At 41.6% G+C, this 122,094-nt stretch overlaps 1 protein-coding gene and 1 pseudogene across 4 annotated transcripts; both read right to left on the minus strand.

The window, feature by feature from the left end:
- Positions 1-7,734: 7,734 nt before the first annotated feature.
- Positions 7,735-87,297, minus strand: INO80D (INO80 complex subunit D). 4 transcript variants are annotated; one of them, XM_062190216.1, is made up of 11 exons: positions 87,069-87,297; positions 58,540-58,632; positions 58,161-58,407; positions 52,699-53,444; positions 41,922-42,030; positions 31,931-32,155; positions 28,478-28,587; positions 25,629-25,762; positions 21,479-21,696; positions 20,599-20,756; positions 7,735-19,562 (listed from the first exon to the last, which is right to left on the minus strand). In XM_062190216.1, the coding sequence occupies exons 3-11, from the start codon at positions 58,376-58,378 to the stop codon at positions 18,397-18,399; spliced, it is 3,084 nt and encodes a 1,027-aa protein (XP_062046200.1). In that variant the 5' UTR covers positions 58,379-58,407; positions 58,540-58,632; positions 87,069-87,297; the 3' UTR covers positions 7,735-18,396. The 4 variants fall into 4 exon arrangements, with proteins under 4 accessions (XP_062046200.1, XP_062046204.1, XP_062046202.1 ...); XM_062190220.1 differs by lacking the exon at positions 87,069-87,297 and adding an exon at positions 86,919-86,983; XM_062190218.1 differs by lacking the exon at positions 87,069-87,297 and adding an exon at positions 86,481-86,581.
- LOC133767214 (small ribosomal subunit protein eS12-like) lies at positions 71,720-72,117 on the minus strand (annotated as a pseudogene).
- Positions 87,298-122,094: the final 34,797 nt, after the last annotated feature.

The raw sequence follows: 122,094 nt of genomic DNA on the forward strand, positions 1-122,094 counted from the left end.
ACCATCTATTTTTCTGACCACAACAAAATAAAGCTGGAAATTAGCAACTTAAGAAACTCTAGAAAATATGCAAACAGGTGGAGACTGAACAACATGCTCCTGAATGAACAGTGGGTCATAACAAATTCAGAAAATTAAAAAAATTCCTAGAAATGAATGAAAATGGTAACAAAACATATCAAAATTTATGGGGTACAGCAAAAGCAGTATTAAGAGGAAAGTTTATAGCAATTAGTGCCTACATCAAGCAACTGGAAAGGCATCAAATAATCTAACAATGCATCTCAAGGACCTAGAAAAACAAAAACAAACCAAACCCAAAATTAGTAGGAGGAAAGAAATAATTAAAATTAGAGAGGGCTGGCACTCTGTTATAGCAGGTAAAATCACCACCTGCTGTGCTGGCATCCCTTATGAACGCTGGTTAGAGACTTGGCTGCTCCACTTCTGATCCAGCTTTCTGCTATGGCCTGGGAAAGCAGTAGAGGATGGCCCAAGTTGTTGGGGCCCTGCACCCATATGGGAGATCTGGAGGGAGCTTCTGACTCCTGGCTCCTGGCTTTGGATCGGCCCAGCTTCACCCACCCCCCCCCCCCGCCTCTGCCTCTCTGTAACTCTGCCTTTCAAATAAACAAATAAATAAATCTTCTAAAAAAGAGAAATGATTAAAATTAGAGAAGAACTAAAATTGAGACAAAAAAGATTTTAAAAAATCAGTGAAATGAAATGAATTTAATTTCCTTCAAATGAAATTGAAGGAAAACAATTGATACACTATTTGCCCAATTAACAAAAAAAAGGGGGGAGGGGGAGAAGAAGACTCAAATTAACAAAATCAGAGATGAAAAAGGAGGTGTTACAATAGATACCATAGAAATAAAAAGAACCATGAAATACTACAAATGGATATATGCCAGCAGATTGGAAAATCTAGAAGTAATGCATAGATCTGGACATATACAACCTACCAAAACTGAGTCAGGAAGACATAGAAAACCTAAACAGACTAATAACCAAGACAGAGATTCAATCAGTAATAAAACACCCTCCAAGAAAAGCTCAGAATCGGATGGCTTCACTGCTGAAATCTAAACTTTAACAAAAACTAATTCCAATTCTTCTCAAACTACTCAAAACAATTGAAAGGGAGGAAATCCTCCAAACTCCTTGAGGCCAGTATCACCTTAATTCCAAAACCAGAAGGATACAACAAAGATACAGAACTATAGACCAACATCCCCAAAGAACATAAAAGCAAAAATCCTCAACAAAACACTAGCTAATTGAATCCAACAACACATCAGAAAGATCACTCACCCAACCAAGCGGCATTTATCCCTAGTATGCAGGGATGGTTCAACATATGCAAATCAATGTGATATATCACATTTTTAAGAATAAAATTGAAGAATTGAATTGAAGCATAAAAACCATCATTATCTCAATAGATGCAGATAAAGCATTTGATAAAATACAACATCCTTTCATGATTAAAAAAAAGCCTTAAGCAAATTGAGTATAGAAGGAACATTCTTCAACATAATCAAGGCAATTTATGACAAACCCTCAGCCAGCATCATATTGAATGGGGAAAAGTTGGAAGCATTTCTACTAAGATCCAGAACCAGACAAGGATGCCCACTATCACCACTGCTATTCAACATAGTTCTGGAAGTTTTAGTCAGAGCCATTAGGCAAGAAAAAAAATTAAAGGAGTACAAACTGAAAAGGAAGAAGTTCAATTATCCCTGTTTGCAGATGATATGATCCTATATATATACAGGAATCAGAAGACTCCCAAAAGACCACTGGGACTCATAACAAAATTAGGTAAAGTAACAGGATATTAAATCAACACACAAAAATCAATAGCCTTTGTATACACAGACAATACTATCGCTGAGAAAGAACTTGTAAGGTCAGTCCCACTCACAATAGCTACAAAAAAAAAAAAAAAATCAAATACCTTGGAATCAATTTAACCAAGGATGTGACAGATCTCTACAATGAAAACTACAAAATATTAAAGAAATAGAAGACACAAAAAAATGGAAGAATCTTCCATGTTTGTGCATTAAAGAATTAATATCAAAATAATCTACACAGCAATTTACACATTCAGCATAATCCCAACCAAAATACCAAGGGCATTCTTCTCAGATAAAAAAATATGCTAAAATTCATATGGAAACACAAGAGACCCCAAATAACTAAAGCAATCCCCCCCATCAAAGAAAACACTTATTTAAGGAATACAAACTTCATCAGTACAATTTTAGGAATCTAGTGATTCTTCCCACCATACCCACTCTCCCACCCCTCCTCCTTCTCCCTCTTTCATCCCCAGTCCCATTCTCCAGTATGATCCATTTTCAATTAACTTTATACCCAGAAGACCAACTCTATACTAAGTAAATAGTTCAACAATTTTCATGAAAAAAACCAAAAAACAAAAAAATACTGTTTCTCAACAGTTGAGACAAGGGCTGTTCAAAGTCATTGCATCTTGACGTTAGAAGCAAACCAAGAATGATACATCTTTTGCAACCACTTAGACATAATTATAATACAACTCTTTGAGGACAGAAGTCCTGCATGGGAAGTTAGTGCACAGTGACTTTTGTTAATTTAACAATTAACACTCTTATTTATGACATCAGTGATCACCCAAGGCTCTTGACATAAGCTGCCTAGGCTATGGAAGCCTTATGAGTCCACAAATTCCATCAGTATTTAGACAAGGCCATAAGCAAAGTGGAAGTTCTCTTTTCCCTTCAGAGAAAAGCAACTCCTTCTTTGATGACCACTTTTTTCCACTGGGGTCTCACCCACTGAGGTACTTCATACAGTACCATGCCACAGTGCCATGGCTTTCCATGCCTGCAATGCTCTTGTGGACTTTTCAGCCAGATCAGAATGCCTTAAGTGCTGATTGTGAGGTAAAAGTGCTATTTAAGGTGTTTGTCATTCTATGAGTCTGCTGTGTGGATTGTAAAGCAACCTTATACAATGAAAACAAAGCTGGAGGCATCACAATATCAAGACATACTACAGCAGTTATGATCCAAACAGCCTAGTAGTGGCACAAAAACTGACACATGGACCAATGGAACAGAATAGAAATCCCAAAAAGTAATCCACACAGCTACAACCAATTAATCTTTGACAAAGGAGCTAAATCCATACCTTAGAAAGGACAGTATTTCCATCAAACGGTGCTGGGAAAATTGGATCTCTGCATGCAGAAGTATGAAACAATACCCTACCTTACACCTTTATAAAAAATCAACTCACAATAGATCAAAGACCTAAATCTATTATCTGATACCATCAAATCACTTGAGGAAAACATCGAGGAAACCCTGCAAGGCACTGGCATAGGCAAAGACTTCTTAAAAAGATCCCAGAAACAGAAGCAATAAAGGCAAAAATAGACAAGTGGGATTATATCAAGCTAAGAAGTGTCTGCACTGCAAAGGAAACATTCAACAAAGCAAAGAGGCAATCAACCTAATGGGAGAAAACATTTACAAAATATGCAACTTATAAGTGATTAATATCTAGGATGTATGGCCAGTGCCATGGCTCAATAGGCTAATCCAGCGCTGGCACATCGGGTTCTAGTCCCGGTCGGGGCGCCGGATTCTGTCCTGGTCGCTCCTCTTCCTGTCCAGCTCTCTGCTGTGGCCCGGGAGTGCAGTGGAGGATGGCCCAAGTCCTTGGGCCTTGCACCTTCATGGGAGACCAGGAGAAGCACCTGGCTCCTGGCTTCGGATCAGCGCAGTGCGCTGGCCACAGCGGCCATTGGAAGGTGAACCAACGGTAAAGGAAGACCTTTCTCTCTGTCTCTACCTCTCTCACTCTCCACTCTGCCTGTCAAAAAGAAAACAACAACAACAACAAATCTAGGATCTATAAAGAGCTCAAAACTCAACAACAAAACTGACAATCCAGTTAAGAAAATGGGCAAGGGGCCTGTGCTGTGGTATAGTGGGTTAACCTGCCACCTGCAGTGCTAGCATCCCATATGGGCACTGTTTTGAGTCCTGGCTACTCTGTTTTCCATCCAGCTCCCTGCTAATGTGCCTGGGGAAGCAATGGAAGATGGCCCAATTGCCTGGATAGGGTCCTACAACCATGTGGGAGACAGACCTTGATGAAACTTCTGGCTTCGGACTGGCCCAGCCCTGGCCGTTGTGGCCATATGAGTGAACTGGTGGATGGAAGACTTCTCTCTGCTGATACCTCTCCCTCTCTATAACTCCATGTTTCAAATAATAAGTCTTGGAAAAAAAATGGACAAAAGACATGAACAGTCATTTTTCAAAGGATGAAATACAAATGTTCAGGATCACTATCAGCAAAATGCAAATAAAAACTATGAGGTTTCACTTCATTCCAGTTAGAATGGTTATCATCCAAAAATCAAAATATAACAAATGATGTTGAGGATATGGAGAAAAAGGTACTCTAATACACTGTTGGTGGGAATATAAACTAGTACAACCCTATGGGAATTTATCCAAATGAAATCAACATATTGTTGTTGTGGATTCGTTCTGAGAGGAGCGCAGTGGGGGAAAGAGGCGTGGAGTCACCACACAGACCCTGGGAGCCGGGTGAAAGTAGGCCAGAGGCAAGCAGCCTGCAGACTCCTTTATTTCAGTTGGTACAGCAGCTTAAATAGCCAAGGCAGCCAATCCGGTCAAGGGGCGGTCTATGCTCTAACCAATCACAGCCTGTTGCCAGGCAATTTCCATTGCCAGTGGCCATCTTGGCATGGCCTTCTCGTTCCACCACAACATATGAAAGTTATCTGTACCCCCATGTTCATAACAGCTCAATTCACAATAGCTAAAAAAGAAAATATGGCATATGGAATATTACTTAGCCATAAAAATGAAATCTTTTCTTTTGCAACAAAATGTATGCAACTGAAAACCATTATGCTTAGTGAAATAAGCCAGTCCCAAAAAAGACAAATATGTTTTCTGTTATATAATAAATAATTTTAAAAATGTATAGGAACAAAACATTTGAGATTTCATTGTTGTTTTTAGCCCTTGTTTGTACTCCTGTGGAACTGTGGTCTTTTTTTTTTTCCACTTCTTGAATATTATGATTACTGGTGTCTTAAGCCTGATTGTGGGGTGGACTGAAAATTGTGGTTTTCCAAAAATTTTTAAAAAATGAGGAAGGGTGAAGGAAGGAGGGAAGTACAATTGTCTTCTAGGAAATTGTACTTATGAAATGCATGAGGTCTGTGCTCTTTATATTAATAAAAAGTCTGAGTGTAGAATCTAGTTGTGATTCACTCTCATGTGTCTCCAACGAAAACTATTAAAAAATATTAGTGTATAAAACATTGGGATGGGGGCTGGCGCTGTGGCGTAGTGGGTAAAGCCACCCCCTGCAGTGCTGGCATCCCATATGAGCGTGGGTCCCAGCTGCTCCTCTTTCGATCCAGCTCTCTGCTATGGCCTGAGAAAGCAGTAGAAGATGGCCCAAGTCCTTGGGCCCCTGCACCCATGTGGGAGACCTGGAAGAAGCTCCTGGCTTCAGATTGGCGCAGCTCCAGCCATTGCAGCCAACTGGGGAGTGAACCAGCAGATGGAAGATCTCTCTCTCTTCTCTCTGTATAACTCTTGACTTTCAAATAAAATAATATTTTTTTAAAAAATAAAACATTGGGATGGGTGTTGTGGTGCAGCGGGTTAAGCTGTCACTTGGGATGCCTTCCTCAGCATACCTAGGACCAAGTCTCGTCTCCACTTCCAATTTAGCTTCCTGCTAATGTGCAGCCTGGGAGGTAGCAGATGGTGCTTCAAGTATTTGGGTCCCTGCCAATCACATCATGGGAGGTACAGATGGAGTTCCTGGTTCCTGGTTTCAGCCTGGACCAGCCCTAGCTGTGGTGGGCATTTGAAGAGTGAACCAGCAAATGGAAGCTCTCTCTCCCTGCTTTTCAAATAGGCAAAAATAATGGAAAGCTAGACAGGAAGACAGGCTGTGAAAGGAACAAAGAAGCACCTTAGTGCTCAGAACCACATATTGCTGGAAGGTACAAATTAATGCAAGTAAGCATTTTTTTTTTTTTAAGATTTATTTATTTATTTGAAAGTTTGAGTTACATAGAGGAGAAGAAAAGAGAGAGAGGTCTTTCATCCACTGGTTCACTCCCCAATTGGCTGCACCAATCCAAAGCCAGGAGCCAGGAAATTCCTCTAGGTCTTCCCATGCAGGTGCAGAGACCCAAGGACTTGGGACATCTTCTACTGCATTCCCAGGCCATAGCAGAGAGATGGACTGGAAGTGGAACAGCCGGGACTTGAACTGGCACCCATGTGGGATGCCGGCACTGCAAGCAGCAGATTTACCTGCTAGGACACAGCATTGGCCCCAAGTAAGCAGCTTTTAAAACAATCTGAAGGATCTCTGCCCAGTCCCTTTAAAGGTATTGCATCAATGCAAACACTACACTAACAGGTTGGTCCCTAAAGGCTAGTAATTCTTAGTCAAATCTTTAACTTACTGGGCATAATCTCAAAGATTTGTACACATATTTTGAAAAGAAGCATTCTTAGGTAGAAAATAGCAGAGGAGTTTAAAATCAACTGCTATATAACTTAAGAAATGGACAATTTTATGCATTATTCTCCGTATGTTGTCATTTTCAAAGGAAGAGAAATGGATGGATGAATTTCTATTAGTGTGGCCATTTCATTAGTGCTGTGGGCATCTGCTTGTGGATTCAGAATACAATTTTAGAATTACAGACCAAGTAAAATAAGTCCGAATGTTTCCCCCAAATTAAGAAATAGTGAAACTCTATTTTTGTTTATGAATTGTGTCCTACCCTTTACAACTAAAGCACAGGAAATGAAGTATTCCAATTTATTTAAAAAATTCAATTCCAAAGAGATATAAGGCAGGCACTTGGCAATGCTTTAAAGAAAAGTGTTTCTTCAAGCTGTTTGCGTTTTTTAAACATTAGTTAAGGCTTTGAGAACTGCTAGTCCTTGCTACCATGCAGTTACTTTTTTAGCAAGAAGTTGATCTTATATTTGTAAAGTTATGAAAATAAAGATGGGACTTCTGCTTAGTGAAATAGAAATTGCCTTGTCAGACCTCCATTACCATACATTAACAATTTCAAATGCAACTTTGGTTTGACTTCAGGGTTGGATACCACAATTAAAGTCACCTTGAGGGACCGGTATTTTAGCATACTGGGTTAAGCGGCCACCTGAAATGCTGGCATCCCACATGGGCACCAGTTTGTGTCCCAGATGCTCCACTTCTGATCCAGCTCCCTACTAGTGCCCTGGGGGAAGACAGAGGAAGATGGTCTAAGTGCTTGTGCCCTTGCTACCCATATGGGAGACAAGGATGGAGCTCTCGGCTTTGGCCTGGCCCAGCCCTGGCCATTGTAGGCATCTGAGAAGTGAACCAGTGGCTGGAAGATCTGTGTGTGTGTGTGTGTGTGTATCTTCTCTTTGTAACTCTGACTTCCAAAAGATTTTTTTGTTGTTGTTTTTTAATTGATCCACAACTATTATAAATATTAATCACTGTTAGACTACAGAAGCCCATGCCTCTATCTCTCTAGGGTTCTTGACAAAATATAACATATAAGAAAATGCTATGTTTAAATGAAAAGAGAGGGAAATACCTACCCTGGATTAGCAGAATCCACCAATATTTAGGAAAAGGAAATTACACCAAACACAAAGCTACTTCACAGCAAGATTTATTAATACATCCAAAAGAAAGAAAGAAAAATCATTTTGTCACACTATATACAGATAATACATACAGAGTTTTATACACATATTACATCAGTTTTTACACAAGAAAAATATACATAAAAATGTAAACTTTTGTATACAAAAACCCTTAAACAAATTAAACAAGGACCAGATAACAAAAGGAGACCAATCCATTATTATTCATCAAATTTTTAAAACAGTAATACAGTACATTCATTGAGATATAGATGGAAAATGTGAGCCGTCTCTTCTTGTTTAAAGGGAAATTACAAACGAAAAGCCCATCACCTCCCAAGAAGTGGTCCCCCCAAGCAACACCACACCCAATGCCATGGATAGGCCTTTCCACCAGAACTGGGGGCTCCTATCAAGACCTGCCCAACTCCTCCTCACCCTCTCCCGTCTGCACAAACAAGTGGCTCCTGGTTTTTGTGCATATATCTAAGCTTGCAGCCACTATTAAATACAGAAATGAAGATGCTCAGTTTGTAAGTTCCCTTTAAGCAGCTTTTTTTTTTTTAATATATATATATATATAGATTTAATGTATGGCCTGTTAAGCTTACGTGTGCCAAGGTGAATGAGAACACTGAAAAAGAAAGGCTTTGAGAACTGCTAGTCCTTGCTACCATGCAGTTACTTTTTTAGAAGCGACTTGAAAACTGTCCAACCTGTCTGTCATTTACTGGTTTCAAATAAGCTACCTCACCTTTGATTTCCCACTGCAACCTGGTGTTAACTTACATGTCAGCCCTCCAGTTAGTACCATACAAGAGTCAGGAGGCTTTTGTTAAAGGCTGCTTCTGATATCAAGTACCAGCTCGGGTGCTCTGTGAAATCATTCAGACCCCAACCTCTGTAATTTAGTCTTCTGGGGTACTCTCACTCCACTAGTTTTTGTAACATCTTGGAATTTAGGACCATCTATCTATCTTTTTCTCTCTGCAAGGTCTTGAGATGGAATCTGCTGCCAAATCATCACAAATAAAATGATATCTAATGTTTTTTCCCTTCATGTTCTTGCACTCAGTGTGTTACACTGATACACTAATGAAAAATACCAGAAGCTGTGAGGAATAAGAATTAAATCTCTGTCAAGTACATGCAACTTGGAGTAATTTCAAAAAAGAAAAAAAATAAATAGTTTGGGAAGACCTTTAACCAAATAAATGCAAAATGTGCTTAAGACAGTTTCAAGAGAGAGCTGTCTTTTTTCAAAGTTGAATTTTGAACAAGGCAGAATAACAATTAGGTGATATATTTCCCTGCAGCAAGAGAGTAGTTAACTTCCCCCCAGGCAAAATGATCTTAATGATCATTATTTATTAATGAAAGGAAGAGGCAAATTGGTGAATTAAGTTTATCTAGGAGATGGTGGATGATACACACTAATGGAAATATTAGGATCACTTTATGACTGAAGTAAACAGGCTGGTTCCCGGTACATCTCCATGTCAAAAAGAGGAAAAATGCACAGAGTTCCTTAAGTGAACTTTGTCTCTCATGGGAGAGGTGGCATTTTAAAAAGTCTCCCTTTCAGTCAAAAATACATAACAAAAAAGGAAAAGGAAGATAAATAAATAATGTGTGGGTGTCTTCAGATGAGACTTTTAAATGTTCTTAAATAATTTCTGATAATGTATTTTAAGTCATTACATACAACTGCCATTGCAGTGACAATATTCCAGTAGGGGCAGCATTTTGCTAAATGTAAAAGATTGCCATTTAAAACTCATCCATGTACATGTGTATATACAGCCATATCAACACTATTTATATACATATATATCCAGAGAGCAACAAGGCATTGCCTCTGAGTATCTATATATCCACTCCCACAATATATGAGACATACTGTGTGAGTATATACCAAAGTATATGTACACATGCCCCAACATGTATATATACACTTTTGTCTGTGTGTGCATAAGAGCTTTAAAGGCACAATATATAGGGATGCAAGTTTTCTAGAGAGCTGCAGCAAAGTTAAAAAAGAATGTCACAACTGTAAGAAAAGTCAAAAGGAAATAGAGCAGAAGTCATTACACAAGAATTCATCAAAGCAGTTTCATCATGAGAAAAATGAATTAGTTACAGAATTCACGAGGCTTACCTATGATTTTGTATGCTTTCCTTAAAATCAGAGGTAAAATTCTAACTAAACCACAAAGTAAATCAAACTTTAAATGACAGTTAAGTATGAAAATAAACCTGGCACTAATATCCATTATAAAGTCCTAATTGTATTCTTTTTCAGCTTTGGTCAAATATCCCAAAATCATCTAGGTAAAACTTTCAAACAGGTTTTGTTTGGATGTTGGCTTTTTGTTTTTTTGAGACAAAGATGACTACTCAATTCACTAGATTCTTATAGAAAACATGACTACAACTTAACACCTTCAGGGAACATTTCAGAGATAAAAATCTTTAAAAGGAAACAACCAAGAAATTAATGAAATGTGCTTAAGCCAAGCGCTTCTAGCTAGAAAGGACATAACTGGGGAGGGGGACAACTTATTTTTTAAGTGAGATGGACCAGAACAATGCAGTGAAGATGGAGCATAGAACTGAAGTGAGAGGAGTTAGACGGGGTTCATTTAGGATAACCAGCAACAAGACTATAACCCACAGGACTTCCATTTTAGTATGCTCCGATGACGTGTTTATACCATCACCTCTGTCTCACAGAATAATCCAGAGTTTGACAAGGTCTGTTTACTTATTATACACACACATTTTTAAGGGAAATATATGTATATAGCTTTATCTATACACACACATATACATACGTGTATATATAGATTTATACAAATGTATAAATAAACATAATACTTTTCAATCTTTCCATTGACAAGGCAAGTTCACATTCAGCAAAGTGCCACCACATCCCATACACACATCTCTGTACAGATATACACAAAAGGGTCTGTTTTCACCCTTCAATCAGGGAGAATTTATTCTAGCAAATCCCATTAACCAGCAACTGAAGGGAGAAATGGCACCAGTACAAACTCCCTTCTTTCGTTTGCATGCATATGTACAAGAAATATGCAGATTTTCTAAAATCCAAAAGCAAGAGTAATGAGAGTGGGAGATGCTACAAAAACACAAGTGTAAAAAAGAGCAACATATAAAGCTTTCCAAGATCCTGAACGTATCTAAGATGAAGTAAATGGAGCTTCAAAAGACAACTACAAACTCAGCTGTACTATCAGAAGTTGTTTTGACATATTCCAAAGTTCTTGATTTTAATATTAAAAATAAATGTGACTGGAGCATTTAATAACAACTCTAGTTTTCACTGTTTGAGACAACCAGATATCCCAGTAATGAATGTATAGCAAAATGACACTTAAAATACAGGAATGCATTTTTAAAAATTCCACATGAATTAGGTAAAAGTCAAGGGTAGCATACTTTTTCCTATAGCCAAAGTATGGGGGTGGGGCAAATTACAACACAAATGACTAAATTAAAAAAAAAAAATTTTTTTTCCAAGTAATTAAAATCACCTCAATTTTGAAATATGCACAGTGAAATGATCCCACCAACTCCTTAAACAAAGCAGCCCCTTCAAAGAATTCTTTATAAAAGTCCTAGACTCCTTCTAACTTTACCAAGAAAAGACAATTGACAACATTTTATTACTCAGAATATGAAGAAATCTATTACTAACATAAAAAAGTTCAATAGGTCTCTGGTCCCATCACCCCAATAGATAAACACAGCTCCTGTCTGAGTCTCTCTCCCTCCCCCCACCCCTTTCTCTCTCTTTACCCCTCTTATTTTTATGCTCAAAAGTGAGAGGCTGGTCTTAGAATCTACTGTTTCTCACATCAATTTAAAAACATAGCATAAATTAATTCAAAGGTTAAAATAAAATGCACATGATATCAGAGCTAGCCTTTTAACATAAGAATTTGGTGTATTTATACAACAGAGACAATGAGAAAGTAACTTTAATACCCTCAACTAAATAAATCATATTTCTACAATACATCTGGTTACCATTCTCTATTTTTACATAAGCACACATTCATAACTCTCACACACGTGCCCCCGATGTATACTTTTGCATGTGTGTAAAAACACAGACATATACATGCACACGAGTTATTTAATTAATTCTATTTTTAAGTCACAGTGGGAATTCCTTAGTGAGGAGGGATAAAAATTTCCTGAATAAGACACTGAGAACATCTAGATTTATCGTTTTCTCTATTTTACTTCCCAACTTACAGAATGAACTGTAAATTAAAAAATAAATCCATAGGAAATAAAAGAGGTCTTAAAAACTTAGTTTACAAATTCCAGCTACAGTAGTTGGAGTTTTCTTGATCTATGTATTTTTACTTACCCTGTAACTAAGCTTTTAGCCATCTTAAGTGTAAACCACAGATCATTTACTAAAGAACATGATTCTCAACAGTTGTATGAGCAATAAATGGTCTAAAGGTGTTCTACATTTTGAGGCCCCAGGATATCCTTTCAGTTTATATATCTGCAAGGTAGCAAAGGATAGCTATACACCTTGACACGGCAGAGATCCAGTGTAAAAAGGTGCTTCACTAGTTTGTTTTGTCAAAACAAAAACAAAAACAAAAAACAAAAACAAAAAAAAGAAGCTCATATATAACTTTTTAGCTATTAAACACATAGGCAACATAATTCATTACACTCAATACAGCTTTAGTATAAAACTTATAATTTATGAGGTGATGTTAATAGCATAAATTAATATACCTTTTTCTCTTAAAATCTACAATAAGTATTCTGAAAGCTCATTGGGGAAGGAAATTTTTAAATAAAAGTTTTAAAGCTGTGCATGATGGGAAAGGATTCTGTACGCTGAAGCTGAGATGAGAGCCTGAAGGAGAAAGGAAAAAGTCCTATGCAAGACACTGTGGGCAATGAAACCAAATGTTTTCTCTTTCGTGCGCTCTCTTCAATGATGAGTCACCTTTAGTTTCTTTTAAAACTATTGTCTTATTTTAAAAACTGCCCTAATTTCCACAAGGAATCCCTGAGACATACTCAATACTATACAGTGAAAAGAACTGTCACTGTTGAGAGGAACTGATTCAACCCTTCCAGACAGACGGAGACAATGTCAATAAGTGTCCAACTTTCCATCATTTCAGCACTAATTCGTTGGAGCCAACTGTACCTTAACGATGCAGGCTGGAGTCCTTTCAGGGCAAATCAGTCTGTTCCCCAAGTAAAAGCAATGGGGTGGCATTTAGTTGCACTGGAGCCTTCTCCATTGCATGTTGAAAATTTTTCCAAGGGAACTTTGGGTGCATATAGACCTTACTTCAGTGGTCCCCAGCTTAAAGAAACAAACAAATTAAAACAGAGCAAGTGAAAGAGGAGGACTCCATTACTCTTCGGCCAAGATGAGCACAGATGAGGTGTGTGCACGTACATGTCTGTATTGGGGCCGGGGAGAGGCAAGTAGGCAGAAGGCGAGGAGGAAAGCTGTGCAGCCCAGCATGGTTTCCCACAAGTTAAGTTCTTCTCTCCTAAGAATGCTTTTCAGGCTAAACTTGACATCACCAAAAACTCTGCCATTCAACTAGCTGAATATTCGCAATATTCAGGGACACAGGATGAAGAAAGTCACACCAAATTTGTTCTCTCTCTCTCTGAAATGCTACATTTCCTTTTATTAGCTCTGTATAACAGACAGGAAAGGTAACTCAAAGTAAGAGCTGGAGTGAAAAACGATTTTTGCTATTTAGAAATAAGGCTCCTTAAGTCTAACCCACAATCATAGCATCAATGACACTGGTTATTAGAAAAGATGTTAACTATTCATGTATGTTTTACGTTTTCTTCCCTAACTCACTGGTCAGGCGAAAATGCTTAAGAGATACCTAAATACGTTCTTCACTGGTATTTTCTTACAAATCTCTTCAAAGACAGCATGTAAAATGTTACCTTTTTACTACTAAACATGATTTTGGTTCCCTCCAGAATGTCCTATAGGAAAGCCTGTAAAAGGTCAAGATATTAAGTAGTCATTAAGTTGTTTTACTTTTCTGTACAATGAAGATTCAGTTATTTTCAACTTACTGAGGGGGGAGGAATCTGTTTTCTCATATCTACACACATATCTACACACACACCCTATATATGTGTATATGTGTAGATATATAGTGTGCGTATATACTATGTTTATATATAATATAGATGTTTTATATATATATATATATCTTTCTCCCCAGAAATGCATTTTTTTGTCAGGAAAAATATCCTTGGAACAATGCAGGTATTGGCAATGAATGAGATACAGGGAATACTGTTCAGTATGACTAAATTTTCTTTCAAGGAATCCTCTAAATTGCCTCATTAAACTGGAGATTTTGTTGACCATGTAGCAGACTACTCTATTATTCTTCACTTACCAGATTAAGAACAGAATTTAATGGAATTTTAAGAGGCTCATAAGGATGAAGAAACTGAAAACAAAATATTGAAAACAGTTTTCCATGAATTTCAAATCTATTAAGTAGTGAGTTTAGTGTTAACAGCCTCACCTTTCTGCAATACCAATCCACAACCTGAACTGACTTGGAGTAAAGGAAAGAGCCCCATGAGCACCGCCAATGAACTCTCTCAACCACTGCTCTCTTGGGACTCCAGGGCACAGGCAGGACAACAGACAGGGAGCAGTGAACCCACAGCACAGCAGTGGCTTACACATGCTCACGTTCTAATGCCAATCTCCAAAAAGCCGGATGGCATAGCTCATCAGCAATGTCAGTTCTTCCATGGAAGAGCACTGCACCGGCAGGATGCCTGTGTGTTTCACGGAGATGGTTTCCTCCCCAGCCAAAGCATCGCCCTTGCTCCTGGGGGCTGTGATCCTGGCTGAGAGTAAGCTCTGAGAAGGAAAAGCTGTAGTGTTGGTGACAGAAAATGATGACTCTTAATCTTTAGTTGAGAGACCAGGCTTATGTAAGAAATAAATCATAAATAAGTATTTGGCAAAGAGAAAGAATAACTTTCTTCAGCCTTAAGCCACTAATGACGGCAGCATTAATTTTTAATAATAACTTAAAAAAAATTTCCAGCTTGACTTCCATACCTACTATTTGCTTCTCATTCAATTATTATCTTTTCATAGGGGGACACTAGACACACCAAACCACCTTTCAACATGAAATTGCTTAGAAAATCACTTACAAAGCAGTTGTATCACACAGGGTAGGCTTACTAGAGAAAATAATCCTTGCTGTATAAGCTATGCCACAATAATTAGAAAATTCCTTCCATTGCATAGTCTGTCTCTTGGTTGGATAAGTGTACTTGATGCTTACTGTTGTCAATTGTTTTGTAGCTACACAACCTACCCCGATGTGCAAATCGCTAAGCCATTTTTACAGAAGAAAAACAAATGATGTCTTAAGTACTTTTATTAAAATAATATAAATAGCTATGTAGAGAGTGAGGGAAAGAAAGCCCATCTTCTCTTCAGATGCTATAGTTCAGAGCCAGGGACTATCACACATTAGATTGGAATTCAGATTCTCAGGGGACAGAATGTACCCATTAACTGCAGCAACTCTGTAAATGAACTCACAGTGACACAATCTAACTGGCCTTTAGAAATGGTCCCAAAGAACTGCAGAAACAGAGTGAACCTTCTTTGCCACTGTTTCTCATACATTTAAACCTAGAATAAAAGCTAGTTTCCACCTAATTAGGACCTTACCCAAGATTAGTTTTTGATTCCAGTATTGCCTTATGAAAGCTTAAGTGCTATTTTAAAAGACCCTAATTTTCATATTTCTGGAATAGAAGACACTTCAATCCTTTCTTTATATATTAATAGCAAACCTACTACTAATAGACTAGAATTGCTCCACTAGCTGGAAGAAAAACATAATGATATCTCTGGGCTTACAGATGTTCTTCTCTCTTCCAAAGAGGGCTCAAAAGAAACAAGAGCAAAGCACACAGCAAGCTTGGATATTTGATTTCAAGTAGATGCAATGAGCAGAGAAGTGTGTTTTTGCTAAGTCCTCAACTCTACACTGGTACCTTCTAAGACCGCCCCTTCCTCAGCTATCACCCTGGGCATCTAAACAAAAATGAACTGAGTCAAAGTTTTTGGTGTGAAGCTGTAACTGGCAACATTCCTGATCATTTCATGCCTCCTTACTAGAAAGCAGAGAAGGGCTTTTAAATGCACATAAAACAGAAAATTGCAAACTATAAAATGTGCAACTTACTGCAAACTCAGTTTTCATAACTGAAGAATTTTAAGCAGCTAATAAGAGGGACACATAGCCAAAAACAGTTCCAACTGACTACCCATGACTCCCTTCACTGGCAAAGAAGGGCTGATGAGGCAGTCAATATGCAGCTCTGCCGCAACCTTTAGTTAGTGCACAATGCAGACTACACCAAACAGCTGGCAAGGAACAGTTCTCTAGTGATGATTACAATGGGATAGGAAAATAGATCAGCAAACTAAATGACACTTTTGAGCAGAGGTCACTACTCTTAATCATTTCATTACAGTACATTAAAATAAAAAAGCTTACTAACATAAGTTTACAGGTGAGAAATATTCAAATTATCTGTTCTCACCATTCAGAATAGAAATTTATGGTGATACCAAATATAATTTTGCTTTGTGACATAATTTATAATTTAGAAATTTCTCAATCTGCAAAAAAGGCAAAGCTATTAAAAATAAATCTTCCAATCAATTATCATGATTTAAAAAAAAAAACTAAATATATTACAAACATATTTTTGGCCCCCCCCCCAAAAAAAAACTTTCAATAAATACAAAATAGGGCATATAATGATTATTTATACAGTTATGTGACATTTCCCCTCCATATCAGGCACGTGGTATCTGCATAATGCCTGCTGATCACCATCATTCCTTTAAAAAGCAGAGAAAGAAAAGCTTTGAAAAGAAGGGACTGGTTAGAACTAGCATGGCATAGAGAATACATACAGGAAGTAGGAAAATACATCCAAATCTTTACCTATGAGAAAGGAATTAAAATCAAATATTCCCTGACAAATGAATTATTGTACCACATCATTAATAGATATGTCTCTCTACTATCCTTTAAAATATAGATATATATATATGTATGTAAATTAGACTAGACTCAGGTATAAATAGCCAATGGTATCTCAGAGGACAATGAAACTTCTTAGCAAAAGCAGAGTAGAGATGCCTTTAAAAGCTTTACCTTCTCTGGGGGAGGGGGGGGAGGCAGGCAAGAAGAAACCTCACATATTCATTTCATAGTCACCAACTTGCTAAACTATCCAACATGATTTTAAACCTAAAATTCTGGTACTTTAAAAAAATTTCCCAAAACTATGTCCAAATTTGTTTAAACCTAAGTATTTAAATTATTTTAAAAGTACCAAAGGGTGGGTAAAATTTATGTCTAAATTCCATATTCTGTTTTGAAAGAAACTTTAAAATGTGCATCCTTCAGATATTACACATCACTTCACAACTGGTTCACTGATTCTACAAGTGTCTTCAACATTTTACAAATCTTACCAAAGAATCACTACTGTAAACATGAAAAATTCAAAAGCAAAAAATGGATCAAGGAGTTCACAGATTTCATCTCTCAAATCTATCTGACCTATCCTGCTTTTTCACATCGAAATATTTTCTTTAATTACATCTCACAAATGTATTTCATGACAGAGATTTAGAAACAAATGCATGTCTGAAGAGGCCAAGTGACCAGACCCCAGAACCTCTGCAGCCTGGCAGTCACTCCGGGCAAGCTTCTCCTGACACCCCCACGCCGCCAACATAAATGCAGCCTTTTGTGGTCCATTTCTTCTTGGGCCAACTTTTAGCAGAAAAGAGTCGTGATCAGACTGCCACCTCCCTGTTCAGGAAACTTCGGCTAACTGAGTGGGGAAAATGACTATCCTTATTAGGGTTGTGAGATGTAGGAAAGGAGGAAAGAGCCTTATACCCATTCCGGGGGAGGGGAGGAAACAAACCAACAGGACAGCTGCATTTTGTACTGCACAAAAATACATGTGTGGGTGTATGCATATTCACAGCCAAAGATGACTTTTTCCTTTCCATTAAACACGATTGCGAATGGCAATGGCATCCCGGCCTCACTGCAGTGTTTAACAGTTAGTGCTAAGTCACTGCCCTGACCTGCCTCCAGTACATGCCACCTGCTACCTCTTACCCAGGAACTCAATCAATAGATCATTCTAAATCGAACCACCTAAGTAAAAACCTGGCAACAGAATGGAAAGCACTGATCTGAATACTAGGAAATAGTAAAGGGCACTGGTTATCTGAGGTATCTTCCACTTCTAGGACTTGCTGCTGAAAATCACTCCTATCCAGTCACTGTGCTGAACCACTAGGAAAACCACCGGGACTGCGTGGACCTGCCAGGAGGGAATGAGCACCAGTGCTAAGGAGCACACGTGAACACTGAAGCAAGGTCCGCCGCAGGGCCACCTGCTGAACTGGGAAAGGGGTGCCCCTCGAATCCCCACCTGGTATTTTTAAAATTTTCATTAGGAAAAGGGGACACGGGTGCTAAGGAGGAAACAAAGAAAATGCCGGGTTCCCCACCTGCCTGCAAATGCACAGACACACTCAGTTAGGGGAGGGAAAAGAGGAAGATGCATTATTGGTACTTGTAGCTGTGGCACCTGTTACTGTGAAGCCTGTGGGAGGGGCTATCGAGCTGTGGCTGGGCTGCAGGTCTTTAGGAATGCCACTGTGAGAACTCAGCTGGTGGCCGAAGGCTGCGCTGAACTGAGGGAGTTGCTGCTTGGGAGAGGTGGAGGCCATTAGTTCAGCAGAAGGCCCCATGCCACTGAAGCTGGTCTGTGGCAACCCCGGAAGCACACTGGAGCTGCTGGGGGTTGCGGTGGCGAAGGCAGGCTGTGTGGTCTCTGAGTTCGAAGTGGTGGGTGGCGTGGATAGGGAAGTGGAAAGAAGATGTCCATCTGCGCCGAGAAGGTTGCTAAACGGAGAGGGATCTCCAAGGTTGACAGGGAGATTTCCCCAGTGAGTTCTGGGGTTTACCACTCCTCCAAGTGGCACCTCAAGTTGGGTTGGGAGCAAGTGCTGCGCCATGATGGGCATCTCTGCTGAAAAGGTAGCTGCCATATTATCACCAGAGTAGGATGTTGTATGGGGAGATGTGATATGGTCACTGTAGGGAGACGGCACGTGCTCACTATCATAATGGCTTCCATGGGGTGAGGAGTGTGAATGGTCACTGCTGTATTGCTGTCGTGAGGTGATCAGGTCATCTGCCTTGCTCAGCAGCTGGGCAGGATGTGGCCTCTGGGAGGCATGGCTGCCATCATGAAGTCCATGAAACTGTCCTGGGAAGGCTCTCTCCCCAAGTGCACTCTGGCTGATCAGAGTGGCAGAAGTAAGGCCAACGTTGGCTGGGGCAGAGAACTGCCCCTGGATCTGCCCTGCCAGGGGTGTAGGTGGGTTAGACAAGGTAGCAGAACGGAGCAGGTTCTCATCCAGCTCTAGACTAGAAAAATTATCATGTACTATACGCCCATTCAATAGCTCTCCTAGGTCCGTGTTGACTTCTCGGCTCAAGGACTGGATTCCTGAAGCTCCAGTACCTGTGGAGAACACCCCTATTCCTCTATCCGACAACTCCTGGACTGGCACACCATCTGACTGGGTAAGTACTCCAATGGTACTCAGGCACTCGAGAGAAGTTACAGCCTGCAAGGCCCGCTCAAGCTCCTCAGCTTCTTCGGTAGTCGGGAGGAGGTCTCCATTCTTTCCTGAGTCAACAAAAGCCATCAAGTCAGTAGAGCTTTGATCCATTCTATCCATAGCTATCACACATTTAGGTTATTTTTCAACAATAGTCTATTGGATATGAATCCTTCTTGAAAAGAGAAGTTTCCAAGAATTGAGTTCGGAAGGGAAAAGTGAAGACAGGTCTGAAAAGTCAGCTGTTTTGATATTAAGCTGAATCACCACCTTCAATTTATTTATAACACTCTTCCAAAACTATTTTATCCAAGTGTGACATTCTTAGGAACTCTAAGGGTTACCAGTTTAAATTTGTGGTGACCACTGAATCATATAAGTTTCTACCTAAAATTATAATAATGCCATTGAGATAGAAAGCATCAATTCAGATTTGAGACACAAGGCTGTGTAGAGTGGTCCACTTTGCTTTTTCTAGCCTAGACTCTACCCCGCTGCAGGGAACACCAACAAGCACAATACAAAGCTCTCACTACATGCCCTGAGTTATCTGTCAAAATGCTTTTGCTTTATTCTCTAATCCCAACTGCATTTTATAAACAGGAAGAATTACTTGAATTGTATTTCCAATATATAAAAAAATCTACTTCTAGGAACTTGATTAAATCACTATGGAAATATTCAATGTTTAATGGCAACAGCAACATTCCAAGAGTGTAACCGGGGAAATTACCTTGGAATTCTAAACTTTTGGAAAAGTGCACTTCAATTTCTATTCAGGATGGGATATTTAAAACAGGGCCAGTCCTAAAAGACTTCAGTAAACTCATATTTTAAATGTCCTTGTTCAAAAATAAACTCAAGTAAAATTATTCATTTTACAGGAATAGTTTGCCTAGCTAGCAAACTACGAATCTACTAAGTCCATAATACAGTCAAGCAAATTATATTTTACTTTCTGAAAAAGGTAAAGTAGCTTTAATGGTGTTACATTTTCCATTTATTATCAAAGACTTCATATAAAACACATCTCAAAAAAAACTCTGTCCCTTCTTATAAACTCATATTAAAAATCAGTTTCTTTGAATCAAAATATGACCATACCTTCAAAAAAATCAAAATCTTGTAAGTCGTCAGGTAGCCGCGGCAGGACGTCTGAAAAGTCCTCCTGGTTCAATTCCAAGTCATGTGGAATGTCGGAGATCTCATTGGCAATGTCATCCGGCAACTCATCAGCACTCAGCTCTGGCGTGGACGGGCTCCTGGCAAAGATGACCACTTGGTACCACTACAACGCTTTCACCTTCACACCAATGCCACCAAGATAAGCTCATCCAAAATGAAAAGAGCCTAATGCCTTTTAGATTTTTAAATACTGGATGCAAACATGAGAAATACTAAGTCGCCTATCTTAAGAGGAGGAAATGTGAAGGCAGAGCCACTGCAAAGACAGACCCCCAGCATGAGCATTCACATCTCTGTACAACTCCTCCATTTACTAAGAGAAGATAATCATTACCAGACAGTATCTCTACTGCAAATTAGTAGAATGAATCACTTTGGTGGACTGAGTATGTCTTAATTCTTTTTAGGATTTCAAATCTGGTAAAAATAATTTTTAAAAAAGAAATAAACGGTTAAAATCTAAACGCTGAGCTGAAACAGAAGCCCCGTTCATCCAGTTAAAATGCTTCGCCTTACCAAGGTTAATAACACACCATATTTCTGATGGACTGTTTCTGTAATTTCTGTTCAAACAGAAAAATTTGAACTTAATTAAATTCTCAAATTTAGTATCTGCTTTATTTTAGATCTAACCCAGATACTAGCAAAATCTGTACCCCAATTTGTCAAAAGGCTGGACTGATCCACAGAATGGCTTCTGTAGCCCTAGTATCAACATCACGATAACCATGTGACACTTGATGTTCTGAGCACAATCAGAAAACACAAAGAAAAAGCAAATCCCAGTGCTGCCACTGACCGGATCTGAGAGGCCTCCACTGGCAGTGAGACGCTGGTGGGCATGCTGAGGTTCCCTTGGGGGACTGCAGGGGGAATGGGCTTTTGGGGTCGACGAGGTCCACGCCTTCTCTTCTTCTTGTGTTTTTTGGTAAGAGCAGGAGGCTTGGTTTTTTTCCTGGGTTTCCTCTGCTGCTGGTGCTGAACTTTACGGGAGTTATCGCCTCTCAAGAAATTATCCTTTGGGATGAATAAATTGGTTTTTGGAAACCAAGATTATTGGGGGAAAATAATCTATTAAAAATACTTGTTATATTTCTTAATACTCTATGCAATGCCTAAAGCTACACATATGAATAACTTAAAAACAAAAAATATTCACTTAATTCTCAAATTCAACACAAAGAGTTCATTCTGCATCTAAGGCCACTATATTAAGTGCCATACTACAAGCAAACCAAAAAAAAAAAAAAAGAGAGAGAGAGAGAGAGAGAGAGAGAGACGATCTAATTTGTGCTCTCAAAGAACTTGCTTTCCTATAGGAAAAACATGCATGAGTGTATACATAGATACAGTACAAAAAAATTTGGCAATGATGATAGAAACACCTCCTAGGGATTCACACAAGGAAAATTATTTTTAGTTTTGTGGAATTAAAGGGTAAGTAAGACTATAAATGGCTGGCAGAAAGGTGAAGATCAGCCTAGGCTAAAGGAAATGTCACAAACAAGAGAAAAGAACCAGCAAATAACTAGGTGTGATGGTGGCTTAGGGTATAATAGGGGATGAAATACAAAAGTAAACTGTAAAGAAACTTGACACCATAGATTGTATGACTTTGGAAATCCTGTTACACATTTTAAACTGTATTTAAAAGGCAATGGGAATCACTTTTAATGAGAAGAGGAGCACAAACGAATGTTTTAAAATGATTAGCTTCCAGGTTAAGGATACAAGGGGATAGATGGAGGAGGCAAGCAACAGAAGCAGTAGTTTCGAGCAAAGGCCTGTTCCAATAATCAACCCAAATAAACAGCTAAGCACAAGGGGAATAGGAATGTAAAACAAAGAGCCTTTGTAGATAGAATTCTCAAGACCTGACAGCTGCTGGAATATGGTGAAGATGAAGGGATTACAAAACTAAAATGTTTTCAGCATTTCTGGTTTAGCTGATTGTTAGATGACACATCATCAATAGGTTCAGAAGAGAAGTTAGGAATTCACTTTGGCTTACTTGTGGTTTGAGAAATGCAGATGGCTAAGGAGGCAAAGAAAGCATCGGGTGCACAGAAATAAAGGGCTAGAGATGTGGAGCTGGAAATCTATGACACAGAAAAGCCCTTCAAGTAATTTCCATGGGCCAGGGAGACAAGATAAAGAGAGAGGACAATAAGGGCACAGCTGTGTATACCTGCTGCAGGCAAAGGGAGAGAGGAGACACACAAGATGTGTCTATTATGTGTCACAGACTGAAGGCTAGCGACCTCAAAATTCATGTATTAAACTCTAAACCCCTCAATGTGATGGTATTAGGAGGTGAGGCCTTCAGCAGGACAATGGAGCCCTCATGAATGGGCTAGTGCCTTTACAAAAGAGGCCCCAAAGAGCGGGCTTTCTGTTACATAGGGATCTGAGGTTGGCAGGGTACCGCCTGGAGGAGGGTCCTCACCAAAACCCAACCATGCGGGCATCCTACACTCAGACTCCCACTATCCAGAGCTGTGAGAAATAAACTCTGTTGTTTATAAACCATTTGGTCTACAGTATGCTGTTATAACAGCACACACAGAAAGAGATACCATCTTTATCAGTCCTAACATATACATTTTAATATCTCTGCAACAATTTTACAATTGCTGGCATCTTATAAACGCTGTCAGCGAGAAGATTGTCATTACAGTGGAAATTGCCTACACATGCTCAAACCAGGCTACAGCTCTTTGTACTGGTACCATTCAAACTGAGGTATGTGCATTGTTGATGCTACATGTGGTGGAAAAATATTTGTGTTTGCAGAAAGGCACAAAGAGCAGCAGGGTATAAAATTGATATTACTGCATCAAATAGTTATTAATGAAGAACTGTCGTTACTTTTTTTTGCTAAGCAACAACAAATTAAGAAAGGAAAATAATCCCAACATAGATGAAGTTATGTTATAGCTGATCAGGGTAGAAAACACTGCCTTTCACTTATCAAGTGGCACAGAAATCTTTATGACTTTAAAGATAAAAATATCTCTCGAAGTAAATTTTAACAAAGTTTTTTTAATAAGCACAAAACTAAACCAATAAGAAAGCACTGCATCCTTAGAAACATTTTCCCTTCCTTGGTGATATATAAGGCTTGGTTTGCAATTGATGCCGTCTTTGACTCAATGCAATCAGTGATAAGTCTTGTAACTAGATATGTCAGATGCCTGTAGACAATATTTCAAGACCAATAACTATCACTAGCATCAAATGAAATAAAAATAAGAAAGAATAAATTCAGACAACCTAAAAGAACGTTAATACTACTAAAATACTTGAATGTAGACAAAAAATTGCAGATTGCATGAATTTATAAAACAAAGAGGCTGCTTCCTGGAGCTGAAGCTCTTTTTGGCTCACCACCTGATGTCTATTTTTATTATGAAATTCAAGAAATAGTGAATGAACAACTACTAGTATCCAACCTTGTGCTCAGCAACCATCTCAGGCTTTCCCTCAGCACCAGGGCAAATATTAGAAAGGAAGAAGTTAGAAAGAGGTAGCCCCAGTACATAGTAAGTCTCAGCTGTAAGACTCCCAGTGACTACCTAATTCTGGTTTGAGGCTCCTGCATGATTCTTCTAGGTTGATGCCCTATAGCCCTGCAACACCCTTGGCCATATGCCAGGAACTGCCCATGGAACACACCCTGTCTTGCTCTCCTCAGTCTCTCACTTAGCCCCACCAGAGAGCTAGAACCCCCACTTCCTAGAGCAGGGGGTGTGGAACCTTTACTGTGCCAAAGCCCATCGTCAGCAGGCCATACAAGATGATCAACTTAAAAAAAGTTGCCTGCTATAGATTTATTGAATTCCGAGCCCTACCTGCAGTTGTCTTGGCACAGCCAGACCAAATGCCTTCAAAGGCTGGACATTCCTCACCCCTGCACTAGAGGCTTTCCCAGTGCCAAGTGCTCATCTAGCTTTTAGTGAATAGTGGAACCACCATTCATCCCCAACTTCCTCGTCTCATTCTACCTGTGTCAGGACAATGCACTTGCCAGCTAACCACCTGCTGGATGATCTCATTCCTGCTGAAATACTAAGTGCCGCCTGCCAGCCTGCACTGCCCACAGTTTGAACCTCTTCTGCCAACCACCGTCCCATCCTTGTGGGCCAACTCTGGCTCTGAATCTTAGCCTGTCTTTGCCATGTGCCTAACCATTGATTTATTCAACGATTTCTTTCTGAGCATATCTGTTCTAAGCAGCAATGAATAAAAAATGTTCCTGGTCTTGTGAAGTTTACAATCTATTAGGAGGATACAGACAATAAACAAATAAGCAAATTAATAATGTAATGTTATATTAACGATAGGAAGAAACATAAGGTGGAATATGATGACAAAGCTGACAAGGAGCAGGCGCTGGAAGACTTCTTTGGTGAGGTGACATTTCATGAGACCTGAATGAAATTACGGGGAGCCGGGTGGGGAAGCCATGCAGAAACCTGGGAAAAGAGCATTTCAGGAAGACAGAGAAGCAAGGTCAGAAACCCTGAGGTGGGCGCATACTTAGTGTCCGGGCAGCATCAGAAGGGCAATGCTGCAGCAACTCCAGGGATGGGAGGAAAGGGATATGAGATGAAGTGAGGAAGGTGCAAGGGCCAGAACAGAAAGGGCCTCACAGACCATGAAAAGAATCTGAATTTGATCCTAGATGTGAGGGGAAGCCCGTAGAAGGTTTTTGATTGTGGGACTAAAATGATCAGATGTGTATTCTAAAAGGCCTGCTCTAAAGGCTCTGGGATCCCATTTATATGACATTTTGAAAAAATGTAAAGCTATTGGGGCAAAACACAGATCAGAGGATGAACTGGAGGGGTAGCACGAAAGAATTAAGGGAAGTGACAGCATTTCTGCGTCACGCTGTATGCATCAGAAGTTTGAAAACCTCTGCTGCAGAAAACGAAATGCAAACTTACCATTTTTTTGGCATGTTCCTCACACAGAGGTGTCTGGTGTGTAATATCAAAAACTGGCACAGAACATTGCTGCCCGTCTGCAAACTTGGCTGTGCAACTTGAGAAGAGCTGCTGAGAGCGGTTCAAGAGGATATCTGGGTTTTGTTTTTAAGAATAAAATACAGTGAAATGGTCTAATTTTTCCTTTTTCTATATAAAATTTGCTTCTTCCTTTAATGATGTTCAATTAAATATGAATTTAAAAAAGCCAAAGAACCCAACTATTGATATGGGAATATGATAATGTTTGAATTTATTGTCATCAGTCATATTTCAGGAAAAGTCTATTCTGCTAATCAGCTCCCAACACCAGCCTCCCTCACAGCCATTCTAAAGCAGATGGCTGTTGTTTGGAGGAGGATAGTCAAATCCTTTATACTGTATTAATTCCTCGAAGTTCCACTATAATGGTTTAGGACTTCTACAAGGAAAACTTTCTGGGGTGCTGTTTGGCCTAGCAGTTAAGACACTCACATCCATATCAGGGTGCCTGGGTTCCACACCCAGCTCCATCCCTGACTGTGATGCAGACCCTGAGAGGCAGTGAGGATGGCTCAAGTAGTCGGTTCCTGGCACCCACAAAGGAGACCTGGACTGATACCCCAGCCCTGCTTTAACTGCCAGCCCAATGTGGGCATTTAGGGAGTGAACCAGCAGAAAGAACTCACATGGCCTCTTGCTCTCAATCCCTCACCCATACTTCTCCATTAAAAATTAAAATAAAAATGAAAGAAAAACTTTCTGCTCATGGTAACTCATCACAGAGAACACAAATTGGGACCGGCATTGTGGCATAGCAGGAAAAGCTGCTGCCTGTGATGCTGGCATCCCATATGAGTGCTGGGTTGAGTCCCTGCTGCTCCACTTCCAGTCCAGCTTCCTGCTAATGTCTCGGGATAAGCAGCAAAATATGACCCAAGTGCTTGGACCCCTGCCACCCACGTGGGAGACCTGGAAGAAGCTCCTGGCTTTGGAAATGCCCACGTCTGGCCAGTGTGGCCATTTAGGGGGTAAACCAGCAGATAGAAGATCTCTTTCTCTGTCTCTCCCTCTCTCTAACTGCCTTTCAAATAAATACTCTTTTTTTTTTTAAATAGAAATTTAAACACATAATTATAAAATAATAATCCATCCAATGTTGAAAGTTTCATTTCACTGTTCTAGTACTAAAATCAAACTTGCAACTTAAGAAATTAGTTTTAAATCCAAACTTTACTATTTAAGTTTACAACATCAGTTTTACATCATCATTTTCAAGCATTCATATATTTAGCCACTACATTTCCATAAAACTTCCTTCATATTTAGTCAAGAAATAGTTTTGTGTTTTTCTTTTACTGTTTATAATTAAGGCTATTTCATAAAGCCTTTATTACATAGGAACTACTGCTGGAAGAGCTGTGAAAATACAACTCCCCCCCACCCCAAAAAAAAAAAGAAGGCAAAAATCAAACAGATGATAACGAATAATTGTTACAATTTAAACTTTTTTAAATGCAACCCAATTTTTTTTTTGGACAGGCAGAGTGGATAGTGAGAGAGAGAGAGAGAGAGAGAGACAGAGAGAAAGGTCTTCCTTTTTGCCATTGGTTCACCCTCCAATGGTCGCTGCGGACGGCACATCTCGCTGATCTGAAGGCAGGAGCCAGGTGCTTCTCCTGGTCTTCCATGCGGGTGCAGGGCCCAAGGACTTGGGCCATCCTCCACTGCCTTCTCGGGCCATAGCAGAGAGCTGGCCTGGAAGAGGGGCAACCGGGATAGAATCCAGTGCCCCAACCGGGACTAGAACCCGGTGTGCCGGCGCCGCAAGGCAGAGGATTAGCCTGTTAAGCCATGGCGCCAGCCAATACAACCCAATTTTAAATATTTAATGGAAGTGACAGTAGTAAGACCTCATCACCAGCCTAAAGTTCCCCAGCACAGGTTTCCCTCAAGCTTACTGTTCTAACGCGTCTTCCTTCTTCCTCAGTGATGTGTATATCCTCTGATTAATTTCAAATCAACACTGTACTGGCTACAACAGTAAGTTAATCCTACAGTAAAAGGCATCCGTAGAACTGTAGAACTGTCTAGGGGCCAGCATGGTGGTGTAGTGGATAATGTCACTGCCTGCAGAGCTGGCATCCCGTATGGGTGTCATTTCAAGTCCTGGCTGCTCCTCTTACGATCTGGCTCTCTGCTATGGCCTGGGAAAGCAGTAGAAGATGGTCCAAGTCCTTGGGCCCCTGCAACCACGTGAGGAGACGCAGAGGAAACTCCTGGCTCCTGGCTTCAAATTGGCCCAGCTCTGGCCATTGTGGTCATTTGGGGAGTGAACCAGTGGATAGAAGACTTTCTTTTTCTCTCTCTCTGTGCCTTTCTATAACTCTGCCTTTCAAATAAATAAATAAATATTTCATAAAAAAAAAAGAATTATATGACTGTCTTGGAACACTAAAAACAATTTTAAAATAATGTGGTGTGATTCTGCCATCAGTGAGTGTTATATATAAGCTGCTTCTTTCAAGCTTCCAGCAACCACCTGAAGAACCAGAATTCTATTAACAAAATATAACTGACAGCCATTGAAAGAACCTACTACTTCCTATCAATTCTTATTATTTTGTTGTGATTCTTGAATGAATAATCACAATGATATAAGAACGAAAAAATTACTCAGAGAACTTCATGAAAATTAGAAGTTAGATAAAAATCATTTTAAACATCAGTTACAATTTCAAAAGCCATTAACTTGTTTTGAAAATGAAGTACCCAGCCCCAGATGAACGAATACTTTTTTCAGGGCACAGTCAACGTAGTTAAAAGGATACGTTGGAAACAATGCCTGGTGAATGGCAGGGCTCTGTTAGTGCACTGTTCACCCTTCACCATCCCACTGCATGCTGCTGCTTCCGCCTCCCTCATCTTGGTCCGGCTTATGCTAAGGAAGAAAAAACCCAAAATAAATTTTTAAAAAATGCTTAAGAATTCAGGGTAAATTTTCAACATTATGCTACTGCTCTGTAACTCCCACATTTTACCTATTTATAGTATCTACAGTCATTAAATAAAATGCAATTATGAGTCAAAAAAAGCAAGTATTATTAAAATTACCAATTGTATTATTTCTCCAAGCTATGACATTCAAAGCAAATTAGTTAGTTCAGAATAGGTTTCAACTATGTCTGTTTCTGTTTTTATTTTTTTAAGGAATATTTTGGTTCCCTTTTAATCAAAGAAACAAAGAGGCAGAAAAATGATGAAGAACATTAGATGGAAATCAGACAATCTGGATCTGAACGTGTTCCATGTCATACTAGCTGTGTGACCTTGGGCAAGTAACTTAGCCTCACGTATCACCTGTAAAATGCAGACAAGAGTCTTCCCACTGGCAGTGCTGTTTTAGGCATGGGAAGATCTAACAAATACCTCTAAACCAGTTACACACAATCTACACTATGACACATGGTGAACAGTGACTGTTGGTAACTGCTAGTCATCATCCTAAGGATTTGGTCAACTTGTGCTGCTGGACAGTAAATCTGCAAAAAACCCGATCTTGAGGAGGACACTGACATGCAGAAATGGCCACATTCCTCTCATCCACCAAAATGCATTCATCTCGGAGATGTTTTTTAACCTTCAGAAACTTTCTATTACATGTGCAATTCTATCTTACATTATTTAAATACAATCTCTACTTTGTACATCACATAAAATACTTTAACTCATTTTTAAATTTCACAAATACACAATGCACTCATGTGGTTCAAAAAAGAAACTAAGGACAGAGAGCAAGGCAGTGATGAATCTCCTTCTTGCCCTTGTCCCTGATTAGCCATGCCCCACTCCTTACCCATTTCATTTGTTTGCAGACCCTCCCATCTTGAATACTTAATAATATTTAAATTTTGGAAGTACAAAACACTCCCACCTATGAGACTCCATAAAGTATCACCAACTATTTGACATTTATACATGTTGTTTAGTATGAGAAAATCGTTAGCTAGGAATAAAAGTAAATCTTTTGAGTTGTTTCCTAGTATCTTTCTAAGGGTTTCAATGGAATTATTTATATTAATTATATAAAGTCATACAGAAACTAAATTCCATGTGAATTTACATAAAACCTAAACAAAAGAATCCTTCTATTCTGATTACCACTCTCATAGAAATAGTAAATGCAAACAGACACCAAGTGCAGCCACAGCACTTGCTTTAATTAAGAGCTTGCAAGACTTGTCAGGATCCCGAGCAGAGAAGTGGGCCGTTGCAGAGCTCAACTGTGTACCCCTAAGAGTCTCTACAATGCCCTAAAAAGGGGGTCTACACTATTAACTCTCGCACTGTACAAAAGGATACACAAATCCCAATAAATAAAATTTAACTATTTTGGCAGCTAAGCTTCAATTCTTTTGGTCTAGATTTCCACACTGAGGGGGTAATTTTCAATTAACAATTTAATAATTTCCTCAGTCATCTACCAAGCCTAGTGTACAACACATTCCCTCATTTTCTTTATTCTAGACCTCCAAAGAAATCACTAGTTTCAATTTTTTAAAATCATCTTAAAAAAAAACAAACCAAAAATCATCTTATAGTCCAACTTACCAATTTATCTCTTAAAAATAAATTCAAAGGCAGAATTCAATATCCTCATAGACAAAAAGCGCTTAATATGAAGTTAGATATATTGATTATCTAAATAATTCCTCAAAGCAAAGAAAATGACCAAAACTTTCTAATGTTGTTGGAAATTGAAAAATTCTAGTTTCTTTTTTTTACATTTCCCTTTCGCACTCCCTACAGTATCCTCCATAAACAATAATGTTTCCATAAACACCAGTCACTGAGGGATTGTGGGTTCTGTAATATGTAAATTTGATTTTAATCGGTTATTCCACTTACCAATAAATCTGACCAAGTTACCAGATAAGAAGGAATACTTTAACATTATTCAGATATAGTCTGAAATACCTTAAAGGATATATATCAAAAGTTAGCAACTTTGGTTTTAATTTCTAAAACATTTAATTAAATGCCTTTTGTGGAACTAGAGCTGTTAACAAAAATACCAAACAGAGGGTATTATAGAAAAGCTATCTTTTGTGACCCTAAAATACAATGTACGGTAATGAACTACAATCATAATTGTGATGCATGGTCGTACAATTATCAATGATGTGGTATGCAGTAAACTTTACATTAATCATTGTTGACATAATCAAATGACATCAAATCAATGAAAACTTTAGAATAGAGTCCATCTTGGTGCTCTATTTTTGCAATTTATGACATTTAGTTATCATTAATTCCTTTCTTTAAGCATCACTAAAACTGGTTTGGGAAATGTTTTGAAAAACAACAAATTTAGATTCACAGATAGTTTTCCACATAAATACCAAATTACCCAAAACTCATAGTTTAGACACATATTTGATAAGATCATAATAATAGACTAAACTCAAAGTATATAATGTTTACATACAAATTGCTACATGCTGTATAAACCTACAATTTTTACTGAAACTTTTTTTTTAATTTACATTTTTATTTATTTATTTGAGAGGTAGAGTTACAGAGAGAGGGAGAGACAGGGAGAAAGGTCTTCCATCTGCTGGTTCACCCCTAAAATGGCCACAATGGCCCAAGCTGGGTTGATCCAAAGCCAAGAGCCAGGAGCTTCTTCTGGGTCTCCCACTGGGTGCAGGGGCCCAAGGACTTGGGCTATCTTCTTCTGCTTCCCCAGGCCATAACAGAGCTGGACCAGCAGAGGAGCAACCAGGACTAGAACCGGCACCTATATGGGATGCCGGCACTGCAGGTGGAGCCTTAACCTAGTACGCCATAGTGCTGGTCCCTCTTCTGAAATTCTATACTTGAAAGCATTATAGGTGCCAGCTTTGTGCTGTAGCGGATGAAGCTGCCACCTGCGAATCTGTCATCTTATATGGGCAATGTTCAAGTCCCAGCTGCTCCACTTCCACTCCAGCTCCCTGCTAATGGCCTTGGAAAAGCAGCAAAAGATGGCTTAAGTACTTGGGCCCCTGCCACCCAAGTGGGAGGCCTGAAAGAATCTCCTGGTTCCTACCTTCAGCCTGGCCCAACTCCAGCTGTTGTGGCCATCTGGGGAGTGAATCAAAGGATGGAAGATCTATTTCTCCTTCTCTCTCCAACTCTACGTTTCAAATAAATAAATAAATCTTTAAATAAAAAAAAGTATAGAAAACAAAAAACAAGTGGAGACAAATTCCTTAAAAACAGGTGGCTGTGCTGGCTCTAACCTGGTTCGACTGCATGCAGCTCTCCGCAGTTCCTGTATGAGCTGCCCAGTGCACTCTGGTTCCTTACTGGCTGCCTGCAGCAAAGCCTTCCTGAATGTATGCCGGCATTTCTTTTGACGAGATTCTGCCCGCTCCAGGCGGCAGAGGTGCTTGTATTTCTGCTGAAAGTAAGTGCAAAGTTGGGTCACCCTGGAGCTCCTACTCTCCGTATCATCGTCATCTGACCTAGAAGGCAGACGGAAGTGAAAAAAAAAGATTAGGCTCATTTCAGAAAAGGGAAAAGACAAATAAAATAGGGTGTTGGATGCATGAGTTTAAAAATTTTGTCTCTGAGACAGGTATTTGGCACAGTGATCCCATATCTTATATCGGAATGCCTGGGCACAAGTCACCAACTTCCTGCTAATGAGCAACATCAGAGACAGCATGACACAAGTACTTGGGTCCCAGCCACCCACGTGGGAAACCTGGATTGCATTACGGGGTGTGCTTTAGCTTGGCCCAGCCCTGGCTGTTGCAGGCATTTGGGTAGAACCAGTAAGTGGGAGATCTTGGTCTCCCTCTCTCTCTGCCTTTCAAATAAATAAAACTTTTATCTTATGTGATCACATACTTAACAAAATTAGAGTAATAGAATTCCCATTCAGTTGAAAATAAGCAAAATATTTCAAGGTTATACCACAGATACAGCAGTAGATTCTAGCAGTACATTATCCAACAGCTGCCCTTTTAGACATTCTGGTTTTGAACTACTGTTTTCTTACAACATTTAAAGAATTTTGATTGTGGGAGTCACATTAATCTAAGGTATTTTTAAAAGTACAAACAGAGGCCGGCGCCGTGGCTCAACAGGCTAATCCTCCACCTTGCGGTGCCAGCACACCGGGTTCTAGTCCCGGTTGGGGCGCTGGATTCTGTCCCGGTTGCCCCTCTTCCAGGCCAGCTCTCTGCTATGGCCCGGGAGTGCAGTGGAGGATGGCCCAAGTCCTTGGGACCTGCACCCCATGGGAGACCAGGAGAAGCACCTGGCTCCTGCCTTTGGATCAGCGCGGTGCTTTGGATCAGCTTTTTAAAAAAGCTTGTATTTAATAAATATAAATTTCATAGGCACAGCTTTTGGATTATAGCAGTTCTTCTCCCCATACCCACCCTTCCAGCCCCACTCCCGTCCTACCCTCTACTCCCTCTCCCATCCCATCCCATTCTTCATTAAGACATGAATACAATTTTTTTAAAATTGCATGCACATACTCTGTTCAAAGACACAAATAAGGTTGAAAGCAATGGAAAAGAGTTAGAGTAGCTATACTAACATCAGGCAAAATATATTTTCAAAACAGAGATGTCTTAGAGATAAAGATGGGTATTCTATGATAAAAGCATTATTACAAAAGGAAACGTAGTACACACATATGTAATAGCCCAAAATACATGCAGCAAAAACTAAGTGAATGGAAGAGAAAAATAAGACAATTCAACAACAATTGGATACTTCAATATCCTACTTGCAATAATGGATAGAACAACAAAATAGAAGATAACCAAGGGGAACAGAATCAAACACCACAAACCAGCCCAGTCCTAACAGACATCTAAAAACACCACCAACAGAATAGGCATTCTTCTCCAGTGCAACATCAAACATTCATTTAGTCAACATTCAACACTGTGCACCTGTTATGCTGAGCACTAAAGAAGAGAGGCCCATGTTTCTAGGAATTTACAATGCAATGTACATAAGATAAACACATCCTAAATGTTAAACAATTCACAGGAAGATAAATTAATAACTAAAATTATTGGGGGAGGGCAACACCACTTGGGACCCCTGCATCCCATATTAGAGCACTTGGGTCCAAGTACTGCTTCTGCTCCCCTTGCCAGGTTCCCGCTAAAGCACATCCTGGGAAGGCAGGAGGTGATGGCTCAAGTACTTGTGTCCTTGCTATTCATACGGGAGATCCAGACTGAGTGCCTGCTGCTGGCTTTGGCCTGGCCCAGCCCCAGCCCCAGCCATTGTCCTGGATATAAAACAAGTCTCAATAAATCTGAAAGACTAAAATTACACAAAGTATATCCTCCACAAAAGACTAAACGTATGACTGCATTTATAAAGAGTGTCCAGAACTGATAGCTAAATCTGTAGAGACAGAAAATACATTAGTGGCTGTGTTATTCCGAGAAATCTGGGTATTCATCCTTGGCTCATGGCTCCTAACTCCCTGCTCAAGGCAAGGCCACAGAAACTAAAATTTCTTTTCCCCAAGGTGGGTCACAGGAACTCTAACCCTCCCCTGCCTTTCTGTCTTATAGCTGGCCATAAAGAAATTCTCTAACCTACTTTTGCCACACAGGTCACAGACCCTCCGCACTCCCAAGGGGCCGTGCCAGACACCCTGGAGGGAGGCATGCTGCACAGACAGGGCAAGAAGAATGCGGAATCTGACAGAACTTGCTGGGATTCCTCATCCAGGCTATATGCACTGGATCACACCCTTTCTGTCCAATCACACTTCAACACAGTTGTCCAGGCTTCATGCCCATGCAATGAAGTCTCCATAAAAACCAAAAAGGATAATGTTTAGAGAGCTTCCAAATAGCTGAACACATACAAGCTCCTGGAAGGTGGTGAAACCAGGAATGGAAATGGAAACTCTGTCCTTCTCCCATACCTCACCCCATGTATCTCTTCATCTGCACCCTTTGTAATAAACGACAAAGGAAATTAAGAAATATTTTGAGTAAGTGCAAAAAAGATACAGATAGCATAACTTACTGATGAAGCTTTGAGAGAAATTTATAGCTATATTTATCTATGTTTAAAAAGAAGAAAGATGTCAAATCAGTAAGTTAACTTTCCACGTCAAGAGGAGAAAACTAAACCCAAAACAAGCAGAATAGAGGACATAATAAAGAGTAGGGAAGAAATAAATGAAAAGAGAGTGACAGAGAATATAAAAAAACGGTAAGATGCTGGTCCTTTAAAATGTTCAACAAAACTAATAACCCCTTCAATTAGAAAAAGTCATAAATTACCAAAATTAAGACTCAAAGGGTAGATGTAATCTATAATATATCTTAAAGAGAATAGAAAGATTAACAGGGAATACTATAAAAATCTTTAATATACTAGAAAAAAAGATTAAACAGACAAGTTCTAAGTGTGACAGAAGCATCTGAATCTGACTCAAGAAGAAACAGAAAATAGTTACTTTTACTTTCAAATTTTTCAATGTATTTATTTATCTGAAAAGCAGAGAGATCTCTCAGTTGATGGGTTTACTCCCCAAATGCCCACAGCAACTGGGGCTGCGCCAGGTCGAAGCCAGGAGCTGGGAACTCAATCCAGGTTTCCCATGTAGGTGGTAGGGACCCAACTACTTGAGCCTTCACTTTCTGCTTCCCAGGGTACACATTATCAGGAAGCAGCAATTGGGAACAAAAACAGGACTCAAACCCAGACACCCAAATCTAGGATGCAGGCATCTTGCTCACTAGTCTGTCCCACAAAGTGGCTACTATGCATGTCCATAAAGTAAAACCTCAGGTATCTTCTTTTTCATCTGAGGGTCATCATATAGAGATCATTTTATAATGATTACACATCTAATAACAGAATTACAAAATATGGAAAGTAAAATTGACAGAATCAAAAAGAGAAATAAAATCTACAAATAGATTTCAACACCTTTTCTCAGTAACTGATAAAATAACAAAATCATCAAAGCTATGGAAGACATAAACAACCCTATCAATTAGCTAATTGAAATTTATAGAATACTACATTCAAAGGTGGTTTCTGATATCATTAGAATTAAATTAGTCATCAAAATTCCAAAATATTAAGAAACTATCATTTCTGGGACTGGTGCCAGGGCTCACTTGGTTAATCCTCCACCTGCGGTACCAGCATCCCATACGGGTGCCGGGTTCTAGTCCGGGTTGCTCCTCTTCCTCTCTGCTGTGGTCCGGGAGGGCAGTGGAGGAAGGCCCAAGTGCTTGGGCCCTGCACCCCATGGGAGACCAGGAGGAAGCACCTGGCTCCTGGCTTCGGATCGGCTTAGCTCCCACTGTGGTGGCCATTTGGGGATTGAACCAATGGAAGGAAGACTTTTCTCTCTGTTTCTCTCTCACTGTCTGACTCTACCTATCAAATAAAAAAAAAAAAAAAAGAAAGAAACTATCATTTCTAAGTAATCCAAAGATCAGGGCTGGTGCTGTGGTGTAATAGGTTAAGCTTCTGCCTGCAGCACTGGCATCCCATATGGGCACAGGGTTGAGTCCTGGCTGCTCCACTTCGATCCAGCTCCCTGCTAATGGCAGGAAAAGCAGTGGATGATAGTCTAAGTGCTTGGGTCCCTGAACCCACATAGGACACCTGGAAGAAGCTCCTGGCTCATGTCCTTGGATTAGTCCAGCTCCAGCCATTGCCGCCATTTGGGGAGTGAACCAGCAGATGGAAGACCTCTCTTTCTCTCTCGATCTCTCCCTCTCTCTGTCTGTAACTCTGCCTCTCAAATAAATAAATAAATAAATCTTTAAAAAAAAAAAAACACCAATCAAATAAGGAATCAAAAATGTCTGAAAGTTGTTTAAACTGAATGAAAATGTATAATTAATATTGGAGGTACCTAAAATCAGTACTTAAAAGTAAATGTATAGCATCAAGTGTCTATGAAAATGCAAGAAAGATTTCAAATGAACTACTTTAAGCTATCACCCTAAAAACTACAAACAGATGGATCAGGGATATAAATCTAAGATCTGAAACCATCAAATTACTAGTGGGAAACACTGCAAGCTAAAACTTCTTGGCTAAGACCCCAGAAACACAGGCAGTAAAGGCAAAAACACACACAAGGGATTACATCAAGCTAAGAAGCTTCCACACTGCAAGGAAACAACAAAGAGGCAACCAACAGAATGGGAGAGAATATTTTCAAACTATTCAACAGATAAGGAATTAATATCCAGAATTTGGGGACAGCGCTGTGGTGCAGCAGGTTAAAGCCCTGGCCTGAAGGGCCAGCATCTCATATGGGCGCTGGTTCAAGTCCCGGCTGCTCTAATTCTGATCCGGCTCTTTGCTATGGCCTAGGAAAGCAGTAGAAGATGGCCAAAGTCCTTGGGCCCTGACACCTTCCTGGGAGACTCGGAAGAAGTTCCTGGCTCCTAACTTTGGATCAGCACAGCTCTGGCCATTGTCGCCAATTGGGGAGTGAACCAGTGGATAGAAGACCTCTCTCTTTCTGCCTCTCCTTCTCTGTGTAACTTTGACTTTCGAATAAATAAATAAATCTTTTAAAAAAAATCCAGAATCTATAAAGAGTTCAGAAAACTCAACAACAAAACAAGCCAGTTGAGAAATGGGCAAAGCCTGTACCTCCAGAACACGTGGCCTTTGGGCCACCTGCCCCATGCTTCCTAGTCTACATGCTTCTCCACATGGCTGGCTCCTGGTGCTTGGTATGAACCCAGATTTATAGGTTGAAATTCAAATGGCCAACAGACACACAAAAAAAATGCTCAGGATCACTAGCCATCAGGGAAATGCAAATAAAAACCACAATGAGGTTTCACCTCACTCCAGTTAGAATGGCTATCATCCCCAAATCAAAAAAATAACAAATGCTGCTAAGGATGTGGAGAAAAAGGTACCCTAATACACTATAACTTAGCATAACCATTTTGGAAGACAATATGGAGATTCCTCAGAAATTAGAAAATAGATCTACCACAGTACCCAGACATTCCACTCCTGGGGAATTTACCCAAAAGAAATGAAAGCATATCAAAGAGTTATCTGTACCCCCGTGTTTACCTCAACTCACAATAGCTAAGATATGGAATCAACCCAGATATCCATCAACTGATGACTGGATAAAGAAATTGTGGTACATATACAAAATTAAATACTACTCAGCCATAAAAAAGAGTGATAGCCTTTTACAACAAAATGGATGCAACTGGAGACCATTATGCTTAGTGAAATAAACCACTCCCTAAAAAACAAATATCATATGTTTTCCCTGAACTATGGTAATAAACAGAGTAAAAAAAAGTAACACATGAGTGAAACTGACATTTTGAGATTTGATTATTGTTTATAGCCCTTCTCTATATTTCTGAGGAACAGTGGTTTTTCCACATTCTACTTGTTGAATTCTTTAGTTACTGAAGGGTTAAGCTCATGATTATAAAGTAAATCGAGGGCCCGGTGCTATGGCACAGGTTAATCCTCCGCCTGCGGTGCCAGTATCCCATATGGGCACAAGTTCTAGTCCCGGCTGCTCCTCTTCCAACCTAGCTCTCTGCTGTGGCCTGGGAAAGAAGCAGAAGACAGCCCAAGTGCCTGGGCTCCTGCGCCTGCATGAGAGACCTGGAAGAAGCTCCTGGCTTCAAATCGGCTCAGCTCTGGCCATTGTAGCCACTTGGGGAGTGAACCAGCGGATGGAAGACCTCTCTCTCAGCCTCTCCCTCTCACTATCTGTAACTCTACCTCTCAAATAAATAAAATCTTTTTTAAAAAAAGGAGAAGGGAGAGTGGGAGTGAGGGAGAAAAAAGGCTGGGGACTATCATTATGCTCTTAAACTGTATATATGAAGCACACGAAATTTGCCCCCTTTATATAAATACAAATTTATTTAACTACAAAAAGATGAGCAAATTAAATCTAAAATAAGAAAATAATAAAGATTAGAACATAAAGCAATGAAATAAAAAAGACATAAAGAGAATCAAATAAACCAAAAGTAAGAGTAAAACCTTACTTAAAACTACTGGCATGCAGACAAATAGGCCAATGAAACAGAACAGAAAGTGTACAAATAGGCCAGCGCCCCGGCTCACTAGGCTAATCCTCTGCCTGCGGCGCCGGCACCCCGGGCTCTAGTCTCGGTAGGGGCGCCGGATTCTGTCCCGGTTGCTCCTCTTTCAGTCCGGCTCTCTGCTGTGGCCCAGGTCCTTGGGCCCTGTACCCGCATGGGAGACCAGGAGGAAGCACCTGGCTCCTGGCTTTGGATCAGCGTAGCATGCCAGCCGCAACGCACTGGCCGTAGCAGCCACTTGGGGGGTGAACCAAAGGAAAAAGGAAGACCTTTCTCTCTGTCTCTCTTTCTCACTGTCTAACTCTGCCTGTAAAAAAAAAAAAAAAAAAAGAAATTGTACAAATAGACACACACACATGCAAACACACACACATCACCCTAATTTATACCAAGGATTTCAATGAAAGGGAACAATAACAGTGTTTTCAATAAATGGTTTTAATGGTCTCAGCTCTACTCCCAATCCCAGCTTCCTACCTTCCTCTTACGCTTGGAAGTAGCAGGTAAAGGTTGAAGTAGTTAGATTCCTACCACCTGCCATGTGGGAGACTTGGGAGTGAGTTCTCAGCTCCTAACTTTGGCTTCAGCCAAAGACCACTGTGATCATTTGGGGAGTGAACTAGCAGTTGGGAATTTGCTTTCTTAGTTTCTCTGTCTCAACAAATTCAAAGAAAATTTGTGGGGCTGGCATTGTGGCACAAGGGGTTAAGCTGCTGCCCATGATGCTGTTATCCCATTTCAGAGCACCAATTTGATTCCTGGCTGCTCCACTTCTGTTCCAGCTCCCTCAACTGTGCCTGGGAAAGCAGTAGAGGATGACCTGAGTGTTTGGACACATGCCCCCCATGTGGGAGACCCAGACAGAGTTCCTGGCTCCTGGCTTCTGCCTGGCCCAGTTCAGGTTGCTACGACAACTTGGGAGAGTGAACCAGCAGATGGAAGATGTATCCTTCTCTGACTCTCTCTGCCACTTTGCATTTCAAATAAATACAGAAATCTTTTAAAAAAAGAAAAAGAAATGGCAATAATACTGTTCCTTCATACATTTAAGACAGTAACTTATTTCTGATATTGAGATAAAATTTATGGAAAATGAGTAAATTGAAACGTTTACCCATGGATTTTAAAACAATTTTTGCATCAAAATAAACTTTATTTCTTTTTTAAATATTTAAAGGAAGAGACTATGAGAGAGAGCTTTGTTGTACTGGCTCACTCTCCAAATGCCAGCAATGGCTGGAACTGGGCTAGGATGGCAGAGATCCAATTATTGTGCCATCACCTGCTGCCTCCCTGGGTCAGGATCAGCAGAAAACTGAAATGGAGGGGCCGGCGCTGTGATGCAGTAGGCTAATGCTCTGGCCTGAAGTGCTGGCATCCCCTATGAGCGCTGGCTCAAGATCCAGTTGCTCTACTTCCAATCCAGTTCTCTGCTATGGCCTGAGAGAGCAGCTGAAGATGGCTCAAGTCCTTGGGCCCCTGCACCCATGTGGGAGACCCAGAAGAAGCTCCTGGCTCCTGGCTTCAGATTGGCTCAGCTCCGGCTGTTATAGCCAGTTAGGGAGTGAACCAGTAGATGGAAACCGTATCCCCCTCGTGTGTTTAACTCAAATAAATAAATCTAAAAAATTAAAAAAATAAAAGAAGGAAACTGAATGGAGAGTGGAGCAGAAACTTGAACCCAGGTACTCTATTATGGGATGCCAGGTGATTTAACTGCTAGACCAAATGCCTGACACTGAACTTTTAATTCCCATTTTACACAAACTTTTTGGAGTATCCACATACAACTAAGTGGAATCACCAAAAAACCTTTGACAAAACAAAGCCAGATCTTCAAAAAATTTAAGTAAAATCCTAGTTCTTCAGGTAGGAACATGAGATCATTCCACTTTCAGTTTTTCTTCCAAAAATGAAATGAACTAAGTAATTTTAAATGGCAAAACTTTCCTAAAGATGGGAGTAGACATCTGACACAGCAGTTGGGTCACTGCTTGTGATGCCCACATCCCATATATCAGTGACTGGTTCAAGTTCCAGCTACTCCACTTACAACCCAGCTTCCTGCTGATGTGCATTCTGGGAGGCAGTAGATGATGGTTCAAGTACTTCAGTTCCTGCCATCCATGTGGGAGACCAGGATCGAGTTCCTGGCTCCTGGTTTCAGCCTGGCCCAGCCTTGGCTGTTTAGGGTATGTGGGGAGTGAACCAATGGATGGAAGATCTCTCTCTGTCTCTGTTTCTCAACCTTGCAAGTACATAAAAATAAATAAAAGATTTTTTTAAAGAAAACCTTAATCCTATTTATCTCTACTTTATTCTATCTAAATAAGGAACATACTAATGATAAGAAAACAGTCTTAAACAGATATAAAATGGAACCTCAAGGAAAAAAAAAAAACAGTATAGTATTCTCCAATTTAGGAGATAAGTGAGGCAAGGGCAAATGGAGAGAAGACAAACCCCCAGGACAGAAATGGATGCATCACGCTATTGAAATTTAATGATACTGGCCACTCATAAAATCCAACCAAATCTCCTGGTTCTAATTCCACGCCCAAAGAAGCTTTTGTCATTTGCTTCCTAGGTAGTTACGTTCAGTGACCATTTGTCCTGCTTGATGAGTATATTTATACTTGATGAGTATATTTCTCCCTGTAAACTGACAAAACAGTTGACTGAAAGAAAATTAATTCCTCACTATCATTGAAGGGAAAAGTTCATAAATCTTCCACAGATCTGAGAAAAACACTCATTTCGAAGTCATATTTAAGAATGGATCATTGTAGAAGACAGAGGTGAAATAAAAAGCACTATCTCTAGCTACTGTGGGGATGGGACCAAGGGAGATACAGACCTCTAGGTGAACACAGGCACATTCATAAACCTACCTTGCTTTCCTCTTCTGTAAATGAAGACTTTGCATCAGGGCCCTCTCAATTTTAACTTCTATTACAATTGGCACCCTCAGTGATGAATGCCAAATGTAGAGAAACAAATTTACCAAGAAAACTTAAGAGTAGCTTTGCTCAAACAATACAGTACATTTCTTCCCATGGGAATCTACTTAACCTCCATTACAATAAAATTAGGTCAAAAACAAAACAAAACAAAAACAAAAATCCCATGAATAGACACAAGAAAAAACCTCACGATGACTTACATGTGTCTTTCATATCTTAGGGTTTCTCGGATGGACCATGCAACCTGGTATGGAGAGGCCTGCTCTGAGTCCTCCAGTTCCTCTCCGCTCTCTTCAGACCAGTCCAATCCTGGGGACAGATGAGATATTGCCAAGTTAGAAAACATTTGCTCTTATTCAAAACATGGCAGAAAAAAAAGCCGTCTGAAGTACACAACCCAACACCAACCGCCAAGTCGTATCATACTGTGAACAAACACCTCCTGATGAGTCTCATTTCTGCTCTTACAGAGACATCAATAAAGTTTAAAACAGATGACACTATCATGAAAAGGTTTATCTCAGGATGTACCTCTTTTGTCAGACACTTCACTGACGGGGGAGAAACGGCACAAGGGAAGGGATAGAAGTCAGGCAGCAAAAAACATGGAATTTCTTAAGTATCAAAGCATCACACACTAAAAGAATTTCAGAGAAACACATTCAAAAGGGTGAGAAAAGAAGTTGAACAACTGTTCAGGCAAGAAGAGCGTCACTCTATACTTTAACAAAGAAAGGCCCTGGAGTAAATCGTCAAGCACCCCTGGAGGAGAGGGCTCCATGGATTAGGTAATGTCATCCCCTGGCTCTCGCCTTTTACAGGAAGAGAGAAGGAGAAGGCAGGATGGCAATGTTATAGTTTCTCTCTCTCTCTTTTTTTTTTTTTTTGGTAAAGATTTTATTTTTACTTATTTGAAAGGTAAAGTAAGAGAAAGAGAGGGAGGAAGATATAGAAAGAGATCTTCTGCTGGCACTCTCTAAATGGTCACAAAGGTCAAGATGGAAGCCAAGAGTCCGGAACTCCATCCTGGTCTCCTGTGTGTGTAGCTGCGGACCAAGGACTTGGGCCTTCCCAGGAACTTTAGTGGGAAGCTAGGTCAGAAGTGAAGCAGCCAAGACTAGAACCAGTGCTCTGATACGGATGGGATGTCAGCGTTTCAGGCAGCAGCTTAACCTGCTAGGCCACAGTGCTGGCCCCATATTTCTAAAGAGGTTTGGGATTTCTTTCAAGTATTTTAAATAAAAGCTGCTACATTTTGTGTGATAAGGAAGAATGGAGAAATACAGTATGAACAATGATTATCTAATGTTATAATTTTTAATAACAGAGTAGCTGTTAGTTCCTAAAATAAAGGTTTTACCCTTTTAAAAGTCTTACCTCTTAAAGAGCTTTCGAGAAAGACTGATGTTACACAGCCTAAATTACAACAGTAAGTGGATCTACAGGACTTGAACATACTTAGACTACTATGAGGCTTACTAGACACCTTGATAACTAGTCTTTTATTTGTCTTCTTTCCTGATAACTCAAAAATCCAAAGACCACTGGCACCAGTTTTGCGGCACAGCAGGTTGAGCCACCACTTGCTATGCAGAGCCCTGGCTACTCCATTTCCAATCTAGCTTCTTCTAAAGTACCCAGGAAGGCAGCAGAAGATGAACCAAGTAGTTGGGCCCCTACCATCCACATAAGAGAGCTATACGGAGTTCCAGGCCCTTGACTTTGGTCTGCCCCAGACATAGCTGTGGAGTCATTTCGGGAGTGAATCAGCAGATGAAAGATCTCTCTCTCTCCCCCTTTCTCTCTGTCACTGTTTTTCAAGTAAGTAAGTAAGTAAGTGTATGTATGTATGTATATATATATATATATATATATATTTAGATTTATTTATTTATTTGAAAGGCAGAGTAACAGAGAGGCAGAGAGAGAGAGAGAGGTCTTCCATCTACTGGTTCATTACCCAAATGCCTGCAGCAACTGGAGCTGGGCCCATCTAAAGCCAGGAGCCAAGAAATTCTTCCGGGTCTCTCATGTGGGCACAGGGGCCCAAGGACTTGTCCAATTTCCGCTGCTTTCCCAAGCCATTACAGAGAGCTGGATCAGAAGTGGAGCAGCTGGGACTTGAACCGGTACCCATATGTGATGCCGGCACTGTAGGCAGTGGCTTTTACCTGTTATGCCACAGCGCCGGCCCCCATAATTAGATTTTTTTAAAAAAATTCAAAAGGCCATTCTCATTAGTTATATTAAAAAGGACCTGAAGCAGGTTGAAAAGGACTTCACAGATTTCTTCTATAGCTTAAATGCATTTACATGTGGCCAATAGGGAAACTATAAAAAGGTTAATTGAAATGCAAATAGTAAGTGCTTAAAATTAAGTAACACATTCCCACTAGCATAAAGGAATTCAAATCTTGTTCTAAGATGACTACCTAAAATGTCAGGTCATCTTAAAAATTTACTTTTTTCTCAACTAAAATAATAGGGCAGGCGGGCCCAAGTCAAGATGCTGCTCAGGATGCCTGGATTTGAGTCCCTGCTAAACTTCCAATCCAGCTTCCTGCTAATGAGTGCACACACTGTGTGGCAGAGGTAAATGGCTCAAGTAGTTGGGTCCCTGCCACCTGCATGAGAGAAGCAGACTGAGCTCCCTGTTACGGGCATTTTGGGGAATGGACAAGCAGATGGGAGATCCTCCACCTGTCTCTCACTCTGCCTTTCAAATAAATAAATAATTTAAAATAACTTGCAATTTTTAAAAAGACTTAAAAAACTAAGCAATCACAACAATATCAAGTTCAGGTGAGGTCCTTTAAAAGACTTGAAGCACCTTTAAAAATCAGAACATAAGTTGTGTTATAACTGTTTCAGTAGAAGCAACAATGACTTCTATAAGACATCTATACTTTTTTTGAAAAAGTCAAGGTCTAACTCAATAAGAACTAAGACAGAAGTGCTTCTCATGTTGTGAAATTAACTGCCAATAAAGCAAACCTTTGGTCTTGGGTTTATTATCACTAGTTTTACTGTAACGAGCTGATATAACCAGCCGAGACAGAACTGTGAAAGCTAATTACAAGAATGAATGTGTCCTTGTCTATTCTTTACTGTCATAGATGCAGGCTGTGCTTGGTTATAAGACTGAGCTATACTCTCTCTCTCTTTTTTTTTTTTATAGGCAGAGTTAGACAGTGAGAGAGAGAGACAGAGAGAAAGGTCTTCCTTCCATTGGTTCATCCCCCAAGTGGCTGCCATGAAGCCAGGAGCCAGGTGCTTCCTCCTGGTCTCCCATGCGGGTGCAGGGCCCAAGGACCTGGGCCATCCTCCACTGCATTCCCAGGCCACAGCAGAGAGCTGGACTGGAAGAGGAGCAACCGGGACAGAATCTGGCGCCCCGACTGGGATTAGAACCCGGGGTGCCGGTGCTGGTGCTGCAGGCAAAGGATTAGCCAAGTGAGCCGCAGTGCCGGCCTATATTCTCTTATTTCTCCAAAATAACATTTTTTAAAAAAAAATCTTAGGCTTCTAATATGCTTAAGTTTTTTAAAAAGTAAAATTTTCAATAATTTTTTGAGTTTTTGCACAAAAATGATAAAATCAGCCAATACAACATAAAATTGCATAGTTTGAAAAACTGTAAAATTATCAACATTAAAAATAATTGAAATTATAAATAAAAATTCGGCAGGAGATATATCTATTAGAATTAGAGGCAAATATTAGAAAAAAAGTTATCATTCTACCTCAAAACCAGCATGCAAATGAGTTCCACATAAATGATTAAAATGTGAATAATGAAATAAAAAGACTAAAAGAAAATGTAAGTGTTTGGAGCTGGTGCTGTGGCACAGGGGGTTAAAGCCCTGGCATGAAGTGCCAGCATCCCATATGGGTGCCGGTTCTAATCCTGGTTGCTCCTCTTCTGATTCAGCTATGGATCTCTGCTATGGCCTGGGATAGCAGTAGAAGATGGCCCAAGTCCTTGGGCCTCTGCACCCATGTAAGAGACCCAGAAGAAGCTCCTGGCTCCTGTCTTCGGATCGCCACAGCTCCGGCCATCGCGGCCATCTGGGGAGTGAACCAGTGGATGGAAGACCTTTCTCTCTGTCTCTACCTCTTTCTTTAACTCTGTCCTTCAAATAAATAAAATAAATCTTTAAAAAAATGCAGGTGAATATACTTATACACTGTTGTAATAAAGACAACCTAAAAATGAAACAAAAACCAGTCTCAAAAGGAAAAAATCCTAAATGGTATACATTAAAAAAAAATGTTAACTTCTAAACTTCAAAATCATTAAAATAAAACATTTGAAAGCAGACAACAAATGAAGAGGAGGAGAGGCTTTGCAACAAGAAATACGGATGGGGCCGGCACAGTGGGGTTAACATGCCACTTTCAGTGCAGGCATGCCACATGGGAGAATTCTGCTTCCCATCCAGCTTCCTGCTATCACACCTGGGAAGGCAGAGGAAGATGGCCCAAATGCCTGGGCCCCTGCCACCCATGTGGGAGACCCAGATGGAGCTCCTAGCTCCTGGCTTTGGCCTGGCTCAGCCCCAACTGTTGCAGCCAGCCATGTAGGGAGTGAACCAGCTGATGGGAGAGCTCTTTCTCTCACTCCCTCCTCTTATTCAAATAAATAAATAAATCTTTTAAAAAAAAATGTACAAAAACTCATTATAAATCAATACAAAAGAGAAATATTTCAAAAAAATGAAAGTTGAAAGGCAAATATAAGAACAATGATCAAAGACCATATGGACAAATATTCAACTAATATATTATTATTTTTAAAGATTTTATTTGAGTGGTAGAGGCAGAGAGAAAGGTCTTCCATCTGCTTATTCACTCCCCAAATGGCTGCAACAGCTGGAGCTGGGCTGATCTGAAGCCAGGAGCTTCTTCCAGGTCTCTCCAGTGGTTTGCAGCGGCCCAAGCACTTGGGCCATCTTCTACTACTTTCCCAGGCTATAGCAGAGAGCTGGATGGGAAGTGGAGCAGCCGAGACACGAAGAGGCGCCCATATGGGATGCTGGCATCACAGGTGAAAGCTTAGCTTACTATGCCACAGTGTTGGCACCTCAATTACATTACTAATAATAATGCAAAACAGCAGTTCCCAACGTATAGTTCACGGATCACCAGAGGTCCCCTGAAATACTTTCATGGGATTCCTTAGGTCAACTTTTTTTTTCAAAATAGTACTATGATATTACTTGCCGTTTACACTGCTTTGACATTTATATAAATGATATAAAAGCCATGGTGGAGAGCAGGTGTTTGGCCTGGCATTTAAGATCCCAGGTAGGAGACCCATACCCACACTGTAGAGTTTGGGTTTGATCCCCAGCTCCAGCTCCTGATTCCAGAGTCCCATCAGTGTAGACTATAGGAAGAAGTGATGATAGTTTATAAGGTTGGAGTTCTGGCCAGTGCCGCGGCTCACTAGGCTAATCCTCTGCCTGCGGCGCCGGCACCCAGGGTTCCAGTCCTGGTCGGGGTGCCAGATTCTGTCCCGGTTGCTCCTCTTCCAGGCCAGCTCTCTGCTGTGGCCCAGGAGTGCAGTGGAGGATGGCCCAAGTGCTTGGGCCCTGCACCCGCATGGGAGACCAGGAGAAGCACCTGGCTCCTGGCTTTGGATCGGCGCAGTGTGCCGGCCGCAACACGCCGGCTGTGGTGGCCACTTGGGGGGTGAACCAACGGAAAAAGGAACCTTTCTCTCTGTCTCTCTGTCTCTCTCTCTCTCTCTCTCTCTCTCACTGTCTAACTGCCTGAAAAAAAACTAAAAAAAAAAAAAAAAAAAAAAAAAAAGGCTGGATTTCTGCTATCTACAAGAGGAACCTGGTTTAAGTTCCTGGAATCTGGTCTTGGCCCTTGGCTATTGTGGGAGTATGCTCTCTCTCAAAATTAAATAAAATAAGTGATGACGGGTAAAACTGCAGGATCTTCTACACATTATGCCTTTAGGTTTTAAAATTTTAGGGGTCGGTGCTGTGGCCTGTGGCCTCAGCATCCCATATGGGTGCTGGTTTGAGTCCCAAGCTATCCTACTTACAATCCAGCTCCCTGCTAGTGTGCCTGGGAAAGCAGTGAGGATGGCCAAAGTACTTGGAACCCTGCACCCACTTGGGAGACCTGGAAGAAGCTTCTGGCTCCTGGCTCCAGATCAGTCCAGCTCTGGCCACTGTGGTCATTTGGAGAGTGATCCAGTGGGTAGATGATCTCTCCCTCTCCCTCTCTCTCTGTAACTTTGCCTTTCAAATAATCTTTCTTTTTAAAGTAAGTTTTATTTATGAAGTACCTGTTCATTAAAGATTGCTTATGTTAATTTTTTTCATTTATTTGACAGATAGAGTTAGACAGTGAGAGAGAGAGAGAGAGAGAGAGAGAGAGAGAGAGAAAGGTCTTCCTCCCATTGGTTCACCCCCTAAATGGGCACCACAGTTGGAGCTACGTTGATCCAAAGCCAGGAGCCAAGTGCTTCTTCCTGGTCTCCCATGTGGGTGTAGGGGCCCAAGCACTTGGCCATCCTCTACTGCCTTCCCGGACCACAGCAGAGAGCTGGAGTGGAAGAGGAGCAACTGGGACCAGAACCCGGTGCCCATATGCAATGCCGGCGCCGCAGGCAGAAGATTAACCAAGTGAGCCAAGGCGCTGGACCCAAGGATTGCTTATTTTATTAAATCTCAACCTTTGAGCCTTTATAAAATTTTCGTTGATTAAATGTCATTTATACATAAAGTGCCTCTGCTGCTTATGGAAAGTATGATGGTTTTCTTGGGGCAGGCCTCTGGCTTAGCATTTAAGATGTTGTGTCTTAATTTTTTTTAAGATTTTATTTATCTGAGAGGTAGCATTACAGAGAGAGGGACAGAGAAAGAGAAAGGTCTTCCATCCACTGGTTCACTGCCCAAACGGCCACAAGGGCTGGAGCTGAATCCATCCGGAGCCAGGAGCTTCTTCCAGGTCTCCCACAGGGGTGCAGGGGTCCAATCACTTGGGCCATCTTCTACTGCTTTTCCAGGCCATAGCAGCAGGACACCAGTGCCTATATGGGATGCCAGCACCACAGGCAGAGGCTTAGCCTAATATGTCACAGTGCCAGCTCCGGAGCTGTGTCTCGTTGCAGTATCTGGTTTGGATACCTGGCTGTGTCCCATAATACAGTACCTGGGTTCAACACCTGGCTCCAGCTGCCTGCTAATGCAGACTCTGGAAGGCAGAAGTAACAGCTCAAGTAATTGGGTCCCTGCCACTCATGTGGGAGATCTGCACAGGGTTCCCAGCTCACAGTTTCAGTCTTGACCCAGTCATTGTAGGCATTTGGGGAGTGAACCAAAATGTGAGCTCACATACACACCTACTCTCCCTCTCTCTTCACGAAACAAACATAAAAAGTATAATGGTTGTTTCAACTAATTCCAAACACGTTGTTCCCATCACTTTTATCTGAAAGACTGCCTTCAATACTTGGCAATTTCCCTGAAATGAACACTGTATTTATTGTTGTTGATGAAGAAACTTCAAAAATTTCACTTTAAAGCTTGGTTTTTGAAAAAGTTTAATACTTCACTAATAGCCTGACAACTTCCCAAAAGACTTTTGCATTTTCTTTTTTAAAAGATTAATTTTTTGAAAGAGTTACAGAGAGGGAGATCTTCCATCTACTGGTTCACTTCCCAACAGCTAGGGCTGTGCCTAGCCAAAGCCAGGATCCTTGAACTCCAGCTGGGTCTCCCACGGGGGGTGGTCTTGAGTACTTGGCCATCATCTGCTGCCTTCCCAAGTACATATGCAGAGAGCTGGATTGGAAGTAGAACAGCTGGGACTGGGACCATTGTCCATATGGGATGCTGGCACTGCAGGTGGTGACTTAACTCAATGCACCACAATGGTGCACACACACCACCGCCCCCCCACCCCCAAACCTTTCTTATGAGATTTGTGCTACCATTAATGAATGTGATGCTTTAACTTTGTATAATGAAATATGTTGGGACTGGCACTGTGCTGCAGCAGGTTATGGCACCACCTGCAATACCATTATCCATCATCCCCTCTGGGCACTAGTTTGAGTTCTGGCTGGTCTACTTCTCATCCAGTTCCCTGCTTATACACCTGGGCAAGCAGTGGAAAATGGCCCAGGTGCTTGGGCCCCTGTACCCACGTGGGAGATCCAGACAGAGCTCCAGGCTCCTGGCTTCAGCCTGGCCCAGCACCAGCTGTTGCAGTCATTTTGGGGGTGAACCAGCAAATAGAAGATCTCTCTCTCTCTCTCATACTCTCTCTCTCTCTCTCTCTCTCTCTATATATATATATATATCCCTCTTTTTCTCTGTAACTTTGCCTTTCAAAAAATAAAACAAAATCTTAAAAGAAATATGTCAACAATAAGAATATATGTATAATTCAGTTAACCAGTATTTTCTAAATGACCAATTCATGACAATACAAAATTGTCCATGGGTAAAAGATCTGTTGGAAGCACCAGGCAGACTAGTGGTTATTACTTTTCTAACACTAGAAATAAAAGTCCCCTGACAGGACACACCCCACATCAAACTTATCTTTAAAAGACTTATCTTTAAAAAACTACCACTTGTCAAGCTTTGGTGTAGAAGCAAAGAAGAGCACTCTAAATTATTTTAGAAAGCTACTAAAATACCCCCCCCTTCCTTCCCAACTGCTTATGTGAGAGCTGTATTTTCATCCTACTAGCCAAAACTAGTATCACAACGGGCTGCATGCAGAAGCAGATATGACAATCCAGCTATCTTACACAACCAGACACTGAGATCTGCAAAGCAATGGAAAACAATGCTGCTCTCCTTATATGCATCTTTGTTTTCCATAAAAGACCATGTTAACATGTAATGAGCTTACTGTTACTTTTGAATAAATAATAATTTTGAGTTTTAACTTTTAATACAGTAAATATCAATACCATACACAAAAGTTCTATGGTATCCTCAATAACTTTTAAATGTAAAGGATTCTAAGGCCAAAATTTGGACAAACACTTATCCAAGATATGCAAATTAAAGCAAAATTTCTATCAAATTTGCAAAGGCAAAGATACCATACCCAGGGCTGGTAAAGACATGGAGAAACTGTCATTCTCACCTACTGCCAGCAGGAGGGTAAACTGACAAAATAATAATGAAGAAATAGTTGGTAACACATATCAAAAATTAAAAAAAAAAAAACCTGTAGAGGCTTGTAACTGGCAATTCTGCTTCTAGGAATCTATTTGAAGGAAAAATTAAAGAGGTGAGAGTGATTACTCTGCTGCAGAACTATATATCTACACAGTTTCCAATGATACAAACTGGAAATGAATTAAACTGAAGACAATTCAGTTATGACAAATTATGTTACATATGCAAAAAATCAACTTCAAAACATATTATTATGAAAAATTTAAGACTGGTTGTAAAACTGTGTATAGAAGGAACCCAATTTAGATAACTAAATGGATACACCCAGGTATGAACAAATGCTTATTGATAATATTGGGGATGTTTTCAATTTATTATTTTTGCTTATCTCTATTCTTAAAATTTTATTATTTTTATTACCCAACACCATAAACAATTTAGCAACAGGTGAAATCACTTATATTAGACGATATAAGAAAAGCCATCACTCCTACCTCCCATAAGACACATCCCATGAAGCACATCCTATCTGAGTGTGTCCTCCCTGTGTTAGGCACTGTTCACAGCTGGGGAGAGTACTACCTTGTACCCTTGTATCTATGCTCACACCAAAGAAGCAAACAACTATCTACATACTTACTTAATCAATATAAAGATGTCCCTTGCTGGCTTATTTACTTTGTTCACTCACTCTTACCAAAATGGCCTAATACAATAGCTCTTGGTTTTTTCTACTTGTTAATAATCATGGGACAATGTGGTCAAGGGGTAGAAATGCCACTCATTGTTTTTACTAACTATACTATTTCACAAACCACACATGTAGCATAATTTACCCAAGATTTTCTATCATTCAAGTTGCTTACAGATTTGGAATACTGCAAGTTATGCTGCCATAAACATACTTGCATGTGTATTCTTACATTTCAATATTTACCCATATGACAGAGTCCCTAAAGTGAATTTGCTGACAATATTTAATGAATAGCTATTACTACATTACTCACCGGATAACGTGTTCTTACCAACACTGAATATAATTTTTGTCCATCTGGTAATTCCTGTTTATTTTTTATTTCCCTACCTGCTTTATGGATTGAGGTTTCGTCATTTATTTCTTCTGTTCTTATTTTTGGCCATATTTCCATACTTTCAAGTAATGTAATACTTTTTCCTGAAGTTAGAATTATAACTAATAATACATTTCAGCATAAACTCCAAATAAGTTAATGGATTAAATGATCAGAAACAAAACAATCGACCAATTAATAGCAAATACAAATACAGAAAATCTGAATAAACTTAAGATTCAGAAGCAACTAAGGAAAAATACATTTGACTACACCAAAAGTTTTATCTGTATTTTTCTCACTTTTAAATCATAAATAGGTATTGTCTTGGGAATTTTTTTTTAAAAAATGAAGTGCTAAAAAACACCCCACAACTGTCAGCAGATATGAACAATGCTGTCACTATTCTGAAGTCCTATGATAAGACTTAGGGAGAACTCCATGAGACACACAAGCACTAAGCTACAGAGGCATGCAATCTGCCTCTTAATGTTGCTTTTACTGCTAATAAAGCTATGACTGCAATTCTAAATTTCCAACTCTTATTTCTGTTTCCTATTCACCAGGCACTGTCCTCTCTACTAGCATATTTATTTAATAGTGCTCTTCCTAAATATAGTACCTGTTACTGTGCCACCAGTGCAAGTTTCTTCTACCCTAGCACATAGGTGGCAGGAAAGGCCACAGGTGACTGGACACATTTCCTTATATTATATACATATGATGCAGTAAAACAGGTAACTCACCTAAATGGGGAAAGAGATCAGTGTCCAACTGATGTTTTTGGGTGCACAGTTTCACCAGTCTCTGCAGTCGACTTATACAAGAGAAGTGTGGAGAGAAGGCTGTGGCTTTCATCAGGACCCGGTCAGTCCTGGGTGGGTCCATGAGGGGAGCCCTACTGGATGGCGGGAGGGGCAGAGGCCTCTTGTGAGACAACTGCCTTGCTTGTGCTATAGTGTGTGTGGTGGGTGCCACTCCCTGCACTGGTAGGCTGGTGTTCTGAGGTTGAGGTGACTTGCAGACTGAACCCTGCGGTGGCGCTGGAGGTTTCAAAGAAGTGGATAAAGGTGACAGGTGGGAGTGCTGCTGCGGAGGCTGCTGCTGTGAAGGTGCAGGTGGGGGACTAAAGTGCTCTTGCCGAACTTTCAAAATCTCGGTCTCTCTCTGGCGCTGCCGATTCTGGGCCAACTTGCTCTGCAACTTCTTTCTGACAGTTGCCCCTTTCTTTAGGTCATCGTCTTCCTCGTTGAAAGCAAATGGGTCTTCCAACTCCGTTTCCAGGTAGTGGAGAGGGACCCTTGCCCCAGGTGGAGAGAGGGACATTCCATCCAGTCCGTTGGGCATCTTCAAGGCCAGCGTGGGCACAGTCAGGCTGAAGGCCATCGTATCCATCTGGTGTCTGACCTTCACCTCATCTATAGGATCATTCTTTTTCTTCCTCTCTTTTTTCGGGATAAAGCCAAGTACCTGCAAGTGGCTGTTGCAGTACCTTCAAAAATACACATACACAGAGAAATGTTCATGATACATATTGAGAAAAGTAGAATATAAAACTACATTATTAAATGTGAATCCAAATGTTAAAAATTGCATGACAATATAACGTTGAAATTTGCCAACTGAATACTCATATATACAACTTCCCCCACTCTTGAGCAATATGTAATGTCAGTGTAATTTTGCTGTATGGGAACTGCATGTGTGCACAGATGGCCAACAGAAGCCAAGTCATGGGCTAGTAGGTGGCCCAGGACAAACGCTCAGTGAATGCTTCTTACAGAGCTTTGTCAGTCTCTGTTGATAGGATAGAGTGACACATCAAGAGCATGAAGGATCACTTAAAATTCTCTCCTGGGGGGAAAATAATACATGTTCCAATGCCATTCAAGTATTTGGAGATTCACAAAGTTTTTATGACATAATCCTCAAAATCCCATAATTCTCAAAGGGAGAAACAGACAGGCAGAGAAAAATTTTGTTGATTTGTTTAGAAATAAAGGTATCAGAGACACTGATTTGTTTTAAATTTGTTTTAAGAAAAGCTTTTGGGCTAGTTAAGAGACTCTACACTGTATGCATGCCATGGCCAGCAGGTGTGAGATGTAGTTCACATATCCCTTAATTAGTGAAGACTCATAAAGCCGAGCCATGAATGGACAGGAAAGGGGTATCAGGAATGACCGCACTCACCATCAAGTTTCCCAGGAACAGGAAAAAATGAATAAAGAGTAAATAGTTTTCCATGGGGTAGCCCCATGGTACTCTAGGCTACCATGCACTATATAGTGAATACCACTAAAGCCAACCTGTATATGCAGCCCTCCCTAAATTTCCTTACTCTAGTCACTGCATCACACATCACAACAGTCCAAAAGCCTCCATCTTCTAAAAGGGAAAACGCTTCAGAACTAGACCTGGGAAAGCTTACTTAGTTATCAACAGCAATTGTGGCATCGTGTGTTAAGTCACTACCTGCAATACCAACATATCATATGGATGCCAGTTCATGCCCTATCTGCTCCACTTCCAATTGAGCTCCTTGCTAATGGCCTGGGAAAGCAGTGGAAAATGGCCCAAGTCCTTGGGCCCCTGCATCCACTTGGAGACCTAGAAGAAGCTCCTGGCTCCTGGTTTCAGCCTGGGCCAGTCCTGGCTGTTGCAGCCATTTGGTGAGTGAACCAGCAGATGGAAGATATCTCATTCTGTTTCTCCTTCTCTTTCTGTAACTGTGTCTTTCAACTAAATAAACACATAAAATCTTTAAAAACGAACAAACAAACAAACATGAAGTTCAGAGCAATTATACAGGAGGGAAACTGCTGTGATCACACAGTTTCTTTGGGGAGATGAAATGTCCTAACATTAGATGGCTGCACCATCTTGTGGAACAGTAACACTGAATGGTATACTTTAAATGGATGAGTTGTATGCTATGGGAATCACATCCTAATTCATCTGTTTAGAAAATGAATAAATGTGCAAGGATTAAGAAAATTTCTTGGCAGATACGTGAATATATATATATATATATATATAAAACAAACTTAAATTTAAAATATTACATAAAATAACCAACAAACTTTATTACTTATCTCTGTGCAACAAGGCTACAGTAACAAGCCTTAGCTTCCCACCATGCAAGTGTATAAAAAATGGACTTCACCAGCCCTAGCTTCCACTGAGTCAAATACTACTCTATCTCAAAAATGCAGGAGCTGGTGCTGTGGCACAGTGGGTCAACACCCTGGCCTTAAGCGCTGGCATCCCATATAGGTGCCGGTTTGAAACCCAGCAGCTCTACTTCTGATCCAGCTTTCTGCTGTGGCCTGGGAAAGCAGTAGAAGATGGCCCAAGTCCTTGGGCCCCTGCACCCACATGGGAGACCTGGAAGAAGCTCCTGGCTCCTGGCTTCAGATCGGTGCAGCTCCGGCCATTGCAGTCAATTGGGGAGTGAACCAATGGATGGAAGACCCTTTCTCTCTCTCTCTCACTGCCTCTCCTCTCTGTGTAACTCTTTCAAATAAATAAATAAATAATAAATCTTTTAAAAAATGCAGAAATCTATCAATTAGCATCCATAATATACACCAGGAAAGTTATAAATCAGAAACTATAACTTTGTGAATTAAAATCTGGGAATTTGCTTTCTAAAACAATACATAAAGCTACCTCCCATCCAGAGGCTCAGAAGTTACTGCATTAACAATAATGAAAGCTTATTTTCAAAGGGACACTATTCTCTACAATATGTCAAACGGGACACTTAAAACTATTAACATTTAAGCACAGGTTTAGACATATCAGCACATGAATTCAACCTGGATTTCTTGAGGAACAAAAGAATATTACATCCTTCTGATAGCCATTTTAACCTCTTTTCAAATAACTCTACAAATAATAAAAATAATGATGACATTTTCATCCACAGGATCAATTATCAATCGTGGAAAACAATGTGTAACTTGGTATTTAGGAAGAATACTGTCATTTGACATGGAGACACAGAAGTCCTTTCCCTACAAAGAGGAAACTACTTTGAAGACATATGCCACAAAGAATTAACATTTCCGAGAAACACAGAACACTCACTTCAATCTTGCCACTATTAAGATAACCATTGCTCTCCATCAAATGAAAAAAAACCCAAGGTTCACAACTGCAACTGTAGACACCAAATTTAAGACAAAATCATAGAGGTGTGTTTACAACAGAGGCTGAAGTAGAAAATGCATCCAAGTTCATCCATTCTTCAGGTTAAAAATGGGGAGGGGCAAGAAATTATTCCTTTTGGTCTGCTCAAACCAACTGACCAGGTATGTTTACCCTAGCCCTTTCTCAAATGAGATTAAAATTTTATTCCTTGCCTCGCTAAGCAGCTGTTTCTAACTTTCAAGCCCTGTAAACTGAAGCCTTCAGTGCTCATTAGAAATTCTAAGAGTATTCCCAAATCACCACATTATACTCCTTTTGGTGGGATCTCTATCATCACAAATTATTTATTTCACACCAAAAGTGTTAAAAGTGCTCATCATAACATACAAATTCCTTATCAACCAAATTATGCAAGTGACACTTGCTTATTTATAGGAACATGATGAAGGCTAAGTGCATTCGAAGACAGATGTAAAAGGTTTGCATTTTCTATTTCAATATAACAAGTATCTGAAGCTTCTGGAAAACACCCATTCATCTCTGTAACCTCCTGCAATGATCGGTAGGTAGGGTTTCTAGAGAACTGAAAAAGAGACATGAAGATGGGATCATAAGGGAAGACTCTGAATTTCCTCAGGAATATGAAGACATTTTATTATTTCATTACATTCAGCAAATGTAAATTAAACATCCTAATGATAAAGACTACTTTTTTTTTTTTTTTGACAGAGTGGATAGTGAGAGAGAGAGAGAGAGAGAGAGAGAGAGAGAGGAAGGTCTTCCTTTTTGCAGTTGGTTCACCCTCCAATGGCTGCTGCAGCCAGCGCATCTTGCTGATCCGAAGGCAGGAGCCAGGTGCTTCTCCTGGTCTCCCATGCGGGTGCAGGGCCCAAGGACTTGGGCCATCCTCCACTGCCTTCCCGGGCCACAGCAGAGAGCTGGCCTGGAAGAGGGGCAACCGGGATAGAATCCGGCGCCCCAACCGGGACTAGAACCCGGTGTGCCGGCGCCGCAAGGCGGAGGATTAGCCTGTTAAGCCACGGCGCTGGCCTGATAAAGACTACATTTACAGTGAGAATATTGTTTCTAAATTATGGTAAACATACACTTTTTGGAATTCTTTTAATCAAAAAAGGCAAGATTAAGCTGGCGCCGTGGCTCACTAGGCTAATCCTCCGCCTTGCGGCGCCGGCACACCGGGTTCTAGTCCCGGTCGGGGCACCGATCCTGTCCCGGTTGCCCCTCTTCCATCCAGGCCAGCTCTCTGCTGTGGCCAGGGAATGCAGTGGAGGATGGCCCAAGTTCTTGGGCCCTGCACCCCATGGGAGACCAGGAGAAGCACCTGGCTCCTGCCATCAGAACAGCGTGGTACGCTGGCCGCAGCGCGCCTACCGCGGCGGTCATTGGAGGGTGAACCAAAGGCAAAAAGGAAGACCTTTCTCTCTGTCTCCCTCTACTGTCCACTCTGCCTGTCAAAAAAAAAAAAAGAAAAAAAAAAAGAAAAAAAAAAAAAGGCAAGATTATGAAACCATTTGACACACTGCTTAGAAATCTGGTATGAAGTAAATCTGAATGATTCGAGTAATACATTTAATTCTGTATTTTTCAGGCACAGATTCAAAAAATTCAAAATTATTATTAGTTACAACACCTAAGTAGGTCCTATAATATTTCTCATTTGGGCTGATGATAAAACTAAGAAAAATAAGTCAGAAATGACTTTATAAGGCTACAAAGCAAATAAATCAGTACCAGTACTCCAAGGAGTAATTTTGAGAAAAATGTTGTTTTTTTTTTTTACAATTCTAGAAGTTTACAAGACCAATAAAAAGAAAGCACTCAATTTTTTTTAAAAGTAATTCCCCAAATTTACTACTCCTTTTGTAAAAATTGCCATCTTTTCATCTTTAGAAGTCTTTCAAAGTTTACTGAGACGACCCCCAGAACTCACCAATTAAATTCGCCCCAAAGACATTAGAAGACAAGAAAAGGAAACATTACAAGTCTACCTACCAGACTAAATCCAGGACTGAGTCCTATTATTAGGTCTTACCTACGATCCTCTGCTTTGGGGATGGGGTTGGTGCAGCGCTGGCTGTTATACTTTGCCACATATTCACATTGCTTGAAGGGGGCGGTCTTGTCCTCCAGAACGTGTCTGATACAGAAAGCGTAGCCGTTGAGTCGCCGCTGCTTGCACAGTTTGGGGCTATATGAGCACAAGGGCTTATTGTCAACCTCAGAGAAGTGTATATGTTTCCCTTCATACATCACGTGACTCTATTCCTTGTGAACATCAGCTAAAAGGCCATCAAAAAAAAAAAAAAAAAAAAGAAAGAAAGAAAGAAAGAAACCCAAATGATAAATCAGAGGGTATAAGGCAGATTGAAGTTGAAAATTCCACTGAGGGACTTTTGGCCCCACAGCCATACCTGATTTTAAATCTTCTGCACCATAGCAATCTTAAGAGAACCCCAAGGATACCACAGTTTGGAATGCTGCAGAATCAAGATGAAGCAGATTGTCTACGAAAATATCAAAAGGCCTAGTTAATAAACAGAAACATGCAAAGCTAGTTCCCAGGAAATAGAATACTATGACGTCACCCTTCCTAATGTGATGGATGCTTTACCATAATCCAATGACCCAATAATGGGTCACACAAGAAAATATGAGGCATCAGAAAACATTAGGTCACCTTCCCCCAAATTTAACTACATAACATTGACTCTGGCAAAGCTATTTCTCAAAGTTGCAGAGCTCCTTCACCAGATGACTGTCATAGGTGGCAGCTCTTTCTATTTCATTACTGATATTTCATGCTATATATATTTTCAGAACCCAAATCCCTTTCCAATGCCAATGGAATAAGCTGTAGACCTAAACATCCCCCAGAAATTCCACATTTTTTGGTAGTTTGATTAAATATTTGGCAATTCATAACAAATGTTTCTATGAAATACAAAATAGAACAAATTCTTGCTTTAAAAATGTTATTTCCCTTCTAATATTTACCCACACCTATCTCACCCAACTCTAAACTTCTTGAGCCCAAAGGTTAGTTCTCTGAGCACACTGTGTTGAACATTCTGTGCCACATGGTATTCCCCATCACACGAATTTGGGTAGTAATAATGGCTTATGCATCTTTTGAGAGTCAGTAAGAAAAAGGAAGGAAGAAATTACACAACACTCACTACCTGTCTATTATACCATATAGTCTACAACTAAACTGTATCTATTTTGTAAGTCTTAGTGAGGAGAGGGGAGTGGAACCCACTCTCTTCCATACTTCCAAAGTCAGCTACCAAAAAAAAAAAATCAACAGGTACCCTCTTTAATGGACTGAGAATTCATTACACCAGTAACTAACAAGATACATAAATGCTAGAGGAGTCAGAGCACATGGCTGTTCAAGTGTAAAATCTGCCATTTGTGTTACCTTGATAACCTCTCTGAACTGTTTTCTCATCTGTAAAACAGGGATAATACGAGCTATGTTATCATCAAGATGCTGTAAGGATCAAATGATCCAAAACATGCAATATACCAAGCATCATGCTTAAGTACATGGCAGGTACTAGACACATGGAAGTTACTAGTCATAAATGTTATTTCTTATATTACTGCATTTACCTGCCAATGATAAAGGTAGAGATTTTGTAATGCCCTTGAGAAACATTTCACTTTCTCTAATAAAACAAAACAGAAACTCTGAAATATTAACTTACTTAGTAAAATCACTCATTGTTCAATAAACCTGATCATACATCAATATAATACCAAAATAAGAGCTTTCCCTGTTCACCTTACAAGGACGTAAAGAAGAAAAGTTGGACTTTGGAAGGTAGCAAAAGATAGCTGAAGTCCTTGAGCTCCTGGAAGAGGAAGATGGAGTTCTAGGCTCCTGGCTTCAGCCTGGCCCAGCCATTTGGAGAGTGAACCAGCAGACAGAAGGTTGACTTTTCTTTTTTTTTTTTTTTTTTAAGATTTATTTATTTTAGTTGCTAGGCAGAGTGAGAAGGATAGGAAGAGACAGAGAGGGAAAGATCTTCCATCTACTGAGTTACACACCAAGGCTGCAATGGTGGGGCCTGGGCCAGGCTGAACAGGCACCTGGAACTCCATCCAGGTCTCCCACCTAGGTGGCAGGGGCCCAGACACTTAGGCTATCTTCCACGGCTTTCCCAGGGTGCATTACCAGGGAGCTGGCTGAAAGTGGAGCAGCCAGGACTCCAACAGGCACCCATGTGGGATGCCAGCATCGCAGGCGGCAGCTTAACCTGTTACAGCACAACGCCTGCCCCTGTCATTTTGCCTTTTAAATAAATAAACCTGTTTTTTTTTTTTTTTTCCACTTTTACACTCTGCTCTACTCATCCACCTAACAAATACGTAAACTTTTCAGAAAGCAGTTCAAGTTAAGACCCAGGTGCTTGAGACACCTCTATCTTGCACCAGAGAACTGATTCAAGTCATGGCTTCTGTTTCTGATCCAGCTCCCTGTGAATGCACCTGGGAAAGCAGCAGACAATGACCTAAGAGCTTGGGCCCCTGAAACCCAGGTGAGGGACCTGGATGAAGTTCCCGGCTCCTGGCTTTAGCCAGGCCCAGCCCCAGCCCCAGCAACAGTGGCCTTTTTGAGGAGTGAACTAATGGATGGGATATCTTTCTCTTTCTGTCTCTCCCTCTCTCTACTGTCCTGCCTTTCAAATAAACAAATCTTAACAGCAACAGGAAGTTCAAGTAAATCTATATGAACTTCAGGAAAAAATACTCTGGATGTAAGTAAGTGAAAAAGGTCACTTGTAAAATCAGTTTGATCACCTTTAGGAAAGATAAGCCTAAATGTCTGTATGAATGAAAAGGGGCAGGAATGTAAGATGTGAAGAGCAAGGCTCACTTTTTACTGACACACTCTAGGAATGCAATTACATCATCTGCCATGACTGACGCCTCTCCCTTTCCAGTTTTCATGCACACTGCACACCTTGGATTGGCTAGACCTGCTTAGACAATGTTACATAATAATGGCAACACTGATACTCCTAAATTTAAATGAGAATTGCTTCTAGTCAATGTCAGGAATAAAATACGTTCCTTGTTATGTTAAGGAAATTATCAAGTAAATCATAATTCCTACCTTAGTAAGAATTGTTTCTTTCCTCAGAATTAATGGTTACCTTTACTAATTCTTTTACAGTGTCTATGAAGATAATCACTTTTCCTCTCATTTTAAAATAGTGTTTAGTATTTCCTGATACTGAACTTTTATATTCTTCAGCTGCAAGGAAAGAAACTTGATCATCATGGATTATCCTCTTAATATGTTGCTGAATCGCCGGCGCCGTGGCTTAACAGGCTAATCCTCCACCTTGCGGCGCCGGCACACCAGGTTCTAGTCCTGGTCGGGGTGCCGGATTCTGTCCCGGTTGCCCCAAAAATCTTCCAGGCCAGCTCTCTGTTATGGCCCGGGAAGGCAGTGGAGGATGGCCCAAGTCCTTGGGCCCTGCACCCGCATGGGAGACCAGGAGAAGCACCTGGCTCCTGGCTTCGGATCAGCACAATGCGCCGGCCGCAGCGGCCATTGGAGGGTGAACCAACTGCAAAAAGGAAGACCTTTCTCTCTGTCTCTCTCACTATCCACTCTGCCTGTCAAAAAAAAAAAAAAAAAAAAGTTGCTGAATCACATCTAGCAATATTTATGATTTTTTTTTTTATTTTAAGAATGGTAGACTTTTTTTTGTATGCTGTCAGATTTGGTATTAATATAATGTTTCAAAAATAATTTAGAAAATGCCCTTTTCTGTACTTTTGAACAATGTATAAAGGTTGCCCAGGTCTAATGTTCTTTTGTGCTCAGGTTCAGATTAACATACATACCACTTAGCAGAGACATCTTATATTCAATTTTCCATCCTATAATTTTTTATTTTTATTATTTTTGAAAGGCAGAAACACAGAGACTAAGAGGTCTCCCATTGACAGGCTCAGTGCCCAAATGCTGACAACAGCCAGGGCTGGGCCAAGTGGAAGTCAGGAGCCCAGGACACAATCCAGGTTTGCCAGATTGGTAGCAGGACCCAACTGAGTCCCCCTAAAATCAGCTGCATCCCAGGGTGCACATGGGCAGTAATCTGGATGGGAAACAGAGCAGCTAGGACTCAAACCAGCCACTGTTATGGGATGTGGTCATCCCAAGCAGCAACTTAACCACTTTGCAGAATACCCACCCCTAAATTTGAATTTTTTTAAGTTCTCCTTTGATTTGAGAGCCATTCAGGGTGCAGACACTGAGGTGCAGCAGTGGGTTAACCCAAGGCTTTGGACATTGCTTCCCATATCAGAGTGAAATACAATTTCTGGGGCTGGTGTTGTGGCATAGCGGGTAAAGCCACCGCTTGCAGGCTGGCATCCCATATGTGCACCGTTTCAAGACCTGGCTGCTCCACTTCTGATCAAGCTCTTTGCTGTGTCCTGGGAAAGCAGTGAGGTTGGCCCAAGTATTTGGGCCCCTACATCCACATTAGAGACCTGGAAGAAGCTCCTGACTCCTGGCTTCAGATTGGTGCAGCTATGGCTATTGTGGCCATCTGGGTAGTGAACCTGTGGATGGAAGATCTCTGAGGTTTTTTTTTTTTTTTTTTTTTTTTTTTTTTGCTTTTCAAGATATATATATATATACATATATATATATTTTATTTTTGACAGGCAGAGTGGACAGTGAGAGAGAGAGAGACAGAAAAGACTTCCTTTTGCCGTTGGTTCACCCTCCAATGGCCGAGGCGGCCAGCGCGCTGCTGCTGGCACACCGCACTGATCCGATGGCAGGAGCCAGGTGCTTCTCCTGGTCTCCCATGCTGGTGCAGGGACCAAGCACTTGGGCCATCCTTCACTGCCTTCCTGGGCCACAGCACAGAGCTGGCCTGGAAGAGGAGCAACCGGGACAGAATCCGGCGCCCCGACCGGGACTAGAACCCAGTGTGACGGCGCCGCTAGGCGGAGGATTAGCCTGTTGAGCCACGACGCCGGCAAGATAATTCTTATTAGGGATTAGATTAAGATGGCAGAATAGAGAGGGAGCTTGCTGCTCTAGTCTAGAAGATAGTTTAAAAAAAAACTGGAAAGAATGCAGTCTCAGGGAAGAGTTAAGGAGAAAATGGCAGAGGAAACTCCACACAAGCTGGAGGGACACAGTGGACCCACGTGGAGGGAATGGCCATGCACAGCTCAGGATCCCAGCAGCCAATAGCCTCCATGCCAGTGTTGGATAATAAGGTGAGACCAGGCTGCAGAAGCCCAAGCCACTGGTGAAAAAGCTGCAGGAAAAACCTAGAGAGAATCTGACCTGGAATCCCATGCGGGATAGTGTACCTGCCAAACTAGAGGAGAAAAAACAAAGAGAGGGCATCTTTCTCTCTCCCTGATCACCCTGCAACAGTTATCCTAACAAGCTGATACAGAGCGGGCACCATTTTGGACATATGTAACATATGGACATATGGGCAAGCCCCTGTCCTGCACCAGCAACCAGCCAAGCAGAAACTCCCTAGTCTGGTGGGGAAAACAAACAGGGAACTGGGTGCTCATGACTGTGGGAAGCTTTTCTGCCAGGGCTGTGAAAACACTGAGGCTGCGTGGGAGGACTCTGGGTGTGGCTGGGACTTTGGGCAGTCACTGTCAGAGGCTTCACACAATCAGGGCTCCCTGGTTACCTGCTGGGGAATCTGAGCTTACACTGAGGACTAGACAGATCCTTTGTGTGGTCCTATTGGCAGAAGAGATGAATACTATACCCACTGAGGCTATACCAAGGTACTGGTCTCCTTGGAGGAGAGGAGCTCAGATAAATCTACACCAACAGAACAAATCTCCCCACTGATAAAAAAAAATTTTTTTTTAAAAAAAGAGGAGACTTACCATGACAAACCTGGGTGTGTCACCTCAGACATCCCCTTCACCCTGGATTACTGAAGAGCTCCCTGGCCACACCCACCACACACCTCTAGATATTCCCTAAAAGCAGACACTCCACTAATCTACAAAGGATTAGTACAAAGATAAAAGCCACCACAGTGAAAAAACAAAGAAATCTACAGGTATCTACAAATGCCAAATAACAAATACAACAATTCAAGAAACGAAAATAAGGAAAACGACATGATGACCCCAAAAGAACACAACACTCCAATAGTAGATTGTGAAGATGATGAGATGGAACAAATTTCAGAAATGGAATTCAAAACATTGATTACTTAGTAACCAGAAGCAAATGCATGAACTAAAGAAATTTGAACGCGACATAAAAGAAAACTTCTCCCACAAAATTGAGAGCTTCATGAGAAATCAAAATGAAATCTTGGAAATGAAGAATTCAATAGAACAAATAAAAAAGTGCAGTGAAAAGCCTTAGCAACAGAATCAGTGAAGCAGAACAAAGAGTATCCAACTTAAAGCACAGGAAATTATACAGTCAGACAAAACACAACAAGAAGAAATTAGAAAACTAAAGAACACTGTTGGGAATCTAGAGGATACTATCAAATGATCCAACATAGGGTCTAGGAATTCCTGAATGCGTGGAAAGAGAGAAAGGATTAGAAGAACTTTTTAGCGAATTAATAAAAGAAAATTTCCCTAATTTGGAGAAAGAGTTATCCAAGTACAGAAAGCACATGGAACTCCTAACAGATGTGACCAGAAAAGATCTTCACCATGAAACATTGTAATCAAACTCTCCACAGTAAAACATAAAAAAAATAAATAAATAAATAAATAAAAAATAAAAAAAAAAAATCTAAAATGTACAGGACAGAAACACCAGATTACTTACAGGGGATCTCCAATTAGACTCACAGCAGACTTCTCAACAGAAACCCTACTGGCTAGGAGAGAATGGTGAGATATATTTGAAGTCTTAAGAGAAAAGGACTGTCATCCCAGAATAATATATCCTGCAAAGCTCTCATTTATGAATGAAGATGAAACAAAGATCTTCCATAATAAACAGAAATTGGGGGCCGGTGCTGTGGCATAGTGGATAAAGCCCTGGCCTGAAGTGCCGGCATCCCATACAGGCGCCGGTTTGAGTCCCAGCTGCCTCCTCTTCTGATCTGGCTCTCTGCTATGGCCTGGGAAAGCCATAGAGGATGACCCAAGTCCTTGGGCCCCCACACCCATGTGGGAGACATGGAGGAGGCTCCTGGCTCCTGGCTTCAGATTGGCACAGCTCCAGCAGTTGCGGCCAACTGGGGAATGAACCAGGAGATGGGGGACCTCTCTCTCTCTCTCTCTCTCTCTCTCTACTTCTCTTTCTCTCTCTGTGGAACTCTTTCAAGTAAATAAATAAATCTTAAAAAAAAAGAAACAGAAATTGAAAGAATTTGTCACCACTCGTCCAGCCCTGCAGAAGATGCTTAAGGATGTGCTGCACGCAGAAACATGGTCATCACTACGAAGAAGGAAAAGGAAGAAAATCTTCCAGTAAAAGTACAACAGAAATCCAAAGTAAAAAAAATAGGAATATTTAAGAAAAAATGGCAGGGCCAAGCAAGTAGTTACTTATCAATGGTCACCCTGAATGTAAATGGCCTCAACTCTCCAGTTAAAAGGAACAGACAGGCTGAATGGATTATAAACCAAAAGGCATCTATTTTCTGCTCATGAGAAACACATCTCACCTACAAGCATGTATCCAGAATGAAAGTCAAAGGATGGAAAAACATATTCCATGTTAACAGAAACCACAAAAGAGCTGGTGTTGCCATCCTATTATCAGACAAAACAGACTTTAACACAAAAACTGTTAAGAGACAAGAAGGACACTATGTAATGATTAAAGGATCAATTCAACAGGAAGAAATGACTATTATAAATTTATATGCACCTAATTACAGGGAATCTGGCTATTTAAAAGAAATGTTAAGAAACTGAAAGGGAGACATAGACTCAAATACAATAGTAGTGTGATTTTCAATACCCCATTTTCAGCAATGGATAGATCAACCAGACAGATAATCAGGAAGGAATCGGTAGAGTAAATTGACACTACAGACCAAATGGACCTAACAGATATCTACAGAACTATTCATCCTAGAGTTGCAGAATACACATTCTTCTCACCAGTGCATGGAACTTTCTCTTAGATTGACCACATGCTAAGACATAAAGCAAGTCTCAGCAAATTCAATAAAATTGAAATCATACCATACATCTTCTCAGATCACAAAGCAATGAAGCTGAAAATCATCAAATCAGGAATCTTTAGAACATAGGCAAACACATGGAGATTGAACAACATGCTCCTAAATGAACAGCAGGGGTCACAGAAGAAATCAAAAGAGAAATCAAAAAATTTCTATAAACAAATGAAGACAATACAACATATCAAAACTTAAAGGATGGGGCTGGCACAGTGGGTTAAATCCCCAGCCTGTAATGCAGGAATCCCATGTGGGCACCAGTTTGAGTCTCAGCTGCTCCACTTCCATCCAGCTCTCTGCTGTGGCCTGGGAAAGCAGCAGCAGACGGCCAATTCCCTTGAGCCCCTCACCCATGTGGGAGACCTGGAAGAAGCTCCTGGCTTCAGATCAGCCCAGTTCTAGCCATTGCAATCATTTGGGGAATGATCTAGCGGATGGAAGCCCTCTTTCTGTTTCTCCCTCTCTCTGCAACTCTTGTCTTTCAAATAAATAAAATAAACCTAAGGATCTAGAAAAACAACAGCAACCCAAACCCAAAACTAGTAGCAGAGAAATAATTAAAAATAGAGAAGAAATCAACATAATTGAATTAAAAAATACAAATGATCAGCAAAAAGAAGGGCTGATTTTTTGAAAAAATAAACAAAACTGATACAACATTGGCCCAACTAACAAAAAAAAGATGACAGAAGACAAAAATCAATAAAATTAGAGATGAAAAAGGAAATGTAACAACAGACACCACATAAATAAAATCATCAGAAATTACTACAAAGAGTTGTATGCCAACAAACTTGGAAACCTAGAAGAAATAGATTCTTGGCCAGCACCACGGCTCAATAGGCTAATCTAATCCTCTGCCTGCGGTGCCGGCACACCGGGTTCTAGTCCTGGTCAGGGCACTGGATTCTGTCCCGGTTGCTCCTCTTCCAGTCTAGCTCTCTGCTGTGGCCCAGGAGTGCAGTGGAGGATGGCCCAAGTGCTTGGGCCCTGCACCCGCATGGGAGACCAGAAGAAACACCTGGCTTCTGCCTTCGGATCAGCGCGTGCGCCAGCTGCAGTGGCTATTGGGGGTGAATCAACGGAAAAGGAAGACCTTCCTCTCTGTCTCTCTCTCTCACTGTCCACTCTGCCTGTCCAAAAAAAAAGAAATAGAGAGATTCCTGGACACATACAACCTACCTAAATTGAACCATGAAGACTAGAAAACCTAAACAGACCCATAATCGAGTCAGAAATTGAATCAGTAATAAAGGCCCTCCCAACAAAGAAAAGCCCAGGACTGTGAATTCTCCCAGACCTTTAAAGAAGTAGTAACTCCAACTTTTCTCAAGTTATTCAAAACAATTGAAAGAGAGGTAATCCTCCCAAATTCTTTCAAAGAAGTCAGCATCACCTTAATTTCTAAACCTGGAAAAGATGCAACAGAGAAAGAGAACTACAGACCAATTTCCTTGAACATAGACGCAAAAACCCTCAACAAAATTCTAGCCAATCGAATCCAACAACAAATCAGAAAGATCATTCACCCAGACCAAGTGGGATTTATCCCTGGTATGCAGGGATGGTTCAACATTCCTAAATGAATCAATGTGATACAACTCATTAACAAACTAAAGAAAAAAATATATAATTATATCAATAGATACAGAGAAAACATTTGGTAAAATACAACACCCTTTCATGATGAAAACGCTGAGCAAACTGGGTACAGAAGGAACATTCCTCAACATAATCAAGGCAACTTATGACAAATGCATGGCCATTGTCCTATTGAATGGGGAAAAGCTGGAAGCATTCCCACTGAGATCCTGTACCAGACAAGGATGCTATTCTCACCATGCTATTCAATATAGTCCTCGAAGTTTTAGCCAGAGCCATTGGACAAGAAAAATAAATCAAAGGGACACAAAGTGGGAAGGAGGAAGTCAAACTGTCCCTATTTGCAGATGAAATGATTCTATATATAGGGGATCCAAAAGATTCCACCAAGAGACAACTGGAACTCATAGAAGAATTTGGTAAAGTAGCAGGAAATAAAGTCAATACACAAAAATCAACACCCTTTGAATACACAGACAATGCCAAGGCTGAGAAAGAAGTTTTTAAGATCAATCCTATTCACAATAGTGACAAAAAATTATAAAATACCTTAGAATAAATTTAATCAAGGATGTCAAATATCTCTATGATGAGAATTAACAAAACATTAAAGAAAAAAATAGAAGAGACAAAAAATGGAAAAATTCCTCCATGTTCATGGATTGGAAGAATTAATGTCATCAAAATGTCCATTCTTCTGAAAGCAATTTATAGATTCAATGCCATATCAATCAAAATATCAAAGACATTCTTCTCAGATCTAGAAAAAATGCTGAAATTCACATGGAAACACTGGCGGCCTCAAATAGTTAAAGCAATCTTATATAACAAAAACAAAGCTGGAGGCATCACAATACCAGGTTTCAAGACATACTACAAGGCAGTTATAATCAAAACAGCATAGTACTGGTACAAAAACAGATGGATAGTCCAGTGGAACAGAACAGAACCGTCAGAAATCAATCCAAGCATCTACAACCAACTTATCTTTGACCAAGGAGCTAAAACCAAGCCTTGGAGCAAGGACAGTCTCTTCAACAAATGGTGCTGGGAAAACTGGATTTCCACATGCAGAAGGATGAAGCAAGACCCTTATCTTACACTTTACACAAAAATCCACACAAAATGGATCAAAGACCTTAATCTAGAACCTGATACCATCAAATTATTAGAGAACATTGGAGAAACCCTAAAAGACACTAGCACAGGAAGAGAATTCTTGAAAAGACCCACCAGAGGCACAAGCAGTCAAAGCCAAAATTAACTGGAAACACTTCAAATTGAGAAGTTTCCGTACAGCAAAACACTCAGGAAAGTAAAGAGGCAACTGACAGAACGGGAGAAATCATTTGCAAACTATGCAACTGATAAGGGATTAATAACCAGAATCTATAAAGAGATCAAGAAACTCCACAAAAACAAAACAAAACAAAACAAAAAACCACAACCCACTTAAGAGATGGGCCAAGGACTTAGACATTTTTCAAAAGAGGGAATCCAAATGGCCAACACACACATTAAAAAATGTTCAGAATCACCAGCAATCAGGGAAATGCAAATTAAAACCACAATGAGGTTTCACCTCACCCCAATTAGAATGGCTCACATACAGAAATCAACAAACAACAAATGCTGGTGAGGATGGGGAGAAAGGTACCCTATTCCACGGTTGGTGGGAATGTAAACTTGTAAAGCCCACTATGGAAGACAGTATGGAGATATCTCAAGAATATGAATATAGACCTACCATATGACACAGCCATCCCACTCCTGGGAATTTACCCAAGAGAAATGAAATCAGCAAATAAAAGAGTTATCTGATCACCCACATTTATTGCAGCTCAATTCACAATATCTAAGACATGGAATCAACCTAAATGCCTGTCAACGGAAGACTGGATAAAGAAATTACAGGATATGTACTCTACAGAATACTACAGAGCAGTTAAAAAAAAACAAAATTTAGTCTTTTGCAAAAACATGGATGAAATCTGGAAAACATCATACTTAGTGAAATAAGCCAGTCCCAAAGGGACTAATACCATATGTTCACCCTGATCTGTGAGAACTAATAACACCTAAAAGGAAATCTGTAGAAGTCAAACGGACATTTTGAGAAGCAATGACTTTAACAGGCCTTGTGTTGGCTGTCAAGGGACAGTTTTTGTTTTTCTTCTTCATACTATTTGTTGAATTCCTAACTTAACACAAAGTTAATCATATGTGCATAAAGTCAAATGAAAATAGATCTCAGTAAAAAACAAGAGTGGGAGTAAGAGACGGAGGGGAAGTTTGCATCTGTAAAGTTTGTATCTGTAAATCTGTAAGTTCCTATGGACTTACTTCTAAGGGTACAGCTTAAAAACTTGCCATGGGACCCCAAATCCCATTATGCTTGGTAGAAAAAATGCCATTTTAAGTGTTAAAGTGATTATATAGCTAAGATAGTGTCACCAGCACCGCGGCTCAATAGGCTAATCCTCCACCTGCAGCACCGGCACCCAGGGTTCTAGTCCCGGTCCGGGCGCCAGATTCTGCCCCAGTTGCTTCTTTTCCAGTCCAGCTCTCTGCTGTGGCCCAGGAGTGCAGTGGAGGATAGCCCAAGTTCTTGGGCCCTGCACCCACATGGGAGACCAGGAGAAGCACCTGGCTCCTGCCTTCGGATCAGCGCGCTGCACCAGTCGTGGCAGCCATTGGGGGGTGAATCAACGGAAAAGGAAGACCTTTCTCTCTGTCTCTCTCTTACACTGTCCACTCTGCCTGTCAAAAAAAAATAAAAACAAAATAAAAAATAAAATAAAAAAGATTAAGTGTCAAAGGGATCATGTAAATAAGATCAAGTGTCTGGTAATAATAATAGAATTAAAAAGGAGAGAATGTTCCAACATGGGAAGCAGTCCACACAGGAGACTCATAGAATGACAATTCCTTTAAATATCACTCTGATCTCAGAATCAGCCATTGAGGCATTCTGGTCCGGCTAAAAAGCCCATGAGAATATTTCAGGCATGGAAAGCCAAGATCCTGTGGCCAAAAAAAAAAAAAAAATCCTATATGAAGGATCTCTGTGAGACCCCAGTGGAAAGAAGGGGCCATCAAAGGAGGAGGTAGCTTTCTCTGAAGGGAGGAGAGAACTTCCACTTTGGTTATGGCCTTGTCTAAATAAGGTCAGAGTTTGTGAACTCAAGAGGCTTCCACAGCCTTGGCAGCTCGTGACAAGAGCCTCAGGTGATTACTGACATCATAAATAAGAGTGTCAATTGTTAAATCAACAACAGGAGTCATTGTGTACTTATTCCCCATGTAGGATCTCAATCCTTAATGTGTTGTACTGTGCAAATTAATGGTAAAACTAGACTTCAAACAGTACTTTATACTTTGTGTGTCTGTGTGGGTGCAATCTGTTGATATCTTTACTTAGTATATACTAAGTTGATCTTCTGTATATAAAGATAATTAAAAATGAATCTTAATGAAGAATGGGATGGAAGAGGGAGTAGGAGATGGGATGGTCTGTGGGTGGGAGGGTGGTTATGAAGAGAGGGGAACCGCTATAATCCAAAAGTTTTACTTTCAAAATTTATATTTATTAAATAAAAGTTAAAAAAAATAGAAGTGGCAATCAAAGAACAATGTACTTTCCTCTGAAGGGAGGAGAGAACTTCCACTTTGCTTTTGGCCTTGTCTCAATACAGATAGAGTTTGTGGATTCAAAAGGCTTCCATAGCCTAGGCAGCTCATGTTAAGAGGTGTTAACTATTAAATTGTTAACTGTTAAATTTTTTTTATGAGCCAAATTTTTATTTGTTCATTTCTTGCATTTGAAGTATTCTTCGATGACATCCTTGGACTGAGATTCTTTGCCATAGTCCTTAACCACTACGCAACTGCAACCAACCACTTTAGGGGCCAATTTTACAGAGGCCTACCCATTCCCCAAGTTTCTTGTTGTCATCAACCTTAATGAGGTTGATCTGGTGCTCAGCACAAAGGGCCTCCACCAGCTTGACATCACAAACATGGGCCTGGCGCTTGTCTAAGGCTTTGGCAGCTTCACGAATTCCCGTGCTAGGGCATCGTGGATGAGGGCGGTCTTCAGCACCTCTTGTAAAGCAGTATTAACGTACATTACACCTCCAGCAGCAATGCCTTCCTTGGCCATGGCGGTGGGTTACGGGTGAAGCTGAATCTTGAATGCACACGGGCCTCCGCGCAACTTGGCGGCGGCTGGGAAAGAGAACTGTTAAATTAACAATGGGAGTTACTGTGCACTTACTTCCCATGCAGGACCTCTGTCCTCAATGAGTTGTATTATGAGAATTAACTGTAAAACTTGTACTCAAACATTTTGTGTGTGTGTTTTTGTGTTTGAAAACTGTTGAACTCTTTACTCAGTATAGAGTTGATCTTCTGTGTATAAAGTTAATTGAAAATGAATCTTAGTGGAGAATGGGACTGGGAATGGGAGAGGGAGGAGGAAGTAGAGTGGGAGGGTGGGTATGGTGGGAAAAATCACTATATTACTAAAGTTGTACTTGTATGCCTTAAATAAAAGGATTCTTTGGAAAAAAAATAAGATAATTCTTTTTATTACACATCTCACTATAACGTCTGCTTCCTTGCAAGATTTATAGTGTCCTTTAGATAACATTTCTTTAAGAAAATCAGTAATCTCTTCAGGATTATCGTTCTTGATCCATGTTATGATCATGAGAAAAATTTCCATACCTACCCATCCTCAACTCTCAGATATTTTTCCTCATATTTTTACACTGCCATGGCTTAAACATTTTTAAAAGACAGATTTTATTTTATTTAAAAGGCAGAGCAATCAAGAAGGCAAGACAGAGAGAGGTCGTCTACTCACTGGTTCACTCCCCAAATGATCAGAATAACCAGGGCTGGAATAGCCCAAAGCCTGGGTCAACTCCATCCAGGTCTCCCACAAGGATGGCAGGGACCCAAGTACTTGAGTCATCATCTGCCACCTGCCAAGTACATTAACAGGAAGCTGGATCAGAAGTGGCACAGCTGGTACTCAAAACAGCACTCCAATGAGATGCAGGTGTCCCAAAAGGTGGCTCAACCCATTGGACCACAATGCCCAGTCCCAGTTTATAACATTTTAAACTTAGTTCTACATTTATTCAATGCTAATCACTAGTTCTTTACTTATTTTTCCACTCATCGGTTGATTCAGTACCTTATACCATAACTTCTTCTCTTTTCCATCCCTCCAAGGGCTGACTTATGGAAACGATATGCCATGATTTTCCTGTACAAATACTTATAGTTAATTGATACTGTATAAAGTATAGCATGCCTAGACATAAACTACTTGGGTCATACTTTTTTTTTTTTTTTTTTAAGATGTATTTATTTGAAAGGCAGAGTTACACAAGGCCCAGGAGCAGAGAGTGGATCATCCATTTGTTGGTTCACTTCCCAAATGGCTACAATAGCCGGGGCTGGCCAGGCTGAAGCCAGAAGCCAGGAGCTTCTTCTAGGTTCCCTACATGGGTACAGGGGCCCCAACACTTGAGCCATTTTCCACTGCTTTCCTAGGCACATTAGCAAGGAGCTGGCTCAGAAGTAGGGTAGCCGGGACTAGAACCAACGCCCATATGGGACTGTATGTGGCGGCTTAACCCATTACACCACAATGGTGGCCCCAAGGGGTCATATTTTTTAAGTCTGCTACCACTGTATATATTTTAAGATGTCTTCTAAAATGTAACACTGGAAAAACCTGAAGGCAGCCTCTATTTTATAGGGAGATTTAATATTATTATTATTTTGCATTTCAACTTATCAATAATGACTATATTTAAAAACTAGACACTGATTTAGAATTTGAAATATTTTATTGTTGGAAATTTTTCCTTGCAATTTAAAACATTTTCTGCCTGCTTCATTTATTCTTCTGATGCCTTCAGAGGTATCCATTACCGGTATTCTAAATTTATTGTACTCTTTACCTATCATTCACTTTTTTAATTTTTACTTTTTCCATTTTGGATTGCTCAGATTTCTCAACCTTGCCTCCATTATCAACCGTTACTGTGTATATCTGCTGTTCTGAAAGCGGCCTTTATTTTATAATGAATGTATTTTTCTTTAATTTTGTATCTACTTTGGTTCTATCAGCTCACCCTTTTTGTCTTTCTATTGTATTTTCATGTGTTTCTTAAGCTTTGATATCTCATCCTCCAACTCCTGTACTGGAAGAGCTATGTCTAACCCCTACTCCATTCCCACCTCCCACCACTGGGAACTATTTGTTCACAACTTCTCACTTGCTCTGCTGCTTCAGACAATGTTTATCACAAACTCTCTTCCTTTGAGCCTTAATTCCATGTTGGACTAGTTTCCCTAACCCATAAGGGCCTATATGGCTCAGATTTGGGGGTGGGATGGGGTGATCATTTAGGCATTCTTTCTCTTCAGCTGACTACAATGGGCAGCTATAAGGCTGATTGCTGCTGGTCTCTCCTGTGTGAACTTCTAGTAAAGAATGGTAGGACTGCACAGGCTGTAACTCAGCCCCACCTCTCCTGCCACTCAGGAAGCCAAACCTACACACCCAGCTTTGCCATTCCAAGCATGGGAGTTATTGGTTTTTTGGCCTCAGGGTGTGAGGCCTACTTGGGAGTAAGCTGCTCCCCTCACTGGGCCTGCTTAATAGCATTAATTCATATATTCTTACACGGTCTGATAGTTTCTCAAAGATCTCGAGCCTTTTGCTCCTTGTTCTCCTTATTTTCAAACTGCCTTACAGTGGGGAGAACAGAGATGTCAGAACTCTGCCATCATTAATCAGAAATATTTTCTGAATTTGTGTGTATATATATATACACACACACTAATATTTACAACACAACTTATTAAATATCCTTTTTTAATTTTTAAATAAGATTTATTTGAATGGCAAAGTAGCAGAGAGAGAGAGAGAGAGAGAGAGAAGAAGGTGGAGAGGGAGGGAGAGACAGAGTGCGAGATCCTCCATCTGCTGGTTTACTCCCAAAATGGCCACAATGGCCAGGGCTAGTTCAGGTCAAAGCCTGCTCTCCTATGTGGGTGATAGGGGCCCAAGTACGCAGACCATCACCTGCTGCCTTCCTAGGCACTTCAGCAGGGAGCTGGATGGGAAACAGAACAGCTGGGACTTGAATCAGTGCTCCAATATGAGCTGCTCGCATCAAAAGCGATGTGCTGCGTCACAATGCCGCTCCCCCTTACATACTATATTTTCAAAGAATCAATATGCTCTAGAAGCTTCTCTGGAGCCAGCACTGAGACCAGTGGTTCAACATGCCGGTAGGATACCCACAACCCACAGCAGGATATCTAAATTTGATGGTCTGTTCTAGCTCTTACTGCAGCTTCCTGCCAATGCCAGACCCTGGGAGGTAGTGGTAATGGCTCAAGTAATTCGGCTCCTGCCCTATCCCCTACACCGGCATAGGATCCCTGGATTAAATTCCTGACTCCCAACTCAGCTTTGGCTGCACAGCCTCAGACATTGGGGGCATCTGGGGAGTGAACCAGCAGATAGGCATGTACATGCTCACTTGCTTTCTCTGATTCTTTAATAAACTAAAAAAAAAGTTGCTAAACTTGATTTAATTCATTTTTGTCCATGTCTAATCCACATGGCACATGTTTACTTATTAAACACTATGAAAAGTCCATCATTTTTCCCAATGGCTGTGGAGAATATATTAGCAATTTTAGGCCTTTGGAGGATGAGATGCATTCAAAAGAAAGGAAGTGACTGGTATGGGTATCATGACACAGCAGGTTAAGGCATCACCTGGGATGTTTACATCCCATATTGGAGCACCAGTTTGAGTCTCAGCTACTCTGCTTCTGATCCAGCTCCCTGCTCATGTGCCAGGAAAACAAAAGGTGATGGCTCAAGTGCTTGGGCCCCTGTCACCCATGTCTGTGGTAGACCAGAAGTTAGTTCCAGGCTAATGACTTTGGCCTGGCCCAGCCAGGGCTGTTGTGACCGTTTGGGGAGTGAACCTACAGGTGGAAGAGATATCTCTCCCCTCCGGCCCCCAGTCACTCTTTATTTCAAACAAAACAAATGTTAAAAAAAAGAAAAAAAAAAGAAAAAGGAAACCAGGAGGAGATCTACTCAGAGCTCTGTGTGCACCCAGTTCCTCTAGTCCCACCAAGCCTAGGCAGCCTGGTTTATCTGTCTAGAATAACAGATTTTCAAACCGGTGCCCCCTTCTCTGTCCAGGCCTGGGCTAACGCTTCTGAACAGTTTAGTTGTCACCACATGCAGGTGCCCAAAGCTGAGTCATGTGTCCCGTGAGGTACCGTGTGTGCTTCCCTGTTTGGGCATTCTTCACATTCTACTTTAATGGGCTGTTTGAAGTCTTCCCTCCTAGCGAATAACTCCCAGAAGAACTAACAGTTTTCTGTGTATCACTATATCCCAGTGCTTAATGGGCACTCAGTAAGTACATGCTGAATACATAAATACAATCTGTGTCAGTAACTCTTAATTACAGACTTTCTGCCCAAATGTTTTACCACATTTACCCACTGATTATAAATAATTTTTAACTCCTAAATTGGTACTTCAGATAGTCAATACAATTATTTCTAATAACCACAGTCATAACGAGAAAGTATAATTTATAAGCATTAAAATTTTTGAGCATTTTAGTGCATCTCATAAAGTAACATCAAACGTTTCACCAAAAAGATGTCATATAATTTTGCAAACCAACATTTATGAGCAAGTAATGTTCAAAAACATTCAGACTCACCAAGGTGCCCATCATTAGGTGAATGGATAAAGAAAATATTGTATGTGTACACATGGAATATTATTCAGCTACAAAAAGGGATGAAATCCTGTCATTTGTGGCAAAATGGATCATACTGAAGGCCTTCATGTTGTACCAACCGAATCAGACACAGAAAGACAAATGTCACATGTTCTCCCTCGTATGTAGGAGTTAAAATTAAAAAACAAAACAAAACAAACCTCAATCTAAAAATAGAATGTTGATTACCAGAGGCTAGGAGGGATGAGAGGGGTAACAGATTTTTAGACAAAAATAGGGGAAGCAGAGTATGGTTCATTAATCGTGACAAAGATACTAAAATGAGACGTTAATAGAGTAAATAGGGTAAGGGGTATATAGGAACACTATGTATTACCACCTCACAATTTCTGTTTTGTAAATTTAAAACTCTTAAATAAAAGTCTTGCTGAATCAACTTCCTTCTATTCTGTTCAACTACCCGGAGCATTTACTCACAAAGCACCAAAGTTCTCCCTAATCACCTCTACTTCTACGAAATTATAACAAGGCATTTAATTTCAAGATTTTATCAAAACTTCTCTTCAATCTTAATTTTCTATATCTATCTGTGATTAATTTTTCTTTCCCACTTCATATTTAATTTTTTTAAAGATTTGAGAGGCAGAGTTACACAGAGATCATCCACCTGCTGGTTCACTCCCTAAATGGTTGCAACAGCCCAGGCAGCTGCCTTCCCAGGCACATTAGCAGGGAGCTGGATTGCAATGATGGCATCCTCGCAGGAGGTGGCTTAACCCGTTGTGCAACAACCCCTATCTTTCAGTATTTAAGATTTTCATTTATTTTTCATTTTATTTGAGAGGAGAGAGAGATTGAGATCTTCCATCCACTGGCTCACTCCCCAAATTCCCACAACAGTCAAAGTTGGGCCAGGCCCAAATCAGAAGCCCAGTATTGTAAATCTGAGTTACCCACATTGATAGCAGGGACTCAAGTACTTGAGCAATCACTTGCTGCTTCTAAGGTGTGCATTAGCACGAACTGGAAGTGGAGCAGAGACTTCAGCCCAGGCTTTCTGGATGGGATACACGTGTCCCAAGGGATGACTCAACTATGGAGCCAATCGACGGCCCCCTTTTGCCCCCTTTTGATATTTGTCAAGTCCTATTAAAAGCCAACTTTGGGGTGGGTGTTATGGAGCAGCAGGTTAAGCGAGAGTTTGGGATACCCAGTCCCATGTCAGAATGCTTAGAATCAAGTCCCACCTCCACTTATGATCCAGCTATCTGCTAATATGTTCCTGGGAGGCAGCAGTTGATGGCTCAAGTAACTGGGTCCCTGCCACCCATATGGGAGACCTGAATGGAGTTCCTGGCTCCTGGCTTCAGCCTGGCCCAGTCCCAGCTGGCATTTGAAAAGTGAACCAGTGGATGAAAGATGTCTCTGTCCCTCTGCTTTTCAAATAAATAAACATAAACAAACATAAAACATAAAAGCCAACTTTATATTATTTTTTGCATCTTCCTTTGGAAGATGCAAAAATCCCTCCTTTAAAAGCTCAATTTAATCTCTATACTTATATTTTTAAATATTCAGACTCATTTCATATACCACAAAAAGCAGGAATGCAAGAGAAATGACCTCTGCGTGAAACACTAACTTCCTTCTCAATGAGTGTAATCTTAGTAACAAAATCACTCTGTCTACCAACTGGTCTTCTGGTCTTCTCTACATAGGTTTTCCTTTTCAAGTAAAAAAAAAAAAAAAAAAAAAAAAATTCATGGCAAAAGCCCTCAGGCAGTTGTCAGGAAAAAGCTCACATTTTTTTCATTCTTTACCCCTACATCTTTATCCTTACATCTCCCCCAAGGTTAAGTTCACTTCACTTTCACCTTGTCGGTCAGTATAAAATATAAAGGAGACACCTATGTCCACATAATCTTAATCAAATGTCTTACAGACCCTAATATTTAAACACAACATTAATCAACGAAGACAAAAAGCTAACAGTAGACTGTAACTTTTAGCACATGATGAACAGCACTTTAAAAAGGAAGAAAAAAGATCTTAGACTAAATTTATTAGCAGGTCTAGCAGCTATCATCTTCAGCTGTAGAGGCAACTGGCTTAGAACATAAACGGATCTATATTCCCTTAAAGGAGGGCATGCCGGCAATTAAGCACTTCAGAGCAGCAGCAGAGTATGCACTCACATTTAATTATTACCAAAAAGCAGAAATAACTATTAGGGAGAACAGACAATAATCAAGTCCCACAGAAAGAATATTTCCGTAACAAATACATCCACATCAGAACTTAGGGGAGGAAATATGGCTAGGTGTAAAATCTTTAAGGAAAAAAAAAAATCTCCCTTGATATTTTATGTTGAGTTTAACTGGAAAATAAAACAATTCATTTCCATAGTTTCTTTCTTCTTGCAAACACACAGTAAGACATTAGCAGGGAGAAAGGGAAGAAAAGCTTTTAAAGAGCAGCCAACAGTCCTTTCAGTATTCCAATAATAGCCATAAAACAATTTGACAAAAATATGAACACTATTCTCCTTGGGACTACTACTGTATTGCCTCCATGTGGATTCTGTGTGTCATTATGGTTCTTTTGACTATCCTGTTTCACAGGCATGCTCACTTCACTGCCACAGCTCTTTCCCCTAATTGCCCTTTGTAATTTTATATTCTTCCACCTTTAAAGAACCTAGATCTACAACACAAATTACAATTTTTTAAAAAACTAGAATCAATCTTAACTCTCAGAATATTAGTTTCCCAATATACAAATGAAAAAAATATTTACTTATTCCAGAAGGAATAAGATACTGATAAAAATCACATTTAGTCTCAAAATACATGTTTCTTCATGAGAAATCTTTCAAAATTAAAGTTAATTCAACTTGATGGAGCACAAACATGCAAATGCAATTAAGCAGACAACAATATTTATTTCAAAAAGTTAACATCCACTAATCAATATGAAAAAGTATAACTAGAGTGAAAATGATGAAAATATATCAATCTATATGATTGGATGAGAAATCAGTGAGAAAACTGCTTATTACTCAAAAATATAAACAATATTCATTATAATGAAATTCAAATTAGAATATTTAACAAAGAAATACTTATTAAATGTTTATTATGTGCCAAATACTATGCTCAAACAGCACTCTACAAGTCTGCATTATGAATTTAAATTAAAATAGTTTGAACAGCCTTTTACTCTAGTTCCTGACTTGATTAATGCAAGGTAAGGATAATTCCTGCAACAGTGGACAGCCCTCATTGGCTCTGACAGATACCAGAGATGTGGTTCAAATCTGGTTCTGCTAATTTCTAGGTAGATGACCTCAGGCAAGTTATTCAGGCTTCAGTTTTCTCATTTGTAAAGGTAAGATGATAATTGTACATACCTCATTGAGTTGCTTAGGAGAATTAAATTAGCTATTTCATGAACTGTGCTTAGCATGGTACCCAGCACACAGTAATCACTAATTGTCAACTACCATTAAAAGCAGTAAGTAGTAGTTTATTAATATTATCATTTTAATCTGGAATCTGCGGGGCTAAGACGCACTCTCCAGCTGCTAGTGCTTTCTTGAATGGTACAGTGTAAGTCTCCAATAATTCAGCCCCTCCCACCTTCTTGGGGCTAGGGTTCAGAATCCACTAAGAATTATTTCCTGCAATCCATATTAAAATCTAATATTAAAATATATTCCATATTCTACAGAGAATGTATGCATTGATGTTCTTTGGAAAATACTAGCAGGATGAGCAGTGCTTGATTTGGTCACAGCATTTATTAGAACCAGTTAATGATCCTTTTATAACAAATAAATGCTGAGTTCCTATGCTTGTCATAGTCACTCTCTTTGGTTACAGAAACTCTGCACTGGAGGACAGGAAGACAGAAGAAAAACTAAGTTGTAGCTATAATCCTAAAACTCTTTTGTTCTAAGAATCTGAAGCTAACTGCTCTCTGTTACTAAATTCCACCTACATTTTCCCCTTCCTTGACCTCTCTGCAGCATTTGCCATTGTTCACCACTTTCCCTTTCTTCAGAATTTCTCCTTTCTGGCTGCTCTGCCAGTGGCTTTCCCTTTCTTGCCCCTACACTTACTTGTCAATGTCTGGAGGTTCTTTTAATCTAATTTTACTGGGGTGCAAGATGAAATACCAATGGGAGCCTCGGGAGTGGGCTCGGGGCACTTTAAAACTTTGCTTGTCTCAAGGCTCTGACTCTAACAAGTTCCAGCAAGCTGTTGTAATTAAAAAAAAAAAAAAAAATGCAGACCTAAGATTTCCAGAGCTTCCAACTTTTCAAAAGATAAAAGCCCAAGTTTTCCCACAAAAATCTCTAATTTCTTTTTTATATCAGCAGCTCATTTAAACTTTTAAGCACACAAGCTGTTAAGACGTTGACCAAATTCATTTTATAAATGTTTCCCTTCTACGAAATAGCAGCGATAAAGTCACACTCAAAATGTCTAAGTCAAACAAAACATTTCTACAGACTTCCATGATAATTCTTATTCTATATCAACCCCAAGATTAGAGGTTACTATCCAAATTTTATACACAACTGTCAATGTGTATAAGTGCACGTTTCTGGAGAGGGTCCAAGACCAACAACCACTAACCCTGTGTCTGGGTCCCTCACTTCTATGTGAGGATAATTCCCACACCTGCATGTGGTAGCCAACACCCCCACACCCCAATCGCTTAGGGCCTCCACTTTGCTCCTCCCATCTCCACTGCCATCACCTTAGTTCAAATGCCCTTCCATCTCTTCTCAGTAGCTGCCTCACTGGTCCAATTCCAGCCTGGTCCTCCTTTACTGCACTCTTCCGTTCAATTCAAATCCTCTAAATTGCAAATAATTTACTTGGCCAAAGGACTTTCGGGGTCTGCTTATAAATTTAAAAGAACCCTAAATTCCTTTACCCATCACAAACTCCAATGGATTTGGCCCAACTGACCTCTCCTCTATTTATTCTGCTGCTCCCCAACTTCTGGGCCAAATAATCAGAGCCACAATTTGCAACACAGAATAGCCTTTTGTCCCTTGGCATTTATTCATACTTGCAGGTCTCACCTCCTGGAATGCCTAACTCCTCCCTTTCACTTAGGATGAACAGCCCTGCAAAGCCCTCACTCTAAGGCTTGCCCTGAGGCCAGAACAGAAAAATGGGTTTCCTCCATCCAAACTAATGTCTTCATTCTCATTCAATGATGCAGATATGAGCCCATTTCTCTAATAGACTAAAAGCTCCTGGAGGGCAGAGCTATCAGAAAGAAGCTAGTCTTGTTAAATGATGAACAGCCTAAGCAACTCCTACCTAGGCCTCAACTCCAAGGCCAAAGACATCAGTGCCTGGGAAGCCAGACAGGATACTTCAAAAACGTAAATGGAAGGGTCAGGAGTGAAGCCACCCCTGCCCAGGACCCTTGGCATTCCTTTACATTTGCCAACTCACAGAATCCAACAGCTAACTTCCTGTTGCTTAAACTGTCTACAAATATACTGCAAAGTCTTTCATTTCCACAGAAATGTTATTTGAGCCATAGAAGTAATTATAACATCCTATCTGTACTCAGATACTTATTAGTATTATTAATATATATTGAGTTGGCTGGCGCCGCAGCTCACTAGGCTAATCCTCCAACTGCAGCACTGGCACCCCGGGTTCTAGTCCAGGTCGGGGCGCTGGATTCTGTCCCGGTTGCTCCTCCTCTTCCAGTCCAGCTCTCTGCTGTGGCCCGGGAAGGCAGTGGAGGATGGCCCAAGTGCTTGGGCCCTGCACCAGGAAGAAGTGCCTGGCTCCTGGCTTCAGATTGGCACAGCACTGGCCGCAGCGCACCGGCTGTGGCAGCCATTTGGGGGGTGAACCTACGGAAGAAAGACCTTTCTCTCTGTCTCTCTCTCTCTAACTCTGCCTGTCAAAAAATAAATAAATAAATAAATAAAATATATATATATATATATATATATATATTGAGTTAAGAACTCACCAAACATTCAGATCAAGAATACTTACAAACTTGAGAAGGAATTATTATGGAACGGTTACCCAAGGAACCATTCTAAAGGCAATTACTCCTCACAGCAGCCCTAGGAAGGAGGTCCTGTTACTATTCCCTTTCACAGAGAAAACTGAGACTCGGTGAGATCGTCATTTTAATTACCCAAGAGCACATAGTCAGGAATCAAAGCCAATCTGTCTCTGGAGTCCGAACTTGGAACCAAAGCAAAATTATGCTTTCACAGGGAAGGTCCTAAGCTTATGCTGAGGCTCTTCACCACGCTCACACAATAAGGGAAAGAAAACACATGGTCATCTCCAGAGTGTGATGAGTGGGTCTCCGCACCAAATATAATATGAGCATGTGTTACTTAGAAAATGTCTGGGGCCAGCGCAGTGGCGTAACGGGGGAAGCCACTGTCTGTGACACCTATATCCCATACGGGTCCCACTGCTCCACTTCCGATCCAGCTCCCTACTAACCAGCCTGGGAAAGCAGCTGAAGACAGCCCAACAGTTTGGGCCCCTGCCACACACGTGGGAGACCTGGATGAAGCTTTTGGCTTCTAGCTGGACCAACCCTGGCAGATGCAGCCATTTGGGGAGTAATGGAGCAGATGAAAGATCTCTCTCTCTGTAACTCTGCCTTTCAAAGAAATAAAATAAATCTTAAAAGAAAAAAGAAGAAAACAAAATGGCAAACAAATGAGAGAAATGGTATTCTGCTGGTAAGAAAGCCTGGGGGAATTAACTTTTAATGAGCACCTATTATGAGCCAAGCACATGGTTATCTCATCTAATCCTTACATCAAAGAATTTTCTGTGCATTTCCAGATAAAGACCAAAGATGAAGGAACCAGCCCAGTGGAAGAGCAAGAGATCTGAACTCAAAGCCCAGTTCAAATGTCTGACTGCAGGACGCCAGGCTACAAATAAAATTTCACCAAACACTGGGCTTCTCTGAAAGAATCAGAATCAAGAAGTCAGTCACTTTTAGCACAAGGAGGGCGGCCTCACCTTTTAACCTGAGTATCTCCCCAAGTGTCTCGGAATAGCCCAGAGCATTGTCTAAAATTAGTCATGATCAGGGCCCCTGGGACAGGAGTGGGAAGGAGACTGTTTTGACAAGCCCGGAGAAGAACTGGGGTACATTAAATGGACTTCGATGTAACTCCACAGCATATACAGCTGCGGCATCTGCACAGCCCAGCCTCCCCTATTCACCAACTGTTTCTGTAAGTGACCAGGTGTGTGTGTGTGTGTGTGTTGCGGGGAGGGGGCTGCATGACCAGAACACTGCTCTCTAACTGCACCCAGCCATCAATGATCTTCCATGATCTATCATCACCGTTCCAAACCCAGGCAGAGAGCTAACCCCAGGGGGAATAGCTCAGGTCAGAAGGAGTGGATCAGCACTTTTTTTTAAAATGACATTTTTAATTTGGGGTATTCCAAAATGTTTAAATCCATCTAAATGAAAATGTTCATTTCTCTAAAAATAGCAACAACATGATCTGCTGAGAAAGATAGTTTGGATGGAAAATACAAATTACCTTTTAAAACCTTTCAAAGGAAGAAAAATCTGATTATTTCATACTTAAAATTAAAACATCTATTTTTTTAAAGTAAAGATAGTATATTTCCTTAGCAATTTTAAATTAATTCAATATTTGCCCTGAAAGTCTTTTATTAGTTTCAAACAGAATGTAAGCTTTAAAACATCAAGTCTTCCATTCCTTCAGGAATAGAATAGTCTATGAGGAAGTTAGACTAGGAAACTAATTTATGCCTGGGACCTGGATGGGGAAAAGCGTAGAACTTTTTGTATTACACATACACAGCTTCCTAAAACTTCAGAATGCAAAGTTGACAATACACCACAAGATACCAAATCCTTATGCAATGATAAGAAAAATGTTTTCCAAATCTTAAAATGTTCTAGGAAGAGAGTCAAAGAATGAATTTTTTTCCAGCCAGTATGTTCTAAAAAGGGTAAACTAAAATAGAAATAATGATTTTTGGTACACATTCATATGAAAACGTCCAAGTCAATAAGCAATTTCAATTAATCAATAAAGTTAAAACAACCATGAAATGTAATTTGCATTTTGTATCCAATCAATACAATCTCAAATATCAAGACTTGCTTAAGCACAGGCTCAATGGCTATCACTGTGGAGAAACAGAGCTTTGTTCTAGGCATACAAGAGGAAGAGACAGACACACTTGATAGGAGTCACATCAGCAGTGTCACTGAGTTGGCACTGCCCAAGTCCTGGGTTACCCGTTGCTTGGCGAGTGGCAGCTTTTCACAGCAGACCAGTGCACAGTGGCATGGAGCACCTCTAGCCTGCTACCAAGCAGCGCCCACACACATTTCCCACTACACAACACAACACAACACACGCCCTGGGTTCACCTAAAAACCCAGAGGGCCAAACAGTAAAGATAACCTCGCCCAACACGCCCACCCTGGGGGCGGCCAGGAGACATTAACATTTCAACTCCAACACTAAAGACCCAAGCAGAAGGGGGTAAGTGGAGCCACAGGGAACATCCTATCGCTGAAAAGCGGGAAATCTCGATTTGGAAGTTCAAATTACATTTTTGTTAAAACTTTCAGAGTTCAGGACACCAAAAAAAAAAATAATAATAACTAAAATTTGAATCAATTCAAACGAAAACAACAACAGAAAAATGTAGCTAAGTTCGGGTCCCCCAAGGGGCTCTTGCACAGACCCTTCTGAGTTGTGGCAATAACATGTCGAAATTTCCTTAAAACTCTCATGCTCCCATTTCCAGGGTCGGAGATGAGGCTATCACACAAATCTAACAAAGTACTGATCCTTCAACTGCAGACCTGGCCTCAGGAGCTGCCCTGCCCACCTGCTCTCCCTCCCCTTCCTCCTCCCAACGCTGAAAGCGTCTCAGCCCTCGGACAACCAGGGTCTCCGCTCGGCTTCCGATCCTGGGCTGGCTTTACCGGACAGTGACCACAGCAGGAGGGGACACTCCTCCATCTGGGGGCTGCTCCACAAGTCCTGTGGTCCTGCCCCCTGTTCACTGACAGTCTCCTTGCTGCCCCCTACATCCTCCTCTCCGCCAGGGCCGTCCCGAAAAAGAGGATTTGGGACCCGAAAGGAGTCCAGGATGCAAGGAAGGGTGGGCACTCAACCAGAATAAAACAGCCCCGGTCTGTGGGGTAAGAGCTAAAACGGCGACTGGCGAAGACCGTGCAGCAGAAACACCACCTGAATTTACCTCCTCTCCTCCCACCCCCAAAAGCCCGGTCGCTAACTAATAAAGCTAAGGGGGTAAAAGAAAAAAATCCCTTGAAAACTTTTCCGAACCGGAAGAGAAGGCCCTCTTCCCCGAGCCGAGGGGCTCCGGGGGGAACGGGCTGGAGTTTGCAGCCCCGAGAGGGCTCGCGGGGAGCGGGGTGGGGCGCGGGCGCGGGGCTCAGGGGCGGGGTACCTTCCACGGACAGGAACTGGCACGGAGTTTCCAAATTGCCGAGCGCTCGCCCCCGCGCCCTCGGGGGTCCCCAGCGCGAGGACCAGGACTCCCCGAAGAGAGGGCGGCCCCCAATTCGGGCCTAAAAGGAAACTTTCCGGGCCGCGGCTGCACCTGACTCCACACCGCCCCTCCACCCCACCCCACGCCCGCCAAGGCCGCCCGCCCCGCCCCGGCCTGGCCGCCCGGAGCGCGAAGGAGGGGGATAAATAAATTCAACTATTACCGGAATCCGGGGGGCTGGGGGACGTTTGTGAGAGACCCGGGGGCTCAGGGAACGAGCGCCCATTCCCCACTCCTAGGCCCTGAAGCCCCCGCCCAGCCAGCCCAGGCCTGCCGCCCCGTTGCGAGAGCCTCCCGACCGGCTCAGGATTCGGCCCCGCAGCGCCACCGTCCCGCCCCGAAGCCCCGGGGGACCCACGGGGGCTCGCGGAGGCCCGGGGTGCGGGGGCAGGGCGGGGCCGCCGCGGGGCCCGCCGGCCTGAGGCCTAGCTGGCGCCCCCCCTCTCCCGCTGCACACCCCGACTCTGCCCCGTACAGGCCGCGCTGCTCGCCCCGCTCCGGCTCCGGCTGGACCCCCCGCCCGCCAGCCGTGGCAGCCGCCGGGCGCCCCCGAGGCCCTCGGGGCCCCGGCCCCGGCCAGCCCGGCGCCGGCCCCACTCACCCTTTCATTCTCCGCCCGGGGCCTGGCGTGGGCCGGCGAATCCCCGTCCTCACGTAAGCGCGCTCGCCGCCCGCCCTGCCTGCGCGGCCCAGCCCGCCGCCCTACGGGAGCCCGGGGATGTGGGCCGGGCCTGGGGCCGCCTCTGCTTACCTTTCAGCTGCTTTTTTTTTTTTCTCCTTCCCCCCTTTTCCCTCGGCTGGGCTGACAGATCAGAGTGAGAGGCGCTGGCAATGGACTAGGAAGCTCGGCTGCCGCTGCTACTGCTCCCCCCTGGGCTCCGGAGAGAGCCTTTCCCTGTCAAGCAAGAGGGGTGAGGATCATATTTTTATTTTGGAAACTCAAAAGTGCTCCCGGGGTCGGTGATTATTAAGGGGAAATCCCTGAATATACTCTCCAGCCAAGAAGGCAGGGCTGCCGGGGCTGCACAAGAAGAGGCAGCAGCCTCCTACAGCACCACTACAGGCACTGCGAGGACATAACACCAGAGAGCGGCTCCTCTGCCCTCCGAAACGACAACTTTCCTACCATCTTGGAGGCAGAGCAAAGGGGGGCCGGGGGGAAAAGTGCACCCGCTGCCGATAAAGTACAAATTTCGACTTCTCATCTTTGGAAAAAAGTCCACACCGGCCGTCTACACCGGCAGCAGGGGGAGAAAGCAGGGAAGCAACTGGGGGTGCAGGAGAACCGTTTTCGTGGGCTCCAGGGGGAAAAATGTTTCTGCATCTTCTGATGGAAAGAAATCTTTGCAAGACACAGGTTTTCCGGTGATTATTATTTTCTGTTTTCTCTTTAATTTTTCCCATGTGGTATCTTAATTTTTTTTCCCTCAGTCTAATAATGATTTTTTTCTCCAATACAGGTCTAAGTTGGGTGTCTGGTAGTCAGTTTATAAATTTGTACTTAAAGAGACTTCGCAATCACTTTATTTGTCTATTTGCTATTGTCTATGTAAATATATGATTCCATGCGTTATCTGTAAAAATTGGTGTTACATATTACCCTCAAAACTGAGATTGCTATGAGACAGTTGTGAAGAGATGTCTTTTGTCTCCTCTCAAAGCAATGTAAATAAAACCTATTGACTGTCCAGAAAGGCATAATACAGCTGTTGATTTTTCACAGTGCAAATAAAAGCAGGGATCACTGTGGGGATAAATTCATCCCTGCTCCTCCAGTGGATAACTGCTCGCCTTTCTGGAAATAATCCTGATTCTGTTATAGTCTGCCAGTGAAGGAAGACTACTGTGAACCTGGAAATAGATTTTAACAATAGCTTTAGGTTCTGAGTAAAATTTCTTATTAAGAATTTCACTAAAAAAAATTATAGCCAGACACTTGATTTTTAAATTTATTTCGATTCTTTAAAGTTTGGATCTTCAGTGCTTTACACATGTTGCTGCTGTTTCCTGTGTCACAGAATTGAAAAATGTGTCTGTTTTTGCTAGAGTTGAAATATTTCAAAAGCTCACATGTGCTGCTTGCCTGTATAAGACTTTTGATATATTCCAATGGATGTCATGCATCTACTTTTCCTTAATGGGCAAGGCATAAAGATAAATAGGATCGAAGTTATTAATCAGTGTGGAGGGAGCACATAGGGAAGAGAGAAAGATGCCACCCATTTACATCAATTCCAGTTGACTCTTACTGGAGGAGAATGAATTGTAGAGACATTTTTTTTTTCTATTTTTGTGAAGACAGAGAAGAGTCATAAAAAATGACCAGACTATCTTTTTGAATGTTCTACAGAAACTGATGAATTGGATCTGTACTAAAAGTTGTTTTTCTGAGACATGTGGCTAACCTAGTGGGAATAAATCTGTAATATCAGTGGCTCTCATCAGTAAAATCAGTTCTTTAATTTATAGTAGATTCCAAAGTGTTTAAACTTGAGCTTCTAAATTTCTTTATTATTTGCCCATGGAATCTCATCTTTATCATTTAAATGTGAATATAGCCCTCAATATTCTGCATTTCCTTTTGTGGATTATTTTTCCCTCCTTTGATGGGGAAAAAAACAAAGTAACTGAAGTAGAGTTAACTGATGTTATCACCTTAGAGACGTCAGTTGTGAAGTTATATTTACAATGTTTTCTTGACATCTGGAGATAAACACATAGGTCATAGCAAGGAAGTTCCCTTAACATAGACCTGTGGTGGACTTGGAAAAACATGTTTGCTAACAACTTGCTTTCGCTTTTATATGATATGACTTTACAGATGTGCTTGGAGTTTTTCGTGAAATTAAGATGTATTTGTTTGCATTAAGTTGTCTGCACCTTTTTGTATAGCCCCTTTCTTGACTTGAGAAACTTGTTTGCATGATGTCTATCTAGGGGATAAGGCTATGCTGCATAATCTTTGCATTTCAATGCTTTTCTCTTTGTGAAGTGTGACTGCAATCCATGGTACTTACCATCAATTGAGCCACATAGCCAAAACCTGGGGGATTACAGCTGAGCCAAGACAGAAATCCCATTAAGTTTGTAATATTGGTGAATGTAGTTGGTCAGGGTTTATTTCAGGGTTCCGTTGAACTCATTTCAGGTGCTCTCGCTGATTTCCAAAAGCTGCAAGTGCTACCAGATCTACTGAAAACATTTGGGAAGCCGCCTTTTCCACCCAGAATTCCCACTACTCAAATTGGGATAACATTGAGTGTCTAATGTATCTTAGTAAACTTAGTGGATGTTTTATGCATGTATTCTCATTTAATTCCCCCAAAAGTGCCAAAAAATACAGATTTCTTCTTTTTTGAAAACAATTCTTTAAACTGTCTTTCCTTGTCAGGGAGGGTGGATCTTCTGACTCTAGAGCTTTCTGGTCAGATTCTAAATTCGCCTCCTGCCCTGGAGTTTTCCAGGTGCCTGACAACTCGGTGCTCTCTGCCTGGAAGTACTAGGTTTTTGCCATCTGTCCTTTGCCAAAACCAAACTTTGAGTCACCGGCCCTTGGAGCCCTCTTCATTCCTTATTGGCAATCAGTTGTGTATTCACCTTCATGAAGTCTAGTACGTAAATCTGTCAGCTGTTTTGAGAAATGCAGAAGTAAATATATTTGTTATTTGAAATGCACTCTGAGACTTTCTTCCTGATCCCAAAAATGAGCAGTGTGTGGTGTAAGCACTGGCTTGTTTATTCTACTGTCCCTTAACTTCACAAGGAGCTGTAGGGCCTGCTGTTGAAATAGGAAGCACCTGCCTTCATGTTTTTACATTAGACTCTACTTTTTGGTATTAATGGTTTTTTAGTCTTGTAAAATTGACCACTTTATAATAATGTTATTAAGAAAATACCACCTAGATCCTTAAAAGATCTTACCCACAGGTTGTTACGTGCATTTAAAGTGAAAGACAGATGCATTTTTAATATATTAGAAGTGTCTTTAAGCAGTGAAGTCATGCCTGTATTGGTGAATGTTTGCCGATAGAATCACCGAGTGTTTAAAATAAACACTGACAGTTGGCATGGTTGTTAGTGTTTAGTGTTTTGTGGAGGGAAGGAATAAGGATATGAACCTTCCCTAATCATATGGGTGTTTTTCTTAATATGTCCAAAGGTAGAGTCAAAAGCCACACCAAGAGTCTCTAACTAGTATAAAAACTCCCAAGGAGCTGGGAGTGCAGGGTGGAAGTGAGGTGCAGTCACAGCCTGAAAACCATGCTATTAAGATTAGATATACACATAATTTTTTTTAACTTTAAGCATTATTGTTTTGAAAATATTGATCGGTACTGTTTCTACCTAAAACAAAGGTTTTGGTTTTACTGTGGTTACTGTGCTCTACAACAAAGTGTTTCTGAGATAAGCATTGTATTTGGCAGGCATTTGCATCGTAGCTATAGATTATTTGAATATGAAATATCTGTAATAAAGAATCTGCTACAATCAAAAAATATATATAAGCCTTGTGCAGGTAGTCTTCCAAATTCTGATACCTAATCCAGAGGCACACAGACCTGAGAACTATTACTGGATTACACACCAGAAACCAAGAGAGTTTGCTTTATTTATTTATTTATTTATTTGAAAGCAGAGTTACAGCAAGAGAGAAGGAGTGGCAGAGAGAGAGAAAGAGAGAGAGATCTTCCATCTGCTGGTTCACTCCCCAAATGGCCACAATGGCCAGGACTGGGCCAGGCCGAAGCCAGAAACCAGAAGCCTCTTCTAGGTCTCCCATGTGGGTGCAGGGAGGGGCCCAAGGACTTGGGGCCATTTTCCACTGCTTTTCCAGGTGCATTATAGAACTGGCTCAGAAGTGGAGCAGGGCCCGGCACTGTGGTGTAGTGAGTTAAGGCGCTGCCGGTTTGAGTCCCAGCTGCTCCATTTCCAATCCAGCTCTCTGCTATGGCAGTAGAAGATGCCCCAAGTCCTTGGACCCCTGCATCCCCGTGGGGGACCCAGAAGAAGCTCCTGGCTTTGGATTGGTGCAGCTCTGGCTGTTGTTGCCATCTGGGTAGCAAACCAGCGGATGAAAGACCTCTCTCTGCCTCTGCCTCTCTGTAACTCTGCCTTTCTTTCTTTCTTTCTTTCTTTCTTTCTTTCTTTCTTTCTTTCTTTCTTTCTTTCTTTCTTTCTTTCTTCTTTTTTTTTCTTTTTCTTTTTCTTTTTCTTTTTAAGATTTATTTTATTTACTTGAAAGACAGAGTTACAGAGAGAGGTCTTCCATCCACTGGTTCACTCCCCAATTGACCGCAATGGCCGGAGCCATGTCAATCCGAAGCCAGGAGCCAGGAGCTTCTTCCGGGTCTCCCACGTGGGTGCAGGGGCCCAAGGACTTGGGCCATCTTCTGCTGCTTTCTCAGGCCATAGCAGAGAGCTGGATCGAAAGAGGAGCAGCTGGGACTAGAACCAGTGCCCATATGGGATGCCAGCACTTCAGGCCAGGGCGTTAACCCGCTGTACCACAGCGCCGGTCCCAACTCTGCCTTTCAAGCAAATAAATCTTTTTAAAAAAAGAAGAAGAAGAAATAGAGCAGTCTGGACTTGAGCTAGTGTCCTTGGATGCTGGCGCTGCAGGCTGTGGCTTTAACTAGCTGCACGATAGCACTGGCCCCTGTTTTTCAGTTTTTAAATCCTGATGAGAGCCAAGGGCCCTCCCGCATGGGAGACTCCTAACTTCTGATCGGCACACTCCCGCTGTTGCGGCCAACTGGGGAGTGAATCAGCGATGGAAGACCTCTCTCTGCTTCTCTCTGTGTAACTCTGACTTTCAAAAAAATAAGTAAATCTCTAAAAAAAAATCCTCATGAGGGCCAAATGATTTTACAGAAAACAAATAGTGTCAGCAGCAGGGCAAGATGTGTCCCTGGCACCACTGTGCTATCCTCTCATGTTATGGATGAGGCAGAGAATGTGATATTGCCACCCAGGCTGTAGATGTTTTGGGGCCATTACATTGACTCCTGACTGTTAAGAAAAATGACCATCTACGATAAGCTGTATTTACTAATGATTAGTAAAAAGAAACTCCCAAAGCCATATTAAAGATTGGATTTGGGTAGAATTAGAAGTGATTAGAAGTTGGGGTAGTCAGGCTGGCACCATGGCTCACTAGGCTAATCCTCCACCTGTGGCGCCGGCACCCCGGGTTCTAGTCCCGGTTACTCCTCTTCCAGGCCAGCTCTCTGCTGTGGCCCAGGAGTGCAGTAGAGGATGACCCAAGTCCTTGGGCCCTGCACCCGCATGGGAGACCAAGAGAAGTACCTGGCTCCTCCTGGCTTCAGATAGGCGCAGTGCGCCGGCCACAGCACGCCAGCCGTAGTGGCCATTTGGGGGATGAACCAATGGAAAAGGAAGACCTTTCTGTCTCTCTCTCTCTCTCTCTCTCAGTCTGTCTCTCTCTCTCTCTCAGTCTAACTCTGCCTATTAAAAAAAAGAAGAAGAAGAAGAGGTTGGGGTAGTCGTTGTGGCACAGTGGGTTAAGTTACTGCTTGCGACCCTCACCCCCTATATCAGGGAGTGTCAGTTTGAGTCCTGGCTACTCCACTTACAATCTAGCTTCCTGCTAATGTACCTGAGAGGCAGCTGATGATAGCCCAAGTACATGGACTCCACCCAAGTGGGAGATCAGGATGGAATCTCCTGGCCCAGCCCCTCCTGTTGTAGCCATTTGGGGAGTGAACCAGTGAATGGAAGATATTTCTCTCTATCTCACTCCCTCCTCTGTCTGTAACTCTGCCTCTGGCTTTTCCCAGGCTATTAGCAGGGAACTGGATTGGAAGTGGAGCAGCTGGGACTCAAATGGCACCCATATGGTATGCCAACATCATTGGCAGAGGCTTTACCTGCTACTCCACAACGCTGACCCCTCAGCTCCCCTTCTAATCCAATTTCTTGTTAATGAGTCTGGGAGGCAGCAGATAATGGCCAAAATACTTGAGCTCCTGCCTCCCATGTGGGAGACCTTGATGGAGTTCTGGGCTCCTGACTTCAACCTTGTCCAGTCCTAGCCATTGCAGGAATTTCAGGAGTGAACTTCCAGTAAATGGAAGATTTCTCTTTCTCTCACCTTTCAAATTATTATTCTTTTTTATTTAAAGAAATTGATAGCCTTTTCTATAATTTTTAGTAGAAAAAAAAACTTGCAAAAGTGTGGCTAGCAGACACAGTGACGTATGAGACCTCCGGATACCAGGCAGAGGTGAACATAGAGGTGACAGTGTTCGTTTCTGCTGCATCCCTTCCTGGTTAAACAAGCTTTTGTAGACCTGCTTGGAACTTGACCCCTGTTTCCATGGGAAAATGAATTACAAGTTCCAAACAACTAATGTACAATAATGTTTTAGCATATAGCCCATTAATAAGTTTGGACTCTGTACTAAAACATCCTGGCCACGTAATTGTTAAAAACAGTGAGAATTCAATAGTTAAGAGTGAGAAAATGAGGGGGAAGTACTCTCATTCCAAGAAAATTAGGAGTAACTATTTTTTTTAATATTTATTTAATTGAAAGAGAGCCAGAGAGAGAGAGAGAGAGGTCTCCCATCGGCTGGTTCATTCCCCAAATGACTGCAATGGCCAGAGCTTAGCTGATCAGAAGCCAGGAGCCAGGAGTTTCTTCCAGGTCTTCCATGTGGGTGCAGGGGCCTAAGGACTTGGGCCATCTTCTACTGCTTTCTCAGGCCATAGTAGAGAGCTAGATTGGAAGTGGAGCAGCCGGGACTTGAACCAGCGTGCATAAGGGATGCTGGTGCTGCAGGCTGGGGCTTTCCCCCACTGCACCACAGTGCCAGCACCAGGAGTAACTATTACACAATTCAAATGGCTTGATTTAAATTCAAACAGGAAAGGTTATCAAAGGTAGAAAATTTATAGTGCATTAGGAAGAAAGAAGAGACTTCAATCAATAATTGAAAGCTTGGTCCTATTTACCTGTACCCTGTTTATATTGGAATTTATGTTTTCTACGTATCTGGGCACCATAGGATCTGGAGAACCGGAAAGAAGGAAACAAGGGGACAGAAACAGACTGAGATTCTACTAAAAATCAGCTGGCCTACTCCTTTTTGGCTGATGCCCTCTGTGCTCCACCTGGCGAGTGGTGGCTGTAATTGGATGGCTCTGTTCTTGTTGTGCTGTTCTCTATTCTCAGCTCTACCCAAGAAATCCCACTCTGTTTTGTGCCTTGCTTAGATTCTTGTCCCTGAAAGCCTTCTGATGCCATCCTGAGTCTATAGTGACCTTATTCTTTAATTCCCTGTTTTCTAGATTTGGAGGAAATTTGGTGTTTGGGTTTTTTTCTATTTGCCTGAGAGGTGCTATAATGGTTAGGAGTTTGAGCTCTGCAGTCAAGGCCATCTGGGCTTAGGAACTTAGCTCCACCATTTTCCGTCTACGTGACTCTGTACAAGCTCCTTAACCTCTCAGTTTCCTCATATCTAAAAATAGGGATAATAACAGTACCTACCTCCCAGGGTGTGTTCTGAGGATTGAATGGTATGATGGTATAAGGCACCAGGCTTGGTCTCCAGCACATAGTAAGTAAAAGTGCGTAAAAGTCAGATGCTCTTTCTTGTTGTTTGCTAGCAAACACCCAAAGGCAGTACTGCTAAATGTCAGGAAGCAGGGGCTGGCATTGTGGTACAGCGGGTTAAGCCACCACTTGCAACACCAGCAATCCCATGTCAGAATGCCATTTCAGTACCTGGCTACTTGCTTCCAATCCAGCTTCCTGCTAATGTGCCTGGGAAGGCAACAGAAGATGGTTCAAGTACTTGGGCACCTGCCACCCATGTGGGAGACCAGGTTGGAGTTCTTGGCTCCTGGCTTCTGGCTGTGGCCTGACCCAGACCTGGCTGATACAGCCATTTGAGGAGTGAGGCAGTAAAGAGATCGCACTCTCTCTCTCTCCCTCTCTCACCCATTTTCTTTCTTCTTTTCTCTCTTGTTCTGTCTCTTCTTCTTCTTCTTCTTCTTTTTTTTTTAAGATATATCTTGGCCGGCGCCAAGGCTCACTAGGCTAATCCTCTGCCTGTGGCGCCGGCATCCCATATAGGCGCCGGGTTCTGTCCCGGTTGTTCCTCTTCCAGTCCAGCTCTCTGTTGTGGCCCGGGAGTGCAGTGGAGGATGGCCCAGGTCCTTGGGCCCTGCACCCGCATGGGAGACCAGGAGGAAGCACCTGGCTCCTGGCTTCGGATCCACGGTGCGCCAGCCATAGCACACTGGCCCTAGCGGCCACTTGTGGGGTGAACCAATGAAAAAATGAAGACCTTTCTCTCCGTCTCTCTCTCTCTCTCTCACTGTCTAACTCTGCCTGTCAAAATAAATAAATAAATAAAAATTTTAAAAATAAGATTTATCTTACTTATTTGAAAATGTTGCAGAGAAAGGTAAAGATGGGGGAAGGGGGAGTATCTTCCATCCACTGGTTCACTCCTCAAATGGCCACAACGGCCGGAGCTTAGCTGAGCCAACCTGAAGCCAGGAGCCAGGAGCTTCTTCTGGGTTTCCCAAGTGGATGCAGGGGCCCAAGCACTTGGGCTGTGTTCTGCTGCTTTCTCAGGTGCATTAACAAGGAGCTGGATCAGAGGTCGAGCAGCCAGAACTCAAACCAGTGCCCATATGGGACAACACTGGCCCCAGGTTATTTTAGAATTCACGTACAGTGTAAGATAGTAGGCAGAGCATGGAGCCTAGATCAGAACACAATGTGTGAACCCCAGAGCTAATATTTATGTACTAACTAAAAACTGGGGCTAGTTCTCTGGTCTCTCAAACCTTACCGCCCTCATTCTTAACAAACATTGCCTGAATGAGATGACTTATAGGCTCATATGTAATATCATACCTAATACACAACAGCCAATCCATACCTGTCAATTCCAGTTTCTTTTCACTGAACTCAATAGAAAGTGTCTGGAATCAAAGTAGAACTTCAGGATAAAAACTGAGAAGAATTTGGAGCCTTGCTCTAAAATAAATTTCAAAAGTATTAAATAATAATTATCAGATTAATTAAAACTCTATTTACTATTTGTGTGCATGATTTTTGTTAGATTTCTTTTAATCATTTTTTAAAAAGCTTTTATTTAATAAATATAAATTTCATAGGTACAACTTTTAGAATATAGCAGTTCTTTCCCATACCTGCCCTCCCACCCCCAAACCGTCCCACTTCCTTTTCCCTCTCCCATCCCATTCTTCATTAAGATTCATTTTTAATTGTCTTTATATATAGAAGATCAACTCTATACTAAGTAAATAATTCAACAGTTTGTACCCACACAGACACACAAAGTATAAAGTACTATTTGAAGACAAGTTTTACTGTTAATTCTCATTGTACAACACATTAAGGACAGAGGTCCTACATGTGAAGCAAGTGCACAGTGACCCCTTTTGTTGATTTAACAATTGACACTTTTATTTATGATGTTAGTGATCACCCGAGGCTTTTGTCATGAGCTGCCAAGGCTATGGAAGCCTTTTGGGTCCACAAACTCCTTCAGTATTTAGACAGGGCCATAAGCAAGGTGGAAGTTCTCTCCTCCCTTCAGAGAAAGGTACATCCTTTCCACTAGGATCTCACTCACAGAGATCCTTCATGTAGATCATTTTTTTGCCGCAGTGTCTTGGCTTTCCATGTCTGAAATGCTCTCATGGGCTTTTCAACCAGATCTGAAGGCCTTAAGGGCTAATTCTGAGACCAGAGTGCTATCTAGGGTGTTTGTCATTCTATGAGTCTGCTGTATGGCCTGCTTCCCATGTTGGATCATTCTCTCCTTTTTAATTCTATCTATTGTTATTAGCAGACACTGGTCTTATTTATGTGATCCCTTTGACATTTAATCCTATCTATATGATCAGTTATACACTTGACATGATCACTTTAACATGTAAGATGGCATTAGTACCTGCCAACTTAATGGAATTTGGAGTCCCAAGGAAATTTTTAGCTTTACCTTTAGGTGTAAGTCTGTGGGAGCATGTGCTGAACTGTACATCTCCTCTCTCTCTTATTCTTACTCTCATTGTTAACAGGGATCAATTTTCAATTGGATTTAAATACCTAAGAATAATTCTGTGTTAAGAGTTCAACCAATGGTATTAAATAGAAAAAGAAAATACTAAAAAGAATAAAATACTAAGTACTATTCCTTGACAGTCATGACAAGGGCTGATTAAGTCATTGCTTCTCATAATGTCAGTTTCACTTCTATAGGTTTTCTTTTAGGTGTGATTAATTCTCACACATCAGGGAGAATATATGATATTTGCCCTTTGGGACTGGCTTATTTCACTAAGTATGATGTTTTTCAGATTCCTACATTTTGTTGCAAATGACTGAATTTCTTCCTTTTTTTAACTGCTGTGTAGTATTCCGTAGAGTACATATCCTGTAATTTCTTTATCTAGTCTTCTGTTGACAGGCATTTAGGTTGATTCCATGTCTTAGATATTGTGAATTGAGCTGCAATAAACATGGAGGTGCAGATAGCTCTTTTATTTACTGATTTAATTTCCCTTGGGTAAAATCTGAGGAGTGGGATGGCTGGGTCGTGTGGTAAGGCTATATTCAGATTTTTGAGATATCTCCATACTGTCTTCCATAGTGGCTTTACCAGTCTGCACTCCCCCCAACAGTGGGTTAGTGTCCCTTTTTCCCCACGTCCTCGCCAGCATCTGTTGTTAGTTGATTTCTGTATGTAAGCCATTCTAACTGGGGTGAGGTGAAACCTCACTGTGGTTTTGATTTGCATTTCCCTGATGGCTAGTGATTCTGAACATTTTTTAATGTGTCGGCCATTTGGATTGCCTCTTTTGAAAAATGTCTGTTTAAGTCCTTGGCCCATCTCTTAAGTGGGTTGTTTGTTTTGTTGTGGAGTTTCTTGATCTCTTTGTAGATTCTGGTTATTAATCCTTTATCAGTTGCATAGTTCGCAAATAATTTCTCCCATTTCTCTCGGTTGCCTCTTTACTTTCCTGACTATTTCTTTTGCTGTACAGAAACTTCTCAAATTTGATGTAATCCCAGTTATTAATTCTGGCTTTAGTACTTCTTAGTAAGTTCTTTTTTTTTTTGGACAGGCAGAGTGGACAGTAGAGGGAGACAGAGAGAAAGGTCTTCCTTTTGCCGTTGGTTCACCCTCCAATGGCTGCCGGGGTGGGCGCGCTGCGGCTGGTGCACCGCGCTGTTCCGATGGCAGGAGCCAGGTGCTTCTCCTGGTCTCCCATGGGGTGCAGGGCCCAAGAACTTGGGCCATCCTCCACTGCACTCCCTGGCCACAGCAGAGAGCTGGCCTGGAAGAGGGGCAACCGGGACAGGATCGGTGCCCCGACCGGGACTAGAACCCGGTGTGCCGGCGCTGCAAGGCGGAGGATTAGCCTACTGAGCCGCAGCGCCGGCCTCTGAGTAAGTATTTTTAAAAAATTATTTGAGAAACAAAGAGAAAGAGCACCCATCTGGAGTCAGAAACAGAGCCAGGCATTGAATTGAACTTTATCCCTCTCCAACCTCCCCCCCCACCTTTAAGATTATTTGAAAAGCAGAATTACAGAGAGCAAACTTACATCTGCTCTTTTACCACCAAATGGCTGCAACAGCTGGAGCTGAACCAGGAGCCTGGAACTGCATCCTAGTCTCCCACCTGGGTGGCAGGGGCTCAACTACTTGGGCCATCTACTGCTGCTTTTCCAGGTGCATTAGTAGGGAGCTGAATTGAAAGTGTTGCAACCAGGATCAGAACCAAACCTCATGCACCACAACATGGCCCTGACACAGTAAAAATAGACTCAGCCAAAACATGGGAATTTATTCACTCAGTCAGACTTCCTTGAACATTTCTGTGGCACTTGGCTCTAAAGGAATATGATTCCAGGGGTCTATTTCCTCAGGGATACCAGATGATAAATATGGTGGCAGAGACCTCACCCCAACCCTGGCATAGTAGTTTAAAACTTGGGGAGTTTAGAAGAGACCCAGTTGGCAGATTATGATCTGTTAAAAAGTAAAAACATGGGCTGTGTTATAGCAGGTAAAGGTACCACCTGTGGCTCCAGCATCCCATTATAGATGCCAGTTTGAGTCCCAGCTGCTCCACTTCCAATACAGCTCCCTGCTAATGTGCCTGGGAAAGCAGCAGATGATGGCCCAAGCCCTTGGGCCCCTGCGCCCGCAGACCCTGAAGAAGCTGCCGGCTCCTGGCTTCCGATTGGCCCAGCTCCAGCTGTTGTAGCCACTTGAGGAGTGAACCAGCAGATGGAAGATCTCGCCCTTTTCTCTCTTTGTAACTCTGCCTTTCAAATAAATAAATAACGATTTTTTTAAAAAGATTTATTTATTTATTTGAAAGGCAGAGTTACACAGAGGGGAAGCAGAGAGAGAGAGAAGTCTTCCATCCGATGGCTGACTCCTCAATTGGCCGCAATGGCCGGAGCGGCGCCAATCTGAAGCCAGGAGCCAGCAGCTTCTTCCGGGTCTCCCACCTGGGTGCAGGGGCCCAAGGACCTGGGCCATCCTGTTACTGCTTTCCCAGGCCATATCAGAGAGCTGGATTGGAAGTGAAGCAGCCAGGACTCGAACTGGCACCCACATGGGATACCAGCGCTTCAGGCCAGGGCATTTACCCGCTGTGCCACAGTGCCGTCCCCAATAACGATCTTTTTTTTTTTTTTTTTTTTTTTTTTTTTTTTTAATGTGAAAACAAAATATCTGAAGTCACTGTGATCAAATGATTATTTCATAAAAGCATTCTTTTCCATTACATAAGCACTTATGCTATATTGGGACAAAAAGCTGAAAAACTCCTACTGTAGATGATAATGGTGAAATTTGCAGCATCTTCCTTTGTGATTAATTAGTGAATAAGATAGTCCCTGTCCTCCTTGGCTAAAGTCAAGGGAACTGGCTTGGTTTAAGTTTAACTCTATAAGAATGTGGGACCTGGGCAGAACTAGAGGTGACTGGGCTTAAAAATACTGTTTCTTAGGCTGGCGCTGCAGCTCAACAGGCTAATCCTCCACCTAGCGGCACCGGCACACCGGGTTCTAGTCCTGGTCGGGTGCCGGATTCCGTCCTGGTTGCCCCTCTTCCAGGCCAGCTCTCTGCTATGGCCCGGGAGTGCAGTGGAGGTTGGCCCAAGTGCGTGGGCCCTGCATCCCATGGGAGACCAGGAGAAGCACCTGGCTCCTGCCATCGGAACAGCGCGGTGCGCTGGCCGCACCGCGGCGGCCATTGGAGGGTGAACCAACGGCAAAGGAAGACCTTTCTCTCTGTCTCTCTCTCTCACTGTCCACTCTGCCTATCCAAAAAAAAAAAAAAAAAACCTGTTTCTTGGAGCCAAATCTTAACCAACCATTGGTGAAGTTACTGTTTGGGACACTCATATCCCAAATCAGAGTCCCTGGGCGTCAGTCCCGGCTCCATTTCTGATTCTGCCTTCTGCTGATGTGTACCCTGGGAAGCAGCAGGTAATGGCTCAAATGCTTGGGTCCCAGCCACCTACCTGGGAGATGGATTGAGTTCTGGGCTCTTAGGTTGAGCCTGGCCCAACCACTGTTGCAGGCATTTAGGGAATGAGCTGGCAGATGGAGATCTTGGTCTATTCATCTCTGTGTCTCCCTTTCTCTGTCTCCCTGCTTTTCAAATAAATAACAAGTTGTTATTATTATTTCTGCCTCAACTCTTAGCCAAGCTGAACATGTCTATGGGAAGTTTGTTGACTCATCAGAATGCATTTGCCTGGCTAAGGTAGCTCATCAAAATGTAGCTTGTCCGTGCAGCTTAGGTTGCCCTACCTCAGAGACCCAAAGGAGCCAGCGAAGATCCGCAGGGACATGGTATGGTGAAGAGGATGGAAGAAAACTTGGAAATAGTAGGGCTTTTCTGCATGGAAAAAATAAATTGAACAGGACTGTGATTGAGGTGAAGAAAGGAAGGAGAAGGGTCAGCGTTGTGGCTTGGTGGGTAAAGCTGCCACTTGCACTGCTGGCATCCCATATGGGTGCTGGTTTGTGTCCGAGCTGCTCCACTTTTGATTGAGCTCACTGCTAATGGCCTGGAAAAAGCAGTGGAAGAAGGCCCAAGTGGTGACCTGAATGAAGCTCCTGGCTCCTGGCTTCAGCCTGTCCCAGCAGACTGTTGCAGCCATTTGGGGAGTGAACCAGCAGATAAAAGATCTCTCTCTGTCTCTCCTCTCTCTGTAACTCTTTCAAATAAGTAAATAAATCTTTAAAAAAAAATCTTAAGAAAGATCAAATGAGCATTAAATTGTATTCCTGTAAGTCAAAGATAACTCTTGAATTTTAAGAGGAGTATTTGAGTATCTTTGTGGATTTTTTTTCTTTTTCTTTTTTTTGTTTTTTGCATAGTAAGTTGTGACCGTAAGAAGTTTTTTTTCAGATTGTCAGAGTTGGAAGTATTTCAAAGGTTAACCTTTTAACAGTTGAAAATAGACAACTCAGACTAAACATTTAGCTTTTTATGAGTTAGTGAAGTATTTATTGGGTACTTGCTGGACACAATGCTGTGACAGGCTCTTTGAGGAAGTGAACGAAAATACAATATTCAGTTGTGCTCAGGGAGCTTACCATCTAGTGGTGAAATAGGTGAATTAATAACACATAGAGGAACTCAGAGAACAACTGAGGTTTCATAGTAAGGAGTGGAGAGGGCAGAGTGAAGAGAGAAGGCTGCCCGAGGCTGGGGGCAGCTGGGTGCGACAGGACCTGGACTGCAGTTGCTTGCTGACAGTGGGCCGCTATCAGAAGCTGAGCTTCATTCACTGCTTGTGGAAACCAGTCAGAGTGCCCACGTACATTAAGTAAGATGCCTGAAAATCTCCAGCCCAAGCCTAGTATATTGAAGCTTATGGATCAGTGTTTGTTCAGTCTAACTGGAGAGAGTTTTTATTGATGTGCCAAGTAAGAGCGAGCAGGTCTTGGCAGTCCAGAAGGTATGTGCTGAGAGGTGGCAGAAATAAAGAAGTAGGGTAGGTTCCAAGTCCCAGGACTGTGAAAGCCAAGCAGAAAAGTCTGGACAGATGTAACAGGCAATAAAGCACCAGGTTGGTGTCTGAACTTAAGCAGAAAGAATCTTCTTCTGTTTAAATATTCAGGGAGTGTTATGAATCATCCGCAGGGCACTGCATGCAGTGTGATGAGGATACTGGGGCAGCACAGCCCCTGCCCTCGCATGGCTTAGATTTGTCAAGACAGGAGAGAGTTGTTGTTTTAGGGAGGCTTTGTTTTTATATAGAGCCTGCCTTCAAAAATAGAAAACATTCCATATCTAAGGGTTTTGGTTTTGATTTGATTTTGTCTATTTTGTTCACTTAGTATCTAGAACAGAGCCTGGCACAAAATATGCACCCATAAATATTACTAAATATCTATTATTCAAATCAATGAATATTTGAGATTTTGGATTTTTTTAAGACTTATTTTATTTATTTGAAAGGCAGAGTTACAGAGGAAGAGATAGAGAGAGAGAGAGATCTTCCATCCGTTTGTTCACTCCCCAAATGGCCACAACGGCCAGAGCTGGGCCATAGCAGAGCCAGGAGCCAGGAGTTTCATCCATATATCCCATGTGGGTACAGATGCCCAAGGACTTGGGCCATCGTCCACTGCTTTCCTAGTTGTATTAGCAGGGAGCTGGATTGAAAGTGGAGCAGCTGAATCTCGAACCAGCGCCCACATAGGATGCCAGCATTGATTGCAGCCAGCGGCTTACCATGCTGTGCCACAACTCTGGCCCGGAGATTTTGTGTTCTTCAGAAGAACGATCCCTTTGAGATAATTTGATAACTAAGATGGAGCTTCTAGATAGGTCAAACGAGAATGGCTCTGAGGAAGCAAGTATGGACTTGCTATTAGTATCACCAAAAAAAGTTCAAGGTGATCTAGCAAAATATCTGTACACTTCTTTTTTTTTTTTTTTTTTTTTTTTTTTTTTGACAGGCAGAGTGGACAGTGAGAAAGAGAAACAGAGAGAAAGGTCTTCCTTTGCCGTTGGTTCACCCTCCAATGGCCACCGCGGCTGGCGCACTGCGGCCGGCGCACCACACTGGTCCGAAGGCAGGAGCCAGGTGCTTCTCCTGGTCTCCCATGGAGTGCAGGGCCCAAGCACTTGGGCCATCCTCCACTGCCTTCCTGGGCCATAGCAGAGAGCTGGCCTGGAAGAGGGGCAACTGGGATAGAATCCAGTGCCCCAACCAGGACTAGAACCCGGTGTGCCGGCGCCGCAAGGCAGAGGATTAGCCTGTTAAGCCACGGCGCCGGCCATCTGTACACTTCTAATCATTTCAGTAACACTCAAGCTTTATATTCTTATTTGCCATATTATAATCTCATTTAAAAATCTGTGATGTGAAGTATTTAGTTCTTCCTTTCTGGTGGGATATTTCCATCTTGCATTTTTTATTGCTAAAAATATTTAAATATATGCATACTTTAGGTATTTTTAAATGACTAACTTTACAGATCAAAAAATAGAATATGATAGAATCACCTGGAGTAAAAAGCAAATGTACAAAAGGGGAAAAATATGGTTGTCATTATTGCCTTTTATGGGGAAACTTTAGCATATTTGAACAAATATCTTTTTTTAATTTTTTTTAAAGATGTATTACTTATTTGAAAGGCACAGTTGCGGCCAGCGCCGTGGCTCAACAGGCTAATCCTCCGCCTTGCGGCGCCGGCACACCGGGTTCTAGTCCCGGTCGGGGCACCGATCCTGTCCCGGTTGCCCCTCTTCCAGGCCAGCTCTCTGCTGTGGCTAGGGAGTGCAGTGGAGGATGGCCCAAGTCCTTGGGTCCTGCACCCCATGGGAGACCAGGAGAAGCACCTGGCTCCTGCCATCGGAACAGCGCAGTGCGCCGGCCGCAGCGCGCTACCGCGGCGGCCATTGGAGGGTGAACCAACGGCAAAAGGAAGACCTTTCTCTCTGTCTCTCTCTCTCACTGTCCACTCTGCCTGTCAAAAAAAAAAAAAAAAAAAAAAAGGCACAGTTGCAGAGAGTGAGGGAGAGATAAGTGACCAAGCCAGGAGCTTATCCTGGTCTCCCACAGGGGCCCAAACACTTGGGCCACCTTCTGCTTTTCCCAGGCCATTAGCAGAGAGCTGGATTAGAAGTGGAGCAGTCAGGACGTGAAACAATGCCTGTGTGGGATGCCTGTGTCACAGGCAGCAGCTTTACCCGTTATCACCAGCCCCCAAAGCAAATATCTTTCAGTATTCTCTTTCTCCATTTTGTAGGACTCAATCAGTTATACCATCTCCTTCTCTAGGTCACTTAACAGTTGTTAACCAACATTGTTCCCCGAGTTTTACTCCACTATCAATGGTTCTCAAACAAAAGATTTGCAAGAATAGCTTTCATAACACATTTCCTTTAAATCATAGGGGAAAAAATAAGAATCAGTATTGATCAACTGGAAAAAACTAAAATCTTTACATAATTATAAATCACTTTAGTTATTTCAGACATTATCACTATGATATATCTAAGCGTTATATATGTATAAAGCAAGAACAATTAGATAACTTAATACTAACAGAATTTATACTTCCAGTGGGGAAAGGATGGGTCACCTCAGTTTGCGGTAGGATACACAGATGCTTCCTGTTGCTCAGTCCAGAATGATGTTAACATAAACCTCAGAGGAGGCCGTTAAGCCAGGCTTGATCTGGATGGTAGCCATTCTGTCTGTCTCCACAGAGGAAGGAGGGAAGAATTACGTTACCTATAATTTATGAGCAGTGAACTCTGAGTCTTTGTGCCGTGGTCATGGGTGATGTGATGCGTGGTTCTTCAGTTCCTTCAGATGTATCCATCTCTGAAATGCAACTAAGGAAAAGTTGCAGGGAAGTAGACTCACCAAGCCATCCTTGGAAAGCTCGAAGACCATTTGTCACTTTCTTCTCTATTAGAAGAGAGTTTCTATTCTCTCCGAAGCAAGTTGTTAGAATAATATGCTACTGAGGTTGGTTTCTTTTTTCTTTTTGTTTTTCTGTTAGTTCTTTTTTATCTGTTAGTTATTTTAAGCTGTGTGAAAGGATATTGTATATTTACAGTTTTACTTGCTGAGCTGTTTTTCTTCACAAAACTTCTGACACCAAATGTATGGGGATTTTCTCATTCTAACCAATCCTCCAACTCTGGACACCAACTGAGTAGCCTATAGTTCAATTTTAGCACTAATTACCCGGAGTTAGCATCAGACCCCACAGGATTAAAGGCTCGGTCCTACAAGACTGCCCTCCCATCAGATGCCGGTCACAAGAGTCAGGTCCCCAGGTTGTTCACATTTCTTTCCAACTGAACTACAAAGCCAAGGGTTCCCACAACTTTCCTGCATTCTCTGTGATAATTTGGTGGATTACAGAACTCAGGAGCACTTATTATTTAAATGTACCAGTTTATTTTGTAAATATACAACTCTGGGATGGCCAAACAGCAGAGCTGCAGAGGGCAGGTGCTGGCAGAGGGCCTAGAGGGATGTGGCGCTTCCATGTCCACCCTGGGCACCTCACCCTCCTTGTACCTTGATGTGGGCACCAACCGGGAAGTTCTCCAAACTGTCATTTGGGGATTTTTATGGCAGTTTTTCCTGTAAGCATGACTGATTATTAACTCAGTCTCCAGGCCCTCTTTTCTCTTCAGAAGAGAAGAGGCTGGGCTACAGGTTGCCAGACTTCTAATCAAGGCTTGGGCCTTCTGGTGCACTGCCCCATGCTGAAGCTGTCGAGGAGCCCATGAGGAGCCATCTCATCAGCAGAAAGGGTGCTCCTGTCACCCAGGGAATTCCAGAGGGACTTAAGAGCTCTGTGTCAGGAGTTGTGGATGAAGACCAAATACTGGAACAAAAGATTCCCATCACTCCTGTCACTCAGGAAATCATGAGTTTTGGGGGTTCTATGTCAGGATACAAGGACAAACTCAAATATATATTATGCCATACATGCCAATTCTTTATTTGGAAATGAAAACAAAAAACAGACATGAAAGCAATACCAAAAAGTCTGTGCCATGTATTGAGTTGTCCAGGTTTTCATTTTTGGATTACATCCTAAGTATATTCATTCCCATTAATCTGTCCCATTGCTTGAGAATCGTTACGCTGTTAAAGCACACCACTTCTTCAAAAATGAAGTGATCATAAAGGAAAACAGAGTTATTAAAATGCAAACAGTAAGCAACATGCTGTTAGTATTTCAGCTGAAAAGCTTAAAGCATATTACAAACACTTTTCATCTTAACAATTGGAAACAACAAGTGCTAGCAAGTGGATTGCTTATGATTACACTGACTAGCCCGTTTCTGGAGAGAAATAACTCCAGGTCTGTTTTGTAATTTTGTTGTTAAGTAAACTACAGACTCTGAAGTGGTTTTTTCTTTTTTGAAGATTTATTTATTTGGGGGCCGGCGCTGTGGCTTAGTGGGTAAAGCTGCCTCCTGCAGGGCTGACATCCCATATTGGCGCCAATTCAAGTCTCAGGTGCTCCACTTCTGATCCAGCTCTCTGCTGTGGCCTGGGAAAGCAGCAGAAGCTGGCCCAAGTCCTTGGGCCCCGGCACCCGCATGGGAGACCCAGTGGCTCCTGGCTCCTGGCTCCGATCCACTCAGCTCCAGCTGTTGTGGCCATCTGGGGAGTAAACCAGAAAATGGGAGAGCTCTTTCTCCCTTTGCCTCTGCTCTGCCTCTCTGTAACTCTGCCTTTCAAATAAATAAATCAATATATCTTTTCAAAAATATTTATTTAAAAGGCAGAGAGATAGAAAGGAAGAGACAAAGATAGAGATCTTCCATCTACTGGTTCACCCTTCAAATGCCCACAACAGCAATGTCTATCCAGACCAAAGCCAGGAGCCAGAAGCTCCATCTGGGTCTCCCATGTGGGTAGCAGGAACCCAAGTGATTGAGCATCATCTGCTGCTACTTCAGAACTGATGTACAAGACTTGAATTAGTGCTCCAATATGGGATGTGGGCATCCCAGGTGGCAGTTTAACCCATGTGCCACAACATTTGCCCCCAAGGTAATGTATATTTGCAAGACTATCAGGGCTGACATTGTGCCACAAAGGTTAAGTTGCTACTTGGGAGTTAATGCGTGTTCTGCTTCCAATTCAGCTTCCTGCTAATGTGCCTGGGAAGATAGCAGAGAATGGCCCAAGTACTTAGGGCCCTGATACCCATGTGGGAGACTTGGATGAAGTTCTGGCTCTTAAATACAGCCTGGCCCAGCCCTGGCTATTGCAGCCCTTTGGGGAGTGAACCAGTAGATGGAAGAGAGATCTTTCTCTCTTTCTGTCTCTCTCTCTTTCTCTCTTTCATGTAAATAAATCCTAAAGAAAAAAGATTTTTCAGACATGAAGTCCTATTAGGGAGTACATAATATCAATGTGTTATTATTACTAGTTGTGTAGTTTTCTGTTGCCTGATACAACACCCATTTATTATCTTACAATCTCTGGAGGTCGAAAGTCCAGGCAGGGTATGGCTGGCTGTCTGCTTAGGGCCTCACGCAGCTGAAGTGAAGGGAGGCCGCATTTCCATCTGGAGACATGGTATTTTCCATGTCCTTGGGGATAGCTAAGTATTCAGCATTCACTTCCTGGAGATTATGGCATGGAACTGCACTGTGCTGTCTTTGTTGGCCAGTGGTTAGAGTTCATGCTCCATTCCTAGAGACAATACCCACGTTCTTGCCACAGGGACACACTATCAAAAAGGCAGTGAGAGGGTCTCTCCTGTGTATAACCCTCTCCCAACTCACATCTCTGCTTCCAGACCCACACTTAAAAGATTCGTATGATCAGGTTGAGCCCAATCTGACAGTCTTCATAAACTCAGGTGTGCATACCTTATAACCTGGTCACAGGGTTAAAATAAATCATGTTCACTCTCCCAAGCACTATGCAGGGCATAAATACCAGTGGTAGGAGGCAATCATCTTAGAATTTTGCCTACCACACCAGTGATCCAAACCCTAATTACGTGGTCAAAGTGGTATCTTCTGGGTTTCTCCACTATAAAATTATTGCTTTTCCATATGTAATTAATGATTATTTGGGCAAGATATTTTGCTCCCCTTCAAACTTTCATATACCAGTTTTACCATTTGTTAGTGTAACTGTCCAATCTCCATTTTTTATTTATATCACTCTGGATTTATGGATATGTATTTTATTTGGGCAGTTACAATCCAGTACTATCTTTTTTTCAAAAAAAATTTAGTTAACTAATTACTTGAGAAGCAGAAGGGCAGAAAGAGGAAAAGACAGGTGGAGTGGGGAATCAGAGAAAAAGAGATCTCCCACTGTTGGTTCATGCAGTGAACCAGTTATCCACAATGGCTGGGGATACCAGGAGCAGGGAACTCGAACCGGATCCCTGTCTTCCACATGGGTGGCAAGAACTCATTACTTGAGCTCTCACAGCTGCCTCCCAGGATCCCACATTAGCAGGAAACTGGAGTCAGGAGCTGAAGCCAGATATCAAATGCAGGTACTGTGATTTGGGATGTGGGCATCTTACCTTACCCTATTTTGTCGTTCAGCTATTTCTAGCTTTGTTCATTGGGAGCTCACTCTGGTTTCTTTCTGTGCCATCTGCCTATGCCATCATCCTTTTAAATACATCTTTACTTTCTGCACCCTAAGATGCTCTAAATTAATCTTCTAGTTTTTCCTGCCCCAGCTCCCCAAAATAACTGAATCACTTAAAAGAAAAAAAAAAAGATTTGAGAGTCAGACATCCTCCTCCACTAGGTCACCCCCCACCTGCCCAGATGCCCTCAATGGGCAGCAATGGGCCAGGCACTTGGGCCATCATCCCCTGCCTTCCCAGGCCACTAGTAAGGAGCTGGATCAGAAGTGAAACAGCCATAACACAAACCAGCACCCATGAGGTTTGGCAGCATCACAGGTGGTGGCTTTACCTGCTTCGCCACAACACCGGCCCCAACTGAATCACTTTTCTAATTTAGAAAGTTTCTGTTTGGGGGCCAGTGGGTTAAAACCCCTGTCGGCAGCACCAGCATCCCATATGGGTGCTGTTTCAAGTCCTGGCTGTTCCATTTCTGATCCAGCTCTGCTATGGCCTGGGAAAGTAGTAGAAGGTGGCCTAAGTCCTTAGGCCCCTGCACCTGCATGGGAGACCCAGAAGAAGCTCCTGGCTCCTGGCTTTGGATTGGCCCAGCTCCAGCTGGCCCAGCACAGCTCCAGCTGTTGGGGCCATCTGGGGAGTAAACGAGCGGATGGAAGACCTTTCTCTCTCTCTCTCTCTGCCTCTGCCTCTGCCTCTCTGTAACTCTGCCTTTCAAATAAATAAACAAATCTTTTTTAAAAATGAATGGTATTCATTGAAAAAAGAAGAAAGCTTCTGTTTGCTACAAATTAATGTCTCCATAAGTTTAATGTAGGTTATTGAAGATACTAGTTTCTACTTGCTGCCCTAACTAATGACCAAAAATTGTAACTTAAAACAACATGCATTTGTTATCTAGCATCTCTGGAGATCAGAAGTCTGAGATGAGTTATGCTGGGCTAACATTCAGATGGCAGTAAGGCTGCATACTTCTGGAGGCTGTTTCCTCTCTTTCTTCCAGCATCTAAGCTACCTGCATCCCTCACTTTACGATCCCTTTGTTCATCTTTGTAGCCAGCCATCTCCCTCTGACTCTGACCCTCCTCCTCACTCTTTTAAGAATCACTCTGATTACATTGGGCCCACCTGGATAATTCAGGCTCCTCTTCCCCAGTTTGTGATCTTTACTGTAATCACATCCTTTAAATTCCTTTTGCCATCCACATGGTAGCATCTTCACGGTTTCAGGGGATTAGGGCATAGACACCTTTGGGAGCCATAATTCTCCCTACTGCATGAGTATATTTGGACTAATGGGAAATCAGTCCATGTAAATCAGTCCAAAGAAAATGTTTTTTGAACATGCTCTTTTTCACCTTTTCTTAGCCCAGTGAGTAGCCTTTTTAAAAATTGTGGCCGGCGCCGTGGCTCAATAGGCTAATCCACCTTGCGGTGCCGGCACACTGGGTTCTAGTCCCGGTTGGGGCACTGGATTCTGTCCCGGTTGCCCCTCTTCCAGGCCAGCTCTCTGCTGTGGCCCGGGAGTGCAGTGGAGGATGGCCCAAGTGCTTGGGCCCTGCATCCACATGAGAGACCAGGAGAAGCACCTGGCTCCTGGCTTCGGATCAGCACGGTGCGCCGGCTGCAGCACGGTGGCTATTGGAGGGTGAACCAACGGCAAAAGGAAGACCTTTCTCTCTGTCTCTCTCTCTCACTGTCCACTCTGCCTGTCAAAGAAAAAAAAAGTTGTAATAGATTTGCATATTTGTCTAAATCCTTCATAAGTGTTATTAATGCTCCATTTGTAGGACACTGGTTTTGATCTGTCCTCGCAACAGAGAAGAACCCCTGCTGATCTGTTTGTCTGTCCTCCTTCATGTTTGTCACCAGCAGCAGAGATTTGTTCACAGTTGTAAAAGCAGTGGATCATGCCCAGTTGTAAAGCAATGATTGTAACTTGCCATGAAGAGCTAAGTTTATATAACTTGTATTCATGTTATTGGTTGGGCGTTACATTGCCAGAGCTGAATGAAAAAACTTAAATGTTCTCTTTGTACTCTTGCCTGTGTCAATACATGTACTTTTTATCCATTTATCCACTGAGTAAAAGTTTATTTTATATCTCACTGTGCCAGGCACTGCAATAAATATTGGTGATGAACAGCGAGATGTAGTAAATCATGATTCAAAATATGGGGATATTGCTTTTAGTAGCTTAACCTCAGGACATAACTCAAGCATCCAATATTTATATACTTATTTTCTGTCTGGGAGGTAGTTTTCAAAAGCAAGGTTTTCCCTTTTATTTCTTTCAACTGACTAGAAATTAAATTTTTTGATATAAAGTATTGTTTGCAAAAAGCCATTTAAGACTTTCTGTTCTAGTACTGTAGTATGTATTGGTTGCATACTCTATCAGAGGATTCTTGGTATCTAATTCATTCTTTCTTTTTTAAAGGATGAAATTCCTAGAAGAATTTTTAACTGTTTGACACAGTGACAATAACAACTAATAATTGTTAATCACTTGCTCCTGCACAGTACTATATACGTATTAAGTTAGCTTTCCTAACAACTCTCTAAGGTAGATATCATCATCAACATCCCTATTTCATAGGTAATAATAACAGAGATTATATAGCTGGTAAGTGATAGAGCCACAATTTTAAGTAGGGGAGCTGCTTCTACAGCTTTATCCCCTAACACACCAATCAATGTGGATAATATCACATAGTATTGTTACTCAGTAATATTAGAGACAGTGATTGCTCCAAGTCCTACTCATAACTTGATCATTTTCCCCAACTGTGGAATATAGCTGAAAAACTGTAACCTCAGAGAATTGTGAAACAGACAGGAATAGAAATTCAGAAACAGCCAAGTGTTGCACATATTTAGTTCTGTTGGAGGGCCAGGTGTTTTGGTGCGACGTGTTAAGCCCTGCTTGGGATACCACATCTCATATCTGCTGGTTCAAGTCCCACACTTCTAAAATCCAGCTTCCTGCTAATGCTCCTAGGAGTCAGTGAATGATGGCCTGAGCACTTGGGTTCCTGCCACCCTCATGGCAGAGTCCAACAGTTTCTGGCTCATGGCTTTGGCCTGGTCCAGCCCTGAGTGTTGCCAGCATTTGGGGAGTGAACTTGCAGCAGATGGAAGATCTCTCCCTCTGTCTATCACTCTGCCTTTCAAATAAATAAATCTAAAATTTTTTTTATAAAATGTATAAATCTTTCAAAAGAAAAAAATAAATTGTTTTTTTAAAGATTTATCTGAAAGGCAGAGTGACAGAGGAAGAAAGATCCTCTGCTGGTTTACTCTGCAAATGGCTGCAACAGCCCAGGCTGAACTTGCAGATTTAAGTTCACCATTGCTAGTGTTAGAATCTTTTCATGTGGGGCTGGCATTGTGGCATAATGGTTTAAGATGCTGCAATACCAGCATCCTGTATGGGCACTAATTGGTGTCCTGGCTGCTCCACTTCTGATCCAGCTCCTTGCTAATATGCCTGGGAAAGCAGTGGAAGATGGCCCGACTGCTTGGGCCCCTGACACACACATGGGAGACCCAGGTGAAGCTCTTGGCCCCTAGCTTCAGTGCCAGGCCATTTTCCAGCAGATGAAAGATACCTGTCTCTCCTCTCTCTGTAACTGTGTTTCAAATAAAATACATATAATGCAAGATATATTCAAAGTAGATTTGTATAATTTGAAAGTAAGTTTTATCAGCATCTACTTCTATGTGACTACTTTCTACTGCATTAGTAATCACTTGGAAATAGCTTTTATAAATTTAAGTTGCTTCTCAACAAATTTAAAAAATTAAAAGTAGCATCCTGAAGAATAAGAAAGTGTTTGCTAGTCAATATCTGAGCAAAAACTATGTGGGAATCACAGTAGCTACCAAGCTGACATGAATCACCAGAATCAACAGGTGAACACATGGGAATAGTTAATGATTATGATTGTGTTGCTAGGAGAAGGAAAGTAGAAAGCATGATATGTGATTGATTTTAAGAATATACTGATTAATGATCAAACCTGCTTAATAATTAAAAAAATTTAATTGATAGTGGACTCACCATTTGGAGAGAAGAGATCTTTCCATTCAATAGTCCACTCCCCAAATGGTTACAACAGCCAGGCCAGGTCAAAGCCAGGAGCCAGGCACTCCATCTGGATCTCCCCCATGGGTGGCAGGGACCCAAGTTCTTGGGTCATCATGTCATCATCCACTGCCTTCCCAGGAGCATTAGTAGGGAGCTGGACAGAAAGCAAGGCAGCTGGGGGTCAAAGCAGTGTTTTGATAGGGGATACCAGTGTCATATTGCCAGCCCCTGGACCAGCACTTTGATCTATTAGTTTGGTGCAGAGGTTCAGGGGAGGAAAGGGACTAGTGTAAGAACTATGGGCTTGATAGGAAATTGATATCTGGCTTCTTTTTGGTCACTAAATGGGACATATGCTAGACTGCATCAGAGACAGTAGCAGAGACACTAACTTATCAACCATGCATTGTGTGACCCATGCTGAGTCAGAGGGAAGTGCTCACAGGGGGAAGGCACGAGCTCTTCCTGGGCAGTGGGGCCTGCTCAGTAAAATTCCTTGCCCAGTGCTTGAATCAGTTTTTTGGTGTCTGAGGAAAATTACCTGTTATCCCCAGGAGTAAGCCATTGATATGTTCTACTCAGCAATAAGGATCATGTGAAATAATCAGAGTTAACATCAGAATGTTCACATTAAGAATGTTGGGTACTGCCTAGGATATAATATTGAGTAGAAACAGCCCTTACTTGGTAGCCTTAACCATAAAGCCATTAAGCTAATAACAGGTTGCTGTATTTGAAGAGTAAAAGCTTCTAATGATCTTAGGTGGTTTTCCTAACAAAAATGTTCCTCCCTCCATTTACACCATTTTTCATTTTATTTCTGAAAATTGCTCCTCTTACACATGTATATATTGAATTATATCCCAAACATAAATGGAAAAACCAACTCCAACCAAACAGTTCACAATGGAATAAGATGTGGACTCTCAAGGCCCATAAATAATATTTTTAAAGTTACTAGATTTCTCTTTTCTGGCATTCAATAGATTTACACAGGGTAGCACTCTTTCTTTCTTTAAGATTTATTTATTTGAAAGGTAGAGTTACCGAGGCAGAGGCAGAGAAAGAGGTCGTCCATCTACTGGTTCATTCTCCAAATGGCCACAATGGTTCAATCTAAAACCAGGAGCCTGGAGCTTCTTGTGGGTCTCCCATGTAGGTGCAGGGGCCCAGGCATTTGGGCCATATCTGCTGCTTTCCCAGGCCATAGCAGAGGGCTGGATCTGAAGTGGAGTAATCAGGACTCAAATTGACGCCCATATGGGATGCTGTCACTGCAGGTGCCTCAACTCACTACGCTTAGCACCAGCCCCCTACACTTTCTTAAAACCACTCCAAGATATTTGTGCTATCATCCCATTTCTGGATGAGAAACCATTCCAGTTCTACCAAAAATCAGTATATTTTGTAAGCAGAGTCCAAATGAGGGACATGTATAAGAAAAGTAAACTTTGGTTAGAAGTCTATCACTTCTACACATGAGATGACAATGACAAATTTAAAGCTCTAGAAAATGCACCTGAAGTATGATCGGAAATGGTGTGAGAGCTAAGTATTAGGTAAGCACATTAGAGGCGAAACATGAGACATTTGTGGTAAGAGTAAGCAGCCCATCCCATCTCCTATGGAACAAAAGGTCTGAAAAGAAATAGACATATACATGTAGCTAGGAAAGTGAAGGGTAAACAAGGGGAGGGTATAGGTCACAAAGAACACACACAAGAGATTACTGAGGAGTAATCCCAATTTCCTAAGGGAATGCTGCTGCCCAGGGATATACTTTGCCCTAGTCAATTCCCTCTGGATTTGCAGATACAAAACAAGCCCCATACATGAAAGCCTATGGCTAAGTTTATGCAAGGTAAACAACTAATTTCCACTTTATGTCCGGAAAACTGTGGTTTGGGGAGCTACAGGGAAGGTGTTATGTCCTATTGTTGCTTAATTTGATCCATGTAACACTACACCTTGGATAAAGAGCAAGTTGCATCCAAGCTTAAAAGGGTGAAAAAAAAAAAAAAAAAAAAACAGGCAGGGTTTTTTGTTTTGTTCTGTTTTGTTTGTTTTGTTTTGTTTTTTTATTCTTCTTGGCAGAGGAAATTGGGATTAATGGAATTAAGTTATATTTTATGGGGACTTTTAGATTCAACACTATCCCTGGACTTCCTGGAAGCAAAGTAGATGCTTATGTTTTAGAACAATGGGGTAAGGTCTTCCACTGGTAGGAACATGAAGAAAATCCTGAAATCTTGGAAGGGTTTAAAAGATCTCAGTAGGCTCGGTTTGTGCCTTGTGACTTACTGCTTTCTTTTTCTTTTTTTTTTTTTTTTTAAAGATTTTATTTATTTATTTGAGAGGTAGAGTTACAGACAGTGAGGGAGAGACAAGAGAGAAAGGTCTTCTGTCTGCTGGTTCACTCCCCAAATGGCCGCAACGGCCGGAGCTGCGCCAATCCGAAGTCAGGAGCCAGGAGCTTCTTCCAGGTCTCCCATGTGGGTGCAGGGGCCCAAGGACTTGGACCATCTTCTACTGCTTTCCCAGGCCATAGCAAAGAGCTGGATTGGAAGAGGAGCAACCGGGACTAGAACCGGCACCCATATGGGATACAGGCACCGCAGGCAGAGGATTAACCTACTGAGCCACAGCGCTGGCCCCTGCTTTCTTTTAATTCAGGAAATAATTTACATTAATAATGTATAGTACACTGTCTGCAAGATGTCTCTTACTGGAGAATATACTAAATCCTGCAGAGTGGGAATGGAATATCAGAGGCTATAAAACTAGTTTGGGTTTCATTCTTATATTCAATTATAATACTAAATATCTTAAAAGAATATTAACTTCATTTGGACTTAGAGCAACTCACAATGGACAATCTATAAGCAACCTAGCAAAGAATCATTTCCTTCTATGAACAGCCTAAACCTCACAAAGACCATTGCAGTTATGAGCTTTATTTAAGTTAAGGATTTGAGCCAAGGGGAAGGGCCTCAACTCTGTATTAGACAGATCTCATTTTTTCATTTATAATTTATTCTTTCAGTTTCTGTTTGCTATGAAAAGTCTTAATTTCACCTTCATTCACAAATGAGAGCTTTGCAGGATATAATATTCTGGGCTGGCAGTTTTTCTCTCTTAGTACCTGGGCTATATCTCGCCATTCCCTTCTAGCTTGTAGGGTTTCTGATGAGAAGTCTGCTGTGAGTCTAATTGGAGATCCTCTGAGAGTAACCTGACGTTTCTCTCTTGCACCTTTTAGAATCTTTTCTTTATGTTTCACTGTGGTGAGTTTGATTACAATGTGTCGTGGTGAGGATCTCTTTTGGTCATGTTTATTAGGCGTTCTATAAGCTTCCTGTACTAAGATGCCTCTGTCCTTCTCCAAACCTGGGAAATTTTCTGCTAGTATCTCACTGAAAATGCCTTCTAATCCTTTCTTCCTCTCCATGCCTTCAGGAACTCCTAGAACCCGAATGTTGGGTTTTTTAATAGTATCCTGTAGATTCCCGACAATATTTTTTAGATTTCTAATTTCTTCTTCTTTTCTTTGGTTTGCCTGTTTCCTTTCCTGTTCTCTGTCTTCTAAGTCTGATATTCTCTCTTCTGCTTCGCCCATTCTGTTTTTAAGGCTCTCTAATGTGTTTGTCATTTGATCTATTGAGTTCTTCATTTCATTGTGGTTTTTTGTCACTATCATAGTTTCATATTCTACTAGTTGTTTCATTTCATTTTGATTCCTCCTTAATATTTCATTTTCACGAGAGAGATTTTCTATCTTGTCCATTAAGGATTTCTGTAGTTCAAGAATTTGTTTTTGAGAACTTCTTAATGTTATTATCAATTTTTTGAGATCCACTTCTTGCATTTCTTCGATCTCATCATCTTCATAATCTTGAATTGGGGTGTCTTTTTCATTTGGGGGCGTCATAGTGTCTTCCTTGTTCTTGTTACCTCGGTTTTTGCGTTTGTTTGGCATGTTGGAGATATTTGGTTTCTTCACTGTGGTGTTTTTTCTTGTTACACTATGGCTCTATATTAAGTGGACTGTCTGCTTTCGGTGGAGCCTTAGAGGCTTGAGATGAGTGTGGACTGAGAGCTGTGTTTGGTTCCTCAGGGTTGAGGGTGTGTCAAAGATGACACTCCCAGGTTAGGTGTCTTTGTTTCTTCCTTACTGTAATAGACATTACAGGGCCTTTAGCCAGAACTAATTGTCCCCCAGTATCTGTTCTTACCCTGTGGCAGTTTTAGTTCTTTAACAGTCCTCCTGTTAGGATTTGAGATGTATGTATGTTTCCTGCCCTTGAATCTCTGTGAGCTCTGAGACTTGCTTCACCAATGAAGTTCACTGGAAGTGATACTGTTTAATTCCTGGAATCGTAAAATGCCTTACCTCTTCCTCCTTGGTCTCTGGGAATATTCTTGCTCTCAGAGCCCCAAACCACCCTAAAAGAGGTTCGACTACTTCAAGACTGCCATTCTAGATAGGCTAAAAATAGAAGCGCTGGAAGACATTCCCCTCTGTACGTGTCATTCCACCATTCAAGCCCAGGAGCTGAACATGAGAGTGAAGATCAGGCAAATGTATCCTGCAGCCATGGTTGTTCCAGTGGATCCTGTCCCCAGATGTTTGAGTCATCCCAAAATATTCCTGGCATTTAGCCGAGGTTCTGGCATTATGGAAGAGGACTTAACTCTATCTCTGTTTTGTACTTTCTGAATTCTGGGCCCATGAATTCTTGTGAATCAAATAAAATATTTGTTGTTTTACTCCAGCAAGTTGTGGTGTGGTTTGTTGCACAGCAAAAGATAACTGTATAATCCCTGTGTATTTTAGTTGGGTAGATGGCTGCATTTCCCTGCCTCCTCTCTTGCAGGTATGTGTGGCTGAGTCCTACCTATGGCAAGAGGAAAAGTTACAATTTCCAAGTCATGTCAATAAAATGTTCAGTGTGTCTCCTCTACTTCTCCTTCACCTACTTCTTGCTGGCTGATAGTGATGACTGGAGCAGCTTCCTGACATCCACAGATATTAAAGATGATTGTCATGGGTTGGATTCCCTAGGAAACAGTCTGAGTATTTATTAGAGTTCCCTGGAGGTCAACACTCATGTGAAGAAGGGAAAGCCAAGAGCAGACAGAAAGGAAAGTTGACTTCCAGTGCATTCCAATAGCCTAAGCCAAGCTTGGGGGCTAAAATGGTCCTTCAGAATTGTTGAGTTTAGACGGTCAACCCTTTGAAATCCCATGTGTGGCAGTCACTGCATGTGGGTAATCCCATATGATCTGCAAAGTTATAATCATAGAGTATTAGTTTTCCTTGAATTACCTATTACTGCATAATAAACTTTGTGGCTAAAAACATTTATTGTCTCACTGTGTGATAAGATTTCAGAAGAATGGGGCCGGCACAGTGGCTCACTTGGTTAATCCTCTGCCTGCGGTGTCGGCATCCCATATGAGCGCCGGATTCTGTCTCAGGTGCTCCTTTTCCAGTCCAGCTCTCTGCTGTGGCCCGGGAAGGCAGTGGAGGAGGCAGTGGAGGATGGCCCAAGTGCTTGGGCCCTGCACCCGCATGGGAGACCAGGAGGAAGCACCTGGCTGTAGCGGCCATTTGAGGGGTGAACCAACAGAAGGAAGACCTTTCTCTCTGTCTCTCTCACTGTCTAACTCTGCCTAATTTAAAAAAATAAAAAGATTCCAGAAGCTTGAGACACCTTCTGGCTCAAAAATTTTATTGGGTTGCATTGAAATGCTCAGTTACAGTAATCTTGACTGTTGGGACTCAGTCATGTGGTTGCTGAAAAGCCTCTTTCTTACTATGTGGGACCTCTCCAAAAGTAACACTATTTCTAGAGACCAAGGAGAAAGCTAAGTGTCCTTACAACATGGCAGGTGGTGATCTCAGAGAATGAGAAACAGCCCAAGCCAAGAGGAAAGCTAGTTTTTTAAACGCTGACTTCTGCAGTGACATCCCTATTTGTTAGGAGTTACTTTGGGACCAGCGTGGAGGCATAGCGGCTAAAGCTGCCTTCAATGCCTGCATCTGATGTGGATGTTGGTTTGAGTCCCGGCTGCTCCACTTCAGATCCAGCTCCTGCTGGTGTGCCTGGAAAGGTGGTAGATGATGGCCTCAGTGCTTGGGACCCTGCATCCACGTGGAAGACCTGAGAGAAGCTCCTGGCTTCAGATGCGCTCAGTTCTTGCTGTTGCAGCCATTTAATTCTGCCTTTCAAATGAATAAATGTTTGAAAAAGAAAGAAAATGCTATGACATTACTATAATTGATGCTTACATATCTCATATCATACTGTTAGTTTCTGGAGGGCAAACTAAAATGTACCTTTGTAGTCCTAGTACTTGACACAAAGTAGATACGCTGCCAATTTTTTTTTAAGATTTTTATTTATTTATTTGACAGGTAGAGTTACAGTGAGAGAGAGTGACAGAGAGAAAGGTCTTCCTTCTGTTGGTTCACTCCCCAAATGGCCGGAATGGCCTGAGCTACGCCAATCCAAAGCCAGGAGCCAGGTGCCTCTCCCTGGCCTCCCATTCGGGTGCAGGGGCCCAAGCACCTGGGCCATCCTCCGCTGCCTTCCCAGGCCACAGCAGAGAGCTGGACTGGAAGAGGAGCAACCGGGACTAGAACTGGCACCCATATGGGATGCCGGCACCACAGGTGGAGGATTACCATAGTGCGCCACGTGCTACCAATATTTAATAAATGTCAGACTGATTTCACAGAACCAGCAATCAGAAAAGCCAATCCGAATCCGAGACCTGCCCCTATTCTGGCTCTTATTGTCTAGCCTTGATTTTCTTAATTATAAAATGCTTGTGTAATACTGGATTTTCCTCCGCTAATCCTTTTCAAATCCAAAATTATGATTCTAAATAATTCAAAATACTGTAAATTAACTACCAGCCCTAGAAAATATATTTGCCACATTTTCCAGTGTAAATTATTTTTAAAATGTTAAAATACTGATCTTAAATATCAGTCACAGGTAAAATTTAAAGTTTCAGTGGTTTATAGAAAAAAAAACTTTAAGCAGAGGGTATTTCATCCTGAAATTCCTATTCTCTTCAAATCCATGTTCTTTGGTCTAGTCCTACTTTTAGCACTAACATTCTGTCCCTCTGACTAAATTAAATCATTAAAGTGCTACATAATTATTTAAAACCTATTAAAGAATTTCCATCTATTTTCGTCTTTTAATAAATATTGTATACGTATGTAATATTTTTCCTATAGATCTTTAGATTCATTTGTGTTTTCCAAAGTTGAGGTAATTACAAACATAAAGCCTAGTTATGACATAGCTGGCCTTAACAAATGTTAAAAAAAAATACTAGTTGGGCCAGCACCATGGCTCACTTGGTTAATCCTCCGCCTGCAGTGCCAGTTCTAGTCCCGGTTGCTCCTCTTCCAGTCTAGCTCTCTGCTGTGGCCTGGGAGGGGCAGTGGAGGATGGCCCAGGTGCTTGAGCCCTGCACCCGCATGGGAGACCAGGAGGAAGCACCTGGCTCCTGGCTTCGGATCAGCACAGCGCCAGCTGTAGCAGTGTTTGGGGAGTGAACCAACAGAAGGAAGACCTTTCACTGTGTCTCTCTCTCTCACTATCTATAATTCTACCTTTCAAGTGGAAAAAAAATACTAGTTTACCATGATCCATGAATATAATTAATTTCTGCTTGAACTCTAATTTTTGCAGTCACACTGAATCTCTAACAGGGTAATCACTATGCTAGTGACAGCTTAATACTGGTCATAAATGTAACAATATTAACATTTTATAAAAATACCTAATATTTTGGTTGCTAAGCCATTTTAGTTTACCTCTCCTTGGTAGCTGGAACAGTGATAATTTTGGCAATAAGGCCAACAATTTATATTAGCCAAAAGTTTATGTTGGAAAATGAATCTACCTGCGACCATTTATATACACCAGTAGCTCTAACCCTTTATATCACTAGTATCTAATTTTGCCTCTTCTGATAGCACTGTTTTGTGTTTTTGCTCTTGAGAAGTAATCATGAGCTGGGAACTGAACACAGGGACTCCCATATAGGATGTGGATTTCCCAACAGGCACCTTAACTGTTGTGCCAAATCCTCCCCCTCCATGAAGTTTTTGAAGTATTTTGGTGATTAGCTTGACCTTGGATTAAGTCTTTTAATTCTGCTAAGCCTAAGCAAGCAATGCATTTCTTAGGAAAATGTAAGCTGAAGCCTGTATTAAGCATGACTCTCTTGCAAGCTATGGCATTCAGGTTTTCACTTGATAACTTAGAATGAGGACTTTTAACTTTAGTTATCAGGGACACTCAGGAATGGGCTTACCAGAAGAAACTGTAACTGACATTTTGAATATGCACTCTCCTTTAATGATGGTCATTTGGGATTATGTACACTGAGTATTTACTATTTATCAGGAAACAGACTAAGTGCTCAATCACATGCTTTCTGATTTAATACTCATAACACTCAGGTTGGAAGTAGGTACAATTATTACAGTTTTTATCCTCATTTGACTGATAAACAATCCTAGGGATAGACATCTGGTACAGTGGTTAAGCCCACATCCTCATCCTATATCAGAGTGTTCTGGCTCTGCTGCCAACTCCCTGCTAATGCACACCCTGGGAATCAGCAAGCGATGGCTCAAATACTTGGATCCCTGCCACCCACATGGGAGACTCAGATTGTGTTCCCTTCTGGCTTTGGCCTGACCCAGACCTGGCTTTTGTAGGAATCTGGAAAGTGAACCAGTGGATATCCCTGTCGACATCTCTCTACCTTTTAAACAGCTAATCAATAAATAAAATAAGTAACCCTAAAATTATTCTAAGTAACTTTTCCAAAGCAAAAATATATATATATGACTTAACAAGTCAGCAACAAAAAACAACAGATGATTTTATACTGAATATTGCTGAGAAAGTTATTTGATTATAAAGTTATTTGGTGCAGCAGTTAAGTTACCACTTGGGATGCCTGCATCCCATATCAGTGTGATTCATTTGAGTCCTGGTTCTTC

Source organism: Lepus europaeus, chromosome 1, assembly GCF_033115175.1.
Source record: "Lepus europaeus isolate LE1 chromosome 1, mLepTim1.pri, whole genome shotgun sequence".
Taxonomy (NCBI): domain Eukaryota; kingdom Metazoa; phylum Chordata; class Mammalia; order Lagomorpha; family Leporidae; genus Lepus; species Lepus europaeus.

Excerpts from the sequence above, each read along its gene's own strand:
- INO80D (XM_062190216.1), bottom strand. The coding sequence starts at position 58,378 with ATGTATGAAGGGAAACATATACACTTCTCTGAGGTTGACAATAAGCCC. Across the intron at positions 28,588-31,930 it reads GCTGCATGCAGTCGAACCAG|CATAAGCCGGACCAAGATGA; the intron begins GTTAGAGCCAGC and ends TTTCTTCCTTAG. Across the intron at positions 20,757-21,478 it reads GTGGAGGCCTCTCAGATCCG|GAGCCCGTCCACGCCAGAGC; the intron begins GTCAGTGGCAGC and ends CATCTTTGCCAG.